The sequence below is a fragment of the Tinamus guttatus genome, unplaced genomic scaffold (assembly GCF_059628265.1).
Source record: "Tinamus guttatus ecotype Peru unplaced genomic scaffold, ASM5962826v1 Tinamus_guttatus_pri_ptg000942l, whole genome shotgun sequence".
NCBI lineage: Eukaryota > Metazoa > Chordata > Aves > Tinamiformes > Tinamidae > Tinamus > Tinamus guttatus.
This window is the reverse complement of record NW_028289476.1, coordinates 1-134,478: the sequence shown is the minus strand read 5'-3', so window position 1 is coordinate 134,478 and position 134,478 is coordinate 1. Positions and strand designations below refer to the sequence as shown.

At 48.3% G+C, this 134,478-nt stretch overlaps 5 protein-coding genes across 6 annotated transcripts; 3 read left to right on the top strand and 2 right to left on the bottom strand.

Moving 5' to 3' along the window:
* Nucleotides 1-13,527: 13,527 nt before the first annotated feature.
* REC114 (REC114 meiotic recombination protein) lies at nt 13,528-38,763 on the top strand. Its single transcript, XM_088538190.1, is given in 8 exon segments — nt 13,528-13,722; nt 14,602-14,691; nt 27,407-27,490; nt 32,616-32,828; nt 35,088-35,154; nt 35,703-35,820; nt 35,822-35,916; nt 38,714-38,763. Coding segments are annotated over 8 exon segments (912 nt in total).
* An 88-nt stretch (nt 38,764-38,851) lies between these two features.
* On the bottom strand, nt 38,852-90,892 carry NPTN (neuroplastin). Of its 2 annotated transcripts, none has more exons than XM_088538181.1 (8): nt 90,787-90,892; nt 64,483-64,651; nt 60,034-60,128; nt 51,865-51,998; nt 50,445-50,718; nt 41,194-41,215; nt 40,398-40,471; nt 38,852-39,937 (listed from the first exon to the last, which is right to left on the bottom strand). In XM_088538181.1, exons 1-7 carry the CDS (start codon nt 90,872-90,874, stop codon nt 40,411-40,413), a joined length of 843 nt encoding a protein of 280 aa, XP_088394307.1. In that variant the 5' UTR covers nt 90,875-90,892; the 3' UTR covers nt 38,852-39,937; nt 40,398-40,410. The 2 variants fall into 2 exon arrangements, with proteins under 2 accessions (XP_088394307.1, XP_088394306.1); XM_088538180.1 differs by lacking the exon at nt 90,787-90,892 and adding an exon at nt 68,749-69,091.
* A 9,321-nt stretch (nt 90,893-100,213) lies between these two features.
* CD276 (CD276 molecule) lies at nt 100,214-105,202 on the top strand. The gene is made up of 7 exons (XM_088538221.1): nt 100,214-100,262; nt 101,347-101,697; nt 102,190-102,486; nt 103,837-103,977; nt 104,499-104,540; nt 104,643-104,678; nt 105,032-105,202. Exons 1-7 carry the CDS (start codon nt 100,214-100,216, stop codon nt 105,052-105,054), a joined length of 939 nt encoding a protein of 312 aa, XP_088394347.1. The 3' UTR covers nt 105,055-105,202.
* Nucleotides 105,203-110,517: 5,315 nt separating this feature from the next.
* Nucleotides 110,518-113,449, top strand: LOC104577617 (zona pellucida sperm-binding protein 3). The gene is made up of 9 exons (XM_010225106.2): nt 110,518-110,919; nt 111,334-111,452; nt 111,532-111,635; nt 111,913-112,090; nt 112,168-112,288; nt 112,392-112,483; nt 112,558-112,703; nt 112,961-113,080; nt 113,290-113,449. Exons 1-9 carry the CDS (start codon nt 110,518-110,520, stop codon nt 113,421-113,423), a joined length of 1,416 nt encoding a protein of 471 aa, XP_010223408.2. The 3' UTR covers nt 113,424-113,449.
* Nucleotides 113,450-121,348: 7,899 nt separating this feature from the next.
* INSYN1 (inhibitory synaptic factor 1) lies at nt 121,349-131,757 on the bottom strand. Its single transcript, XM_088538171.1, has 2 exons — nt 131,392-131,757; nt 121,349-122,058 (listed from the first exon to the last, which is right to left on the bottom strand). Exons 1-2 carry the CDS (start codon nt 131,461-131,463, stop codon nt 121,426-121,428), a joined length of 705 nt encoding a protein of 234 aa, XP_088394297.1. The 5' UTR covers nt 131,464-131,757; the 3' UTR covers nt 121,349-121,425.
* Between the last annotated feature and the right edge of the window lie 2,721 nt (nt 131,758-134,478).

Genomic DNA, 134,478 nt, shown 5'->3' with positions numbered 1-134,478 from the left:
CCTGGGCTTTTCACTTCTGTGAATCTAGGGCAGGCTTACAATGCATGTTATCTTTTGAGGGAAACACTACAGCGCAACACGCACTCTTTTCTGGAGAGGCAAATGTACATACACACAGAAGCCTTTCACAGGGTATAATCCAGCATCTGCCCAAGCAAGAAGCCATTCAGAGGAAATGATCAGTACGTACAGGTAGCCTAATCATGCCCAAAAGAGTCGTATGATTTAATGTACATTAAGTTCAAAAGCAAGTTCACATAAAGCATGTGAACATGCTGAAGAAAACATTTCATAATTAAATACATTCAAAAAGACTACTAGTTTTATTACATTTATTAAAGAAAACCAGTGTTAGCCCAAAGGCACACATGTGGCATACAGATTAGGCTTTAGGTATCTAACTTCCACAGTGTACCTCGGGTTACGTGTCCACTTGTAGTGGCGTGACAAGCAACCGGTAACTGACTCAGTCTACATCGCTCCCAGATAGACAAAATAATAATGTGCCCTTAATCCTCCAGCTCTTCTTGAGCAACTGATTTCATAAGACTGGTGAGCCCTGGCTGTTGAAAGCAAGTGCAACACCAACAAAAATCCTGTTCTTGTTTCCCTGCTTGGAAAAAGCAAATTGGCTCTCACAGGAACCCCTATTTCTAGCACTGTTGCTAATCAACTGCTTGCGCAGTTCCAGCGGAATCGTTGCTGAATGTGTCTAGCCAACAATATGTCAATTCAAATTACAACTGCTCTGAGGAAAGGACCTAAACTGAGAGGCCCTCCAGGCGGCACAGCCGGCTCCTTTTGCCAGCTGGGGCAGAACAAGTTGGCCTTTTCAGAACAGGCCCTTTGCAGTAGAAATGGCCCATTGAATTACTGCAGGAGTCAGCAGTGCTTTTATGACAGATGAGAAGTGATCAAGTGCCTAACTGCAGCCTACCTGAGAGGCCAGGAGCAAACACTGAAGCTTCACTCTTCTGAGTATGCTCACAGCTGGATACAGGCAATGGGGAGGGACACAAACAGGGGATTGAAGGGAGGATATGGGAGGAGCAGAGCCCGCAGCTCTTTAAGATGCCATTGATGCCCTGATCACGATTTCAGATCCAGTCACAACAGGGCATCTGTGGCAGGTTTCTGTCTTGGAGTGGTTTGCAGCAGCTACGTTCCTGCAGAATCTCATGCCAAGACCTCACGGAGGAATGGACATGTTCTCCTCCCACCTGCCTTTCTACAGGTAGCTGTAACAGCAGCCACTGTTTCCAGGCTAAACTAATGAGTGCATTCAGCACTGGACTGCTCTCTCATAACTGGGGTCTTTTATTCCTGTCCACATACAAATTCCCTCACTCAGTGCTATCTCCTCCAGAATAGGTTGTGCACATTAGCGATTGAGACACTTTCATGTTACTATAGCTTGAACTGTACATGCTCTGCAGGACAAACAGGGACCAGAAGTTTGCTGTCAGGTCTCTGAGGTTCTCTAGCATTTTTTTTCCTCAATTTGGAAAGTAAGCATGAACTTGGTTAGACAATAGCAAAGTGTGTCATCTGTATGGACCACTGAAATGGCAGAGCATCAGCTGGTAGCTTTAAATCACAATTGCAGAGCTCTTAATGCACTGGTTCATCTACAAACTGCACCAAGCGGCACTGGGTTAAATCCTACTGCTTATGGTATAAAGGTCAGGCTAAATGCTCCTCATGGAGTCTTTTAATACAAAATACTATAGTATTTTCAGTATCCTGAATTGCACTTAGTGTTCCTTAGTGCATTGCATTGGTGTTATAGAGATTCCAGTATTGCCTTCCTCCTCTATCATCCAATTTTTATATTAAGCAATGTGACAACCCTATGAAGCTTGTTCTTTTTTCCTCTGTTATCACTGAGGTCTGAATTCTATGCATATCAATAAAAGGGTTTACCAAGACATTTTCTATGTAGAGTAAGAAGATTCCAACTAAAGGATTCATCTGAGAGCAGCAACCAAATATCTCAGTACAATTGTAAAAATTAACTGTGCCCTTTCACTGTGCAAAAGGAAGAAGAAAAAATGAATATTGAACAGCCACAGATCCAACAAGACGTAGTTCCTGTCTGACTCTGAGCCAAATTTATAATTACTTCTTCTCTTTTATCAAGTTTCAAGCTATGCACTTTAATGGAGAAAGTTAGCAGGAGCAATTCTGAAGCTGGCATGAATGTAATGGAATTTGTAAACTTTCATATAAAAATGTCATCAGCTGGAACCTGAACTCTCTGGCTTGTTCTCTTTAATCAACAATGACTTGCCAGAGCAGCTTTTGGATCTGCACGCTGTTTCAGAGGACACTTTCAAGTTCCTGGATAGAGTAATATTTTGTCTTTTATTTCTTTGACTTTAACAACTTTTAGACATTTCTTTCTTGACTATTCTTCTATATTCTTTTAATTGCACTTCAATAAGAAGTTTCATGACCCTCCTGCCACATGATCCAGACCAAACTTTAGAAGTTATAAAGGCTCAGGTCCTCGGTTCTTAGCATTAACAGATGACATCACCTTTCTCATAAAAAAGAGTCATATCCCAGCCCTCCTGTTTGCAAGCCGGAGCTTGGAAATGTTGCGCACACACAATGTTTATAGTCACCTCAGAACAACAAAAAAAGTCAATGAACTGGATCGTGAGCATCAGATTGCCCATCAGTGTCTATAAAGTACAAGCAAGATGGCTTTAATGGAGTAAAGAGGTAAGGTGTAGTTGTTTGCCAGTACTAATTCCAGAGCAACTTTTAGCCAGGTTGAAAAGAATCTTTTGGTTTCATTATTATTTCATAATAAAAATATCCTGCAGTGTTCATGAAATACGCAAATTATTCTGTTCAGACACAACAAATTGCATAATTCACCCTAAACGGGCACTCTTACCTCTCACCTACTTATTCTTGACTGTTTTCTCAGAGAGACAGTTAGGTGGAAAATATTATTAATTTGCATATCTATGAAGAGATGATAGAACTTTTAAAAATTGATAACAGAACAGATAATGTGTCACAAAAATACTGCTTTCTCTCTGACAGTTTATTGAGCTTGCATTTGAGGTTGATCAGGTAGCACTATGAAAGTAAGTGCGTCTTATTTTATTTCCTATTACAGCAATCAGGACAATTCATACTGCAGGTGACAAAATCCTGCATTCTGAATCAAGCCAAGTTGCCTGTTGTGTGCTGTCTTTTCCACAGGCACAGTCTATGGGGGGTGGTTACCTAAAACATTGCTGGTGTGTGATGGGCAACTGCTGAGAGACTAGCTTGTGCCTACACAGTACAAATCAGTCAGAACTGCAGGAAAACCTCTTCTGAGCTGTCGAAAATTGCAGCCCTTTGCATACCTTTTTCCCCTCCCCACTGTCCTACACCACAAGGAGTGTCCCCCACCACTAGCTGAATCAGGAGATGACCCTGACTTAGAAGGCCATTCTCCCAGAACTGCAATAGTTTTAAGGCAATACAAAAATCTGAGTTTAAAGTAAATGACAGTGTTCATCAGACATTCCAAGTCCTGATTCTAATGGCTTTCTACTGGCACATGTCACTTAGCAATGGATTTACCCAGTTTTGCCTGTTTCGATTATGATAACAGGAAGTAATTTGGAAATACTTCTTCATTAAAAGAAGTATGGTTGAAGGAGAGTAGAAGCATACTCTGCGAAGAAGCTGTCTGAGGAGCTGAGCTGAGTCAAGAGCTGAGTATCTGAAAACTGAGTAGCATTTCATGGTATATACTAAATACTCATGAGTGGTGCTTAAACTTGACTGATTTGGCAGTCTAGAAAAGGTCACTTAGTAATTGCCAGAGGAAATTTCAAGACGTGTTCCTGCTTCATGAAAACTTATTCTTAAAGCAGGTAAAAATGAGAGCTGTACATGTGTACATTGGTGGTGAAGTCTTTCTCCTGAATTTGTCTAATTGCTTTTCAGACCCATGTAAACTTTTGGCATCCTCCGCACTCTACGGCAACAAGGCCCACCCCAATAAAAGGGTGCTGTACAATAAAGTGTATTTTATTTTTGTAGCTTTATGTTTCTTTAAAAGAATAAATCCTTTAAATTTGTGACTTAATCTGTTTTCTTTCTTTGTTTTATAGAAAGATCTCATATTAATACATCCTACACTTCTTTCCTTTTTAAACCTTAAGAAATGAAAAGCTGCAGATTGCATCACCTTGCCATACTGCTTTGAATATAAATGAAAATCAGAGACAGCTTTAAAGGATCATTTCTTCTAAATATGGAGAGCCCTTAGCTTTATTTGCAAACATATGAGCCTGCACTTGCATTGAAAAGCAAAATGAAGCATTCTCTATTCTGCATTATCCAATAGTGCTGTAAGAATTGCCAAATACTCTCAGATTGCTATGTTACTATTTTCAGTACTGAAGCTCTTTGTTATGACAGAGTTTATTTGAGTGAGATATCTGCAAGTAGAAAGGACAGCAGCCATGATATAATCAGGGCCATCTTGCCCAATGTCCTCTCCGTTGAATTAAACTGTCCTCAGTACATAGAGCTGAGCTGGACTTTCATAGTTAGGAGTACAAATCTTAAAAAAGTCAAGCTGCTACTGCCAAGACAAACAGGCAAAGCTCACTAGCTTGCAAGCAAGTTTCACTCTATTCTGAGTGCAATTCAAAGCAGTAGCCCTCACAGTACATTCCTCATCATAGTTTTGCCTGACTATCCAGAGAATATGAAAAAATGTTGAAGGCTAAGTAGGGAACATTATATAAATTATATATATATATATATAATATATATTTTTCTTTTCCTTTTTTTTTTTCTCCTCCTGGTAGGAAATGTCAGTGTGGTTTGTCGATTTTCTGCAGAAGTGTCTTTCAGGTGGGAAGTCATACAGCTCCACACAATGTGGAAAGGATTCTGAGGCATTGAAATTTTTTAGCACAACTTAAAACCAACCCCTTCCACTGACTTACTCTTGTGTAAAATGTTCTTTTATCTGCCTCTTAGAACACAAACACATACTAATTATTTGTGAGTAAGACTGCTGTAATCAATATATTTTTATTCTTCAAAAACATAGCGGAACCATCAGAATGTATTACTATGAAAAGGGGCTGATTTTGAAAAACACTGTTTTGCAACACTTGGGGAGAAATGAACAGTTTTTGAATAATCTCCAATTTCCTTTTGACCCGAAGCATCATCTCTATCTGGGTAAGAGAAATGTCTCTTAAAAACTACATTTTTCTTGATTAACGTGAAGGCTTAGGTAAAACGGCATCTTAGTTTTCACTGACAACAGCAAATACCTTATCTCTGGAATGCTAAGATAAGGAAAGCAAAATATCTTATATCACAGCTGTTATTCAATCTATCATACTTGATCTTTTTGCTGAGAATAACAACTCAGGTTACATTTGAGTCCCTGTCTGCTCAAGTCCTGTGTAACAAGCAGCAGTAAGACTGAAGACAGGTTCCCTTTCTTACCTGCTGTCAATGCATATCACAAAGCAATCAGCTGAAGCTGGCAGAACTGTTCTGCTGTAAATTTACTGGGAGATCAGAATCATACCCAGGTTCTGCAAAGAATAACAGATATCTCTCAGTTTTCAGACAGCCATTACATTAGGCTGAATTAAGCAACCGCCTTCTGTATTAAGATTAACTAAAATATAATACAGTACAGGAGATATTCCATATTTATGAATTGCTGTCAGTATGTTTGGCTCAATAAACATCGAAAAACAAAAACAGTTCTTTCCCAGAGGTATTAATGGAGACAACAAAGAACTCAATGTATTTTATCTTTGAGAGATAAAAGTATCTCCTAAAGACCGATCCAAAGCTTAATCACGCTTGCCTATCTGGCAATGAGCCCCAGTGAAATTAGGGGCAAGGGAGGAGAGCTGCGTTTTGTCCTCTTTGGCATAAGGGAGCGGGAGAAACTGATACATGCACATAAGCCTTGGAAGCCTCTCAGGTTGATTGGGTCTAGTTTGTTTTAGGGATTTTTACATGTTATCCCTAATGATGCATTAGAGATTTTGTGTCTGTGACCATCAAAGAACATTTTCTAGATCACAGCATTTCTAGATCACAGACTGCTAGGTAATATCTTCTGCATAATTACTATTTCAGGGACTGAATACATATCTTATGTGTGTTGTATAACCCCCCCATCTTAGGCCTCTGGGAACTTACTGGAGATGACGTGCAGCTGCAAAGCCTAGAGGGAAGAGGAGGCAGGGGAGCCATGGAGTAGAAGGTAAAACTTCTCTTAATTTCCTTTAGCAGACCATTAGTTCCTTCAGCTATAGGGTCAGCTGCTTTTACACAGGAAGCTGCTCTTTAGGGAAACAGATCGGTGGTACCAAGTCTTTCTTCTGCTCTCCAGCTCTCCATGGGCAGATTTCCTGGAGAATCTCAGCCCATATATAAACATTTCTATCTGTTGAACAGAACTTATGAGATCTAGTTGAACATAATGGAATGATTTCTACACAGTGATTCTCCACAGCTAGGCAGTAAAATGGCATATGAAACAACTGAATGTTTATAAAGCTATATGCATGGAAAAACAAACAAACAAACAAAAAACGCAACCAAAATCCCACCTTATTTATACAGTGATGTTCTTTCAAGAAACAATTACTATAAGGAACAAGAAGATGCAGTTATATTAGGTGATTCTGTGAAAATGTCACCTTAGTAGTCACTATTTTTAATTAACAGAACCAGAAAAGAAAAACTCCTGTGCAAGAGTGAAAAACATTGGCACTATTTTGGCAAAATCATTTCAAAAGGGACACACAAGAAAATGATCAGATGCTTACCCAAGATACAAAATATGGCATGCTTGAAATCACTAAATAAGAAAGGTTTTCACACATGGGAAAGAAAAGACACAGTATAATACCATTTCTGTACTGCACCATACACCATTCAATGTCAAAGAAAAAAGTCTGAGTGCTGGAGAAGGAACGGGTCTGATTTTGTTTTACAATACCAGTAAAAACAAAGATTTCATGTGTAACATGCTCCTGCTCAATACGCTTCTCCTCCATGTGCTGATCCTGCCGTGTTTGGTGAGATAGGACTGTCTCCTAATATTGTGGGATTTGCAGCAACTTCTAATACCCAGTACTTCAATCCCTGGCTCCCAGGCTATAACCAGCTCTCATGGAAGTTACTCATAGGCTGCTGCAGGAGTTTAAGACCTCCATTTTATGAACATGGTAAATATGAGCAACTCCATTAACCTTAAGCTGAAGGAGAACATTTTGTTATATAAGCACATCCCTGCTGCTATAATGCTACTCATATTAATACAAAACACAGGGGAGATTAAGCAAGTAAATTAAATTTATTAGCACTCCGCTGCTTGCTTCCTAAACAGTGTGGAATCTTATGGGACTGGAAAGCCCCTCTGCTGGAGCACACAGCCCAGCTCCTGTGTCAGACAGGCAGCTACGCTGATACGTAGCCACGTTATCACTGTGCTGTGTTCAACTCCTGGTGCCTCTGCAATCCTGAGGATACCTTGGATGACCTATATCGTCATGTAACAGTGAAGTGACTATCTGGTCTGGGAAGAGTAAATTGTGCTGACACCTTGTTGTGTTGCTGCCACTCTTCCCTCATTCCCACTCCCCACAAAGAAATGCCACTATATAATCAATTTTTGATGCTGTTACTGACCGTAATGACTAAGAGGATGCTGAGTATGCACATAGTGCAATGAACACACAGAATAAAAGAGGGGGTGCCCTAGAGACTGTTCTCTGCATCTGTGGTGTTTAGGGCAAAAAAGAATGACTTTGCACTGCAGCATGTGAGGATTATTTAGCCATTAGCAAGGGTTGTCAAATGGTAAAGGTAGTTCTGCACGGGAATAGATTACCCAGAAGATTCTGGAATTTTGCCACGGAAGAATTTCCCAAGTGGTTTGTTAAGAGGGGTAAGGAATGTAGGAAAGAGGAAAAAAAAAAAAAAAAAAAGAGAGAGAGAGAGAGATTTTGCCTAGCCTACAGATAACAGACACACTTTTGGTATGCTTCCAGATCCATGAAGAAGCAACCGTGTGCCCAGAGGTTTATCTGTTTGTTGTTTCTCATAATACTTCCTTCTATAAGCCTTGCTTCAAATAGCATGGATATAGTGACCCAGCTTGAAGGCGATAGGACAGAGGCAGATTTATAAAATACTTGGCTTCTTTTAACAAACCATCTGCAGCTCCTGGGAAGATGGGCTTAAGTGTATCATATAGTTTACTTATTGGAAGGCATAGCAGCTGCTCAGTTGCATGTCAAATTTAGTTTCATGTCACCAACAATCAGAAAGATTTCCTCTAGTTTAAATGGCAGTGTATTTTAAATAAGAATCTTTCTCCTTTTCAAGGGTCTGATATATATTTCTGCAGAAAGGAACTTTGTCAAAGTCAGGAATTCAGAAGTCCCTTTCATGGCTGCTGAGTCTATATCAGCATGCGTGGGCTGACATTAGGAAACATCCACATTTAATCAGTTGAAAAGTTAAAAAAGCAGATATAACCAAAGGTTTTGTTTATGTCCAAGACTGTCAAGAATTTAGCTTACAACAATTATTCTCTTTCTGACAGAATCACTATTTAACCAGTGGTTAAATTAGAAGTTTCCCAGTTGATTAGGATGAGAAATCTTGGCAAAGACATGGACTATTTCTCCTTCTACAATCCTCATCAAATAAGGGGCATACAACAAATTGCTCATCTCTGATCTGCAATTCTCCCCTCCACCCAGCTGTAAATTTGAATTAATTAATAAACGCCCTTATGCTTTCAAGGTCATGGAAAATGAAAGGCACTCAGCAAAATGGATGCACTGCCAGTGAAGGCTTTTTTATGTAAATGTAAATTTTGTAAGGCAGAGGCTCTTTCATCTGTGCCATATGAGTGCTGACGTTAGATTTAAAAGAAAAGCAGTGTAAATAGATCATGTTTTGAATAAATGTAACCTTTCCTAGAGAAACCAAGGCTTTATATAAGAGTGTCAAAACATACGATAAAGCCAAAGTTGCTATTAAGTCAAGGGTCAAGAAAAATGACTATGTCTTTTGTTATTCCCTGCTCACAGAATAGAAAGCTCTGCTTTCTAATGACGCTGTCCAGAAAGAACATATACCCGAGGCTTCTACGTCTTGCATGGCAGCCAAAGCAATCTCATGAAGATGCATCTTTTGCAAGGTGGGACAACTACATTCACTCACCTCCTCAAAGGTTCTGACTCGGTATGAAACCAGCAAGTCCCATGGCAGTGACAGCTAATAACTCCTGAAAAGCAGGGAGCATTGAAGAATTGATTGGAAAAAAGTGCTTTTACTTACAAGAAACAGAAGCAGCAACTGCTTCTAGAAGAAAATTCTAGAAAAGCCCAAGACAGAAAGAATCCCCTTAATTCCTGTGATGCTTAAATGGAGGTCTCTCAATCAATTCCTAATCTCAACATGGCTATCACAGAGAAAAGACCAATTATGAAGTACATCCATAAGATATTATTTGAGCCTGATGTCGAATACGAGTCATCAAACTTCACATCTGCCTTTACAACACTGCTTGAAGTACAGCCATTCAGAAAAGCAACATTTTTTTTTTTGGCCTCTGAAACAGGATAAAAGCTATAAATAAAATTCAGTGATTAAAGTCTAACTGCTGGGAAGATATCCCTGCTAACAGATGCACCAAGGGACCTTCTGACGCTCCTCGGGAAAGAGGCCATCTCACAGCAGGCCACAGCCCCACACGCTCCTTGCCTCCAAACCCCGGTGTGTAAGAATTCCTCTAAGTTCATCTTCCTCAACACTGAGGACACGGCAAGTCTTTGTGGATGTGTGCAGAACTGCTATGCAATAATCAAACGCTGAGATGTTGTAACTGCTTAGATTATAAAATGTATCAATGTATAACTGACTTTTTTTTTTTTTCTTTTTAGGAGAGAACATGTTGTGCTATCTATCTGCTTTCTCCTTCTGGAAAGTGATGAGTATATTGTTAGCTAATTGAAAGATAACACTCAGACATATAAGTACCAAACCAATATCTGGGCAAAAGATCTCCAAAAACGAAACAAAACCCATACACACACTAAATCCTCACCACTCCTTCTCTCAAAACAGTCTTTACCCTCTGAAAGAATGAGAGAAATAAGAATAAAGCCACACTCTGATGTGACAAAAGAGGGGAGGAAGCCTCATCTGTTCATGAGAATGTCTTTTTAAGACACTATGTAAATTAAAAATTTCCTACCCGTGCCACAAAATATTGCTTTTACCTTCACCCTTGTTTCCCTTTATAAAACTTTTGGAAAGTGTCATTTTAGAAGAGAGACTGGATTGTTTTGTTTGTTTTAATACTACTGTCTTTTCCAGAACAAACACAAAATTGCTTAGCTTGACAGATACTATATATCCAATAAGGATACTCTGACTTAGTAACAGGACTATGATTTTTTTTTGCAGCACTAGAATTAGCTTTTACCATCACTGTCTGTGAGGTTTCAAGGAGATCCGGAGTGTTCCACAATAACAATGGTTGTCCTTGCCACATATGCAAGATTTGCTATCTCATCTCTGAGGGGACGTATTTTAATCTCTGTCAGGCTCATCTGACAGAAGAAGGAAAAAACAAAAACAAACAAACAAAAAAACCCCACTACCATCCTGCAGGAACTCGAAATCAGCAATATCTTGAGGATCAGCCTTAAGGAAACACTCTTTTCCCTGTTTCAAATCTTATTCTGTAATGCTTAAATAAAAGTTTAAAAAGGGATACTCCTCCTACAGTTCACTCTTACCATAAAACTAGAGGCAAAATAGCATTTCCCATTCAAGCAAAATCTAGGATCAGAAAATTAACAGCACAGGAATCCTGTTTAAAGGTCAGCAGCTGAGCTAAATGCGACTACAACACTTCTTGGTAAGGAAAGCAAGAGACACTGCAGTAACAAGGTTGAACTGCACTGCTTTAGCTTCAGGTCTACATTAACCGCAGATATTGTATATCTGGCTGAATTTGCATAGCCTTTTGCACATTGTAACTAGCTTTATGGCCTGCCAATAATTTCTTCCTTTCATGGGCCATTTCAAAATAGGCTTTTTTTTTAAAAAAAAAAAAAAAAAAAAAAAAAAAAGGATTTGATGGGAGGATCAGACAGTGTTAGCTTACTTTGGTTAAAAGCTTGGCTTTGTTTTCTCCTGCAGGAGCATGTTTGTTAGAAAACATTTTTGCAAAAACCAAACACTAGATGCTGCAAATAAACCATTTTCCATAACAAATTCAGTTGAATTATACTCAAAATCTCTTTTTCTGGCATTTATGCTATCTTTTTTTGTGGTTTCCAAGAAAGTCCCTAAGTTGACAGGCGAGTTCCAAGTTCCTCTTGTGGAAGCAGCAATTAGAGAAAGCAAATGGTGCCTAGGACACCCACTCTGTATTTCCTGTTTCAACACTGATTTTTCTCAACGATCTTGTCAAGACATTTAATTACTTTCTGCCTGCTTCCTTATTGGCAAAAATCAGATTTCCACCACCTCCCCCCTGTGCGGAAAATCTCGCTGTCAAGAACTGAATGTCCAAAAAGGAGACACAGGAGTCCTAAAACTTTATTCGAATAAAGGGAGAGTCCACCGGGCATATCCCTGTGGGGGTCTCTCAAATTGCTGGGGGACGCAGCCCCCCTTTTATCCTAATTTCCCGACCGAGGGACGCCCTCTCCTTTTCCCCATTGGCCAAGGTACTCAGAAGTTACGGCCTTCCCGGCCGCCTACACCGAACTCCGGCCTCCCGCCATCTGTTCTCACCTGAGCTCAGCAACTCCTTTGTCCCCCTTGTTGAAGAATGTGGGGGAATTGCCCTATTTCTCTCCTTTGTAAAGGCCCCCATCTCGTTGCAGATGGCTCTTTTTGTCATGGCTCCACTCAGTCTCCCCTCCCTTTGTCCTGCTCTTCAGCCAAACTGTGGAGAAACCCCCTTATTGATGAATACAGAAACTTGAGCATTCCGCTCACCCTTTTGAAACACTATAAAGTTGCTTATTATGGAAAAGGTTCATCAAATAGATAACCTGACTTTCAAGCTTGTAACACTGGATGAAAAACACAATGGCCATGTAACAAAAACACGCGTTAGCATACAGAAATGGTTCAAACTGTTAAAAAATAACCAAGGAGCCAATCCTTCACCTAGAAACTTTGTATCATGAGAGGTAGTAGTTCATCATAGGATCTATGACAGCTGCATAAGGGCAAACCATAATAAAGATGATGGAAAGCAAAAAAAGCTAGCATAAATTTTGCTGTTTCATCTAATTTACAAGTGTGACTGTTTAGCCAAGCCCCTTCTTGATCACATACGTGCTGCTGGTGACAAGCAATGTTCAGACCTGGGATTAATGCTAACGGCATGACAGGCTCAAGTATGCAAATGCAGGAGTAGTTTGACAAGGGCTAATGGTGACCAGGCATCCTTAAGTCAGCTCAAATTAGTACAAACCCTCATTCACATCTTTATGAACGACCAGAGGCTCTTTTGTGCCCACTCCAGTGATCCTGGCTAGCCAACACATGTGCTCTTATCGCTAATGAGCCAAGGCACATACTATTAATGGAATACATAACAGCAGCCTTATTATGAGTCATCTCACCATCACTCTTTTTCTAGAGAAAATGTAGGTTGCTCTGAAGATTATATAATAGTGATAAGAAAGGAAGCAAAGCAGGGAGAGAAAAGTGTGATTTCTATCTGTTATCCAGCTATGCAAGCCTGGCTTGGCTAATGACAGGCAACACACCAGAGCAATCAAAAAGTATTTTTTTTTTAATTTAACATACTGCCCATTCAGATTTTCCAAAGTGCTTTACAGTCACTATCCAGAAGAAACTGCAAAACAGCAGAGCACTGAGGGAAACACAGCATCTTGCTGCACCAACAACCCAAATGGCACCCTGGAACTTAGGACAGCTTTTCTGCAGGATACAGAGCTAGTTCACCTGCGCAGAGATGCCGAGGACGTGCAGATTTTGACACCACCGCCAACTTTCTCAGGTGTTTCACCAAGATGGGCACCCCAGGCAGCTCCCCCAACACACAGCCATAAGCACTCTTCCTCAGCTCCAAGAAATAGCATCGCGCCTGCCTCTCGGCCCGCATTTCCCGCCCCATCCGCGCCCTCGAACACCACCATAAGAAGGCAGAAGAGGGACACCGGAGCCGCGGTGCCTTCGGGCAAGGGCGGCCTCGAGAGGAGGCGCCGCGGCCAAGCGCGGCCCCACACGCTGCGGAGCTGAAAAACGGCTGCGCCGCCGCCACCTGAGGAACAAGGGCGCGAACCCCGGCGCGCAGCCGGATTGGCTCTCGCGCCACTCTCGCGCCGCTCTCGCCCGCTGATTGGTGAGCGGCTCCCCGGGCGCCCTTTCTCTTGCCGCCGATTGGCTCCCTCTTCCCGCCCAAACCTTGATTGACAGCTCCCCGTGAGGCCGGGTTGCCGCCTCGGCGCGGAGATGGCGGCGGGTGCGGGGTGTCCGGACCGCAGCTCGGAGCCGGGGCATCTGTTTGCCCGTGGTAACAGCCGCACAGGCGGCAGCGACACTACTTCTCTCCTTGGCAGCGCCACAACGTGGCCCCTGAAGCGCTACGGCCGCTTCTTACCGCCATCGGACGGCGACGACGAGGAGCAAAGAGGCACCTCATGGAAGGTGGGGCGGAGAGGGCAGGCTAAGGGCCGCTTCCCAATGGCCGCCTCTCCCTGTGGTGGCCCCTGACGGCCCTTCCCGTCCAGCTGAGTTTTCCCGTTTTCCTGCCCTAGAGCGGTGTGTGGGTGTCTCTGCCCTAACTGGCCGCAGGAGGGCTGTGCACGTGCCTTTTTTAAAAAAAAAAAAATAAATCCTGGCTGCCCAACACTGTTATTTAGTCTCATACGCTCATTAAATTGTCTAGCGCCTTATATAGCCTCGGTCCCTGGATCTTAGCACCCGATATTGTGGGATTGCTGGTGGGTTTCTAGCTGTCACCCACACTTTTTAAAGCTACAATAAAGCTGGATGTGAAACAGTGTAGATAAATCAATGTAGAATAATCTGTGAAAATACTAGGCATCTTCCTTCTTCTGAACTAGCTTGTGTAGAGGTGGCTGGGCTAGCTCTGTGCTGCAATTCAGGCTGCAAATATGAAATAAATGCAGGAGCCAAGAGATTCTGCTTCATGAATTACTAACAACCACTTCAATTATGTTGTAGTAGCCCATTTTCTTCCTTCTTTAGGAGTGACTTGTGATATTAAAAATGGCTGAAATCTATGGCTTAAGTTGGAAGAGTTCATATGGTTGCTTAGATTTAAGAAGCTGAACTCTTATATGGAGTTGTAATTTATAAGAACTACTTGAACGTGCCTGCTTTATTTGGGATTGGAGGGCAATTTGCCTTTCTGAGAAGTAATTCTGTATGTTTGATTTCAGGCACCTCCAGTTAAAACAATTTGTTTTACACCAGAAATGGAATACGTGAATTCTGAACATTGTAAACGTGCATTTATAAGGCTATATATATGTGGGTTTTTTTTGGTCTTTGTTTTAAAAGGTTTTTGAGTCAAACGAAGAATCAGGCTATCTTATCGTCACCATTGTTGTGTCTGGACATTTCTTTATTTCCCAAGGGCGAGCAGTATTGGTAAGTTTTTCTTCCTCCTATGTAAAGAACATTTCTCCATGCATTTATCCAAGCATCAGTCTTGACTCCTTTTCCCTTTTTAGCTTCACGTTCTCTCCGGTGAAAGGAAACGGGCAGCTTTATTTTGCTCATGGAAAACTTCCTGTGGTGTTTTTTCCTCTGTGTTCTGTATGTTTGTTAGAATAATCTGAATATTTCATACTGAAGTACAATGTTTTTTCTATGGCTCTAAAAATGTAGAATTAAGATTGGTGCTGCTGATGTTGAAACATGCTTTTGTTTTTATTTTTTCACGTGATTCTTCTACCTCAGCAAAGAGAGTAAATATCCTGTTAATAGGTTAAAATGCAACTATAATGTGAAAAAATCTTGCAAGATTCACTGTATAATCCAACGAGTATTTTGCCAATACTTGTTAGCATTGTATTTCTATAATTTGGTTTATTTTTTTTGTTTCTTTTTATATTGGGTTATGTGGTCTAAGATATGTCATTTTAATATTGTAGGCACAACAGCAACTTCAAAATTGTATTAACTGGATTTGCTGTAGCCTTATGTTTCAGGTACTAAATTGCAAAGATTTCACAATGATGCCAAAGAGGTCAACAGAAACTCCATTTTGAAGAAATTGGTTTGATGCTGAGATTGCACTATGCCTTGTGATAGAAAAAGGCCTGTGCTGGAAAGTGGGATCACTTGTGTTCCGTGCCTATCATAGATACACAGTGATGATAAGATATAGGAAATGTCTGATAAATAGTAGAAAGCTGTTATAAGCTATTGCAAAATACTGCACTCTTAAGATAGAAAAAAATCTACACAGAATCTGTAAGAGTGTGTGCTGTAGATTTAAATACATACAACGCTATAAATTATATTTTCCTTTGCACCTTAAAAGGTCTTTGTACATACGTCTTCCAAGCCTAGGTGAAAACGGGATTAAGACAGAAGGAGACTTTGGCAGTTTTTTCTTGGTCCGGTTCTGGTTTAGGTTTGAGACTAGGACATAATCTGATCCTATGTCAGCATAATGCATAGGGTGTGATTCATCTGATAAGAAGTAAACATCCATATTAAGGATGTAGTAATCCTTTGAAGTAGCTTTTCTGCTACAGTTTTCCTGCCTTTGGGCAGATTGCTCATTTCCTCCAGTTGTATAATGGGAAGTAAAAGAATTCAGGTTCTGAATGCCTAAATGAGAAATTCATAGTTAGACCACAAGTCAGCATGCGTTTATAAAACGTTTTATGAAAGAGCTGGCAGTAATGATGGCATGTTAGTTAAAATGGATATTCACATTTGGCTATCACTATATTAAGAGTGGCAGGTACTAGGTAAGGCCTAGAAGACATGTCATGGAAGTCTTAAAATATGTCTCTTTTTTAATACTGGGATTTTATGTTGACTATGACAAATTATGCTCCAAACATAGTAAGATGGTAGGTTAAATAAAGTGTTTAAGCATCTGCAAGAGAATAGTAACTAGATATCAAAGAGTGTTGTTTGTTTGTTTTTAATTTCTCCAGGTAAATAGCAAAACACTGAATTTGAGCTCAGTAATGTCTCAGATGAACTCTAGAGACATGTGGGATATGAGATGGTGCATCACTAACGTAGCGAAACACTCTAAGGCAATAGATGAAATCTTGCAATCTCCCTGTCCAGATGGCATATAACAAAAAAGTTTAATTATTGGGCAATTTATGTTATTGCTGCAGAAATAACCAGACTATAGAAGTAGCTAATTTCACTGGTTCTGTCTCTCTGTGGTCTCCTGCTCCTGGGAGTTGTCAGAAACTGGTTACAATATTTAAGCAGGCGTGGCACAGCCAAGCTCATATAGTCTTTGCAATTGTCACAGACCAAATCTTCTCGCTGGGTGTTCATTGCAATGGATGTTTTTTCACAAAGGATAATGTGAAATGCACAGGTTTCTGCTCCAGAGGGAATGCTCCAAGTCTGATAGAGTTCTGCACTTGCAGTGATTCAACTGATGTTCTTGCTGCGTGCTTCATTCGTTCTTGCTGGCATGGGCCTCTGAGTCTCTCCTTTTAAATGCCAAAGTGTTCTCCAGCAGCCGTCTGCTGCCTTACTCGCTTGCAGTGGAATTCCCTCTGATGTACTTACAAAACTATTTCTTGCTATGTAGTAACTACATCTTTTAAATTGTTGAAGTTCAGTCTTTTGATCTATCTTCCAATCCCTTCTTTACAGACCCTTTGATGTACAATAGGCTCCTGGTTTTGAGGAGGCTGGATACCAACTCTGTTGCTTTGTGCCTTATACAGCTGCAGAGGAAGACAGTGAGGCACAAGATCCATACATAGCCCTGTTCCGTACTGTCTGGGGGGCTCATGCATGAATTTCATGGGACTTCCATTGTCTGCAGAACCCTGGAGAAAAACAAATCATAGGTGACATTATTCTCTTCATAGCGTACCGTGAAGACATTTTGCAGTTTACAGATATTAAAGAATGATAGAAAGGATTTTCTGGGAATTATGTTCCTTGGTTTAAGCATGGTTGGTCTAGTTAGGCTTGGTTTACTGTGAGGGTGTGATTTAAGTCAAGGGCTACCATGCTAATGTTTTGAATGACATAAGACTTGGTCTTAATGTATTAAATAATATGCGTGTGTGTGTGCGTATATATATATATATATATATAAATAAATATATATATACATATATATATATCTCCCAAGCACTGCTCCTCAGAATTTCCTGCCTGGTTTGATTTTCCTGAGACAGTTGCTATTGATAGAAAAATAACCCATTTTTTAAGATTATAGAACCTTTTTAGAAAAGTAATGTTTTTCTCATGGGAGAATATCAAGCAATCACCAATATGTAAATAAATAAATTGCAATCTGACACCAGCAAATTTTCCCTCAAGGTCAGTATCTTAGCCACCAGTTACAGACAGCCATTTGAAAGAAAAATGAAGAAGTTCAGCAGTGGACAGTTACTCTGTTGTCACAAGGACCATTTCCTTTTCAACTGAGTAACTATATTTTATTTTTCTAAAATTTCTGTGGATGGGTAATAAAATGTAATCCAAGAATGAACTGAACTGGTAACTAAATTTAGAAAATCATTAAATGGTGGATTTGCCAAATAATATTATTTTTTGCAATAACATTTTGTAGTAGTAAGAGAAGAGCAGAAGCCTCCCTCTCCCCTGAGGTTTTATTTTGAACTATTCTGAGCAAGAAGTTTAAAAACAGAAACCCCCCTGAAACGCACAAAAATGTCATCTAACATCCCTAACAAAGAAATTTTATTAATTGGACACTTAAAAATGAACAATATTGCACAATGAGCTATTCTTATCTCTTCTGGTTTAAAATTGGCATGGAATATAGTTATATCAGTGCATTAGTGGATTCAGACTATCTTGTTTTGTACCTTCTATTTTCTTTAAAAAGATAAAATTGAGAATGTCTGTTCTTTAGTGGTGTATGTATTTTACAAAAGCTAAAAAGAACCCTTTTAACTGCCTGCAAGTTCTGCTTTCAGCTGATAATATTATGGCTGGATGCTTTTTTAAAAGTCCAGCAAAATATACAAATCACATAAATCTCTGAACTTCAGACTTTTCTCTTTATTTTTGTGTTGTAAATGTTAGCATTAACAGAAGTAGTGCTTGCCTAAACTTGGTACTCATCAGCTTTATTTGTTAATTTTCTGCAAAACTGATCTCTGTTGGCGAACATTCTAGTGATAGCTCCAAATGTTTGCTCTCTTAGTGATTCTTCTCTGAAACATTTTCATAGCCAGTGTTGATTTATGTACTAAAATACAAAAATTATTCCCTAGAGCATATGCTGTAGTCAATGTGAAAACAAGAGGAGATAGCTTTTGTGCGAGTTGTTTACTCAGTGAGGGCTCTTGTTTAGCGTCTACCTTTCAGTAACACTCAGCTTTCTCTACATCTCCATATGCACACAAGTGAAGTGAAAGACATATTCATAAATATAAAATCTGTATTTAATTGATGGTTGGATTAATCCCTTCCATTCTAGGAAAAATATTTAGGCGTTTCTAACTCTATACCAAAAGGCTTTCTCTACAGTGGACATGCATAAGAAAATTAAAAGGAGAGAATCTGTAAAGCAGGAGTGTAGGAAACCTTTTATTTTACGCAGCTAGAGAATTGTAGCTATGTAGAGCCAAGTGAGTTGAGTCTATGGCTCTTTTATGATCCATCTCTAATACTTTGAAAGTAGCAATATATCTTCACACATACTAATCAATTTTTTAAAAATATATTCAGTAGACTATAGAATATTTTAATGAGTGTTAAAATGGTAGGGTATTTGATGAATTCCTTTCTAGCAACTTTTTGGCTAATGGAATTTGCAAGACTGCTTTCTTGCCAGAAAGAATTCAGCCTCAGCGCTTATTTTAAATCAGTCAGATTAGTATAGAACCTTGTGCTTGGTATGGTGATGTGTGGTGAGGTGCTATAGCTTTGACACAATTGATTATAGTATTTGAGAATACTTCAGAATTGATTATTAAAGTTTAATTCCATGGTACTGTAACAAATAATTGTGTGTAACTTTGGTGTTTCCATCAGTCGCGCAAAGAAAACCAACAGTTTATTTTGATGGGTAAACTTGGGAATGGGTATACCTCCAAGATTGTTTTAAACTTGTTTTAATGGAAGTGCCAGAGACTTATTTGAAATTGTCTTAATAAGGAAACAACTGTTTTCCTTTAAAAATACAATCTGCTTCTTGTGATGTCAGATAGAGTGAAGCGGAGGGTAAATGGAGCTTTAAGGATTGGAACATTAAAATCCTTTATGTGTAATGCAAATGAAAGTGCTTTTTCCTTTTTTTTTTTTTTTTTTTTTTTAAATAAAAAGTTCTTAATTTGGAATCAATTTGCATAACATTTTTAGCACATGTTTTTGCTGTAATGTGGCTGCCAGATTGCTTATCTTGTTATGTGAAATCTCATTCTTCCATGCTGTGGATGATAGGATTTCAACAGGGACATCTCGATGGCATATCTGGCCATTCCTGGCCATGCTGTGAGGATGCATCATGTTCTGTGTACCATACACACAGCTCTTACTTTGTCTTCTTTCCTTCCTTTCAAATCAGCACATCATGAAAATTATATTTTGGCTTTTTATTAGATGCAATTAATTCTGATGCTGGAATTCTTGGTATCCTACAAATTAAACAAATTAAAATTGCGAAGCAGTCCTATTAAATGGGATGAAATTAATCCAGAGTAATTGATTTGTGACCTGAACTTTTGGAGTGTAGACTAAATGTCCTTAGTGCCCTCCTGGTCCCCTCATCACTTCTAATAAGCTAGTAGTGTTAGGGGATACAGTAGATTCTAACCTTGCTAATTTGGCAAGCATTCAGCAGAAACATCTATGTTCTTCATGCTGTCTTTGCAGTGCCTAAAACTTGGGCACTTTTTAGAGACTTATGATATGCATTTATGAAATATGTTTACCCTGTGGTTTAAGTTTAGCATATGATATTGATCTAGGGAAGGATGCATGAAATATAGACATTTAAAGAAGAAATTGGGGTGTCTTAGGGTTTAGTCCTGCAAAGTTTAGAGTGCCTACAGTAAAGTGTTACCTGGTAAAGATTGCTCAGGTCCTTATATACCTCCAGAAAGGCTCTAAGCTGTAACCAAACAAGTGCTAGCAAACATGTTTCATAGGTCCTCTAATCACAGAAGTTCAAACAGCTTAAGAAGTGCATGCCTTCACTGTATCTCCCTGCTCTATAGTAGAGTACATTGAGTTAACAGTGTCATCAATAGGTCTGCAGTCCCTTCTCCCTCTACCTTTGCAATACACTCTCTCTATTGATAATATATCAATATCCTGTTCACTGGGCTCTGATCAGTTTTCATTGTCTTATAAAGTATTTTTTGTATATATGTGTGTATATATATATATTATTAAGTGTCAATTATGAAATTTGAAGGTTTGCTCTCAGCTAGGAGCTTATCTTTGCTGTCCATTCCATTGCAGGACTGTAGTTGTCGGGAAACTCTTTTTAGAAACCTGATCTCTAGCTGCAGGTACCCAAAATTCTGTGTCCTGGGCGCCTCTACGTGCTGCATAGCCATGCGGCAGTACTTTGGTTACTTCTACAATATGACACTGAGAGGGTGTCTTGGTGCTGGCACACTTGGAGTTTTCAGTCTTTTCTGCAGGTGTCTGTGGGATCAGAGTACATCCTGATGGAGGGCTGTGGGCACAGCTTGCCTTTTAGCAGGGCTCCATTGGTAGCCTGTGTGAGATGTTGTTCCTTTTTTCTGGGTCTCTATTGACTGCAAATGTCAGGTGTAGCTTTAGCTGCAGGAGCAAACTCACGTTTATTGCCTGTGTTCAGAGCTTTTGCAGTTATGTAAGTAGTGAGATGCTAAAGCAGGAATTCACTCAAGGACAAGGTGTTTAAGGTACAATTGAGAGTTTGGGTGCATGGAAAAAATATCTGTGGGTTTGGGTGGGAATACGAAATATCTTGGAGCTGCATGTGCGCTGCCAAAATTGCAGAGGATTTCATGGGTAGGCAAAGGGTTTGGGGACTGTGTGATGACTGCACCATCATGGGTGCACCATCACTGGGAATACTGAAATGCAGTAGCTGGGTTTTCATAGTAAGGGCTTTACAACTTCTGCAGCTGGTTCCCTAGTAATTTAGTCCTTTAGCTCATTTTCTTTCTGTAACTTCTGCAGTTGCATTTAACCTCATGGTTAGCACAGAATGGTCACAGAATGGTTAAGGTTGGAAGGGACCTCTAGACATCATCTAGTGTAGCCCCCCTGCTCAAGCAAGTTATGGAATGCCTGACTGGAAAGGTAGAAAATCTATCTCAGAATGTTATTGATACAGGCCTAAAATGACACTTTTTTTCCTCATGCAGCTGGTCAGAAGAATTTTTTTTTTTTTTTTCCCCTAGGGATCTGACTTCATCAATACTCAGGAAGAGATAAACTTAAGGAATAAGTAGAAACTTGTCACATATCCATTGAGTCTTGGGCCTCTTCTATGCTACTTTATTTTCAATGTCAAGCACAAAAAAGGCAGAGGAGGAGAAACTGGGAAGTATCACAGATGAGCAAATGTTTTCAAAAATACTTTACTCTATTTAGTCTCTATCCAGTGATAGAGAGCACTGATTACATAGGTTGGATGTTGATGAAAATCCTGCCCTCAACCTCTCTGCTGTGATAATGAGGCTTTGACTGTCTCTCTTTTGCCATCTTACTTCAGTTAGCTGCCATAGATATCCTGCCTGAAAGACACTGGAGTATTAATTATTAACACAGTAAAGTTCCTTTGATCTCACTCTGAACTCATTTCCTATGAACGTGCATTCCCAGTCTGTGTGACACCCAATCGAATCTTTAATTCATTATACAAGGCATACATCCATTCTGAATGGTGAACTGCTATGTTTGCCCTTCATCAGTGTATTATAAGTGGTAGCTAAAAAGGGAAGAATGCATTTGGTGTTTTGGGTTTTGGTTTTTTTTTTGGATATTGTTTATAATTTAAGTAGGCAGAGTATATCCTGCTTGTGATATAAAGAAATCAAGCATTTTGTTTTAACTTACTGTCTATACACAGTTTAGTTTCATTTAAAAGCATGTATGCTGAAAGAGTGTGAATCCAGAATAGCTGTCTGCTATACAAAATATTAGAGTAATATATATTTAAGAAAATGCTTTGCCTTGCAGTTAAGTTTGCCTAACTACCTTGCGGTAAAACATAGAATAAATAATGTTTTCTCTGTTCACATGTTGTTTAGCATCTCATTTGAGGTTGCTAAATAATCTGATAGAAGTATTAGTAATAGTAGGCAATACATACCTGGGCCTCATTATTCAATACCTTCATGAATGCAGAAATATAAAGGCAGAACAAAAGTATTTTCCAATAAGTGATGGACCAGACAGGTATAAAGCTAGATCAGCTTGGTTATGACTTGTCCTGGTTCCAGAATATGGTAGGGAAATGTTCCCTAACTCCACTTTATTTCTCTCTAGGATCATGAGAGGCTTAATGTTTTTATTAGAAAAAAACAGAAAATTGTTTTGCTTTAATGTGACGTTATTGCAACTATTACCCTGGAAAATGAGATGAGGAGTATGTGCAAGATTGAATGCTAATGTTCTTAGAGAAAAAAAAAAAAAGCTCCCTTTTATATATCCAGATCATAAACATTTGGGGTCTTTTCCTGACCAGTTTCATGTTAGCATTCTCTCTATATTCCTCATTATTGTTACACTACTGCTCCTCCTTTCTCTTTCCCGATACTGCTCAGCAAAGCCCAAGTCTGGGCTCAAAGCCCACGTTACGCAGATATGGATGTTGTGTGCAGTAACCACGGCTATCCTTGTTCTTGTCTCTTTGTTTGTTTGAACTATAATGTTGTCATCTGGTTTCCGGAATGTGTCCCATGCTTCTTGGATGCTGGCAGAGATCTTCTAATTCTCTAGCTTTTGAATAATGGAGCAGGGGACAGATTCGTAGTGGTCTTCCTCCTGGTTGCCCTGAATTTGCTTATTTAACTTCATATGCTGATTCATAATTCTCTTACTAAGAATGAAATAGATACCATTGTTATGTTGCCCTATCTCAAGCAGCCCCAAATATAGTCTTTGCAGGTTGAGGTAATACACAAAAAGCCATGAGGAACAGAATGGAGTTTCTTAATATTGTGCTAAATCAGGCTTATTTGCTTTTTAAAACTGAGAAAATCTAGAAGATCTTGATTGGAGTGTCACTTAATGTTGTAAACAGTTTAATGACAGAGTTCAGTCTGAGTAGTTCTGTAGACCTGAGTTTGTCCATAACTTTCCAGATAGCTTTTTTTTTTTTTTTTTTTTCTCCAGCAGAAGAGCTCTATTGTATTGCTCGAGTATTACACTGAGGCATTCCCTTTTGGGTTAGCTATTCTTAGGTTTCTATTTATTTCTGCCTGGCAATATGGAATCAACCAGGGGTGCAAGAATAAAGGAAATACTTTGTGCTTTGTTCTTCAGTTAGCTAATTAAAGTCAAAGTTAAATTTTAGTTAATTAAATTCTGCTATTGGAAGTGAATAATTAAAGTATGTAAGTAAAAAATCAAAATTTTTTTTTGTTTCTTTTTCCAATTTGCTTCACCTTAGAGAAAGGAGGTATAAAAGAATGGCAATCTGGGAAATGTCAGTGAAGTAGTTAGTAGGAAAATTAAATGTTACCTGCTATTCATGATCTCTTTGAAAAGAGTATTTTAAAGAGAAAACATTTTTCTATGTCTCTGAATGAAAGGAAAAATACTATAAAAGTAAACTTAAGAGCACAGCTATTTTAAATAAACATAGTTGGTGTGTATCAAAAGCAGTACTTGAAATGGACAGAGCAAGCTCTAGCATGCCACAAGTTACTGAAAGTGGCCTAGTAAAAGAATGGGATATTGGATTTGCTTCACCAACATTTTTTGGGGAGCTGGCAGGGGAAGCAGCGGGAGAGGAAGGGCGAAGGGGGAGTTTCCAGTAGCAGGCAGTGCTTGTAGTGCAACACAAATGACTTTCTAGGTTGGTTGCCCAGTGCTCAACCTGGGTGCCTGCCCAGGGCAAGTGTTTTTGAACTGGCCTGTTTGTTTGGAGGAGATATGGATATTCCCATCAATCTCATCTAATTAAAAATAGTTGCTCAATGTTTACTACTTGAAATTAGGGAAATCAAGGCCTTGTGCTGAGATGGAATTCACCTCACGTTGTGTTTTTTTTTTTTTTTCTTTTTTGAAAGAAATACAAAACAAACTCACTTGCCCTAGTGAATTCTAAATAGTGATAGTGTTTACTCTCCAGCTCACTTTTATAAACCCTGGAAGGCACAGGTGTGTGTGTTTTCTGTTTTGGGGTTTTTTTTCTCTCTTTTTTTTTTCTTTATAAATTCCAGTATTAAATATCTTGTCTTTCTCTCTGTTCTGGTTAGAGAATCTACCTCCTGCCCCATTCAAGCTCTTCTGCTGCCTTTTCTGCAACCAGTTGTCCATCTTGAATGCACTGTAGGCTGTACCTTACTAATGTAATTTCAACTCCATTTTCCTTGCTTGGCTCCTTTACATCAACAATGAACATAGCACTGACTGCTAATTGCTGTAGATGGATGTGCTTGTTAAGTATACCTTTAAATAACTTCCAGTGCACACAAATTAAATTTGCCTTTTTGTACTTTGTGCAACCATGTACTAAGCCATCACACCGGTGGTAATAGCTGTAGGTGCTGTTGACAGCAGGTGAAGTACTGCCATGCTATGCACAAGCATCTCTTCAGTTTTTTTCCTTCCCAACAACTGTAGTGTTAAGTCCCCAATTTCCTTCCCTTAATTCAGACCTCCTAGTTTGAACTGAGCCAGAGGTGAAATTTTAGCCTGGAGGATGTACTACTGCTATTCAAACTCATTACTCTGGTGAAAAAGTATATGACAGCATGAGCCTTGCTGTGGATTGGCTACCTAAACTAGCACCTCAGTCTACATGCCATGAAACATATGCCACTCTATGCTTCTTGTGTTACTTACACTCTTATTTTACTCTTCTTAGTATGGCTCATCATGACACATTACCAATGTCTGCTGGGCAATTTTAATAAGATGCTGAATTCTCCTGAGGCTTTTTCAGTTTTCAGTGCATTTGGTCAGGGAGATATTGTACACGGTTGGGAGCTACATGTGCTATATGACTCTTTGAGAGCTGAAAAGTGAAAGTAAGTATAAAAAAATCTCCTGCAGCAATATGGGAGCTACAGCCTTTCTGAATTTGCAGCTGAGTTGTGACAAAACTTATTGTAAACTCTATTTGCATTACAGTGTTATATTTGTGGCTGCTAGCTTGCTGGCACTTATCCTGATTTGGTTTGGGAATTGTTTCTGGACCTATCCTATTTGTAGTTTCTGCTGCTTTGTTTTCTGGAGTTATTGCTGCTTTACTGGTTTGTCTTCAAGAGAGTGACCCTAGATTGGAGAGGATTTTGTGTTTATAGGGAAGGAGGGTGCCTTTAGTGTGGTGGACACTGTTTCAGCAATCTAATTGCATTGTGTATTGTGACTGTGGAGTACTGACTTAGCAAACAAGATGTTCTCTTCCAGTGAGGATGTCTATTAAGATCCACGTTCCTTTAAATAACTCCTGTAAGCATAGAGGATGGCCTGGCACTTTCCTTCCATCATGAAGTGAGGTCATCTTATTCTTCTGACCTTGAGGCCTTTCACACCTCAGCAATTCCTGCCTTGCAGCATTTTGAGTGCACTCAGTGCTGCCAAGTGACTGCCCTGCCTAACCTGCTGTCAGGGCTTTTCCAAAAACAGTGCACAGGAAAGTTTTCTTCCTCTCACCTTAAATCTTTTGAGACTGATGCTTGCATGTTCTTCCCATTCTGGAGTCCGTAACAGTAAATATGTGCTCAGCAATGAGTCCTTGAGCCAGTTTGCCTTCAGTTCCAGCCATCAAGGTTTCTTAGACATGCCTCTCAAAAGCCCAGTTCAGTGAAGGTCCACATGCAGCTGCTGTGTGAGGCTGTAGAGCCAGTGTTGGCACATTAAAAGGGCAGTGTCTTATTGCAGTGACTCCTCGTACCAAAGCAGAATGGCAGGCATCTTCCTAGCCTGGACCAAAGCAGGACGGATATTGATTCTGGCAGAAATGCAATCTGGTGGTTCAGGATTTGCCTCATTTGTGAATTTTTGTGAAAAGTCACAGCAGCTGAAAAGCATTATTTGTTCAGATAAAAGAAAGAAAGCAGACAAGGAAATTCTCTCCAGCCTTCAACTTTGACAAATAATGACTATGTGGCAGTCTGTGCAATAACTTAGTCCATTGCCCTGCAATGTTTATGTGATGTTTTCAGATTCCTGGGATGTTTTTACAGAACACTAAGTGGTCGGTCTTGTTTGAAAAGACTACCAGGTAACACAACTGAAATACAAAAATATCCTTATCCAGTTATAAAAGCTGCTGCTTGTTTACCTGAATTCTGCCTGAAGAAAAGGCCTGTCTAGGTCTTAGATAGTTGCTGTCCCATTCTCCAGGTTTGCCTGCCCTCTGCTGCTCTCCTAAGTAACTTCATGGGATACAGGAGGAGAATTTAAAACTCTCCATTGCAACTGTTTTATTATGCATATCAAGGACACTTAATATATACATACTGAAATATATATGGAAAGTAATATGTACGCTGATACAGTGCTGTTGCTGGAGCTATAGATTCTAATTTAATTCAGAGTGTGGTAAAGAAATAAGTCAATTTTATGCTTTCCATATACTTTTCTATTAGGTTTACAGATAGTAAATTTTTCAGGTTTACTGAAAAATAAAATTTAAATTTGTAGTTGTTGGTTATTTCTGACATCTTAAGTACCAGCTCTTTTGAAGTATGTGGTAAATACTGCTGGCTGGCTCCTTAGCAAAGGAAGCTATATCACAGTGGTCTGGAATTCACAGTGACATGTGCCTCTGCACTGGGGGCCCCAGGAGACTCCTTGGGCCGCATGGTGGGAGGTCATAGGGAATCTTGGTATGTTTAATACAGCAGAATAACTCCCACAGCTATGCAAGATACACATACAGATGTAAATGAGCTCTATGAGTAATTAAATTTTGTAAGATAACTTGAGCATTTACTTCTGAGTGTTGCATATTCGGTGTTCAAATAGATTGCTTTCTGCTTCATTTCAGGAAGGCTTTTCATTAATTGATTCCCACAAGTGGTTGAAAATAGTAAGAAGAGCAGACTGCTTGCTGTTTGGGGCAAAGTCAAAGGTCAGAAGAGTTGCTTCTAATTATTCCTAATAGTCATGACGGTTCTGTAGAGAGTTCCTACTGTTTGAGTCATTGGGACTACTTTCTAAGAGTAAGCAACTAAAATATCTGGTCTGATTTTTATTTAGAATTTGCTCATCTGAATGTATAAAACCTGAAAACGGGCCCGTATGCTGACAGCCACACTGCCAACCAGTAAAAAAATTGAGATTCATTCTTGTGGCTTACATTTAGATGCTGCTTATCAATCATTTTGAACTGCATATACAACATCTCCTACACTGCTGATTAAATTTAAACATTTCTTTGCTTGAGAATGTGTGAAAAATAGGTTAATTTTGTATGTATTCCTCCTGTTTCTCACACTTGCCATCAGGGTTACATCTCAGAGAAATGGTATTTCCATTCTGGCACCTTGCTCTGGCCAACTGAATATCTAAACTATCTATTTCCTGCAGAGCATCGACGATAACTTTTTGACGCAGGTTGTGGAGGAGCCGACGAGGAGAGGTGGGCTACTGGACCTCGTGCTATCAAATAGGGAGGGCCTAGTAGGAGATGTTAAGGTGGGGGGTAGCCTCGGCTGCAGTGACCATGAGTTGGTGGAGTTCAGGATTCAACGAGGAGGAGGCAGGGCTGTAAGTAGCCTTGCAACGATGGACTTCAGGAGGGCCAACTTTAGCCTCTTCAGAGACCTCCTCGGTAGAATCCCATGGGCTAGTGCTCTAGAAGGCAGGGGGGCCCAAGAGAGCTGGTTAGTTTTCAAGCGGCACTTCCTCCACGCCCAGCAGCAGTGCATCCCTGTGTGTAGGAAGGGAGGCAGAGGGGGCAGGCGACCTGCGTGGATGAGCCGGGAGCTTGTGGCAATGCTCAAGCAGAAGGCAGCGGTATACAGAATGTGGAAAAAAGGACAGGCCCCCTGGGAGAAATACAGGAACGTAGTCAGGGAGTGCAGAGATGCGACAAGGAAAGCTAAGGCACGTCTGGAAGGCAAGCTGGCAAGGGACGTTAAAAATAACAAAAAAAAATTCTTCAAATACATTAACAGCAAAAGGAAGATCAGGGAGAACGTGGGTCCGCTGGAGGACGGGATGGGCACCTTGGTTACAAATAACACAGAAAAAGCAGAGTTGCTCAATGCCTTCTTTGCTTCGGTGTTTACCAAGGGCAGCCCTTTAGAGCCCCAGGCCCTAGAGGCAAGAGAAGAAGCGGGTGGAGAGGAAGACTTGCCCTGGGTAGAGGAAGATTGGGTCAGAGAGCACCTAAGGAACCTCGATACCCACAAATCCATGGGCCCTGATGGGATGCACCCCAGAGTGCTGCGGGAGCTGGCAGATGCCATAGCTAAGCCGCTCTCCATCATCTTTGAAAGATCCTGGAGAACGGGGGAGGTGCCGGAAGACTGGAAGAAGGCCAATGTCACGCCAGTCTTCAAAAAAGGCAAGAAGGAGGACCCAGGCAACTACAGGCCAGTCAGCCTCACCTCCGTCCCCGGAAAAGTGATGGAACGGCTCATACTGGCCGTTGTCTCCAGGCACATGGAGGACAAGAAGGTGCTCAAGAGTAGTCAGCATGGATTCACCAAGGGAAAATCTTGCCTGACTAACCTGATAGCCTTCTATGATGAAATGACCGGCTGGATAGACGAGGGGAGAGCGGTGGATGTCGTCTATCTCGACTTCACCAAGGCTTTTGACACCGTCCCTCACAACATCCTCCTGGGCAAGCTCCGGAAGTGTGGGATAGATGAGTGGACAGTGAGATGGATTAGGAACTGGCTGGATGGCAGGGCCCAGAGAGTGGTGATCAGCGGTGCAGAGTCTAGTTGGAGGCCTGTGGCTAGTGGGGTCCCCCAGGGGTCAGTCCTTGGTCCAGTCCTGTTCAATTTATTCATCAATGACCTGGATGAAGGCACAGAGTGCTCCCTCAGCAAGTTTGCTGATGATACCAAACTGGGAGGAGTAGCCGATACCCCAGAGGGCTGTGCTGCCATCCAGAGGGACCTGGACAGACTGGACAACTGGGCGGTGAAAAACCTCATGCAGTTCAACAAGGCCAAGTGCAAGGTCCTGCACCTGGGGAGGAATAACCCCAGACACCAGTACAGGCTGGGGACTGAGCTTGTGGAGAGCAGCTCTGCGGAGAAAGACCTGGGTGTCATGGTGGACGACAAGTTGACCATGAGGCAGCAGTGTGCCCTCGTGGCCAAAAAGGCCAATGGGATCCTGGGCTGCATTAAGAAGAGCGTCTCCAGCAGGTCGAGGGAGGTGATCCTGCCCCTCTACTCAGCCCTGGTGAGGCCGCATCTGGAGTACTGTGTCCAGTTCTGGGCTCCACAGTACAAGAGGGATGTGGAGCTGCTGGAGAGAGTCCAGCGCAGGGCCACAAGGATGATCAGGGGCCTGGAACATCTGCCCTATGAGGAGAGGCTGAGGGAGCTGGGCCTGTTCAGCCTGGAGAAGAGAAGGCTGAGAGGGGATCTAATCAGTGTATATAAATACCTCAAGGGAGGGAGTGCAGAGGATGGTCATGGTATCTTTTCAGTGGTGGCCACTGATAGGACTAGAGGAAATGGCCGGAAACTGAAACATCAAAAATTCCATAGGAACTTAAGGAAAAATTTCTTAACAGTGAGGGTGACAGAGCACTGGAACAGGCTGCCCAGAGAGGTTGTGGAGTCTCCTTCTCTGGAGATCTTCAAAACCCGCTTGGATGCAGTCCTGTGCCACGTGCTTTAGGTGTCCCTGCGTGTGCAGGGGGGTTGGACTAGATGATCTCTAGAGGTCCCTTCCAACCCTAAGCATTCTATGATTCTATGATTCTATGATTCTAAACAAACAGTCATTTCCTGGGCCCTGAGGCTGGGCACAGTAGTGTCTGATTAAGGCATCTGGTGTTGAAGCTAATGAAAGAGGTCTGGAGTTCTGGTCTACCCTCAAATCTCATGAAAAATGGTTGGTTAGCCTTCAAATAATTAAATGGTACTTGCTTGTTTACTAACTTACATGTAAAATCTCAGTTTTTTTAGTTCTTAAACAAACTCTGGGAGGCTACTTACTCAGCTCTGCTGAGCACTTGACAGGTTATTCATAAACAAAGATTGTTTCAAAATGAGAACAGCTCTCCTTGCTCCCCTGATACTTTCTAAGTTTTGTTGCAGAAAAAAACGCTGCCTTCAGTTTAACTCTTTAGACTGGACAAGATAATTCTTTTTTAAGGTAGAAACAGGAATTCTGGAAGAGATTTTAAGTAGTTTGTTTAGTAGCTACTAGAGACCAGTTTTAGCTCCTGCTATCATTCACCGGACTATTAAGGAAAAAAAACATCCCCAGTATTCAAAGCTCTTCTAGTAATTCTCCCTGCCAGGAACTCCTGTGGGAGGTACAGACCGGGTTATTATAATCATATATAATTGCAACATCAAGGCTAGCAGAAAACTGTACCTAGGCCCGTTTACTCCGGCTAATTATACAGTTTTATATCTTTATAAAAGATGATACAGACAAAACACTGTAGTTCAGAGGAACGCTTTGCTAATTGCAAAATATAAACACATGTGAGGCATAATATCCATTTTCAAATAAAAAGTTATCACCTCAAAGTTATTTCAGAATAAACCTAGCCTGATCGTGGCACTAGGAAATGCAAAAATAAATATCTCAACCTATGTTAATTTCACAGGTTCTTGTAGCCTGAAAATGCAATACTTTTGCTTTCTTTTTTTTGTCAGATTGCTTAACAATCTAGGGCATTACTGGAGAGAAGACTATGGACCTGGTGCGGTAATTAGTTTAGGTGAATCAGATTCAGTTAATAAAATGGTTAATAAAACCCGCTCCCCACCACAGTGTTAAGGGATTCTGCTGCACCTCAGAAGAAATATAAAATCAACATCACAATCATTTGGAGGCTTGAACAAAGTTTTGAAGGACTTTCCACTCCGTCTTAAATGAAGTCAATGCATCCAAATGCCTGCTTACAATATATTCTCACAATTTAAAATGGATTTAGTGGTATTACAGTGGTCATACGGTTTCTCTACTTTCTAACCTAAATGGTAGCTGGAGGAATCCCTGAAATGCTCTCCATGTACATATAGTTTCTGTGCTAATCCTTAAAAAATTTGAAAGCATTGCAGGAAGCTAGCCACAGCACAAAACGCCCTAGGTTTTATCTCTTATAGACATTAGTATCAAAGGCACTATAAATCAGAGAGTCAAACACTATTCTTGCATAGAGTGTAGAAGGTGATGATGGGGCATATGCAACTAAATATTTTACTAGCTATCATTTATGTTTTCCCTTTTTGTTTTTTGTTCTCATTTGGTCATTAGGACAACCTTATGATGCACTACAGGCCTTTCAGTCCTCCATTTTCTGTGCAGTTTGCTGGAGCTCAACCTTTGCAGAAATTTCTGTTATTATATAGCACAACAACCTGCATTGGAGGTTAACTCTGTCCAGTATTTTTGTTTAGTTTTTAATATTACTTCACAACTTGGAGGAATGCTATATTTTATTAAATAATGAAAAGATGTTCTCCATGAGCCTATATTGCAGGTATACACAGAACCTGCCACATTTCAGGGTTAAGGGCATCTGCAGAGAGTCAGAATCTCACACTAATAGAGACAGACTAGTGATTCCTGACAGCATCACTATCAGAGCAGTAGACCTGCAGCTGATTTATTTATTTATTTATTTGGTATGAACCTTTCCAAGGGCTGGAACAATAACATAAATCCTTATCTTTAGCTTGAATTCCAAAGGTGACTAACTTCGTTGCCATTTCATTTTATTATCAATAGCTGGTCAGAGTTGGCTTCTTGTTTTAGAATACCATTTGGAGCAACAACAACTTAAATTCTCTGCAATATTTGTGTTTAGGAAAGATAAAATTAACTTGCCATTGCAAGAGGATTTATTTTTACTTATTTTAGAAATGGGAATCAGTTCTTCATGGTTTGGCTATTAGAATAGACAAAGATGCAACAGGGAAAGGGGGTTTCTCATATTTAAGCTGGTGCAGTGATCCAAAAACTCTCACTTTCTTCCTAATGATAATGAATGCAAGTCTAATTAAATCAAAACTAATCATAAATTAATTTCCCTTTGCTTTTAGCAGCATGAATGCCGTATGTTCCGTGTCCAGTTTGGGGGAGATTCAAAAGAGCAGATGCTGGAACACTGCTCTAACTGTGTGCAGAAACTCACCGAGTATGTACCAGTTCAAGTGACCGATGAGCAAAGCCAGATGCTCTATCAAAATCTCAATCAGCTGGCTCACAGTGAAAATCAAGTGAAGAACTATGAACAAAATGTGTCCATACTGCACACAGTAAGTAAGCAAGAGCACATTAGATTTTCCAGTCAGAAATAATTAACGCTTTGTGTTAGATCCGTAAATGATACTAGTGCACCTTTGGCAAAATGATCTTTTGCAGCTACTAGAAACTTCTGTGAAAAATGAGAAGCAGGCTATCACTAAAGTCTGCTAAAAGCAAGTTAAAATAATGTTTCCTTGGCTGATTATTGCTGTTAGGTTGTTTTAGCTCTTAATCAGTTAGTGTTTTCCAGGGAAATTATTTTAGGTCTGTGAGTTTCTTGTTGTTGTCTATTATTATCATCAGCCCCCTATTATTAATGAAAAAAATACTTTTACTGGACTTTTTTTTTTTTTTTTTTTTTAAGAAAACAACAACTGAAGCTTTTTGTGATTTAAAAAGTCATTTTTTTTCTAGGAAATACTCTGTTTATTTTTTCATGCATCTTAGCTCGTAGATTCTGGTTGAAGTCTGAAGATTTCCTTTTTTTTTTTTTTTTTTTTGGCACAATACCTGAACTGTGCAGAGGGTGCCAAAAATAACTAGAGCGATGCATAACTTGCAAACTAACTTGCAAACTGTATTTAATGTTTCAGGAAAGTGAATTACTATTACTCTTCCTGGAAGCCTAGATGGGAAAATTTGGGAAACCCAAACCTGACATTCAGTTAACGTGCAGGGTAAAATAGGTAGCGAATTGGGCTGGAGTTATCTAAGAAGAAGCTATTGAAGCTGATTTTAAGCTTCCTGTGTTCTCAGTGTCCCTGATAGAAAGGTCAACAGCATAACGCTCAAAAGTTCTTCAAGCTCCTCAAGCCTATTATAACATCAATCACTTACCTTCTCTGTAGCCTCAAAAAGGTGAGTCATAACAAAGGTTGATATACACAGTTTGCATTATTATAGGATTATAGCAGGATGTGTATGAAATGAGGGGGGAAAAGAAGGTGGAAAAAGCTGGGGTTTAAGCTTCTCAGCTGGGGAGCCTGAAAATGAAGGAAACAAACAACTGGTACAGGGGCTCAGGCAAGCACAGGAAGGCATTACTGCTGAAGAAATAACAAGAGAGCAACATGCAAGAGACACTCCCCAACACCCAAGCATAGGCAAATATGATTTTGTTAAATATATGCTTTCTGCTTAGGTTAATAAATATGAATAGGGGACAGAGGATAAGAGCTGAATGATCACCAGGAAAATGTTCCCACACTTTCTAAGTGTCCTTATTTAAGATTGCTGGGAAGCACCTGGCCACATTTCAGCTAAATTTCACAGGATTAAAAAAAAAAAAAAAAAAAAGAGCCATTCAAGTAACTAAGAATTTTCTTTCTTTTTTTGTTTGCATACTTCTCTTTTGCAGTCACAGAATCTATAAATACAATAGTTGCATCAATTCTAGCTTAACCTGATACATGTTAAAATGATGTCAGGGTAACAATAAAATGGTCTCCTCTGTAAGACAAAATCCTTAGGGAATTAGAAAAAGCAGATGATGTTTCTGAGGGTGATCCACTCTTGAGCACGTACTCCCTTGGGCACCCAGAGGATCACTAGTTCTCAAAAACATCTCTGCAGCTAACTCAGCGAGGACAACTCTGGGGCATATAATAAAATATTGACCACCAAGTCCACACAGGGAATCTCAGAGTCTCCATTTACCTTATTTTTGAGATACACTCTAGGCAAATCTTGGAATACTGAAAAGTACTGGTAAAGAAAATGGGGAATAATACATTGCTAAGTTAACTCACACCATTTCCCAGAAGGTGCATGAAAGAAAACCTTCAGCAGTTGATGTCAGATTTATGGGTTCAGCTTGAAGCAAACTGCCTCTCCTTTGGGCTTTACTCATTTCCTGATGAGCTAAAACAAAGAATGGAAGGTAAAGAAGGTAATGGCAGAATGCCATTAAGCAATCATACTATTGTTAGTCATGCTCACTCCGGAACCTTGCCCTGAGTACAGAGATGCGAACCTGAACTATATTTTTGGTGGTGTGACCCTTAAAGTAAAAAAACAGGTTTCTGATCAGCATACACATTATTTTTTAGGTTTTCTTTAGTTGGCTTGGACACGACAATTTAACTATAGATTCGTTATTTCATGTATTTAAAACGTAAAGACTGAGCAGATGTGAAATCAGGTTTCAGCCTTTTTGCTACATAAGGTAGCTGAGCACATTCTCTTCCTGTTACCTCTAAAATTGGAACTTCTATTCCTTCTTGCACATACCCACACTCTTCTTGCCTTTATTTGCATTTGATATTTTCCAGACAGATGAGCCTTTAACAGATTCATGCACAAGCTTTGGAGAAAGAAGATCTATAACAGAGCTAGCACAGGTAAAAATCTCATATTTGGGTCCTGTAACTTCATTTCTTTAGCAGGAAAGAGAGCAAAATATCTTGTATCCTGTAACAATCTGACAGAAGGCTTTGGTAAGCATCAGGATGCTATCAGTAAAAATGCTCGCTCACTTACAGCCATGCCAGCAAAAACACAGCATCTTATGTAATGATCTAGACCTAGGAAATAAGCTAGAAAGAAGGAAAAAAAAAATCATACTACAAACATTTGCTTAAAAAAAACCAAAACTGTGCCAAGAGCAAACAAATACTCACATGCCACATCATCCAAATAAATGATTTTGTCAGTGTTCCACTCTGTAGCTATCTCTGCAGTTCCCTGCAGTTACAGCTTAAGTCTGAAAATATCAATTACCCTTGATTCATAGCAAAAGCATCTGTAATTCAACTGCCAGTTTCACCAATAAGTCCAGGGTAGAAGGGTGTTAAAAATAGTTTGCTAGTAATATGATTTTATTCTGTATTATCTGGAATTTACAGTAACAAGGTGTTCTAATAGTTCTATGGCTTCTAATTTGTTTTAATTGCTTCTACAAATTCCCAATGGATCTTTCTTATACTTTTTTCCTAGGGATAGAATGATCTGGTCAATGCTTCTAATCAGTGGTTTAAGGGCCCATTCCTGTGTGCCCCATTACAAATATCTCTAAATTCCCAAACGTTTTTAATGATAAACAGACCTACCAAACACTTTGTTTCATGAGAGTTTTACAAGTTTATCTCCATGACAAGAGCTGTATACATGCACTACTGCAACTACCAACAGTTTTTTTGCTATCCAGATCTGTGAATCATATCTTAGTAGTTCCAGTTTTGCTGAAGTATGACAATAATTTGCAGGAAAAAAACAACATTCACTTAATTTTAGTACTAGCAACAAGCTCTAGTTTTTATCTGCAATTTCAAATAAGGCAGTTCCTTCCTGCCCCAGTAGTAACTGAGTTGATTATGCAGTAGAACAATGTTAAGAGTTTGCTAGGAAATCCATAGCTACGCACTGCTGCACAGCTAAGTCGAGTGCAGACTTAAGCTGTAGCTGTTACCTACCCACAGCTAGTTTAAGTCTGACAACACCCTAAGTATGTTTTCTTGCACCTCTATTTCAGTGTTCAGTACACTTCTTGTCTGCAGTAACAGCCAAGGGGATTTACCAACAACCCGAGTGGCAGGCTCAGGGCCATTCAAACCTCGCTGAGAACTGATGTTACCAGGGGACAGGTGCCTGGAACAGAAGGAATTAGTGACATTGGTTGCCCAGGACACACTGGATACCCTTCCTGGCCAGGACATAGTTTAGATCTGGGTTCAATATTCAATATAGAGTGATCAAACAAGGCAGAGCTTGCCTTTAGCAACTCTATTTTTTTCATAACTAAGCTTTAGTTTAAGAGACAATACTAGGAAAGGCAAATTAAAACCTGCATTATAAAAGAAAAACTTCAGCCTTTAAAAATTCCTACTGTCACGTGCAAGGGTAAGGCAGGTGCTTGATACCTGCTTGTGATAAAGAGACCTGTCACACGCTGATTCATCCATTTCTTCTTGGAAATGCTACCAAGTTCCCCAGCACTCAGAGATGCCTTGATGTAGTATTTTTCTCTACAGCATCCGCTGTTTCTCTGCTTTCCAGACAGCTTAATACAGCTGTGCTCATAGACGGTGTTTCCCCATCTCCTGTGCACAAGGTTGCACTAACCAAGCTCATTCAGGGGGGAGTTTATTTCCCTATTTCTGAGACATAACCTTTCACCTGGCTTATTTGTGCTTTAGAATTTAAATTCCTTACTACCACCCCCTCAGGAGACATTTTGAGGTCTCCAATCACTGTTTAAATGTTAGCAGAAGCTTTACTTCAAGCATTCTCTTTACTAGATTTTTTTTGAACACATCCAACAGACATTTTTCTCTATCATTTTTTTCCTCATGTCATGGTCTTGAGTACTGCCCTGTGAACCAATACCAAGATGAGCAAAAATACTAGGATCTATTCCCCCCTGCTTCCCCAGTCAAACATGGATATGCTCCAACTGCTAGTGTGCCCAGGCCATCTGGCACTTGCTCTACACTGTTATGTGTTTAAGCTATGGAAACTAGGGCCTGATTTAACAGTTTATAACAATTTTAACTTCTTCAGATGGAGAGGTTTAGTCCACCCTACACTTCCCACATTAATACATCAAAAAAAAAAAAAAAAGACAAAATTGACTTTTGAGGTTCTTTCTTTAAAACAAGATACAGAGTAACGATGATTAGATGTTTCCCCCACCCCCAAATAACAGAGCATATATTCACCATGATCCTTAGCTGCCTCTGCATTAGACAAGAGCAGTTTCAGCCTTCCCTCATTTCTACTTTCCCATGCAAAGTATCCAAAAATCACTGGTCGTAACTGGTGCTCCTGCTCTTACAACTTCAGCAGAGAGGGGTAAACAGAGCAAGGGGGAAGGGAAGGCTGTAGGGAATATGCAGCCTAAATAATGAAAAAAAAATTCTGGTACACAAAGCCTTAGAGACATTAATGCATACTATGAATTATGCAGTTTAGAAAGAGCAGCAACACTGCCTGGAGTAGGGCCCAGTGGAGTTGCCCTTAACCAGTGGAGTTGCTCTTTATCTAATATAGTCACTTCCTGCGGGGACAATCGGTAGCCAGCCAAAATAAAGTTTTAGTCAAGCTGGTTCACAGAGGTGTCAGAGGCCACTCCTAAGCACTTTCTGTGCTGCTGCTGTTACCAGCCCCTTAGATTTGTGCCTTTCTCCAATGAATCCCAATGGATAAGAGCATCTCCTACATCCAATGGAAGGTAGTTAAGGCTTCCTCAAGAATCTTCCAGTGATTATCTTCCCTTTGCTGCTAGTTTTACATTGAAGTGTGACATAACACACACGTTTCTTCCTCTTATCAACACCACAAGAAAAATGGGGGGGATTAAGGAAGTGTCAAAAGAGAGTGGTTGGACAGGGATGAAAGCATTTGTTTTCAAAAGTCCCATACATTACCTGTAAGAGAGCTCTTGCTCCATTAAGGTTGTGGAAGCTAGAACTGCCAGAGCTCTATTTCAAACAGCATTACATACACTTCATAAAAGATTTTTTTTTTCTCCTTACACAGAACACATTCACTATGAGGCAAAGTCACCATTACCCAAAAAAAATGCCATTTCCAATTTAAATAACTGCAAGCTCCAGAATTCAAAGTTGCATAAAAGCTATATTAGAAGTGGTCCGAAGTACCAGAAAAGCAGTTACATAGAGACACCGTGTGCGATGGAAAGTATTCAAACAGCGTGTTAACAAGGCAGATGCGTCTTTATTAAATACTGAAGGGAAAAATCTGATGCAACTGAATCGTTACAAAAAACATGTAATACTACCTTTTATGTACAAGGTTAATACAACACCTTTGTTTTTACTTCTGCAGTCTGTGCTGAAATCGAAGGCTGAGCTCCCCCTTGTGTATCGGCATTCTGTGTGGAGTGCACAAGAGCTGGGGCCTTTTATTCGCTTATGTCTCATGGATCAAAATTTCCCAGCTTTTGTGGAAGATGTGGAGAAGGAATTGAAAAAACTAACAGAAGGTTGAGAAATATTAACTTATTACTACTAGAATATACAGCACTCAGGCTACACAAGCTTAAATATTGTTAATTATCTGAAAAAATCTCACACAGTTTTGTCAGTGTTTTATTTTTAAAAACAGGTGAATCCACTTTTTATACATCATTGCACTTCAACACATACACAGAACACAAGTTCATGCATCTACAGTTACGCACATCATGAGAACCCTGTTAGGTCTATTTCTACAATCTTTAAATCATGAGAAATTACAGTGTCAAACTAAAGAGTGTAACTAGTTGCATAGAATATCACCATGCCGTAACATTTCATCATCATTTAAACAAAAAAGAAAATTATAAAAGTTTGCCTGAATTGAATGTACAAGAATATGTTGAACACATCAGTGCAAAAGGATTTGAGAATTTACATGATTTAACAACAAAAAAAATCACTTAAAAAGCAATCATATATATATATTTATAAACTGAAGTTTTGTTTTAGGTTTTAACTGCATTTCACCACCACTTTGTTGAACCATTCCAGCTTCTGAATTCTGATTATTGGACACCCAAGTCTCTCTGTATAGGTTAAGCCCTTAAGATAATTTCAATTTATATTACTTCTCTAAGTACCAGAACAGTATAATTCTCTCATCTTTCAGACATACCGTAAGGAATGAATATCAGCAGCTTAAAAATGAAACACATTTACTATATTTTGGTTTTCCCCTCCTCCCCCAAAATATAAATATATACTGTATATATTTTTAAGTTTTGCTGTACTTTACAAAAAAGTCTCACTAGATGGCAGCAGTGCGTTTTAGAGCTTGGCCAATTTAACAGCTACCTTAAGTAAAAAATGGCGCATGCATGATCTGACTACTTCTACTGTTTAAATATATTAAGGAAAAAAAGCAACATTCACAGCACATCAAGCCCAAAATAGTTTACACCTTCTACACTGAAGCATTATTAAAATTTATCTGGCTAGGTCATCCTTACAGGAGAGGCTAAATAAGGCATGCTTTAGACAGTCATATTGTTGCTCACTTGAAAAGGAAAGGAGAAAAAAAAGAAAAAAAGGAAAAAAAAAAAAAAAAAAAAAAAAAAGGACAGAACAGGAGTTCTAGAACCAAGAGTCCCAACCATTAAATTTAGCAGGTCATATTGCCATCAGTCTCTCAGAAACTTAAAGCTCTAAAAAAGAAATGAGAAAAGGCATTAGTCAATGACTGACAGCATTTTCTTCATCACGTGCCCTAACTGCATGTAAACAAAAGCCTTAATATCTAATTTACTGAGAAACAAACCTTCAGCTACCATCCATATATAAGAGGCAGCAGCTAGCTTTTTTAGTAGTATTTTTCAACCAAAAATGATAAGCTATAGTTTGTTAAGCTATATTTGTGAGCAAACAGTTCTCCATTTATAGCATCATTAAAAGACATATTTTATGAAAAAAAAAAAAAAAAAGATCACCCTGTGTGTTCTTTGAGATGTGACAGAGCCAGGAACACTAGCGCAACACACTGAACAGCTGACAGCTTTTTAAACGCACAGACAAGTTACGTTTACTTATAGGAACCCCTACCCATTACTACACAAGAAGCAGGACTCCCGTCTGGCCATTTCTGATGCGCATGCAGGTCGTACTTACATTATAAGCATTTTTAATTTGTGTTTCTCTGGCGTAAGTTTTTATCTTTATGATTGTTTGTAGAATTTGTTTTCCTGGAGAAAGAGGTAGAAAATGCAAAGTCATTCCCAAGTGTAAGAAAAGTTTTCATAGTACATACAGTTAAGTAACACTCAACTCTCCCTCCTCCTGGCTCTACATTGTTAAAGGCAGTTCAAACAACTTTTAGCCCTGTTATGTCGATACCTTCTTGCCTAGCGCATTCACCTCCCAAATCCATCGTTCTGTTTTACTACTCACATTGTACAATTGAAGCAGCACGTTTTTCCAGTTTGCCAGTTAATTATTTTTGTAATATTATATCAAATATATTCTGCAAGGCAGTCAGGAGACCACTCTTTGCTTTAGCATGAAAATCTATTTCCAGCTCTTTCAACAACATTGTTTTTACAGCAAAGTTCTTGGAAGTGTCAGGTGTTCTCTACTCCAGTACCTACAAATGACAAAAAGTCATTGTAGGGTTCCCAAGTAGCAGTGATGAGACACTCGCTTTACTCGACAGCACTGACTTTTTTGTGGCCTCTCCCCTTACGCTTTTACTCCCTTGCCCAAACAACAAGTCAAGAGAGGTCAGCTCACAGGCTCCTTGGAGTGAGAATTCTGCCTGTTCTTACATAGCAATGGCTTGCTGGTCTCAACCAAAATTTCCAACTGTTGCAGTCAATAATGTAACATAGGTTTAAAGTAGTGTAAACTCCCACAAACTATCAAATCCCTCTAAGTAACCTCAATAATATTTTTCTTAAAGTGCACTTACATTGGCCCAGCTGGTTCATCATCTGCAGCAAGGGTTCAGATGCAATCCAGTGAAAGACAAGGAAAAAAAGGAAAAAAAGTCAGTCTTTGTTCTGTACACCAACCAAGCTGAAACAGCAAACCATTTATCTATAGCATTAAAGGCCATTCCACTTTGACAGTGCAAAATTCATGGAGTTATTTTTTGGATTCAAGTTTTAATGGCAAGTATGTTGCTTCAATGGTTTTAGTTAACACTTTGAATGCTTGTCATGAAGAACTGCAACTGTAGCGGACAGATTGTTGCAATATGGTCATACTCATCTTGTCCCCAAGTTCCAGTGGTTCAATCTCATAAAGTAGATGAGAAGACAAACCAACATTTCAGTTGTAAAATCCTGCTGTTTGTTCTCTTGCACTGATTTTTAACCTGTTCAACTGTTGATGGGTATATACTGGTATTTACAAAACAGGGTATATACGCCATATGCTCATCTTTTCCCATGGATCATACTACCATTTCATATTCCATTTTTCTTGATGTCTAATTACACCAGGTTAGGAGGGGGCTGAAGGTGCAATACTTTATTACAATACCCAACTATAGTCCTTGGATATCAGCAGGCATTGTGCATGCACCTAAGAGAAAAGAGGACCCAAAACACCAGGAGAAAAAAAAAAAAAAAAAAAGACTGTTGTAATATCCCTAGACACAACAGACTTTAGCTACAGAAGACTGACAGCATTGTTCTGCCTGTGTCTTGGCAAAAAGCCTGGGAAAAATATTCTTTTTTAGGAATTGGGAAAAAAAAATCTGCCAATGAGTGATGTTTCCGTGAGTAATATTAGTTCTCTCATGACCAATTGAACATTCTTATGTTCTTTTGCCCCCAAGTTGCCATACAGAAGACAGAAGTTAAGGTCATTTAAATAGCAGTACAACATAAATTGAAAAAGTTGATGTTCCTGTAAAACTATTTTGGGGGGCCAATTCACAACCTGCTATTTTTAGCGAATCAGCAACTGCTGTTCCCCCTCAGGCTAGGAGGGTTTTTTCACTGAAGTCTTCAAGAAACTCACAGCAGGATTCCACAAGGGGGCTTAGTGCACATGAAGCAGTTATGGAAATTACAGTCTTAAAACAGTGTAGGCATCCGCATGAGCACACACTAGGAGTAATGTCTGTCAAAGGGGACATTACTCCACCTGTACCTTCAAGGCAACGGAGAGGCAAAGCCACCGCTAGCACAGACAGTGACCGGAACAAAAATATTTCAAAAAAAGAAAGAACTAACCACAAACCAACAGCTTTACAGCCAAAATAACAAACTAGCGACACACCAGTGTCCACAGAAGTCCATTACCAGCAACAGTAACTATCGGACAAGATACAGAGAAAACTAGGACTAGTAAGGACAACCAGACATCAATGTGCTGTTGTATATACAGTGGAGATATACAGAGACACATCAGGTACTGGAACACAAAGCACAGTGGAGGAAATCTACATCTTCCCTCCACAGATCTCTTGATTCACAGCAGGTTTCAAACAGACTGTGCCACGTACTCTGTACGCGCTGTGGGAAGAGTGTTTTAACAGAAGTGGACAGACAGCGAGTCCTTACTTCCCCCCGCCGCACTCGGCAGTGCTACCAAAGCCGTTCTGCTTTAAGACTTGGTTCTCTCTGCTTTAGATAAGCATAAGCAACATCTTTGAGAGTTTGTTTTGCTGAACTTCAGAAATATAAAACTGCACCATTAAGATACAAGCTCTCTCTTGCTATAACAACCGTTTTTCCTGTCAAAATACTTGGATGCTTATTTCAGATAGGTAACTTTTGTGCTTCAGGTTTATAGAGGCTATAAGTCTCTAGCAAGAGACTCTCCAGCAAGAGTCTGCCTAGCAAAAATTGAACAAAAATGCCTACTAGAATACTTAGGATTATGCATAAGGTCTAAGACTGGTGGGTCACCACCGTTCCCATCTATAATCTAAGAGGTGATACAGTGAGGCTGAGGGAAAGTTTCTTTATGCACTTCTCTCCCGGGCAGCCACTTAACTGCTGAAAAAGCCTCCCCAGTACAGGACAGACAGAATCAAAACCCTAGCGAAACCAGAGGGAACAGAACAACAGAAAAATAAGTACAAAATTAGACTAAATAAAGATTAAAAACAGCAAACTGAAATCCAAATTAGTTGTGAACGTGAATGAAGAAGTTTTAAGAAAAAGTGTTAACATTATGACTTGTGCATTGTATAGACTGAAGCGGAGATTAAACAAACTCCAAAGCATGCAGATCTCTCACTTACCACCATTTTTTAAGGGTTTGATGCAATTGAAGGGGGGAAAAAAAAAGAAGTCACAGTAACCGACAAATATCAATATAACTCAAAGCCTTTATGCCAGAAGACCTAGCTCGAGTAACTGACTGTCTCTAACGCACAGTATTTGAAACATATGGCCATAGAGAACATTCCTCCAAGTGCTGCTTCATTCCATTCAGCATCTGCCAGGCTCCTGATACACTGTAACTTGGGCTCTACATTTATAACTGACCACACTACCGCCCTCATTTTTCAGGAATTTGCTTTTTAATTTGGAAAAACTCCAATCAATCATTCTTTATATAATACAAGATTAAAAATACTAGCAAGCCTCCCTTTAGGCACAGTGATTATCTGCTTAATGTTGCACTCGAATAGCAGATTTTCAAAGTGAAACTTCAGATTAGCTACTGCCTTTAATGCATTGTATAACAAGTATAATCAATCCTTCTAGGCAAAACCCTTGATGTTAGGTTTGTGTGATGACAAAGGAGATGTATTTTAGCTTTCCTCCAACTCATGCGCGTATTAACAGTCTGGCCATGCAACTCACCTGCTGCAGCAGGCTGAGAAGGGCTTTGGTTTTTATGTCCCCAGCACTGCATTTCTTTTAGCCTTAATTTAGAGAAGGTTTTGCTTACTAACTTAAATCCATTTCTTTTGAAAAATTACTTTTTTTTTTTTTAAATATCGAACCAATCTTTTTAAATTGCTACAAGTTTTTTTTTTTTTTTTAGATCAAGAAAACTAAAGAAATCTACACAAGGAGGGGTTAGGAGACAGCCTCAGCAGTGTTTCTTATACTGACACACAACAACAGTGAAGCCTGCCTTTATATATCAATAGTGAATGCAAGAAGTATTAAAATACACACAAAGGCAGGAAAATGCCTATGTTAAGATTCTGTTCAAGCCTATGGCTGCTCCGGTCTTGGGCCAATGGGTCACAGGCCCATGACTCCTTCTTACAAGGCAGCTGTTCCATTCTGTACTGGCAATTTAGGGCTTTGGCTGCACACAAATGTTTAAGGGCAGCGTTTGCCATCACTATGTGCAGCGCACACCAGGCTCTGTATTGCTTCACGGGGAATATTTTGCAGGGGAGGGTAAGTAAAAGACCGAGACGCTCATCAGGTGCCAGGAGACAAACAGGAAAGCAGCTGCTCTGAAATGGAATGAAGGCAGAACTAGATTTGCAATGAAGAGCACCTGGGCAAGTTCCGTTCCCCAGATTTAAGGAGTTCTGATCCTACGACAGTGTCTAACAAGTTATTATGTAGGACCATTCGACCAGCACCGTGACAGCGATCGTTGCTTTTAGGCACAATTGACAGCTATACAGTCTCATACTGTGTCTACCTGACAGCTTTCTTCCCTTGATAAATTCTAGGCATGGGAAAGAAAGATGACAATAATTAGGAGAAAACAAAACAAAAATCAGCTTGTTACAAGGTAAACTGTTTAAGTGAAAACATTTTTCTTAATTACTTACAGTAATAGCAGGAACAGAGAAAAGTCAAGAAAAAAAATGAGTATTAGAAAGAATGTGGGGATATGGATGAAGCTTCTGCACAGCCAGAGCAGAAACACATTTATGGAAAGCTTTTCTATTAAAATGATAAATGAGAAGGGAAGAATTAAAATATATCTATATATAACCCAGTTACCACAAGACTTTGAGCTAAACATTATGTAGAATATGGATTTTTAAAGTAAAAACTGTTTACATTCTTAAGGCTGAATGCAGTCAACAAGTTTTTACTTTCTACTTACCCCAGAACACACCCTTTAAAACAATTTATTTGCCAAATGCAGGCTATTTGATACAACAACAACAAACCACTTTCTTTGAAAATCTTGGATATACTATATTGCGATTGTAACAGCCGATGACTATGTCTATAAGCAGCTTAAGCTATACCACAGAGGAATAAACAGCTATTTGCTTCCTTTTATTGTAAGATGGGGTCCAAGCAACTTGCAATCTGAGCAAAATGCATCGGCAATCCTCTACTGAAACTCTGATCACATCACACATGCAGCGAAGTGCCAACATCTCTGCCCTAAACATGCTGTTTTCATGCAGCTTTCATCACCAAAAGCCCCTGGAAGCTGCATTTCATTTAACCACCACGACTTTGCAGAACCTCTCAGCTCTCTGGAGAAGGTATGTAAGCCATATTGCTTTACCATATGTAATGCAAGGCAAACTCCCATTTTGAAATTATGCAGCAATTGAAGCGCAATCTTCCCCTCTCTCCTTCCTCCCAGCACATAATTGAATGCGAGAAGATCCGCCCCTGCAGCAGGACACGTGTGCCCCTGGTCCACGGGTACCAGACCCAGGACCTGGACTGGGCAGCCACTAGCACCATCCTGGCACAGCTCTGTGTGGAAGTGCAAATTGCACAGGATTCAGAACTGCCTTTTTCTGCTAGGCAGCAGCAGGAAACCAAAAAAAAAAAGGGGAAAAAAGAAAGCTCAAACATCTGAATTATGTGAAGGAGGAAATATTAGCAAAGGAGCTACGGAGCAGCCCTGTTCCATGGCAGAAAAAGCAGTTAAACCAAATATAAAAAGCAAGGTTCATGCAAAGTTAAAACTGCAGTCAGGAAATGCCAAAGTTAAAGGCCTGTCCTTGCTCTTCCAGCACAGCAGTGTTTCCAGACACAGGTGATGCCTTTCCCAAGGCCAGCCTGGCACACTGGAAAAGGCATCTTTGGAAGCTCACCAGTACCCTCGCCCTGGCTGAAACCCAAGGGTGAATTCCAGAGCTCAACAGTAAGGTGGGAACCGCTCCAAAACCAACTTCACCCATTTTAGTGCATCAGCTACCTTCTCAGAAAGGCTCTCGGTAGGATGGGGAGAGGAACTAGCCCAAAGTTGTCTCCTACAGTGAAACAGGTAACTTCTGGCTTGTGCAACAAAGGTTACACAGAGAGAAGGGAAAAAAATAATGCAGTTGATCTCATTTTTGCTGTCCAGGTAGAGTTCCCGAGCTCTCCAGAGATAATGTTTCCCTCCAGACACATCCCCCTGCAAGTAACAGTGTTGCTGCTCAGATCAGTTCTCAAAGCCTGTTTTGGTGCAATTATTTATCTAGCCAAAAGATACTGGCCTCTATCTATGAACCATGCTTATTTCTTCTTAGGCTGATGCAGCTGTAAACATTGTTTCTGTGAATTTCTTAAAAATACCTTCTTGTCTGTATATTAGTGCACTGCAAACACACCAGTGACATTATAAATGTGGTTTGGTGAAGGATTAACTATCTGTGCTTTGCCTGAGAAACATTACGTTCCTCTAAAAACAGTTCTCTATCAGTCAGGGGGTAGCACAGGGACCCTCAGGATATGCTGCTTCAAACGTGGGCTGCACTGAACTTGGTAATTCACTGGAGCTATGGAAAGGCTAAGCAGACGGGTACAGTATTTTCCAGAAGGAGCAGCAAGAAAGGCAGTTTCTGGAAGGTGGCACCACGAATTGTTAAGAGAAGGGTAAGAAAAGCACCTGATTTGAATCCTCTCTTCTCCAGCTGCCTGTAGCTCGTGCAGACTTAACTGAGCTCGACCTAAAGAGCGGGTCACCTGGGTACCTGCAAGGCACGAGCTCGGCATGGGCCAGGGCACGTGCCCGAGGCCTGGAGAAACGGGGCGCAGCCGCACGCGCCGTGCGCCGCATCCTGCCGCCTCCGGGCTGCCGACGGAGCGCTCCCCGCGGAAGGCTTGGATTTGTTCTGTTACAGAGGAAGTTGCCGAGTTTGGCATAAGCATTTTTCTCCAGAGCTGTAATTTCTATTTCAGGATCTGTAAGAATATCTAAAATCATCTTTGTGCTATGTCTGCACAGAAGTCATTACTCAAACATTACTCAACACACCTAGATCCTCCAAAAAAAAAAAAAAAAAAAAGACTGAGCATGGGAGACATCTCCATCTCCCAAAGGTGGGATCTAAGGCACCCCAAGGGCCACCTCGAGGCGTTGCAGAGTGGCGAGACAGCAGTGCAAAGGCTGCACCCCGACATTTAGGCTGTTCACGAGCAGCAGACGCGGAGAGCCAACGGCCACGATCCCTGGGCAGCAGTTCAGGGGAAAACGGCCGGGCATCCATCCATCCATCCATCCATCCTTAAGTGTGACCGGCTTTTTGCCCGTTTCTATGGGCTGCTTCAGAGAAAACAAAGAAATCCTTGAGAAATCCTATGACCAAGTAGAGCCCATACTTGCTCCAAAACGGAGCAGGGTGGTAGAGAGGTATGTTCAGAAAGCTTACTGATTCCAAGGAAAAAAAGGGCAGATCCAAGGATAAATTATACAACCCAGCCAAAAGGGCCATTAGGAAAATTACTCTTCTGCCCATGCAGGCACAGAAGCACAAACAGCTCAATAAGCTCAACACTGCTCCTTGCTGCAGCAGCCTCATATGAATGCCTCACACAACCACAGCCACTGTTCTTGAAGCTCAAAGCATCAAAATCAGCACTGAAACAGCTTGGAAACTAGCTGATAGTCTACAGAGACCCCAGCTGTTCCTAATGATACTTATACTAAGCAATACGGTGTAATTCATTAATGAAAAGTTGTAAGAGGCATCTGTGTAGGTCACTAGCCCAACCTTAGACCTTTGATGTTACCTGCCCACTGCAGTATGCAGAGGGGAACATGATTTTGGAAGCACCAAATTTAAATTCCAAACAATAAGGATATAGTGGTATTAAACATTAACTTTGGCATTTCATAACCGTGTGCATAAAGGAACAATAAACTTAAGAGTAATCAGAGTTTTCAGTAAAACATCCGAGTGTGGTTATCAGTAGGCTCTGAAGGATTTCTCACAAACACATTTGTAAATGCTGCCCCCTGCTTGTAGGGTGTTTCCCACCACATCATAGAAAATTTTAAATGTAATTACAAAAGCAGAAGAATAGTCAAGGGAATGTAGATCTTAAGTCAGCTTTTAGTAGCTTTTATGCCAATTGTCTCTCTTCATCCAAGCAAACCTAATACACAAATGTTGACTCTGTTAATCAGGATTTGATTTCTTCCTCCAGAAAAACAGGCAGAACATCTCCACCACACAGGTCCATCACTCTCCACAACTCAAGTTTAGCTGCCTTTAAAATAATAGCAAACCAAGCAAGCAAATTAGTAACCTCAGTTACTCGGCTCATCATCAGGACGTTGCCAGAGATGATGATTCTGAGATTCCTCAAGCATCTGAAGAGTGGCCAGACCAGTCAGGAAAACTTCAGCCTTTGGAATAAACGGGTAGTGTTTCCAAAAACAATTTCTTTTCTATTAAGTCCGTTTGAAGTTGATTACGGTGAGTATTTTCATACTGAATTACAACCATTAATACCAAGTTTTAGTCTTTATCAAATCACTTAACCAAACAAAAATTTGCACACTGAGGTGAGATTTCTCCTGGCCATCCTGGTGCCCACAGTTAGGCAAACATGGCCCAACAGTAAGGGAGAAGCACAAAGAACATTTACATTATTCTTTCAAATACATTTAGAAGTTTCCCAGGCTGAGAGCCACTTTGAGGCCAAACTGCTGCCAGTAAAATCTCCTTAACGGTAAAGCTGTTAGTTATGCAGAAGTACATGCACTACATTATTCCTAGGTGCATTTCCACCAACATTTAAATGGTCTCAATTGCATGCTCTATAAGCAGTTAGTGAATGCTACTGAAGTGGTTAAGATAAAACAAAAGCGCTAGTTTCCTCTAGGTATGCATTATTCTTTAAGAAAGTTTCAGTCTGCTATGGAAGCGATCCAAACCTCAGCCATTTGGAGACGGTATTAAAATTTGTCCTCTGCTTAGTAACACTCCTGCTTCCCTTCCCCTTCTCTGAATTATAGCTCAGAATCATGTTTTTGCCCCAACTTCACAAGCAGATCACTGCTTCAGCACTTGAATCTTCATCCCAAAAGGCAAATGTCTTGCTGTGCCGCTGGCATCTCGTGCAGCACCGACTCGTTGCTGTCGAGCTGCACAAGCTCCAACGCTTTTTCCCTTGGGAAGTTTTGCAGAGTGCTGGAAGGCTCCACCAGCCTTGGGGAACCCCAGTGACTCAGGGCTTCCCCCCAGTGAGTCAGTGCTCCATCCGAATGCGGCACAGCTCTGCAGCAAGCAGAAGGGCCTATGATCCGTTTCTCACACGGACCCTGGGGCAGGACTGCCTGCTAAACACTGCAGTAAGCAATTAGGTGTTACACTCCAGTCTGTTCCTTGAGTCGGTGCTTTCAAATACTCATTTTAGCCTCAGACTGCCCCTTTCCTCATCTTTAGAAGAGGAAGATATGCAGAAACTCAAAGATAAAACAAATATAATTTTACCGTATACCACACACGGTTATTAATACTACCATCAAATCTGGTAAAATAACATAATTTTTAGAAAATATAACCCCTAAATGTTACAATTAGACAAAACCCCCAGAGCATTTCTGAAATTCATTAAAACTCAGTTATGCACCAAAGACCAAGCACCCCCTGCCTCATTTTTTGTTGTTGTTGAAAGACATTTCATGTTTTTAGCCATCTTTGCGGAACGCTCCCTCTCAGAGCTGCCCGCTGCCAAGCGGATGCCAGCTGCCAGAGGGAGCACCAGGCAGGTTTCACACTGTCTCCCTACGCTCCTCAGGGCTGACGGGCAGCATCCCAAGGGGAGCCAAGCAGCACAGGCAGGAGGTGGCAGCGGGCCAACCTTCTGCAACAAAAGCTCTAAAGGATGTTCGAAATAACTGCCCCCCATGAGGACCTGAAGAAACCCAGGGACTCTGCAGAGCGCTTGGAGTGCACAGGCCCACTGCACTGCTGACCCTTCCTTCTACGAAGCCCAGTCTGTTCTGCTGCTCTAAGTCCTCTTTGCCTCCCCCTCCCCATCTTCTCCTTTTGTTTTTCCTCCTTTTCTTCTCATTAGGGGCTTTGAGAACACTTACCGTCTGGGACTTCATCCGGCCGCTTCCTTTTCTCATAAACAACTATGATGACAACGAGGATAACGATTTCTGCCAAGATCCCCAAAAAGGGCCAGAGGGGAGCCAAGTGGCTGCGGACACGGAGGATGGTCGTGACAGACACAGAGCCGATCATGTTGGTCGCGTTGCACTGGTACTCGCCAGGATCCTCGTTTATCTGCAGGTTTGTGATGCTGAGCTCAGTATAGTTGTCCTTGTTTGTGATGAAGAACCTGCCAGAGGAGTTGTTGATGTCCTGATAAAAGGAGAAAGATGGAAGAGGAAAGACAGAGAATTTTCTTTTTTATTTCCGTAATAGAAGCTGAAGCAGTCTGAGGGATTCCTGCAAAGAAGCTGGTTTCTTCACACAACAGAACAGCCTGCTGCCAGCATTTGCTCTGTATCCTCTAAAGTGAATTTTCCTTCAAAATAAAGAGCTTGCTATCTTGGCTGACAAGCAACATGGAATTTGGGGCACCACGTCCCTTCTACATCTGGAGCAAAGAGTTCCAGAGCTGCCTGAGCTTCAAGTTTTTTATAGGGGCAAGATCTTGGTAGAGTAAAGCACAAGAGGACAGACAAATTTGTTCTTTCTGAAAGTTAATTTTGGATGAATTTACCAAATAATTTTCAAGTTATTTGATAACCTGAAAGAAAACATGCCCAGGGATCTTCAGAACCACAAAGAGACTTTGGCAAAACTGAGTAAGGCCATTCATAGAGCAGTTCAGCTCAGTGTCCTTGTAAAAATTTAACCTGGCACCTAACAGTGAACGATCAAACCATCCTATTACTTACTGATCATTTTTTCCCCAATGTATCAAGCAAGTCATTATGGCTATGGCAGATCACACATAGATGTGAAAATGAAGAGGTGCCAGGACTTAACAGATTGCAACTTCTCTTCTGCTATTTCAATTGCGGATAAAATCTGCTGCTCAACAGACCTGCTGCCACAGGGAAGACATGGCCGCTTTCATGTGAAAAGGTATCGCTGTCACATCCTCACGGTAAGTCCAACCAGTAAAGCTCAACCCGTAAAACTGAAAAACAGCTTAAGGAATTTAAAGCTAAATGAATTTTTAAGGCACACTTCACAGCTCATTTTTTTAACTTGTAGCAGGCACCCTGAATATCATATCCTTCTTGGCAATTCATAGCTTCATCCAGTAGCAACGCAATAAGCAACGCTATTTGTGCAATTAAGTCACAAATATTAATTTGTTTTTTTATTCACTTTTACTGGAAAGTTTCTACCTCGCTCGCTGATGTCTTAGACTTTGGGGAACAGCATTTTGAGACGTTACAAGGTACCCACACACCGCAGAATGAAGGGGCTCGTTCCCACCTGCACGGGGGCTCGCAGCAGGTCAGCTCGTGCCCAACGTCACAGTCCACCTACCTCGAAAACCCCATTGACCTTCTTGCGCCAAACCCACTCGGGATGCGGGAAGCCCACGGACTTGCAGTACATGACTGCCTCCTGCCCCTCGTTTTTATTTTCGCTTCGTTTATGGCCAGTGATATCAGGAATAGCTGCAAAAGAAAACAAAAGCTCTGTGTTTATAAGCTGCTCCTTGCAGAAGTAACAATCTGAAGCCCTGAGAACTGGAATAGAACATGCAAGTGACAAGTTCCCTGGAGGTGGTTGCCTTTCCCAAGCTGAACCCAACTTACAAAAGGGAAATCGCGATTTCCTTCTCCCTCCAACCAGCATCTCAATTGCAGATCTGCAAGCAAGACCTTGGGGATCGTTTTGCCAGGCAAGGTGAGGGGCACAAAGGAGAATCTCCACACCAAACTTCAGTTACCTACCAAAAAGCGCCAACCTGCAAAGCCAAAGCCCAAGCCCAGGAAGGGCCAGCACGGGGAGCCCAGGAGCTGCCCGCCTCCCTCCCCGCTCACAAGGTCCCAGTGGTTCTGCAGGTGCTCTCGGCCTGCCAGGGACTCGGGTTACCACTTGCCATGGTGGTTTCAGGACTGAACTGATACTGTCCTAACGTGGACGTCTGAATGCTCAAATCAAGCTCAGTCCTTTCAGACAGAATTTAGTTTTGATCCAATGACATGCTATGACTTGTTACACTTCACACTTCCTGCAGCGATACCACTCCTTGGAGCTGACAGATACCAGAAACGAAGCAAAAGTCAAAATCCCTCCCCAAAACAGCATCTTCTCATTCAGCCTGCACACAAACACATACTCCAGGAAAAGCTGCAGATAAGCTGGGGGAAACCCTGAGCAAAACACAGCCCCGGATACGAGCGGAGGGTGTTCTCAATTCATTTCTCTATAAATACTGCCCATGGCTCCCTCTGCCACGTTTGTCACAGCAGCCTAATACCTCGCGGGGGATTACGCGGGCTGAGGGCGCTGCCCGAGCTGAACCTTTCCTTAAGCAGATGGCTTCGGTGCTGGAGTGACCACCTCCAAAGCCCATTCGCTTTCTAGTTTGCTAATTATGTCACACGTGGCCTGCTGTGTGACCACTGGGCACTGATCTGTTAATCCGGTCAAAGTCCAATCCGAGGGCTCCAGGAACAGACCCTCCGGTGCGGGAATTTAGTACAAGGGTCTATTCCAGGGGAACTTTCTTTTATTACTAACAGCCCCTGCAGTGAGGGCTGGAAAGGGAGCGGTTGCTCATGACAGCACATCCACAACCGCAAGTTAAACAAAAAAATAGACAAGTTTCACCGTTCCGATCAGTCGCAGCAATGAAAAAACAAAGCAGAACATCTTGAGCAACTTGCTGCTCTTCCCCGAATTACATCACAACCCTTTGGGAAAGCGTTCGGTCAGCCTAGGTGCTGAAGGGAATTGTATTTCAAATGCACAAGTTTCTCAAAAGCAGAAAATATCACTCCTGGCAGACCTCCTCCCAACAGGAATGCAGCAGAGAGAGAATGCTGCTAGAGGAAGCACAGAAGAGGGTTTTGAACCACCAAGCCCCATGCTCACCAGGATACCTAGGCTAGAGCGTTCTTTAGTACACGTCTGTCCATCTGAAAGAGCCCATCAGGAGACATCCGTGGACGCAGCCTCTTGAATTTACTTAGGTATTTTTTAAAAAACAGAGTTGATGACCTGTCCCCTCTGCACAGAGAGACCACTTGTCACTGAAGAGCCTGGACTTGCTGCTGACACAAACCCCAGTGCCCAGGGTTGGATCCTAGGGCTGGGTTTGCTCCGACGTGGCGGCTGCCGGGGATGGAGAGGCTGCAGAGGCTCCTACTGCCGCGTGGGGCAGGAGACGCTGCCGCCAGCCCCTGGGCTCCCGGGCTCTTCTGGCAGGGCCCCTAAGGTGTTTATGGCGTTTGAAAGCATTTTAACACGTTAAACAAGCTCTTCTCCTGATTTTTTGCCTATTTCAAGCAAAAGGCTATTCATTATCTAAGAGAAATACCATGATTCTAACATCGCTGTCATACATAGCATAAGATTGAGAAATGACTCGAATCAAGTCTTAAGTATTCCCATGGACAAACAAGAGCTTTGCTAGCAGCTTTCAGCAGGTGTAATAAAAGGTACAGCAAGATCAGGGGAAGCTTTTAGACAAACGCTGACTGTTTGCAGGTGCTGCTGGCCAGAACCGTGACAAATAACCCCAGTGTGCTAGGACTTACAGATATCTAAACTGAAGTAAGCTGGAAGGGAAAGAACATTCCAGGCTTGCTAAGTGACCACAGACACTACCTGCGCCAAGGAGAGGCAATATTTCTAAGAAATTATTTTTTCATGGTGAAAGTCTCTAAGCAGAAATCTGCTTTAGAGGGCTGCACTACATCTTATTAAGAATCACTAAGCAGCTACAATGTACTTCAGAAATACTGTTTACAGCCTCAAAAAGAGGATTATATTTATTCTTAAAGAAGGTGGTTCTTCAGAAAAACTGATTTCATCTCAGGATCTATTAAAAGGTCTCATCTCATCCTTGCTAAGTTTGCAAAGCTTTCACTTAAGCAGAAACTAAAGAGGCCCTGGGACTTCCTTGGGATTTTCTCCTTCCTTGCTGATACGTAGCAATTACTTCCAACTTAACGGAAGGCCAGCAGAAGCGGAGCATGAGAGACAGACTTCAGGTGACAAAGGTGACAGCCCCAACAGCAGCACCCATGGTGTCAAGAGCAGCTGCAAATGACTCCAATGAGGAAGGAGTGGGGCTCGTCAGCTCAGAGCGAAGCCCCCCACGGGCTCCATGTGCCAGCACTTACGGTGCCCTCCCGTCCGCGGGCGCGCGGGGCCGTGGCCACCGCTGCCCCAGGCTCCCCACGGCTACGGGAGCGGCTTTCCAGGGCACCGTGACCCAGCGTTCTCCTGCGGCCACGAGGGAATCGCGCTTCTGCACGACGAGGGCGTCTTTGCTGGGTTGTCCCAGCGAGAGCACCAGTGACAAGAACACGTTCTGCTTCTCTGGTCCCTGAGCACAGCTACGCAGCAGCCGCTGACAGTGACTATTTTTGCGCACAGTCCGAGGGGAGCTCTACATGGAATATTAATATTCACGCATCTTATGCTAGCCGCTTTCAAGCTATGGCCGAGATATTAATCCAGTACTTATTCTACCAGAATTGTGTGGCTAATTGCATTCTGCTGTGCAAACCACAATTAGGGTATCACTGCAGCTGACCTCAATCACAGAATTAGCAACAGAGCAATGTCTCCCATGCAGCCTTTCTAGTCAGATGTCCTGCACCATTCTGCTTCCGTGCCAGCAAGATACGAGTACGGAATGAAGCAGTTTTGTTCATAAAGGATTTGGATTTCACTTCTGCTTTTAAGCGGCAGCGTTCAGCAGAATTCACTTCCTTGTTCAGATGAAATTTGCCGTGGAGCTGCGCACAAAGCATTCTCCATCAGCTCCCAACATCAGTGAAACCAAATCCAATGCCCCTGACAAAATAAAGCAGGGTTTTTATTCTTAAATCATGAACAGGACAAGTAAATACTGAAAGTCTGAAGACTTGATTGAAACACCAAATAGAAAAGCAAAGAAAGGCAGGATTTAATTGCTTAAAAAAATGCTAAATATAGGCATAGCCATTCTTAACAGAAAAGTAAACTTCTTATAAGAATCATTGTTCTGATAGTTTTAAAAAGCATCACAAAAGAAATGGGTTTTGTGCCCAAGTAAACTCTGCAGCTTCAAGCACCAAGTGCACATGAGGCACAAAACGCACTGAACAGCTACTTTAGGAATTGTATTCTTTCCAAACAGACCTGAAGATAATTTTATGTTGTTGTTGAAGGACAAGCAATGTCATTTCTTTTTTTTTTTTTTTTTAAATAAAAGAAGTCCTTTCTTTCGAGGTTATTTTCAAGATGTTTGACAGAGTTACTAAAAAGGAGAGATGAACTAAAAACACGTAATTCCCAACCATGGCCCAGTTAACAAAAACCCTTCAAGTTTTCCCATTAAAATACAAAATTAAAGCAAGGGCAAAGGCACCTAAAAATATTCTTGCATGTCAAAACTGGTATGACTTAAAGATGACCTAGTAAAAGGGTTCTGGAAGTCCTATTTCTCTGCATTAGAATTCTTACCAGTTTCTGTCTTTATTAGCCTGGGTGCAGAGCCAAAGCAGCACATTAAGTGCACTGCAAAAACGGTGAACATGAAAAATGGGTTTTCTTTCCTTCTTTTTTCTTTTTAATGTATAGGACCAACCAACACGAACACGCAGCTGTGATGAGAAAATGCCAGATCTCTTAACTCACTTCTGATACAACATCGTTAAATTGCTGTGGGCGTTTCCTGGGACAGACAAGAAACAAGAAACCCAGATCTTCCAAGGCTGCGGAATTAGCCATTCATTTTCCAGCCTGCCCCTTGGGCTGGGAGCAGAGGGAAGGCTGAAGCATCGTGTTCCGGGTGCAGGTAGCACGTGCGTGACACAAAAGCCTCTGGCCCAGCATAAGCCCAGGGCCTCACCGTTTTGTGCTCTCACAGCAGCAGTGAGACTTGTTGAAGCTTCTGCTGTTGGGAAAGCGATTAACTGGGCAGCGGCAGCAGGAACGGGAGAAGCTTTTTGGAGTGGGCAGTGAGGAGTAGAATAAGAATGACCTCCCTTGATCCAGGGATGGCAGGAAGGCTTTCTAGGAAAAGGCAGCGGAAAGCTCTGCTTGTCCAGGGTACAAAAAGAGAAGAGGGGCAGAGGAGATGCATGCCACGCACACGTCCCCACCTCGCACTCGGGAGAGGGGAGTCGAAGCTTGTTCTTCTGCCCCATCGCGTGCACCCTGCTGCTGCCCTGCCCAGGGCTGCGGGTTGAAGAGCATCGGAAGACCCAGGGTGGACTCGTTTCCTCTTCCTCCCAACTTCTGGGTAAGAGCAGAAGGATTGCAAAGAGAACACCCTTTGAAGAGCTGCAGAGGTTTTGTGTTTTAGTCTTCAAGTTTTCAGGGGATCTCCAGCATAGTAACAATGCTGGAGCACCACCACAGGCGCTGCCACTTTGTGGCAACTGAGGAATTAAAACCTGGTTATTTTGAGACAGAAAGTCATCAGCACCTAGCCTAGAGACTCTGACCATCCTCACAGCCCTGCTGAGAGCACCTGTACCACCCAGCGCGGGCTGGTCGCTCTCGGCCAGCCGACCTCGCCACCAAAGCAAAACTGGGGGGAAGACCCTTATTCCCAGGCCGAGGCCTTGGAATATCCACACTTGCTGGGCTTAAGGTTCCCTGGTTAAAGCTGTGCTCGTGCAACACCCTCCAACAGCTCTGGGAGGAGCAAACACCACACCAGGCCCTTCATCCAGAGCTGAGCACGTTGGCGAAGAGGGACTCAAGTCATTTCTGGGACCTCCCCAGGACCACCAGTAAATCTCAGTATTTAATTCAGCAGCTTTCATACCAATTCTAGCTTACCAATTCCTCAGCCAAGGACAGCTCTTTTCGATACCAAGCACACGCAGCAATCTAACAGCAATATCTGTGTTTCTGCATTTTTATCTTCATACAGACAGTACTCAAGATTTGCAGAAAGAATATAGGCAATATTACATAAAAAGCAAATGGCACTGGTGTATCTTGGCTTTCATTTGCTGCGAGGTATTTGTTAAAGTTGTTCACAGGTTGTCAAAAAGTTGCTATTTCAGTCCACAGGCACTTTCAGATTCAGAACCATCTTTTCTATCTGCATCAGCAATTAACAAGTGCAGCACAATTACAGTCACCAGTTAAGCCATTAAAATCGTGTACAGTCGCTTGTGGACAAACACCATGAGAGCCTACACATGCTGGGAAGCATTAAACGATAGCACCTGCACAGTCAAACACGTACCTACATATTTCTCAATTAAGGAGAATTTAGCACGTCCACAGATTAAGAAATATTGAAATCAGCTTGACCGCAGAACAAGAACTGCTTCAGCAAGATGTGGACAGTATCTACCCCGGGCTGCAGGAACTGCAGAGCATTCCCTCCTTGGCAAAGTGAAAAATCTCAAGTATTCTGTGCAACAAGCACCAACGGTATCCACGGACGTTTATATCCAAGAGAACGTCTGTCCCAGCGTACAAGTTCTGGCTGTGCAGCTCTTGCAAGAGCTCCAGCTTAAATGAACACTGCCAGATCAGACCGAATTTATGTGCAGCCCTGGGATTGCGGGGAAGCTACAAGCAGTTCTTTAACTCATGCTTTAAGTGGTAAACTTAGACCGCACAAGTTTCTATTTAATAGAAGTTAGAGAAGAAAACACGTCTCCAGTTTAAAAATACACCTACTGCAGTTTGCTTTGCAGAGGACTTGACAGGGTCCTTCCCACGCTAGACAACCCGTGATATTTCGCCACGTTCAGGGAAAATTCAAGGCCAAGCAGCAACTCTTGTGACGCTGAAAGGAGGAGCCAGGGAACAGCGCTAAGGAGTCCTCCGATTACGACTGCTGAGCAAGCGAAAAGCTCCACAGCTCCCAGGCGTGGTGCTGGAGCCGTGACCTCTAACCCATCGTTACTCGGTAGGATTTAGACACAGAGATGCATGGAAAATTGTAGTATGAGCAGTTAATCTTCTGAACTCCTAACACAAAGGGCAGCAGCAATCACAGACATGGAATTTTCTTTCTATAATCCTGGGGGCTGTGGGCTCCCAGCCACCCCGGGGTGGCAGAGGAGCCTCAAGCCAAATGTTTCTCCAAGACCTTCTGACAGAGAAGGTCTCACGCAATCCACTAGCAAAGCTACATTTCCCATCCCTGGAAGTGGCTGCTGTCACCCTTGCAAGCACACTGGAAAACGTAGAAAGGAGTGAAGTCTTGAATAAGAAAGTATTAGAAGACTGGCAAAATAAGAACGTAAGAGCAGAATGCAAAAAAAAACACCGAAGCCAGGACAGTGAATGCTGGCTTTTACTGCAGATCTGTGGTGCCCAATTCAAACAACAATCACGCAATAAATCAAGAACTGGTACAGGGACACCGGGAGTGAACATGAAACCCCCTCCTTGCCACTTGCTGTTGGCCAGACAGCAGCAGAGGAAGTTCTACATCTGAGTTGGAGACGTAATGAAGATAGTTACGTAATGCTAATTTAGGTCTCAAACAAATTTACAATACACCTTCACAAAACAAGCATCAGTGCAATTCCAGACATGCATAAACTGGTTGCAAAATCTTTGCAATCATCTTTGATTAAAAAAAAAAAAAAAAAAAAAAAAAAAAAAAAAAAGCTGACACTGCATCAATTCTGCATTGCTACAAGGGGAAAAGAGTGGCAAATGCAGAGAAGTCAGCCAGATCCCTGTGTGGGCCAGTAATTTCACACTCTTGAGTGAACAAATAACTGCAATCTAGTAACAGCTTATAAATCAGCTTATATATACTGCATGAAACAGTATTGCCTCCATGCTGCCTCCATTTTGTATGTCTATAAAAGAAACACTTCTCTTGTCCAACATCTTTAAAAAACTCAGTCAAAGGCGCGTGGATTTGCTGGAATGCAAGATTCTCATTGGGGCAATTTTGTCATTTTGCACTTTCTCTCCTTAATCCTTGTCTGGCAGAACAGCACTAAATGCACAGGGCAGAAAGTGTGCATGGAAGCAGAACATCCCACCGGTGCGGTATGGGGCATCTGTCCGGCCGGGAAGCTTTCCCGGCCGCCGGAGCGCGGCGTGCACAGACACGCAGCCGTGCTCCGGCCACACCACTCGAGACGCTGGGTCACGCTTTTTCATTCAAGAACAGCGCAGAAATTCAAAGTATTTCAAACACATTCAGAAGAAGGCCTCATTTATTGCCATACTGTGAAATGGGGAGAAACCACAGATCTCTTTGCCTCAGCACAGGCACATTCAGTGTAAAAGGTGTTTAAATGCCCTCTACAAGGATCATCAGTGCAGTGTACAAAATCTTGTATCTGCGGGATCCTCCCTGGGATTTTGTGCAGGGATTTCCCAGAAATTACAACCATGGATTAGATGGATACAGGCACAAATTCAAGAGGAAACTGTGTTAGGAGAGGCCACTTAGGTTAGCTGGCTTGTACGGACACCAAGTGAGGTAGCAAAGACAGTGAAAGTACATCAAACATTTGGGGAGAAGAAGCAAGAACAAAGCAAAAAGAGTACCTCGCACTTCTATAGTGGCGTTGGCTACGGGAGAGTTTGAGAACACAAACACGCACAAGTATTCCCCTGACTCCTCTGCTCTGGGCTTCAGAATCCTGCAGACAGGGAGAGAACACATGAGCCGCGTTAGGTACCGTGTTAGCAACCCCAAGTGAGCAGCCGAGGAATTAGTTCTTTCTTTCCCCAAAGACTTTCATCTTTTAACTGAATGTCACAGCTATAAACGGTTAATTTAAGGCATGTTGTGCTGGTGCACGTACTTAAAGTAAGTATGTCATTTGACTAGAGAAAGGATAAAGTCTGAAAAGTCAGTACCGTTTTACCTAGAGAAGCTAGAGTAAGCTTAAAAGCAAAGAAGGAGACTGAAATCTGTTATATCATACACTGCAGTTTGATGCAAGACATCTTCAAGCCACTAGTCTGCTTGGAAAATTAGGCAGGTGTGACCTTCTGTTGAGAGAAGAAGGTGATTTACACATGCTATCTGCACAGAAAAGATTTATAGCAGATCAAATTGAAATGTGAGAGACTACAAATATAACCAAGGCTGGCACTGTCAGCATCATCTCAGAAGCTGTTCTCTTTTTTAATAACAGATATGGAACTGGCCCATTAACAGTCTTCTCCAATTCAGACTGGACATGGGAAAACTGCAAAAGCTGGTCGAGCCACGAAAGCAAAACACTGCACTGGGGTCTGCAGCCACTTCAAATTCCAAAAGACCCTGATGCAACAACAACAAACAGAGGGAAAAACAGATGCAGGTCAGCTAGAAAAAAACCGGAGCTGCAGTAAACACAAAAACAAAGAATTTGTTAAACGTGGTGCAAACTTCAAGCCCACCAGCTTTTGCTGTCCGTCAAAAAGCTCTTGGACATGACTAAGTTGACGTGGTCTGTAGATACCCCTCAGATATCTACCTATAAAAGGCTTCTTTCTTAGAGCAGGGAAACATACTATGATGTGATATGGAATCTTTATTCCAATATCACATTTCCATAGCATAAAACAAACCGCTATACCTTCCCAACCCTCCTTTACTGAAAGCAGCTTGGTGTTCTTTTGTTTTAAGGACATTAAGTGAATTGCATGCAGATGAACATAAATCTTGTAGAACACTGTAATAAAAGAATTAAATTGCACATGTGGAAAAAAAAAAAAAAGCTGCAGCTTGATACAATACTTTAAAACTCAAGTCTCACCATGTTTACAGCATTTACTTTCCAGAGCCACCAGTAAAAGCCTAAAGGTGGTTATAAATAAAGCTAAGAAACTTTTCAGAGAGCCAATTATATACCCACTTTTTAGAGTTAGCATTAAAAGACTTAGCAAGACAAGCAGCAGTTGCTTCCAATTAGCATTGACCAGCACGGCAATATTTGTAACTTCAGCTGGATGCAGGCGAAGTGTCCCTGAGAAGAGCCCAAGTGAAGAGAGGTGAAGGACTCAAGCATGTCCCTCGCTCCCAACCTGCTGCCGGGGCTGGCAGAGAGCAGCACGTGCCCAGCTGCTGTCTACCAGGCAGGTAAGGGCTTGCTCAAGCCACGCTCTACCCGTCAGTTTTTATCCACTACAGGCAATGTTTAAGGAACACGGGGAATACCTCAAACATTGCATTCCGTCAGTTCTACGGAGGTCGATTTTTAAAGGATGAAACTATGGCAGCCTATTGCTAGAGTATTCTTACCATAAATCATTAGAGCACTTAAGTGCAAACTGGTATGGCTGCAAAGTCTTAAGGACACAGAAGCCCTTGAACCAAAGTCGCTTGGCCAATGGTTTCCCTCAGTCCCGTGGTTTTAGAAGGGTCCATCTCTTCACAGCTGCAAATTTTTCAGCAGATGCAAGTAGTATTTTCTTCCATTTAGCTCAGCAACATGTCACCTAACTCAGAATTAGCCGAGTAGGAAGGTAGAAGTGCTGACTCTTCCGAAGTACAAGTGAAGACCAGGTGACAGCTTTGCCACCTGCCACTTCTACGATCCTCAAACTACGGGATATCCAGAAGCACTTGCTGTCACTGCTTGGAAAAGAATACAGTTCTAACAACTCTTGATCATTTTGGATTAAAAAGCTTTGCTGAAAAGCCATGCTTTGGGTTTTCCAAGTACAGCTGCATTCCAGCAAGAATAGTTTTATCAAGGTTGAACAAAGAACTGGGGAGGATGTGTTCCATCTCCAACAGTACATGACTTCCATGTTAATACAACATGAGGCAGGACTTTCTAAGAGGATGTTTTCACCCGTGAGTTCTGGATGGTCCACAAGGCTGTACTTGAAGCACTAGCCGTATTTTACAGCAAATAAACTCAAGTCTGAAACACCAAGAACTTGAGACTTTTTTTGCTAGGGAAACAGAACACAAGATTTAGCAAATCATGGAAAATATCAAAAAAGCTTCTCGAGCTTAAATTTAATAAATTGTTTTAATTACATTCATGTTGAAATTGCTTCCATGAGTCCTCACTGACAGAAGGATTATATTTCTGGATCAAAAGAGAACAACTTCATCTGAAGTTAAGGAGTAAGGAACAGGTCAAATGCAGAACAATCCCATGCAGAAAAAGGACACAAAGGCTGAAACCACAACATGCAGCAAAGCAGCCTGCAAATGAGTAGAAATTCGAGAGCTACCTTTTAAATACCAAGTCACCAAATGCTCTAACAGTCCCCGCACTGCAGCGGGCTGTACTAAAACCCTTATTCACCAGGAACAAATGCCCGTCTTACAGACCATCCTCCCCACCTACTCCTTCTGCAAGGAATTACAACTGCAAGTTTAATTCCTCCTGCACAGAGGCACTTGGAAGGAAAGGTCCACCCAAGGATGGAACAGATTATAGAGGAGTCAGCCTTGATGCTTGTTTTCTTGGACAGTAACATGGGATTCTTGACAATCTTGCAGGGACATCCCTCAAGCAAGTGCTTTGGTACAAGACTGCTCATTAAATAAGATTTGGGACCCTAATAAACATTAGGGGGAAGAAAGCAGACCCTTTAAAACACTCCCAGCGTAAAACAAGGCACCAAAGAAATAAAAGGATGTAATTATAGAACTAAATGAGACTTTTTCTAATTGCAAACCTGCACAGATAATCCAAAATGATTTGAAGTGGAAAAAAAAGGAAAAGTTTGAACACCTACATTCAGTCAGGATAAAAAAAATAAAAAATAAAAGACTTCCATGACCCATAACCTCATGGGAGGATACTCTGCTACAGCAATTAAAATCAAGGCCAGAAAGCAAGTGCAGTGATAAAGAGCCCACCGTGCTCTGCTGGAGACTAGAGAAGCCGAAGGCTTCAGGTTTGCTTCATCCTTCAGTGCAGAGGGACTGAGCGCAGGGGAGCAGATGCTGTGTCCAGATGCAGGCACCTCCTTCCAGCAACAAGGTTAGCGGGAGGGTGAAGGTGGTGACAGCGCTCTAGTGTCTCCAAAGGGCAAGTTGCCACCAGTGGTTAAAACATTATTTAAATGTTCTCCATTCTAGCTTAACACTGCTGAAAAACCTGCATCAGCCGTCTACGCTGGCATCAACAGAACAAAAGGGGAAAGAAATAAGGGAAGAAATCCGCATGAACAGCACAGACCTCATCAGTGAGCAAACCCTCCTACATGCGAATCAACTGCACAGCAAGAAAGTCCCATCTTGGGAATGCAGAAGCCCTCAAAGAATTTATCCTACAAGAAAATGGAGAAGGGGGCTGACTGCACTCTGCTCTCTTGAGACAGACCATACAGAGACAGAACCTGCACATGGGAAACGGATTAATGACCAAAACATGGATGCACTGACAAATACGAAGCACAAGTGATAGAGCTGTACTGGTTCAATCAAGATTTGGTAAAATTTCTTAGTAGCACAAGTGATAGAGCTGTACTGGTTCAATCAAGATTTGGTAAAATTTCTTAGTACTCCGACTACACATCAGTGACACCTCGGGAATGCAGTCTTTCATCTTCCATGGCTAGAAGACAACTAACAGAGCTGATTTCAGCAGTGATTTACGTGCAGCGTCTTCCCTGCGTGATAAGAATTCACAGCTACAAATGTAGACATAATGTCAACATAAGCAGGATATAGACTGCACAATATACTCAAGAGAAAAGAACTCTAGACTCTGTCTGTGCCTGCGTCACGTGCAATCTAGAGGAGCACTACAGGAGCTTACTCTGAACTTCCGGACTACTTGCCAAAGAAACTGATGTTACGTTTATGCAGACACCGTGTTTGCAGAAAACCAATCGAGTGGGCTACAGGCAACCACCTTTCCGGCACCTTCCTTCTAACAGGACTCCCACCCGCACGTAGGGAGCCTTAAGGCAGCCTGGTCACCCCACACAGCCTAATGCTGCGAAGTCCCAACATCCCACCGTTTCTCGGAGCCATAGAGCTACCAAGTCTGTCGCTCCGCAGGGCAGGATCACGGCAGCTCCGAACGGACTCACTTGTACTCTGTAGTGTTGGTAGATTTCCTGGTGCCGGGGATCTCCTCTCCGTTCCTCACCCAGTAACTGGCAGAAAGGGGGCTGGGACTTGTGCTGAGGTTACACTGCAGTGTCACGGCGGGCCCATACTGATGGATGGTGACGTCCTCGCTGGCATTGATCCTGGGCTCTGAAACAAGGGAATGTTAAATAGCAACAAACCTCCACGACGACTGCGCCGCACTAGTCTAAAAGGCAGAGGAAGCGGGGAAGGGAAGGAGGCTACACAAGGAAGGGCACTGCACTAATTTGGGAAAACACCAAGAAGTCACAAGAAAACTGCTGACCACCAGCAAAGGCAACACCTTAGCAATCAGCTTCCCTATAGGGGGAAAAAAAAAGATTTAGACCATTCTTTTTTGAAAAAAAATATCAAATATCTCTACAGATTTCTGCATAACATTGTTACTTGCTTTTTACACGCTATTCATCTTAACAGAGTTAGTTGCATGTCCTGTGACAGTATGTAGGAAGCCAGCTACCATTTCTTGAAGCAATTTGTTTCTGATTACTAGTTGGTTCATCCACTTATTCTGAGGTTTCAAAACAAACCCATTTTCTACATAGAAAAGCCTTCGAAGTTAAATAGTCTGCAAACATTATCTCTGGGCTTTCGCTCTGCAGCAGAAAAAGCTGATTTCCACGTAAGAAAAACCTCCTGTCTGCAGCAGGACCCCTTTCCGTGCAAGGTGTGAGCACGGCTCTGCTAGGATGAAACCCTACGGAGACAGCGGGCAAAGCTGCTTTTTGATGCATCTTAAGAGAGGAGTCATCCTGTGCGTGCAAGATACTTTGAACAGGGCAACTTACAACATCTGAAATTACAGCAAATACTTGATGTGAATAAGGCACAAGTCTGATGAAGAATGCATGAAAACAGGCCTTAATGCAGGGCAATTTAAAAAATTACATGCCATGTTAAAATTAGAAAGTCAGGAGCTATTTAATTTATAGAGTAATGTTAAATGTAAATATTAATGAAGAAAAAAAGAAATCAACTTTCATTTAAAAAACCCAGCACAAGAGTTTCAGACTTTGCTGGTTACGCTGGGTAACTGAACCCAGGCTGGTTCACTTCACAGTCTCACCTGGTAAGGTTAAATTCAGATTATTTATCAGTAAGGCTTTTCAAAAGCAACAAGACTAACTTCAGGGCATTGTCCTTAAATTCAACGAGTTTTCTTAAAATTGGGCAGGTGGTTAGCGCTGATTTTTTTGAACAGCCCGAGACAAATTTCCTCCCATACTTGGGGGAAAAGGCCCATGGCTTCGCAGCTGGTTTCTAGCAGTCTCAAAACTGCTTCACGTAAGGTTTTGGGAGGACAGATTTAGTCATACCCATGCAGGCTTCTGCATATAAAGCACTTGAAAAATCAAAGATTGTACGAGAAGTGCAAAATGCCAGTACCATCGAGAACAGTGCACTTCGCATCGCTTAACATTTGTCCCTCCCATGCCGTATTTAGACTGCTGTCCAGAGAGACAAGGTGAAAAAATATTCATCTACTGCCAAGCTGACAAAGCCATTTGGCTCCTGTATATCCTCCTCACCCTTCTTCAGCAGGCCAGCCACATAACTTCTTTTCCCAGCTATTTGAAATCCCCACTATCGTTTAACTAGAGAAAACAAATGGGCAGTTCCTGGAGTTCCTTGTGGCGCGTCGCAGAGACGCTTCCCCGTTCGCGCACGCTCTCAGCTGGGAACTTCACCCGTGCACGGATCGGAGGCTCCTACGGGGCACAAAATGGAGCTATATCCATTTAACAGGAGCTATATCGTACTGCACTTTTCCATCTCCAACAAAAAGCTCATGCGCCTTCTTGGGCAAACACTAGCAGAGCATTGAAAATAGTTTTTGGAATGTGTTTGAAATAGGAACTCAGCATCAGAAGATTTTTATACAGAAATTGCTTCTGCTCAATTCACTGAGCACACTGGCTTCTCCTGCGAGGGTTTTTCTTTGACATGGAAAGCGGTGCCTGCAAGTTTCTGGTCTGCAAAATAGACAAAGTATTTTCCTTTTAAGGAGAAGCTGGCAGGACAGGCTCACTGAAATGGAGAATTCCAACACCGTTTAGTCAGAAAATTCCCATTTCTAAAGCAACCTGGAGGTGGCACAGCCAAGGCAGCCGCACAGACATTCTGAGTGACTTCAAACAAGATGCCCCCCATGTTGCAGGAGCTGCTTGGAGATGTGTTTTTCTGTCTCCTGTACTGCTGTGCAGATGCTTCATATCCGTGTGCTCCGATTCCCAAGCCATAGCTGGCCACGTATCTTAACACGTGCAGGACTACAGAGCAGAAGCATAAAAGTATTAGTTGGACATTGTTCCTCATACCAACACGAATAAAAAGCACCAGCAGAAGAATCCTCATGGGTACAAGGCACTTTGCAAGGAGTCACCACACACACTGCAGATTAGTAAGGCTGGATGCAGGTATGGCAAGAAGCCTTCAACTGGGGACGAAGATGGAAGGTTAAACTTCAGCCCCCAGAACAGGTTAGTTCCAACGGCCTGGGAGGAGGGAACACCCAGCTTTCCATATGGAGACATCTTCACAGGAATCCACTCCCACCATGAGTTGCCACAAGAACAGTGTTACTGACTTCACGTATGAAAAGGATTTTCTTCCTCAGTAGGTTACTCAAATGGACTGGACAATGAGGAGAACAGAAATACCACAGATGTTTCCATATGTGAATGAGAAGCTAAAGGGCTTGGCGGAGGAATGGAGAGAGTTCCAGGAGATGTTACTTCCTGCAGAAAACTGAAGCGCGGTCTGAAGGTAATACCGTTTCCTAAAATTACACAGCTCTTGTTATTGGAGGCATTACACAAAGACCCCAGATGCGAGTCCTTTGGGACCTCAAAGGATAGGGGAGGGATGAGGCATTCGGGCTGAAAGCTGAGCAGGATGGAGCCAAACAACCCAAAGCTACTTCAGTTTAAGCAGCTGCACTCCATTGGGTTGCTTCTCTGCTTGTTTCTCCACACGTATCAGTGTCCTTCCATTTCCTGGAGGGAGGTTCTCTGATCCATCAGCACCGACTGTCACAGGCCCCTTGCGCGCTTGCAGCTTTGGATGGGGACGCGGCCAGTCCAGAGAGCCGGTGCCCGGGAGAAGGGCAGCCAGAGCTGCCCGTGCTCGAGACCCCTCCAGGTAACCCTCAACACAACGGGGACGTAACCACAAAGTGTGACACTTTGGTACTACGACGAAAATCAGTGGTGCCTAGGGGCCTAGTGAAACCGGGGGAAAGGGCTAGAAAATGTCTCCCCTCTGCCGTTCACCTGCAGAAACCACCAAGGAGGAGCAGGAGAATTTGCTTTTGGCACTGCAAATGTAAGTCACGCTGCATTATGCATTTCCTTGCTAGCAAATGCGAGAGCTGTTGCACAGCTTACACAAAGTGAAATGGGGCTCTTCTAGATCGACTCTGATAAAACAGGTGTCCAACTGTGCCAGGGACTGCTTAAAAAGCCAGCAGGACACAGAAGAGACTTGTAAAAACAAAGAATAAAAGTAATTCTGGGTCACGTATTCTCTACTCTTGAGATCTTTTCAGTTGCCAAAAGTTGCACTCGCAGCTGCAAGTCATTCACCTGAAGCTCAGTTTAACACTGGGAAAAGAATTCTTTCCCCTCCCTTTTTACAGTGTAGCTTAAGAGCTGCATCAGTTTGGTGCTGCCACATCAGAGAACTCATTAGGAAACATGCTGCTGTTCAGAGAGGAAGAGAAACACCATGACTTTATGGAAAGATCTACACATTGAAGGTCACATGTAACTGGAAGGGAGAGTTGTGCAGAAGTACATATGCAACCAAAGCCACGTGCGGAAGGCATTCCGAGAAATCCCAAGAGAACAGAGGAAATAAAACCAAAACTGTGAGATATGGAAGAACAGATAAATCAAATAGAAAGGCACTCATGGAGAAGGCAGCACTAGGACAGCTGGAAACCTACTACAAAACTAAAGGGGGAGGGAGGAAGCAAAAGCAACACAAGGCTCATTTGCACACAGAAGCCATAAAACATCCACGGGTTTTCCCAAGTCCTTTGATCCTAGGGAGGAAAGGCACAAAAGGCAAACACACCGGAGAGGTTTGGGTGCAGAACAACAGGACAAGGTGGAAGAGGGTCTAGTGAGGGACACGGGACAAGGCAGGGTCACCAGACTGCCTCTAGTCACTACTGTACCACTACGGCACGGTGCTCCACTCACTCTGCAGGACGCTTATAGTAGCCTGGGCTCGAATCCACGTTATGGAGGGGTTTTGCCTCAAGTCATTCCTCCTGGGATCGTTGCTGGCCCTGCACTCGTAAGTCCCAGAGTCTTCCAGCGTAAGGCGGGTTATCCTCAGCACACTCACCCCATTGGCCCCGTAGGCAGTGTTAATGGTGACCCGGCGCTTCCGAGCGCCATCCCACAGCTGTTTGAAAGCCTCAGCCCGGTTGACTTCCGCATACCACCACTGGATCTCTGGAGTGGGGTTCCCAACCACATCACAGTACAGTTCAAAGGCGTCCCCCGTGAGCTTAGTTTCTGACATGGGCGACTTGACAAACCCAGCTAGAGGGAGGGGCAGCAGAAACGTAGTGACAGACCAGCAGAAAATAAAAGAGCTTGTAAAGAACAAAGCAATGAGGTGCAGAAAACAGTCAGATAAGACATTAGCATCCACAATAACAGCTGTTAACATAATTTGCATTGAAGAATAAAGCAAAATTGAAGCACAGCGAGCTCCAGTGGCTGCAGGTGGTTATGTGGTAGTGGGGAGCGCCCGGCGCTGCTCCGCGCAGCTGACGGGGTCCCGGCCTTGCACTGCGCAAACTGGGGCCCTGGCAAGTGTTCAGGGAGCAAGGGCAGGCATCTTTCTGGGGAGAGTTCACTTGTTTTATACTGTCTAGCTACAGGAAAAAAAAAGAAAACCCTCAAGCCCCTGCCCTGCGCAGCCCTCAGTAGTGAGAACCCTGCTTTGACCTTTTCTTCCTTCTATTTTGGACTCGGGAGGAAGGGAGTTCCCCAAGACACAAGCGACCTACTTTCCTGAAGTCGCCAGATCACCACAGCTGCAAGAGTCTCACAGTCCTCTGCGGTGAAGGGCTTTTAGGGGGGTATGTGCACAGGCAACAACGTCAGTTCATTCACTTGGGGAAACAGTACCAAGTGGGTTCCAAGAGAATAAGCAGTATGTTTTTTTTTTTTAAAAAAAAAAAAAAAAGAAAGATGCAGCACTGAAATTCAGTATCAGGCCAAAATAACCCTTTTCGTGGCATGAATTTCTTCAGTACTTACCATGTTGAGGACAGTGTTATAAGCACACATAAAACTGCCCTTCAATCCTATTTTCAAAGGTATCTGTTGGAAAAAAGGTCACTTTAAAGCTAGTCCCTTTCCCTCTGCCCTCCTCCCAACATTAGAGATTAGACTGCAGCTGGCCAGACAGATTATGCAGCAAAACCTGTCACACTGCTGCGCTCTCTGGGCAGCAGCAGTTGTCACCAGCAGCAGCTGAGAGTGCCACAGAGCTGATAAAACACATTGTGCCATCCCTCTCCTCAAATCCACTCCCTGCTTTTAGGAAGTGGCTTGGAAGACAATTCAATGACAACTCAATTTGCATTAAAAAAAAAAAAAAAGGTGGATCTGAAGCTCTGGTAAAACTTCTGCTGCACTCACCGAATAGCACACTCCCCTCCCCATGGCTTAGCCACACTTAATTTGTTACAAGATACATGAAGCAGCCAAACCCAGGCGTACGCTGGCAGCCAATCCCTCGGGAAGTTTACGCCACGGAAACTGCGATAGATAAAGAACCATCCAAGCAAACACAGACCAGGAGCCCAAGGCACGGGCAGGAACGGCCCCTCGCTGGCGCGGTGCTGCTGCTGCTGCAGGTAAGGGCTACGAGAACAGTCAGAGAACCACATGGGCACGGGAAAGCCTTCAGTTACAAGCTGGATATGGAGCCTCCAGCCCGGTGCTTCAGCATTAATGGTAGGGGAAATTTAGGCTCAGTGGAAATACCCACAAATAACCCATGGCTGCAGGCATGGTGACGAAGAGCTCTCACTCTGCACAGGTCCTCATGAGCAGCACTAACAAACCTCACCAAGGGGGCTCTTGCTGCTTCTGAGGCTAACACGGATACATGGCTTTCACAGGGCTGCCTTGGACACTGGCAGGGACCAGGTTATCATCTTGCTCTGCTGGACTGTCCCGTTTCAGGGGCTGCTGAATGAGCACCTTGTATTTCCACGAGGACAGAAAGTGAGCAGCAGGACCTGGATCTAAGCAAATGTGGGTTTATGAGAAGCAAAAGGCTAAAGCAGTAGCATTTGGCATAACCTAGTTTAATTCCAAGTACTAATTATTGGATCCCTCCCCTGGATACAATAGCCTTGTTTCCCTGCATATCATTTTCATGACACGGAAGCACCACTCACGGCCAGAGGTGACAGCATCTCAGGGCAGACTGCTCAGAAAGAGACCATGATCCTACAGATTCCCACTTCCCCTCAAACATGGATCCACAGGGACGGCAACAGCCCTGTCATAAGCCACAAGACAGGCACCTTAAACCTGAGGCTGCAACCGGATCCCACTTCTCCAGCTGTCCAGGTGGCTCAGAATCCACGTCTGCATCACGAGCACCTCGGCCCGCTCTGGTGGCAGGGGTGAAGGGGGGGAGATGACAACACAGCAGCAGAAAGAAGCCCCCACAGCCAACGCGACACCGCTCCAGACAACGCGCACTTAGAACAACCACGGGCTGAACTGCTCTTCGGGCTAACAACAGACATATTAACGCGCAGGGTAAATTCTCTCGTTCAAAGGAGTATTTGTATTTTGAAGAGCACAAGTTAATAAAAACTTTTCAGTTTTTGACAGTTTTGATTATCAAATTCTTTTTTTTTTTAATCAACTAAGCTGTTAAAATGGTCAAAGCTGCGCATGGACAAAGCTTGAAAAAGTGGGAACATCCCCAAGATTAAACTGGACAACTGCACGCGAAGGCCTGTTTAGTAAACATTCATGAGCTTAAGTTTTAATTCCCAGGTTTCTATCACTTTGCAATCCTCTTGGAGGAGAAAAAAAAAAAGGGGGGGGGGGGAAATCCCTCAGATTACCACAAATTTCAATGCAATACAATTATTCTGATGTGGAGAGAAAGTGTTTTCAGTGTAGACCATTATTAACAATAGCAATGAAAAACTAGATTTGCTGGGAGCCACCCCTGCCTCATCCATCCAAAAGATCCAATTGCTCTACAAAAAGATACTCCAGAAAGGGACACAATTCTGGAAGGAAAAACGTGAATGCAGGTGGCAGAAAAGGCACCACCTGCAGTTTAATAAACCCTCCGCATTACGAAGGACTGGCAGTGCTATTTAAAACCCTCCACCAGAACCTCAGGTCAGTGTTTTGCATTTTCAGCAGTTCAGGAACAGCAAGGCAACATACATCAAACAGCATCTGTAAGTGGAGGCAATGCTTCCAGCTACTGCACATCTGCCAGAGGGCCATTTCTGATTAAGGTATCTTGCTGGAAGCTGCAAACAGACCAGTATCGAGCAGATACATTAAAATAAAAATTATTTATTTATTTACTTACATGCACTGCTCTCTGTAATACAGCAGAACTCAAAAAAAAGAAAAAAAAAAAAGATCTGCAGAGCAGAGTACTCCTGCTTCTTGGCAATTCTGTCAGCGTCTTCCATAATTGTTCAAAACCAAACAGAGAATGACACTATACAGATTTCATTGCTTATATAAGAGCCTTCGAAGCCCAGCAGTTTCCTTACTTGGTCGTCTCCACAGCACAGGACTCGCTGCTTTGCTATTACCACGTTCTGCACAGTTCTCAAGACGGCAACATCAAAAGGCCCCTACCAAAATGAACAACTGCGGATCGCAATACAGACAGATTAAGACAACAGGTCAAGGTTTTGTTAAAGGGATTATAATATTAGCAGCTTAAAAATTGAAAAACTGCACGTTTTTCTCTCCCTCATGCACGTTTTATGGATGTCTGTCATTTGTCAAAGGGTAAACTGCACTTTAGCCACTGGAAGCAGCAGAACAGCTCGACTCTTATCTACATTCTTTTTATTCAAGACAACGGGAATAAACATCCTCAGCTGCCTATGAGAAAAAGATTCTTACTGAGGTTTGATAAGAAGTATCAATTGCAGCTTTATTTTTTTTCTCATTATCATAATTGAAAGCTTTCACTAATGAGCTCCTTCCCTCCCTCCCCCAAATGAAAAAGGCAAGCTAATATACATGTAAAAGAACAGGGGGAAAAACTACCCCTAAAATATATCCCTAAATCCCACAGGCCTTTATAGACCTTCACAACACACAGAGTGCAAGGAAAGCAATGCAAGCTGCTGCAGAAGGAATACCTAGGCAAGTACATTTACGTTTTCAAGCTTTTTTTTTTTTTTTTTTTTTTTTTTTTAATGATTTCCTATTATCTGCCTGCAGGACACACTGAAGAACAAGTGACAATTACACCAAATTGCTTCTAGAGCTATGTTTACTTATGGAAGTTTTGATCTTCCCCCAGCAGTTGTGAGGACAAAGGTGAGGAAGAAAAGCCTAACGCTCCAGAACTAGAGAAACAGGTTGGGCTCTCCCTGCGGTTCTGCCACAGGCCCTGGATGCCAGGACACAGCAAAGGCACTTCTTTGTTTTGTTAGATCTGCACGTTACAGTTTGTGCTGTGGTAAAGAGCCAGAATAAGGAGAAAAAAATGTATTTTGAACAGACAGGTGGACTTGAAGTAGGAGCAGGGAGAAGCTGGTGGAAAGGACAGCCAAGAGTTCCCATCCGCGGCGGCAGGAGCGCATGCAGCGCGCTCCAAGAACCACAGAGATCCACGTTCAACAGCCCTGGGGATTCAGAAGGGACGAGAAGGCTAAAGATCAAGAGTCAGAATAAACACACAAGCCTTCCCCGCTCCCAGGCAGGGCTGCTTTCATTCAGGAGGCGCCATCAATGAAACCATCTTTTCAGATTAATTTTTCTTCTGCCAATAATTATGAGCTACCTGTGGGTCCAAAGCGAGCAGTGCCAAGCTAAGCTACACTCCAGCGCGGGCATACAAATTAATCACAGCTTTGCAGGGAGCAGCACCCCTTCCAAGGGCACCCGGCAGCAGCCCTGCTTCCAGCTCAACCGCTTCCCTTGCCGACAGCGCCAGGGCCACAGCAACCTGCCACCCATGGAAGCTTCCTGCCACTACGGAAACCTACGGCTGGGAGTGGGAACACACTTCTGCACTTGGATACGATGGCACAACAGGAGCATTAAGCACAGCAAACAGCTAGGAATTTAGACAGAATAATATTGGAAGTACAGAGGAAAATATTTAATTGTAATTCAAGCCAAGCCTGGCTTCTGAAGCAGGTAAGGCAGCTTGCATTATGTCTTGGCTGGGGCCCAAATGAAAGAGCTACACACAGAAGATGTTTCCTTACTAGCTCAGAAAGAGCATCATAAAGACCAAAGAGCTTCCCAATTCCTTACCTGCTAGTGCAAACACAGAAAAGGAGCTGGACAGAAAGATCAACAGTCAGCATAAAATACACAAGCAGCCAAGAACAGCCAGAAGGCACTATCAGCAAAAAAACACACCAAAACAAAACCCCACACAACATCCTTCATCTACCAAAACGATCATGTTACTGATTTTTATATCCTTCTGTTACCAAAGCTTCACACAGGATATACTAGGTTGCAAAAGCATAAATGCCAATGCTGTTGGAAAGGCAGTGCAAGGGAATATCGATCCTTAAGTTCAAGGCCTGACGGAAAGTGCTAAAATTAAAATAAATTATATTTTGAAAGAATAGGCTTTATCGTAAGAAAAGAAAATGCAGATAAATGCCAGATGACAAAAAGATTAAATCAATTCCAGCAAAAAGACATAATGGAATAAAGGGACTGCAAAAGGCCCTAACAAGCAGCCCTAGCAAGATGCAGAATAAGATCTTATTTCTCTACATTTATTACTTGTATCAGAGATGAAGATTAGAGATGAGAAAAGGGCAAGTCCATCGACAAAGGGGAAGAAGAGGTAGTCTTAAAAAGGAAGTCTGTGAAGACAGAAGAACAGGAGGGCAACGTATCTCAGGAATGCGAAGCACCAGTTCATGCAATTCCAAGGAGGACACGTGCACACAAACGTGCAAGGGTGACCCAAATTAAGGACAGGCAACCTATTTCCAAAAGTGTTTTCAATCACCGGGAATATAGCTGCAACACAAGCGGTTCTGCAGGGAGAGGCAAGGCAGTGCGTATCTGTCGAGCACGATAGTGCCCCTCCTCTTCCCATCATATGGTGGTTTCCACTTGTATGTGGAAGAAAGAGTCCAAAGCTCAAAAACGAAGAAAAAAATGTTTGCAAAGCTAGGGCAAAAACAGAGCCGATTTCAAGTAGCAACACAGAGGGAAAATGGAGACTGCTTAGGGAGCCCCCGTTCCACACACTGAGCATATTTACGATGCCTGTTCCTACTGCGAACAGGGCTGGCGTTTCCTGTTTGTCCCTGTTGGCCGCAGGCCCCGTTTCACTGCTGCCCCCAGCCTTGGCCCGCGGCACCTTGGCGGGTTCGCTCGATACCCCCTGCTCGAGCGCGCTGCCCGCGCTGCCCGGTGCTCACGCACTGGATAGAGCACATGTCGTCCAGCCCCTTCGCTATCCCCCGTCTCTAAGCAGCCATAAAAAATAGATCTTATTAATACACATCTTCGTAAATACCTGACTTTAGGAAAGCCTTCCCTGAACAGAATAACACATACCTAAATATCGTTGCCATTGCAAAATTGTGGATATTGTCTAGAGCACTGTGACCCAAAGCATCCCAGGTGAGACACAGATACGCTCTCACATGGGATGTCACCACTTCTTATACTGAGGTTCTGCTGCCAAAAGCAGACATGTGGCTTCAGGCTTTCAGTCCATTCCCGTATTAAACTGTTGTCACATTCTTTTTCTTGACGTTCTTTTGAATAATCAATTCTTGGCAAGGTGCTTTGCGGAGGGTGAAGAAGAAGGAAAAAAAAAAAACCACCTTCCAGTACCCCAGCCTCTGCACAGGAGAAACAAGGGTGAGGTTTTATGACCACCAGCAAATGCTTCAGGATGACAAATCATTTGATCCTTTGTCTTAGAACTACGCAAAAAAAGAAAAGTAGTTAATGAGGATTCAAAATAATAAGCAGGAGGTGAATGACCTGAGGGATTTCACTCCCAGGAAAGGGGGATCCACTTACTGGTAACTTCATTAAAACATGAAAGCCCAGCAGTTCTCAGGTCATCTACAAAGTCTCTCTCACCCGGGTTTTCTTTGCACTCACTTTAACCTATTTTTGCCTTTATTGCATAGCAACAATCTCACCTGTAACTCGAGAATTTCCAAAGGAAACCATGACAATGACCAGGAGATGTCCTCCCACCCTGCCCTCCCCACGGTGCCCATCACAATGTCTACTACTTCACCCGGCATTCAGTTTAATTTTTTTTTCCTCTAGTGAAAGATGTTAATTAAGTGCTAACTTTTCCAGGAGAGGAAATAAATAAATAACTAGGCACCATCACTTTGACAAAGTTATTTCACTTAAAAGGGGAGGAAAAAAAAAACAGCCTAATTAACAGGCTGCTTCTTTCCAGCACTGACCTTTACTACAAGAAAGCATTTCAAATGAGTCAAATGTGTATAAAAGTGACAGCCGACACATTGGCTAAAGGGAGAAGGATGCTTAAATTCTCCGGAAAATCCTAATTCATACTGCCTGCCTTCACCTGTCATCGAGCAGATTTAACGGTTTCCCATCCCTTCAACACAGCAGCAAAGGTCTGTAGTCTCCTGGGGACATGGCATTAACGCAGTGAGCTGAGACGCTGCATTCACCTCCCTGCTCTGCTTGACCATTTCCTGCTCTCCTCAAACAGCACCTTTTGGATTGAATGTGTCCTGATGAGCACACCCTGGTCTTCAAGACCACTTGGAACTGCGGCAGTACAAGACTTAATTCCTACAGCTTTACGCAAAGGTAGGATATGCTCACTGTGAAGGAAAACACTATCTAGAGCGAGTATCCTAGAAAACGGCCTAGCAGCTTTATATTCATCTCACCGAGAGGGAAACCTGAGGATTACTGTCTCCCAGTCCACAGACAGAAGGATTAACATTTTCTGGATTCAGCCCAACATTCTGTATTTCTCTGAGCATTAGAAAATCTTGCTCAGTTTGAACAAACAAAGCAAAAAAAATTACTTTAGGGCAAATTAATGTCATTGATTTACTGAAATAAAATTCAGAGAGGCTAAAGTAAAAGCTTCAGAGCCTTCCCTGATGCGGGAACATCCTGACAATATGTCCCATGTAGCCAATAAATGCTTCCCTTCTCCCTGCAGAGGTAACGGACCTGCTGATCTGCTCTGAGGCTAGAATGGGGGAAGTCAGGCTGGAAAGGATTTTCAGAAGGTTGTCTGGTCCAGCCTCTGCCCCCACATAAAAACCTGCTCAGATCAGGCCAAGGACATACAACACAAGGTGTTCATTCATGTTCTCCCCCGCACAGGGGGGAACAGGGGAACTTCTATTTAAGGTCAAAAATACTTTTTTTTTCACTCCAGAAATGCTTCCAAGCACCACTTTATTTTATGGACTCTGACACCCCACATCGTACTGTGCATGATCAGATCTTGTTAGCTGCAATTCCCTGAAAACAAAAACAAAAGACACCAAAACACTGCTCACAGATGTGGAACTGGACTGCAGTAGCAATTATACCCATGTCTTTCCAACTTCCACTCCAAAACAATTTTATTAACTATTTTTTGAGGTTTAGAAACCCTTTTTCCATATCTGTAATGTTTACATGAGTTGAAAAGTTCTTGTTTTGCAGCAATCCTAAGCCTTTGGTTTTGTATAACGTAAGATAGATGAGCTGAAAGAGAATACATTCAAATTTGTAATACCTTGGTGAGTGAAAAATACTCAGGACAAGAAATTAACATCCACTCCCCCATTTTGGCTCCATACAGACGTCAGCTTGCTGGCTACGGTCACATTTTGAATCATATTAGATGGCAAATGCTTTTTTCTGGCTTAAAGCACAACATAAACATTTCTGAATCTCTGTTAGTATAAAAGCTCACAGCTGAAAGACTAATGGGAGCACCAGCTCATGCCACTTAAAACAGGGAAACGATCTCACTCACTCTCTGCAAAAGTGGAGAAACAGAACTGAACCACATTCCACTTGAAACAGGAAGAAAACCTTGACATTCATATTTAACTGTTGACCTTGCTAAGGACATAGCACAGGCTGATCCCTGGTTTTCTGCAGGGGCTCAGAAGTGGTGATGACTGAAGCAGTCTCTTCCCTGACTAAATTAACTAATCCAAGACACGGAAGGGGCAGACTTGGGAGTAAACGGGTGCCGTGTTTACACAAGCCCATCCCTATAGTGCATTTGGCAGCTCTCAACACGGCTCATTTTCTGCTAAGGGCAAACCCTGCTTTCCATTCTAAACTCTTCCTTCGGTGAAAGTCTGCTCATCTATTAAAACCCAAATTGTTATTAGAGCCAGCGAAGGAGAATCCTCAACTCCAAGCTCCACTGCCAGGCGAGTTTATTAGCATCCTTTTATGCACTTCAAGAACGGTATGCGCTGTTACAGACATTTTAGCTATCTCTTCACACATGATCAAGTTTTCTGCCAGAAGTAATATATAAAACAAATACATGTATGCATAGAAAATTCCTTGCTTCATTACAACACTAGGATCAATCTCTCCACATAACTGGCAGCTTAAAAGCAATGTGATTAAGCTAATTCTGCTCAGGGTGCAGTTCACGCTACCTTATCTGCAGCGTGGTTAATAGCGCCCGGATCAATAGTCAGTTCATAGGGCTGCTCAGGGCCTTACAGGCCGCACTGGTTACTATCTCTGAGAAAATGCTGGAAGACATCAGGCAAGAACTGCTCAGAGCAGCCTCTGGAGCAGCTCCTGTAGACGGTAAACACCAGAGCTGAAGCTGACGGACACATCTCCAGCAACAAGAGCAGGCTGCTTCTCCCCTCCGGATTAGATGTAGCTGTGCGTGCTGCGCTGGCGAGCCCAATCCGAGCCTCTTTCACTGCATTCAGCAGTTTACACAGACCTACAACTTACGGAACATCAATTAAACAAGTCGGAGTGCCAAAGCCCAGAAAAAAGGCAAGTCATTCCCCACAGAGGGCCCTGGGCTGACGTCTGGACAGTGTCACCAGAATGGAAATCAGCTTTGCAACTTGCATATTTTGCTGTTAAAGATCATCACGCTCCTGAACACCACAGGGATGAGCCAAAAACGTTGCCCAGGGTTGACTACAGACTGATTGGTGCAACAGTCAAGTGACTTAGCTGATTGCGGGATGGAAAGGAAGCTGAGTAAGATCCTAAAGACACATTTATAAGCTGTGCTCAGGCTTACTAAACACTCCCCTTGGTAAAAGCCTGAGCTATCAGGATTTTAACCTGAAGGCAAAAAGCCCTCTCTTATCTGTGGGAACTCCAAGAACAAACACAAACTGGCTCTGGGTATCAGGCTCACCACCCAAGGAAGCCAAGACCCCTTGTTGTTTTCCTGATGCTGGTGCAGGGCAGGATGTTATGCCGAGCTTTTAGAAATTTGGTAATTGTGCAACAAACAATGTTTTCACATGCATTCACACTCCCTCTTGTTCCAAAGAGGGCTCCTTGTCAGGAGACTGCTTGATCCCATGGAGAAGCATTTAACAAGAGACTTCCCTCCATTGAGGATCTGCAGACCAGTTTCCCAGGTGGGCATTATTCTCCCATTCCTTCCTTTTATGCTTCTCCCTAACCAGAGGTAGGGACAAAGCTGACACAAAGAAAAAAAAAAAAAAAGCCATCATTTACTAAACTCCTTTTTGGGGTGAGAACAGATTTTTTTTTTCTTTGTATCTAGAAAACATACAAGGATTTTTCTAGCAATGTGCAGAAACTGTCCCTCTTTCTGCTTCAGAGAAAAGGAACAACTAAGACCCCACTCCATTGAAAAAAAGCAGGAGTAAATTCATCTTCTGAGGCATAAAACCAGGGTTCTCCAGAAAAGCAGAGCTGCCCATAGCTCGGCTGCTGCCGCCTTTTTTTTAAAAAAAAAAAAAATAACAAATGGCAGCAGTTCAGGTGTGTCCGATGTTTCAACACAACCCTGGAACTGAAACCTGCAGGCTGAAGATCTCAGGAATATTTAAAACAAAGAAGTTTGCATCCTAAAATGTTGAAAACGCTAGAAAAGGTTGGTGGGGATAACAAAAAAAAAAAATCGTGCGTTCAGATTAGTTATTCAAAATCCTCCGACTATTCCATTAGAGAGCTAAAGGTTTAAAGTACTTTCCAATTCTGCTTTGACCTTTCTTCATCCAACAAATGTGTATTTGAAAGGAGACTGATTACATTTTTCTTTAGCATGAAGGAAGTGCATACTGAATGACAAACCGTTTTTTTCCCCTTTTAGGCATTCTGCAGAAGTATGAGCTGCTCTCAGTCTCATCTGTGATGAGGAAGGAGGACATTTTAATACACAGACCTTTTTAAAGAAATGCCCTTTGCAGAAAATGTTGGATTATGTAACAGGTCATGCAATTCCAGGCAGGCTTGAGAACAAGTCATTCAGCAAAAATGTATGTGCATAAGAAAAATGTTATTAGAAAAAGGTACAAAACATTTTAAATGCTGATCCGAGGGTTCAACTTTTAACAGAGCTGGATCTCCCTAATAACAATATGCAAAACACTGCTGCTGTCCTGGGAGGTGAAGGAGATTTATTAACATTAAATGTTTATGCCTGCACAGCTGGAGAATCACTGCCTCCCTGCCTAGCAGGTCAGGCTCAAACTTCCTGATCAAACAAAGTGCAGCAACGGGGAACCCCCCAGGCCACAGAGACTGCCAGATTTACACTGCTTTGCAAATCGAGGCGCCTGGTTTCGGGTGCCGCCTTTGGGGTTTTCTCCACCAAGCCCTTCCTACAGTCCCGTCGAGGACGCCTGCTAATCTAGTGACAGCCTTTGCACCCCCAGGAAGCCGTCGCTCCCGCGGATGCCCAGGGCGAGCAGCCTCTCACTCCAGCGCTCCGTATGTAGGACATCCCGGTAGAAATAGCTCGACCCTTCACACTGCCTTGTGCCAGCAGCCGCATCCACGCTGCGTCATAAGTCGGATCCTTCCTTGCACTGGTGGCTTGACCTCGCAAGGCCCACTGACTGCTTTGATGCAATCAAATAAGCTTTGAGGGCAGCTCCTAACACTGCTCTTTGCGAGACAAAATTCAAGAGTAGGCAAGATTAACACAATGCCCAACAGCGACTGCCCACATTTTGGTACTTTTAACCACTCAGATCTGACATCTTTGCCTCTCACAAATTATGTGCAGAAGGACAACAGCAGCAATTAGGTCTCTGAAGATTGGAGTGGTCCCTTCTTGAGCTTCTGGGTTCTCCAAGACAGATAACCCTACAATACCAGAGGCAGGCTGCAATTCTTGGCTGAGATTCCTGCTTTGATTGCCCAAAGACCACCCCCTGCTCTTGCTTACAGTAAAGGCCACAATTCAACTCAATTAAGGGGTCTGCACATTCAGGCTCCACAAATGGACAGAATAAAACAGAAAATAACTAACAGAAACCTGTTCCATTTTTCTCTATTCAGCTCCAAGATGGGTATTTACCAAATAGCAACTTGACTAGTATTATTTACAGATGAAAAATAACTGTATTTGTTTGAATGCTTCTGAAAGAACAACAGTAAACAGTAGCTAAACATTCAGAACTCAGATTCTGCTTTTTTGATTTTGGCAGCAATATTGTTGTACTGGTGATGTGACACTGCTCGCAAACGACAGGAGCTTGATAGGAGCATGAACTAGAAGCCTGAGAGACTGGGTTTTAAGATGACTTCACAAAAAAAGAAAGAAAAAAAAAACTCCTAAGCAGATGCTGCGTGCAAGATCCCCGCTGCCTGCACCGCGAGCACGCGAGGGTGGGCTCCTCAGGGCAGCTGTGCTTGGGTCTCCTGATCCAAGTGCCATTGTGAGAGCACCCAAGAGCTACCACCTTAACTGCTCGCTTTGTCTAAGCAATAAAAAAAAAGCTTAAGAAGCTGTTGAACACATTATACCTCTTCCTCATTTGGGGGCCAGGAGAATCTTGCTGGAATTGCCTGCTATGCTTAAACTGCATTACTGAACAGGATCAGCACCTACAGCCAGAATGTAGCAGGAACACAAAACGATCAGGCACAAATGAGATTTATTTAGAAGGATGTCACATAAACCACACTTGGAGATTCTGTAGCATTTGAGGAGATGTCCTAAATAATTTGGTTGAATTCTTACTTCAATACTTTGCAAATGTCTCTCTGAACTGAACTAAAATTAAGAAGTACTTTTTTGTGCATTTTGTATCAGAACACTGCAAAACACTGTTATAGAATTGTTTCATATAACTGCACTAAATAGCTTTTCACATGCTCTTAAATCAAAGACCCCATTCAAATTGTACAGTATTTTGCATCAAAAGGTATTTGAAAATATCTTAGAGGGGAGATCAAAGCCTCGAAAGAGCTTCCTGACCCTGGCCTCAACGGCGGGGAGCTGCGAAGAATTTAACAGCAGCAACAGCTCAGACACGTGGCAATACTTCCCCAGCACACTCACGCTCTCCAGCCTTCACAAGGCTGCTACCAAGGGATTCCAGTTCAAGACAGACGAGCAGGGCACGATAGTCGGAAAACCCTCTGGTTGGAAAAATCCACCTCCTTGTCACACTGAAGCCGCAGGGCAGCTTGGCAGCGGTGCAGGACGCGGCAGCTCCTAACGTGGCCAGCGCCACGTCAACACTTGGAGGGTGCCATAAAGAGAACAGGAAAATCGTCTCTGCTGTAGTTTCAAGGACAGAATGGGCACAAATAAAGATAACCAGAAATATATATATATATATATATATATATGTATATATAAAATATATGCCGGTGGCTTATATTAATTATGTTAATTTGCCTTTTTTTTTTTCTTTTCTCCTTTTTTAAGCAAAACAGATAAAACTCTTAGTCCCTGATCTCCCTACCAAGTTTAATTGGAAAAAAAAAAAAAAGGATAAAAAAAATAAAGAAGAAAAGAGCCCCCATCCTGCTGTATCCAGTGAAGGTAATACCGTAAGCAGCACTGTGCTCATCCATCCTGCTGGGGCTGTTATTTATAGCAGCATCACAGCTATTTCTCCCTGCCCTGTCCCTTCTGCTCCTCTCCCAAGCAGCTCCCTCCTGCAGACCTAAAATGACTTTCATTCTTACGCCGCACAGCTCAGGACCGAGCTCCTTAAATGGGTCCCGATGGCTCAAGAAGCAGCAGCTTTGAGACTCCTCGACCCCAAGCACGTGGCTTTGCGTATACCCAGCTTTTACCTTTAGGTGAGGTCATAAATCACTACAGACCACTGCAGAGGTCACAGCAAATTGCTAAAACTTGCCAACTTAAAACTGAATTTTAACAAACCAAATTGGAATGCAAGTCATCAATACTGCAATACCTTAGTGTGATGTTAAGCTCAGTACCTTAAAACTAAGGGAGCTGTTAATTATTCCATTACTTGAAGCATCATTTGAAGAGACAACCTCACATCCCATCCTTTCTGCCATTGCTACCTTCAAAGCCTTCATTTACTAGCATCTAAAATCCTGTGTTTTGGCTTCACGGCACTCATCGTCAAAATGGGTATTTGCAAAACTTGAAGCCTGCAGAGCCAACTGTGGTTAGAAACCCCCTGGACACTCCAAAATGAGGAACTAAAATATATGTGTATATACATAAAGAGCTGCACCGTAACCAATCTAAACAAGTTATACTGTGACCTCACTGCTAGGAGGAGGAGATGAAAACATTTATACTGCTGTCATGTTGACAACAAGCAGAAAAGCTCTCGCAGGGCAGGCCTGTTACAGTCAGGTACTCAAGTGTCATCTTCTCAAGCCTTCTGCATAAAGAAATGACCAGAATAAATAGGGCAAAGCTGAAACTACAGAGCAAAAAAAGGTCAGAGTTGATAGGACTTATACTACAGGGAAAAAAAAAAAAAAAAAAAAGAGGAGGAAATCCAAAGTTGAAGGCAATTTAAAGCAGCATAAGACCCAAATGTAGTAGAAGGCTGAGAGGACAACTTTGCGAAGCAGCATGGGAAGCTTTTAGGCAATTCTGCAAACACCTTTGCTAGACCAAGCAGTCACCCCCAGGATCATGCCAGGGCTGACACAACAGCAGAGGGCAATACCCAGAAGGAAACAAGATAAACTGCTACCACTGGCAGCCTTCATTTCTAGATTACAGGGATCAATGGGCACCAAACGCACCGTACGGAGCCCAAAGGTAGCAGCAATCTGATTTCTCCGCGTTGCCAAAGACGTGAATACATTTCCCTGCGAGGGCTGATAATTATCAGCAGTTATGGAGCAACTGCGCCAAAGTTCTCCAAGTATGACTGAAATGCCTGTTTGTTTCGCCAGCCAGCAAAGACCGTCCTCACCTCTACTCTCCGGAAACATCTACACCAATTCTTCCAGTATATGTGAAACATGCTGAGATTTTTATTATTAGATTAGTTACAAGCACCTGTTTCTCCTGTGATTGTTCATATTAAACAATTTAGCAGCCAGGAACAGCTCTGCCACTTGCTAGATTTTCTTACTGCACAAAAATGAAGGAGAAAAAAAAGAGCCTGTGAGCCCGAGCAAGCCCCAGCTTCCCAAGGCACAGAAATAGAGAGGAGCAGCCCATGCAGAGGAGATGCCAAAGACAAAGGGCCGACTGCCTCTTAGCACTAGAGATGCTTCTCCAGCGACTTTGAAATAATTTCAAACACGGCACATAACATATCCCTTAAGGTCAGGGGCACCCCTTACAGCACCATGGAAATCTAGATGTTATCGCTGACCACAGTGGCTCAAAAGTTGCATTTACTTCCCCCCTCTGAGGACAGCTACCCACCAAGTTTTTAATTTTTCTTCACCTTCTCAACCAAAATGTTCTTAATTATCCCTTATTGTATTAAGAATAACATGCTAGAGAAATTCATCCAATTCTCACATTTCCAAGACAAGTGACCTTACCTGATAAAACCTACTAAAGCCAACTTCACAGCTCTTTCAAGCTCTGGACTACTGCCATTGCAATTTCTGATTTTACTGAAATGAAGTATCACCTAATATTTTGCAGACTTAGGTCAGTTAGTATATACTGCGTTTGACACTACAGAAAGACATGGGCTTTTTGACCAGGGGAGACTTGCATGACTTTAGTGAGACTAAAAGAAATGAGCAAAACTCCCTTTTGGAGCTGCATTTAAACCAGCTTGGCATCTCTTAACTCCTCAGTACAATCATGTTCCACATCTTTTCAAGTCTTCTCTTTCCCAGTCTAGAATGTGCCCCTTGCTTTTGTTTTCTCCCATCTTCAGGGTGCTTCTCAGAGCACATGCAGCAGCTCAGGTTTCCAGACACGGGCAGGCGCTCCAGGGACGGCCACTTGATCCCTGCCTATATTCAAGCCGCACCTGCCTCTTCTATATGTCTATACGTACATGTGTACCTACACACATGTATAACGGCCTCCAAGCTTTAGCAATAGCCAACACAGCTCATAAAAGCATTGAACCTGGAGACCCAATCACTAGATCAGCACCTAACTCCCATCTTGTATCTTACTCTCAAAATACCTCTAATTCTGAATTATAGCAGAGTTTTGCAGCTTCTGATGCCATCTGATGAAGAACCCTTCACAGCTTCAAAAGCTCCTGCCTTTTTTCCTTGAATGGGTTTGCGTCAGCACAGAAGTTGTGACTTCAGCCACACAAATGACCCAGAAAAGCTTCAAGCTTTTCAACAAGGAATGACTTTTTAGAAGTTATCTTACTAGGAGGAAAAAAAGCACTTTCAAGTTTTGACGCAAATATATAAATTCGACCTGGACTGAATATGTAACTTAGATGTATTTAGACTGGATCTTTTTAAACAAACAAATAAAAAAAAACAATACTGCAAAAGACCAAAAAACGCATTTAACTCCTAAATTTCTGTTTTCAAATAAGATTTTTTTGAAGACAAAAAATGTGACAGGTACCTGAAACATGCTTACGTAACTGGATCTTATTATTCCGATTACTTCTGATAATTTCTGAGTTATATTTTAAACAGCCATTTTAACGCCTCTCCCCCTGCTTTATGCGGATCCGATTTCACATTTGTGCATTAATGTGCAAAAAGCACAAGGCAGCACAACGTTTCTGAAACGCAAAAAAACAGCTCCTTTCCAAAGGAAGCTTCACCATTGCATAAAGGCCATCCTCAAGCATCTACTGGACTGAACTCATCTACCCTGTAGAGAATCCCATTCTGAACTCCCACATTCAGTTTATTGCTTCGAGATGAAGTAGCAGCCGAATCCCAGAAGAGATCCTGCAAATACCCTGAACAACTCCAACGTGCTTAGAGGGTTCGGGCGGACAGCAGGGTCTGGCAACAGCTCCTACTGTCACAAACACCATTCCGAGCAGGGGTATTACAGCATTAAAGAGTCTGGCTTGGGGAAGAGCTCTACAAACACATTAGAGATGACTTCAGAAAGTTGTCAAGTAGTTGGGTTTAATTAAACTCATCCTAGTGTACTTGTGGAGGAGGAGTGAACAGAAAAGCACAGACAGTGCCTGCATTTAAAATGGAAAGCTCATGAAGTTGTGGAGCTGCCAACCCAATATTGCTCTCTGGAAATACAACAGAACAAGTCCTATTTGTGAGCACTCAAAGTAGAAGGGTCTGGGGAGGGAGGAACCAGAGCTTTAGTATCATGTTGTTTGACACAACTTGACCATGATAAGGTCATCTCCTGCTTCATAAGCCAATTAAAAACAAAAAACAGCAAGCTCACTCCAGAAAAGGAATAGATACAAGTCTCCTAATTTTAGTAAGGCTTTTAATACTGCGCCATACAAGAGAATCATAACCAAAAATAAAACTACTTCGTCTATTAAAATAGATGCATGGCGTTCATGAAGCTACACTCTAGTAAGTAAACAAGAAATGGAAAACAGCCTAATGTAAGACCAGCAATGGGCTGGAAGCAAGCTGAAGGAGTGATGGATGCTCAAGAAGATTGAATAAGATTTTATAATAATTTTGACAACTGGAAGAAAACATCAGAACGAGGTAAGATGCCTTTTTAGTAAGGACATATTTGAACCACTTGCTCTAGGTAGCAACTGAACATGAAGTAGCAGCCCTGCATAACAATATCTGAGGAGGATAATGGATCCCGCTGGACGCAAGTCGACAAGACTACGCTGCACAAAAGCATTTGTATTACAATGCAGACAGGAATGCCATATGCAGGACACATTAAGTGATCCTTCCACTCTGCTGGACTTTGGTCTGGTCCCAACTGGAACCACGTCCAGTTTTAGATGTCACATTCCAAGAAATGTGACTGGAGAGAACTCACAAAAAAAAAAAAAAAAGCAACAGGAATACTCAGGAAGATACAACTTAGGAAGAGCAACCATGGAGGAGTGCTGGAAGTCACTGCTGATGACAAGTAAAGACACTGCTCCCAACATCCACAATTTAGAATAAGAAATAAAAAGCCTAAAATGATAGCAGAGCAGGTTTAGGTTACATTTATGGGAGATCTTTCCCACTAATAGATAAGTGAAAACAGATTATCTACCTTTAATTTTAACAGATGTGTGAAGGGGAGCAGCACCCCCGTGACTAGAAGCTAAGAACACCACAAAGGCAGAGGCTCTGGCTTCACAGCAGAAGGATGAATCACAGGCTAGCACCGTCCCTTACAAGGCCAGGCTTTACAACTGCCTCTCTAAAGCAGCACTTACAGGGGAGCAGCAGCTCATCGTGAAGGAGGTCTCATTCAGGAGTGTAAGAGCAAGAGCTCTTCATAAAGTATCATATTGCAAGGGTACATAAAGCTCTGAGCAAATGTCACCATTCAAAGCAGTTCCACTCGAGACCCAGCGTTTGGGCTTTTTTGTTCCTACACCCCCTTGAAATGAAAAATACTGTTTGAGATGTTAGTACTCGCACTTATTCCCTCCTAACTCAGAGCAGAGATCTGTTAGAGTTTAGTGCAATTTTCGAGTGTATAAACACTTATTAGTCATATTGCTTGTATTTAAGTTTCCTATGGGGGAGTTGGAGGAGGAAGAAGAAAAGAAATGGTGGGAAAGTGAATAGGACTTTGAACATTTTCCTCCATGATCAGCCCACACTCGCTCTCCATAAATGCTGCATGAAACTGTTTCTAAGTTTCACTTAGGGACCATTAAAATCATTTGTCAGAATACAATCAGTGAAAAATGGATGTGAACAGCAGTGAGAAAAAGCATTACAGGCATAAAAGAAAGGTTTTCTGCTTGCTTCCTTAGGAGGAGACAACTATTCCTCATTTTCCATCATTTCTGTCTGGTTTCTGCCATCAGAAAAGCCAAATTATGTTTTCAGCCTTTCAGATCCAACTGCATTATGAAAAGAACAGATGTAAAAGAAGCACCACCTAACTTAATTTTCTTTATTTGCCCCTTACATCTAGCTTTGAATATCCTATGTAGCTCTATTAAACCAGCATTGATGATTTTACAATAAGTGATGTGTAAGAATTCACAGCTGCACACACGTGATTGAGCTTGTCTCCAAATGCCCTTTGCGGGACCAGAGCTCTGAAAAGAGAAGCACTGACTTTGAAAACTGACAACAAGCCAGCTCACACGTTGGCGCACAGGGATTTACACAGGGGCAGCCCAAGCACCTATTTCAGACAACAGTAAAAGTATAGCCGGGCTCCTTTAAATCCAAACACCCTAAGGTGAAAGTATTAGTACCCTGAAGTCTTTATTTTTAAAGCAAGCAGCTGGAGAAGCAAATTTATTGTTGTGACTTAAAAACAGCAGCCAGAAAAGACACGTCACTAACATCCAGGTCAAGCATCACTCGGATGGGAGACGGGCATCTGCTTTGAAGCGCTACGGTCATTTTCCCACAAAAATCACTGGAAACTACAGGTTTACACAGATCTTCTCCAAAGACTTGCTTTTTCCGGATGTTCCTCCTCATCTTTCTTCCATCCCTCTTTTCTGTCACCTCACCTGAGCTCTGCAGGCAAGTGACAAGCCAGCCTGCCTCCGCCATGCATGCTGCAGAACCTGACAAGTTCCTCAGAAGATTCCTTGGGAAAAGCGTAAGGTTCTGACACGCAAATTTTCCTGTGATCTTTAGGTGTTTATGTAAGAGCTCTATAAAGAATCCAAACAAACACGCGCACACACAAAAATATATAGTTTTATTAGGCTCAAATCTCCAGGCGATTCTAATATTCTGAACTACATTCAAAATAATAACAGTAACTAGCCACTCAATGGTGATCTCTTGCAGGGGCAGAAAAGAGGTGGACCTCCAGCAGACACACAGGACTCCACAATATATCTGACAGCCTGACAGCGGAGCGAGTGGCTTCACCAGACCCTGGGAGCCGCCCCGCCGCTGCGGCAGGTACCTTTCTACTCGTTTATTGCCCCAAGCCAGCACAGTGTTGCTCCACACCTGGCAGTATCACCTTTCACTACAGCCCGGGCTCTGTATCAATAATAGATAGGGGCATTTGTGGGTATCCACTCTGGGATCCTTCAAAGAACATACCTGTCAACAGCCACAAAGGGATTTTTAACCAAATTAGGGGTATTTAGACATATCTATTCAAAGAACAGTATCTTTCCAATGACTTACAAGCAGCAGACAGTTCAGTAAATGGCTGCACACCCCCTTGACGGGAAAGCCAAAAGGAACCGTTCTGCTTCCCTAAGCATCTGCTTGGCCTGAGAGGAAACAGCTCCTCTATGGGCAGGGCCTGCACTCTTCCCATTTCTTTTCACATCCAAGGTGGAGCAGCACTTCCATTAGCAGTAAGGAACCTTCTACAGAAGGGGCTCCACCTTCCACTCTACTTTACACAATCGAAGTGCTCTCTTTATCACCCTTTCCCACCGCCATGCCCATTCCTTCTATCTCTGGGCACAGAAGCCCAGGCTCTCTTACCTTACAATCACTAGGATGACCCTCGATAACGAAATTAAAAACTGCTGAGCTTTCAGAATACACCTGCGCTCTCCAGGCTAGCCTAACTGCTCAGCTAGCTGCTGTGTGCACTGCTTGGCAACAACTCCATCTTCCCCCCCAAATGTATGCCATTTTTGACCTTCAGAAATGGAACTACAGTCGGATCACACATTTGCACTGCCTATCAAGGGGCTACTTAGAATTCTTCTACCAAGGGCCAGCAGTTGATCCCCTGCTTGGTAACCCTGCACAGGAACAGCTTCAGGCGCACAATGCGTTTAGCTTGGGCTCCCGAAGGCTCCTCGCCTCCCTCCACGCCAAGGCGATAGGAAATACAAGACGGGTGGATTAACCCTGCCGAGATGGTGCTGCCACGGCAGAGCCGCTGCAGGCTGCGCCCTGCCAGAGAACCAGGCTCCAGCCGCAGCGCCCTCCAAGCAGCACATTCCTGGAAGCTCGCAGGACTCACACGCCTTATTCTCATTGCACTCCAGCGGGATTTGCCTTTTGGCTCCTCAGAAAGGCTGGAAGCCCACGATCTTCATTCCCGTAGCATGGCTACCAAAGCTGCGCCTTTGGCTAACAGCGGCACACACAGCGCTCAGTCCTGGCTCAGACTGCAAAAATCTGCATATAGCGAGGCAATAATTCCTGTCACGGTTCTCCAGGCCAGCGGTACTGCCCTCTCCCTCCCTGCTGCACTTCCCAAACCCTCCGAACGCCTCTGGGCTGTTGCAGAACGCGCAGCCAAGGGGGCAGCTGCCCAACAAGCGAAGGAGAGGGGATTTTTTAATTTTTTCCGTGCCGTGCTCGGCCCTGTCGGCGGATCTCCGCAGTTGCTAAGGAACTCCCGTTCCACGGCAGTACAAATCACTGGGAGCAGCGCGGGTAGTAGGCGGCGAGTGCCGTGCCATTTTCTCGGGCGCGCTGAGCAGCCCGCGGCCGCCGCCTCCCGCTCCGCGCCCGCCGCCGCTTGACCCTCCTCCCCCGCCGTAGCCGCCCCCCTAGCAACCAGCACTCCCTGGCAACGTCCCCCCCGGCCCGGCCCGCCGCCGCCCTCACCGCTCTGCGCCGCGGCGGGTCCCGGCAGGAGACTGCCCGTGAGCAGCAGCAGGGCGAGCGCCGCGGGCAGCGGCCCGGAGCGCGGCATCCTCGGGCGGCGCGGGGGGCTCGCAGGCACCGGCGGCAGCGAGGCGGCTCCGGCTCCGTCCTTCTGCCGCCGACCTCCTACCGCAGCACCCGCTCTCGCGACGCTGCCGCCGCCTCTCGCGAGACTTGCCGGGGGAGTTGGGGGGGGGGGGGAACGGCGGCCGCACGTGACGGGGCGGGGCCAGGGGGAGGGGCGGGGCCGGGCGCGGGAGCCCCGCCCCTCCCCGCGGGCTCCCCCCCGCCCTGCCCGCAGCAGAATTCCCGTTTGTGGAAAGGCGGAGCCGGGCATGGCTTTGCTGAGGGGTTCCCTCCCGGTGGAGAAACCCCCGCGGGACAGACCCTACGGGCGCGTCTCGTGCTCCTTATCCTGCCCTCCAGCCGGGCCCCTGGCGGGGAAGCCTTCCTGCCACGAAACCCCGTGGAAATGGAACCCGCGACCCCGCCGCACGGAGCCACCTTCTCCGTGCGGCTCGAGGGGGCGCCGGCCTCGCCCACGGCCCGGGGCTCGTGCGGAGCAGGGGAGAAGCCTCGGGGCACGGGAAGCCACGGGGGTTGTCCCCGGCGCTAAACCGGATCCGCATCAGATGTTCCCGCGCCCGGGAATTGCCGCGGTGCCCGCCCGCGACTCGCTCCTCCCGCCGGCTGAATCACCCGCCGCTCGGGAACGGCCCCTTCCCGCGGGATGCGGCCGCGCGGGGAGCCCGCTTCGCGCGGGCTGTTTCGCGCGTGGACTTTGCCGTAAATCGCGGCGCTCTGCGGCCCCCGCTCGGCCTCGGGGCGGGCGGGCTCCACAGCGGGCCGGTAACCATGGCAGCAGTGAGTCATCCCGCCGGGGCCGCCCTTTTGGTTTTTTTCCTCCTTTTTCTTCCCATTTTTCCCTCTAACCAGCGCGCTGCTGCTCCGTAGATCGTGGGGTTGCGTAACCCCTCTGCCCGGCTGCCCCACTCCGTCCTCGAGCCCTTCCCAGGCACCGCCAGGGCCAGGCTGGGGTAAAAACCTGCCCTTTGGCCATTTCATGGCTTCCTCTGACAACAGGGCTCAGAGCGGAGCTGCTCTGTAGGAAAACAGGATTTGCCCATCCTGGATCCGCTGGAATGTTTATGCAGCGGAATAACAGCTTGATAGTGAGGAAAGGAGAGATATCGTTACACTCCCGCCACAGTGGCCCTTCAAAATGCAGTGTTGGGGTGATGTGTTTGCTGGGGTGCTTTCAGGTGCTGGCGCTGGCAATTCCTGACCTCGTGAGCCGATGGGGAAGCCGGACAGGTCAAAGCCCCAGGAACTGCAGCTCCTTTCCCCCCCAGGGCCTTGATCAAGGCCCATCTCCTCCCCACCTGGAACATCCCTGTTGGAATATTCTGGTTGTGCATTGAGGCCTTCGGCAAGGGTGGCACGGACGATTCCGTGCTTAAGAACAAGGCAAAAAGGAGCAACCCCCGGGAAGGGCTTTGGCGCGGAGCAGCAGAGACATCGCCCTGGGCGCCTGCCCGCTCCGAGCCCGCTCCTTGCGGCTCCCTCTGCTCAACCCGCTGTCCCCCTGCGCTCACGGAGGCGCTGGGGCACTTGGAGGAGGCTTGGCCTCTGGAGCCACCTTCCCCGAATCCGTCACGGAGCAGCTGGAGAGCACCAAACACTGTGGGACACCTGGCAGGAAGTGCCGCTATGCCGGGTAATTCCTCATGCCGTCGGCCGATGCTCTTGGTGGGGACCAGCGCAGATCTGCGCTTCAGCATGCTCCAACCAGCCTGGAAACAGCCAGGACACTCGTCTGGCCGTAGCCTGCAGCGGATCACCGCTGGTTGGTTCAGGTTTCTTTATTAAACCACATTCCGAACCATTTTCTAGTTTTGTGCAGAATTCATGGAGAAAGGAGGAGTGGGAAAAGAGGAGGCGGAAGAGAAAATCCAGGAGGAAAGAAATGGAAAGGGGAGGAAAGGTTGAAGTGGAAAAGAGGTGCTCCAGGGAATGAGAGAAAACATCAGAGCTTGTGAAGTGAGAGCAGCGGTGCTTCTCGGACAGGAAAGATCCCGAGAAATTGAGGAGATTGTGGATGCGCTCTCCTGCTTTGGGGACTGCTAGCTTTACACGTCTCAACTGCGCTGGGTAATGGCAGTTTGGTTATTTCTAGCAACCCCCCCGTCCTCCTACATGTTCAGATGTTCCCGTCAGAGCTGGTCAAAATGTTTTAACTGATTTTTTTTTTTCCTCCAGAGAGAAATGTCCAAGCAAAACAAACATGATGACAGAAAGTGCAGCTTTGGTCAAGGAGAAGTGCAATGTAAACACAAAAGAGTCCAAATGAGACACGCTGGCCTATTTGGATTGGCTTTTGTCATGCTGGAAAACCCCCTGGACTCCCTCTTACCTTGGAAAGGGGGAAAAAAAGTCTTTTCCTTGCTTCTTCCTTATTAAGAAAAATATTTCCCTGAACTGCAGATTCCTCATTTGCTCCCTCCTCACAGTGACGCTCTTCTCTCCTGCCAGGTGCAAGAGCGACTCCCGAGCTTTCCTGCCGGGGCCGCATTCCCAGCGTTGGAGGGGATGCTGCCCGTGCGGAGCGCTGCGCGGCAGTGGGACGTGCCCGGTGCCGGGCAGCTCCCGGGGGTGAAGGGCAGCGTGGGGGTGCCAGGGAGCTGCTCCGTGCCCTGGGGCTATTCCTTGGAGCCGCCCGGGGGGTTCAGCCTGCGGAGCATCCTTGGCTCTTGTCCTTGGGATAAGCACGGACACGGGTCCCTGGCTGCAGGGATCTCCGGGCAGCGCAGGGGTAGGGCTGCAGGGTGCAGCGAGGACTGGCTGCTCCCTAAGGGACAGGGAGCCAAAGAGGGCAACGCTGCCAGGAGGGGGATGGTCCTGTGGCCAGGGCCCAGCCCCACAGGGCCCGGCCACGGCAAAGCTGGGGGGCAGCTGGGGCCGCTCCGGAGCCCCTGTCATCAGCCAGGTCCCCTGTGGCGAACGGGCGGCTCTGGGGGATGAGGGGCGGCACGGGGAGCGCAGCCTGCCCTCGGCTCGCCCCGCACACTGCAGGACGGCCGCTTAGGTGCGCGGCTTTTCTAGCCGCAACATCTCCGGCCCCGCTGGCTTCCTCAGGCCGGGGGACATCCCCGCTCCGAGGCACGAGGCGAGTGAGGAGCCCTCCCACGAGCCGCCGCAGATCCCGCTGGCTGCAGCAGGGCCGTGTCCCTCCGAGCGCTGGCGGCGAGAGGGGAGGGACGAGCTGCGGCGTCTCCCGGGAAGGGATGCGTTTCTTCCGACTCGGATGCAACGCCTCAGGAAAAGCAGCAGGATGAAATGTGGGTGGCAGAGCCTGCCCGGCCTGCCTGGCTGCTGAGCTCGGCTCTGCCCTGCGGCTGGGTCCAGGGCTGGGACCAGTGGGTCCATGGAGGGCCTTGGTGACATTGGGCTAGATGAGTCCAGCGCAGAGCAGCGAAGACGATGAAGGAACTGGAGCATCTGTGGTGTGAGGACAGACTGAGTGAGCGGGGCCTGTTTAGCCCGGAGAAGACAAGACTGAGAGAGGATCTGATCAACACGTTCAAGTACCTGGAGGGAGAATGCAGGGAGGATGGGGCCCAACTCTTCTCTGTGCTGGCCAGTGACAGGACAAGGGGTAACGGGTACAAGCTGTGTTTGCTGGGGTGCTTTCAGGTGCTGGCGCTGGCAATTCCTGACCTCGTGAGCCGATGGGGAAGCCGGACAGGTCAAAGCCCCAGGAACTGCAGCTCCTTTCCCCCGCAGGGCCTTGATCAAGGCCCATCTCCTCCCCACCTGGAACATCCCTGTTGGAATACTCTGGTTGTGCATTGAGGCCTTCGGCAAGGGTAGCACGGACGATTCCATGTGAGGAAGAACTTCTTTCCTGTGAGGGTGCCAGAGCCCTGGCACAGGCTGCCCAGAGAGGTTGTGTAGTCTCCTTCTCTGGAGATCATCAAAACCCTCCTGGATGCCACCCTGTGCTCTGTGCTCTGGGTGTCCCTGCTGGAGCAGGGGGTTGGACTAGATGATCCCTAGAGGTCCCTTCCAACCTCAGCCACTCTGTGATTCTGTGATGAGAGGCAGAAAGCAGAGCGGTCCCAAGGGTCCAAGAGCTTTGGGTGCAACACGTTGTTGGGGTTAAAGGTCTGAGCCTTGTGCACCTTGGGAGGAAGCAGAGGGAACAGCAGGGAGCCTGGGAAAAGCTTCTGGATGTAGACACACACACCAGGACAATCTCTGCAGAAAAGTTCTTCATTTTTATGGGCAAAATAAGCAGTAGGGGACAGCAGTGAGTGACCACGGGCTCAGCTGGGTGTCTGTGGTCTCTCCCCCCAGAACTCCCCAGAGGGGAGGTTGAATTGCTGGCAGAGGCAAACGCTACGGCTGGTACAGAGGAGCGCCAGCCCCAGCAGCAAGGGCCTCCACAGCACCAGAAACGGGCAGCGCCAAAGGCCGCTCTGATTCTTTGGGCATTTCTGGTTAGATTGCAGTAAAATTGAAGGGGGGGACAGAAAAAAAGGCAATTTTGCCTTAATCAACTATATAACAAAGCCTGAACATGGTGCCGACCAGAAGGTGTCGGAAGATAAGAAATTGTCGGCCTTGCTGGAGCTGAAAGATAAGATTGTGCTCCCCAGAGCGAGGCTGAAAGAGGATAAATTATCTGGAGGGACAATTCCAAGAGAAAATAATGTGCAATTAAAGTTGTCTGAATTACTCTTTTAGGGAAGCATGGGGAGGGGGAAAGTCTGAAGTCTCCTTCCTGGCTGATCTTAGAAAGCAGAGAGTTTCTAAAAACCTTTATCACCCCAAAAAAAAAAAAAAAAAAAAAAAAAAAAAGTGATAAACTGGCCAGGAAGAGGAAACTAAGGAAGAGGAAAGGATGTGCTAGGAGGGGAAAAGGGAGGTGGTGCCGAGATCCTGCGCCTGCTCCAGGCTGTTGGACCTGACATGGCTCAATGGAGAAAATCCCAAAGGAAATGGGAGAGACAGGAGTTTGTTTGTTTGTTTGTTTGTTTGTTTTTAAAAAGGCAGCCTCCAGGGATGCTTCTCCTTCCAGATGGAAAAGCCTGGAGCAACTCGGCCCTCCCAGCCAAAGCTGCGCAGGAGGGAGCAAGAGGCACATCCCTGCCAGGGAAAGCTGAGGGGCTGCTCCAAAGCATGGGAGGAGGGCCGGGAATCTCACGGGAGCGCATTCCAGGTGGGAAGATCTCCGAAAACGCTCCGGATTCCTGCTGCCATCTCACCAGCCACCTGCCGCGGGGCCCGGCTCGCGCAGATGGCGCTGGGGAGGCTGCCTGTGCACGATGACACGCTGCCACGGGACAGCTGCGGCTTTTCAGCCAGTTAGAGCATCAGTCACGGATGAGCCGGGAGCCGGGTGGGTTGTTTTTTTTTTTTTTTTTCCCCCTGCAGTTGCCATATTCCCTTGCTGGCAACCGCATTGGAGGAAGAGGAGAATGAGGAGGAAGGCGCTGCTGAGATGGAGCAGCTGCTTTGGGAAGGGCCGTTTTTGGGGACCAGCTCTGTTCTCAAGTGCACAAGGTGGGCTCCAAAGCAGCCTTGCTGTGGCGAGGAGGGCACAACCGAGCCCTCCCCTTCCACCTCATTCCAGACGTGCTGCAGAACTTGCCAGGGGAGCAGCTCCGACCTTGCCTGCCTGCCGGAGGGGTCCACAGGGGAACGGGCTGGCGTGCGCAAAACCAGGGGTGCTAATGGCATTGTGGGTCCTTTCTCCAAACCTTTCTCCAATAAGAAAACACCTCTCTAGTATTTCCAGGCAGGTCCCGGCTCTGCGTGGAATTGGTTCTCTGGGTGATGAAGACGTAGTGACGGCGCCGCGGCAGAGTCAGTGTGGGGACCCCGGTGAAATCTCGCTATGGATGAGGCCACGGGGACAGAAAGGTGGGATTTGGGCTGGGATCAGCAGGCCCAAGAGCAGGGCAGGCGCTGCTGGGTGCGCTGCGAGCTTCAGGGCTGCAGCAGAGCAGCCAGAGCTATATATATAAATACATAAATGCATATGTAATGTGCAAGGATCCTGCCGCGTGCGATGGTGCTCGTGCATCCACAGCTCCGGGGCTGCCTCCGCTGCCCTTCCCAGCACCCGGGGGCTATGGATGGGCAGGACCTGGGCTGCTGGGGCGCCTCCATCCATCCTCGCTGGCTATCCCGCCTCTCCCCATCAAAATCAGCCTGCTGGTGAAATTAGACTTGCAAATTGCAGCCTTTTCTCTGCCTCCCTCTCGTTTCTTTTTTTTTATTTTGCCAGCTTCATTACTATGCACATCTCTTATGCACATAGCTCAGGTACTCTGGGGTTTGAGGAATGAAAATTAGTCAAAAAATAATCAGTTGGGCAGAGAACATTGACTATTTTAAGTTCCTTGCTGGAAGCCCTTTCATTGCTAATTAGGAGCCGGCTTGCAAGAATTGCAATTTAAATTTTCAGCTGAGTTTTGATGTTGAAAATCTGCCTTCGTTTCCAAGCAGCTTCCTTGGTTTTTACACTCTGGGGGCTGCCACGCAGCTCTCGGGGCTCTGCCAGCCTCGGGGAGCCCCCAAGGGCGCTGCACTGAGCCCGGTGCGGCCGCGGGGCCCGGCCGGCACCGACCCTGGCTCCGCTCTGGAGCGCTTCTCGGCTCCGTGGGGAGCCCGGGCCAAGGGCGGCAGCCTCGCTGCGGCGTCTCCAGTCTGCCCTTGCCTGCAGGAAGGGAGAGAATCACATGTTTTTAAATATAGCCCCTCTCGGGTTATTTTTATGCGCGTTCTCGCAGCTCCGAGCGCCGCAGCTTCCCGCCTCGCGGCCGCCCTCTGCCATGAGCGGGGCGAGGACCTTCCTGCCGCTGGAAACGGCGGCCCCGGCCCCGCTGCGGCCCATCCCCAGTGGGGGCTGCGGGGGCGGCGCCGGGAAGGGCCCCGAGGGCTGCGGGAACCCCCGGCCCTGGAGCAGCCGGCGCTGCCGCCGGGGGCGGCCCGGGGCCGAGCGGGGGCGGGGGCCGGGGCCGGGGCGGCCCGGGGGTCGCGTCCCGCCGCGCAGGAAGCGGCCGCAGCCAATCAGGGCCGGGGCCGCGGCGGGGCCGGCCGCGCGGCGGGGCGGGCCGGGCCGGGCCGAGCGGCTCCGAGCGGCGCGAGGCGGGCGCGGGGGCCCGGGGTGAGTGCCCGGGCGGGGGGGGGGCGGCGCGGGGCGGCCGGCCCGGCCCGGCCCGGCCCGGCCCGGTTCGGCCCGCGGGGCCCGGCGCCAAGGCCCGGCCGCGGCTCGTGCGGGAGGGCGGCAGCGGCGGCGGCCGCGGGCGGCACCGGCCCCGCCAGCGCCCGCCGGTGCCGTCCTGGCCCGCGCTCGTGCCGGCAGCGCCCCGGGCCTGCGAGCCCCGCACGGTCCCCATGGCCCCCACATCGCCCTCACCGCCCCCCTCTGTCCCCATCGTCCCGCATGGACCCGCCGCTGCCCCTCATCCCCCCCATCGTCCCTCATAGCCCCCGCATGGCCCCGCCGCTGCCCCTCATCCCCCCCATCGCTCCCAATCAGCCTCCGCTGCCCCCCGTCGCCCCCGCTTCTCCCGCCACGGCTGCCCGCCCGCTGGCTCCCTCCCTCCTTCCTCCCTTCTTCCTGCGCTTCCGCTGCCTTCCCCGGACAGATGCTCCATTCAGAGCCAGCGTTCCCGAGGCTTCCTGCCCTCAGGAACAGGCCCTGGCGCTGTGCGAGCGCCTGCCGGCAGGGCAGGAACACAGCTCCGCGCGCCGCCTCCCGCTCGGAGCACAGGGGTACCCGTGTCCCTGAGGAAAGGGGGATGCCGGGGTGCCGCTCCATTGCTGCCTCTGGATGGAGCTCAAATGGACACTGCGCTGGGGCCAGCCGTGTGGTGCAGCCAGCTGCGGCGGGCGCCCTTACAGCGAGGTCTCCGTGCGCCACGAAGTCTGCACGGTGTGAGACTTCCCTGTCCCACGAGGTCTCCCAGCTCCGTGAGGTCTCCCTGCCCTGCGAGGTGTCCCTGTCCCATGAGGTCTCCCCCCGGCAAGGTCTCCCGGCCCCTCAATGTCTCCCTGCCCCATGAGGTCTCCCTGCCCCACGAGGTCTCCCTGTCCCATGGGGTCTCACTGCCCCATGGGGTCTCCTTGCCCCATGAGGTCTCCCTGCCCCACGAGGTCTCCCTGCCCCGCAATATCTCTCTGCCCACAGAGGTCTCCCTGTCCCGTGCGGTCTCCGTGTCCCGCGAGCCCCCTGCAGCTCCGGGGAACATCGTTTCCGAGCGCCTTGGCGGGCAGTGAGCAGGGATCGCTGACGCCCGCTCCCGCCGTCCCTGTGCGAGTGTCACATGCTCCATGCGTGTTGCTTGCCCGGGTCAGTAATTGCTTGCATATGCGCCGAGATGGGACTCCAGGAGTCTCGGTGTTTCTGTGGGATTGGATTCAGCCCCTTTGCCTGGCTGCCCTTCCAAAGGAGTCGCTTGCAGCATTAACCACTGCTTGTCATAGAGCAACGGGGCCTGAGACACCTGGGCTCGTCTTCCTGCTGATTATTGGAGGGTTTTGTAATATCTGGGTGAAAACTTGATTCCTCTTTCATTTATCCCGCCTTTGTTCCTTTCTTTTTTCCCTTTTGTCCCTGTGGCCAAGGGGCTGTGGGGCCCCTGCAGCGGCTGCAGCTTTTGCCCGCATCACCCAGGCCCCCCCAGCACATCCTGGGATGCCCCTTCAGCAGGGTCTGATCTGGTGAACATAGGGACGAGCCGGGACAGGGGCTCTGGGCTGAGCTCGCTCCCCCGTTACCCCATTCCAAGCCCCACCTTGGGAAACTGAGGCAGGCGGCGGCTCAAGGGCTTTCCCAGATCCGGTGGCGGGCTGGGAAGGGGCCTCGGCCCGATGCTCCGAGCGCCCCGAGTGGCTCCTGTCCCTGCGTGAAGCCTGTGCCGCCCGCATCCGCGGCTGCAGATGTGTGGAAAAGGGAAGAGCTCTGGGCAGGAGCACGAGGAAGATGAGTCACCGCTTCCCTCGCGGGCGGTGTGGCTGGGCAGCGGTGCCCGAAGCGCTCCTGCGCGGCCTCCTCCCGCCCTGGCTGCCTGTGGGCAGGGAGGCGACTGCGGAGCTGGGCCCGGCCGCCTCCCCGTGGAGCCGCTTCCTGGCGTCCCAGCCTTCGGTGTGATCGGGATGGGCGCAAGGCTGGTGCTCCAGGCGCCAAGATGCTCGTGCCGGACACATCCCGCGCGCCCGCCTCGTGCTCCAGCCATTGCGCTCGGAGCGTCCTTGGCTGGCGGCGGGATGCGCAGGAGTGCGTGGCCGTTGCTCACCCTGTCCCTCTTTTCCTCCTCCTCTCCCCAGCTGTCGCCCGCGAGAGGATCCCCGGGCCCGGGCCACGCTCGTGCCCAAGATGCTCTACCCGCTGCTCGTCGTGGGCGCGCTGGCCTCTGGCCTGGCGGGTGAGCAGGGCGTTGTGGGGCTCTGCGGGCTGCTCCGGAGCGCAACATCGGTCCCAGCAGGGCTGCCCTGGCCCCACGGCTGGGGCACCGGCAGCCCTTGGCCCTGGCACTCGCTCAGTCCCCCAGCTGCAGCGCCCAAGGGCGTCCGGTAACCAAAATATTTTTGGGATGTTCCTGGCTGGTGGCGCTTCCAGCCAGGCTCCATAATGTTCCTGGAGGCACCTGGCATTTGTTACAGCTGGAGGCAGCTGCGACGTGGCGAGTCTGCCCAGGCACTGGCTGGCTGCCCGCGAACTGGCCTGGCCCCTGCCAAGGGCTCCTTGGCCGGTACTGGCAGCCTTCGTCCACACCAGTTTCATCCCTCACAATCCTCCCCGGCCGCCATTCTTCAGGCTCCTCTCCTCCCCTCCTCTTCCCTGCCCTCCCCTCCCTTCTCCCTTGCCGGTCGGGGCTGATGTCTCAAGGTGGCTACTGCCACCCTGGCCCCAGCGAGGCGCTTGCTGTGGGTGGTGGCTTTGTCCTCTCTGGGAAAGGCTCCTGAGAGGGAAAATAAAACCACGGATATAGCCACGCTCCTCTCGCAAATGTGCGGCCCCTGGGACGGAGCCGTGGGGTCGGTCCAGCTTGGGCGTTCCTGCGGCTCTGTCTGCAGCGCGGTGCGTGGAGAGGCAGCGCTTGCTGCTCCTGGACAGCTGAGGGCAGCAATAGCCAAGGTTTGGGACATGCCACGCAGCCTGCCCGGCTCCTGCTGGCCTGGGGCCACCTTGGTGCCGGATGCTGGTTTCTCTGCTCCCCGATGCCTTTCTTTGCCAGGCTGGGCTGGGCTGCTGGACTTGCCTCCCCTGTTGCCAGCAGCTTGGGCCTTTCTGGGAATTGCTGCTAGGAAGGGCTTTGAGATGCCACTTGCTCTCGGTTGGCATCAACGTAGAGAGGGAATCGCAGCTGCCTTCCAGCTTTGGTCACGGTCGTATCATCCGCTCCTGCAGCGCTCCCTTCTTTATGCTTAAATATCATCCATATCACCCAGGAACGTGTCTGGGGTCTCATCCCCACGTACCTGTGCTCTCTGGCCGCCCTCCCACAGGTGCCATGGAGATCCGGGTCCCGGACGAGCCCGTGGTGGCCGTGTTTGGCCGCGATGCCACCCTGCACTGCGCCTTCTCCCCCGAGGCCAACTTCAGCCTGGACGAGCTGACCCTCATCTGGCAGCTGACGGACACGAAGCGCATGGTGCACAGCTTCTCTGGCGGCAGGGACCAGCTGGCCGACCAGGGCGGCGCCTACGCCAACCGCACGGCCCTCTTCTACGAGGAGCTGGCGCAGGGCAACGTGTCGCTGGTGCTGCGGCGCGTGGCCATCTCCGACGAGGGCAGCTTCACCTGCTTCGTGCGCGTCAGCGACTACGACAGCGCGGCTGTGCTGCTGCAGGTGGCCGGTGAGCGCGGGGCCAGCGGTGTCCCCGCGCGTGCACCCACAGGTTCTCCCCGTTGGACTGGCCTCCATGGTGGAGCATCATTCTGTGCATCCCTGCCAGGACGTCCCCTGAGCTTGTCCCTCTCCAGCAGACACGGAGCAGCCCTGTGAGACGCCAGCGGCGCCGTGCTCAGCCCCATGGATGCCCACTGGGGACAGGCACGGGGCAGAGCTGGGGCACGGCTACTCCCACTTGGGCGGGCGGCTCCCCTCCAGTATCCTCAGCTTTAGCTCAGCCTTTCGGCTCCTGGGAAATGCTGTTGCTGTTGCCTGATTTCTAGGGCTCCTTGGGGATGGCATCCCTGAGCTCCTGGGTGTAGGAAGGGGGCAGGAGGGTCCCCAATGTGGAGTTGTTGGTGTGGTGGTGGAGCTATGGGTAGATGCCTTGGGGAGGTAAGAAGAAAATGACCATCTATTGCTTTGAGCCTCCAGCTTGTTCTCCTCTCCCTTCCAGCTCCTTACTCCAAGCCCAACCTGAACCTGGAGCCCAACAAGAACTTGAAGCCGGGGGACCTGGTGGCAGTGACTTGCCACGCATCCCGCGGCTACCCTGAGGCCACTGTCCTCTGGCAAGACAGCCACGGCGGCAACATCACGGAGAACGTCACCACGTCTCAGGTGGCCAACGAGGAGGGTCTCTTCGATGTGCACAGCGTCCTGCAGGTGTCGGTGGAGCCCAGCAGCACCTACTCCTGCCTGGTGCGGAACCCGGTGCTGCAGCAGGAGGCCCAGGCCTCCGTCACCATCACGGGTAAGCCGGCTTCGGGACATCACACGTGGGCTCTCCGTCAAGGACGAGATTGTCTTTGCTTGGCTCTAGCCCTGCTTAAAGACCCTACAGGCCCTATGCAAATACTGCATCACTGGTAGTCCCAGCTGACCCTGCGTGAAGTCAGGAGGAGGGAGCTGTGAAAACAGGGCATAAATCCAGGCGGGCCCCGTTATTGCCTGCTGTCCATTTAGAAGGAGCCGTGTCACAGGGCTGTGTCACAGGGCTGCGCGTGACCAGGGCCTGCTCCATGGGAGACCTCTGCAGGGTCTGCCCACACGGTCCCGGGATGGGAGACGGGGGCTCCCTAGGGCCGTGGGCTCCTCCTGGCCCACACTGCGGAGCAGGGATGTGCTCCCGCGTGGCTCCCAGGGATGCGGCCGCTCCGCGGGATGCTCCACAGGGCTCGTGCTGGCGACGGGCTCGCTGCCGTTACGGACGGCTTCCGTTTGTCCTCGCTAGCTGAGCTTTTATAGATGCTTGGGAGCTCTTTATAACCTTGTACGCTCACTGGTAGCATTAATTAGTGCTTAATTGTCCTTGGTACGGCAGTTGTTGGGTTGTGAAGGAGGGTTCCCTGGTGGAGCATAAACCTTGTGGCTGGATGCACCAGGCTCTTCCCGCAGCCCTGCGCAGCTGCAGGAGGGGCAGAGGAGCTGCTTGGCTCCGCGCTGGCCTTTGGCACAGGGGCGCCAGCGCTGGCTTTGGCCCTGTGACGGGCCACGGCTGCTGCTGCCGCGCGGTTCGGAGCCTGCGCTGATCCCAGCATGGGCAGTTATCGGGGATTTGGGCCCAAAAGAAGTGAGGGCATCAAGCCTGTACTGAAAGCAAACGTGCCCGGGTGGGAAGGGAGCCGAGAGCAGCTGCTACAACAGGGCTGCATGGGGAGAGCCCGTCCTTGGGGCCGTCACACTGTCCTGGACCTCGGGCTGGTGCCACATCATCGAGTCAAGGAGGCTGGTCCCCCGCAAGGGCCGTGGTGCCTGGCTGCATGGAGCCCTGCCCACGGCAGAGCGTGCGGAGGCCCCGCGCCCAGCGTCCTCCCTGCCTCCCTTCGGCTTCTTCGCAAGCGCCGGCTCAGCTCGCGATTTGACTTTACTAGGGCAATTATTTAAAGGTTAATGAAGTATTTTATGGAGTGACTCAACCTGTCCGCTTCCTGCTCTCCGTGCGGATCCAGAGCTGCGGCAGGGAGGCCATAGCTAGAGGAGCTCGCGGTTGTATTTCCAGGGAGCCGAAGCAGTGCCTGTGCCCGTGCCCGAGCGCTGCAGGGCTGTGGAGCGGGCCGCGCTCCCGTTCCCACCGCCGCGCCATTCCCGTTCCCGTTCCCAGGTCAGCACCTCGTGCTCCCCGCCGTGGCGCTCTGGGTCACCGTGGGACTCGCCGTCTGCATCGTGGGGCTGCTCATAGCCCTGGCCTACGTGTGCCACAAGAAGATCCGCCAGAGCTGCGAGGAGGAGGAGGCCAACGCAGGTAACGCGCTCGGCTGCAGCGCCGGCATCGAGAGAGCCCTCCCAGGCGGCACCGGAGGAGCCGCTCGCCTGGAGCTCGCGGCACTGCTGCCCTCCATCCCTCCGTGCCGGCTGCTCCGCTGCGGGCACCGGCCCCTGGAGCCGAGGCAGGGCCCCTCCTGGCACGTTCCGCTGCTCTTGTGTCGCCCTTGGGGGAGTTTCAGCCCTCTTGGCCCCTGCTCCTCCTCTGTTGCCTTGCTCTGGCAGCTTGGAGGCGGATGCCTTGGAAAGCTCCCAGCTCTTAGGTGTAACCAGGACCTCGCTGCCCTGGAGAGGCCCGAGGGAGCTGTGCAGCTGTGCAGAAAAGAGCGGTTCTTTGCCCAAATAAGCTGTTTCCAGCGCGGTTTGGTGGGAGCGGGTGCTCTGCCGTGGGGCGGCCTCGGCCTCGGGAGACTCCAGAGCGGGCGGCACTCGCGGTGCCGGCAGGGCCCGGAGCGTGGCCGCGGGCCGGCGCCTCACGCGCTGCCGGTGTCTGCCTTGCAGGGACAGAGGAGCAGGACGAGGAGGGGGACGAGCCCAAGACAGGTGGGTGCCCCGGTCCTTTTGGATGCGGGAGACGCGTGGGGGCGTCCCAGGCCGTGCAGACGCCGTGCCGCTCGCTCACGGGGTCCCCTTGTGCCCTCGCAGCCCTGCAGCCGCTGAGGAGCGCCGAGAGCGCAGCAGGTGAGCGCGGCCGCGGCCCGCGCGCCCGCCCGGGACTCACGTTCTCACGGGAATGCGGCGGCGCTCCGAGCCCCTGCTCCTGCCTCTCCCCTCCTCGGGTCTCCTCTGCCTCTTCGTTCACCTCCCCGCGTATTCCTGGCAGGCTTTTCCTGGCGGCGCTTTGGCCTCTGCTGGGGCTGAATCACTGCTCATTCCGCCCTCCCTCCTCTGCCCCCGTTATTAATGGCTTTTTTCTCCAAAGCTATTTTTTCCCCCCTCCTGATAGATTTATAAAACGCAGCTTTTTGCTTTTGGCTTATAATTTCTTTGCCAATTTCTTTCTTTTTTTTCTTCTTTCCCCCATCCATTTCCAGAAAACGAACAAGAAATCGATTGACAGGAGCCGGGACAGAGCGCAGAGCAGCCCCCTGGTCCTGATGAAATGTCCCTGTCCCCAAAGCCCGCAGGGATGAGCTGCGGGTGACCGAGGACATGCACGAACGCCCTGACTCGGACTGGCCACTGTTGCCAGGATGGCCCCATCCTCCTCCTCTTCCCCATCCCTGGTGAACCCGTGGGCCCCCTTCCCCGTTGTGCTGGTGCTGGGAGACCTTCGGCCTCCATCCCCCAGCCACAGCTTGAGGTGCCTTCGGGGGCAGGATTGGGATGCCCCTTCCAATTCCTGAGGCCCCGCTGGCTGGTGAGGAGCTTGGCCAGGGTCCTGGGAGCAGGAGGAAGGCCGGGGCTCCATGCTGCCCTCTGGGACCTGCTGCAGCCCCTGCTCAGCCCCGCTGAGCACGGCAGGCTCCGGTGCTGCGGGGTCATCGCTGTCTTCAGTGCCCCGAGGCCAGCGGAGGCGCCGCTGCCGTGCTGGAGTCAATGGGTCTCCTGTTGTCTTGAATTTATTTAAATTCCAGAATCTGGAGGGTTTTGTGCCTTGACCAATAAACTTTTAGATCTTTTTGGACGTCTCCCGGCCCCTGTGTGGTTTTGGGGTCCCCGTGGTCAAAGGCCAAGGAGCAGTTGGTAACCGAAGGCCTTTGTTTGGGTTCAGTTTTGCCACTTCTCTTGCAGGAAAGTGTCAGCGAAAATGTCAATGAGAGGGAGGGTTTTGCTTTTGTGGGAGTCCCAGGTTCTTCCCTCCCTCCTTCCCAGCCACATTCCTGTATCCAGACCCCAGGAAGGGGAGGCTGCTCCTCGCACCCCTGTGCCACAAGAGGAGGAGGAAGAGGAGGAGAACGAACCTGTTCATCTCCCACTCCAGAGCCCCCTCTCCTTGGGAATCCAACATCCCCAATTGCTGCATGGGTTTCCCCTTCCTTGGGGACAGTCACTTTTGGCCAAGTGCTCTTCACAGCTCGTGGGACAGGAGTGTCCCGGAGGCCGCTGGCCCCAGGAGTCACTCCAGATTCACAGGTTTGGGATCTGGCTGGGCTGGGCTGGGAGGGGAACGGACACGTGCGGCAGAGGAGGGACGGGACAGAAGTCCCCAATGGGCAGGGAAACGGGCAAGTGAGACAAGTTACAGCGTGCCGGAATGCAGCCCGCATTGGAGAGGCGATGGATGGTTGTTTCATCCAGGGGCCTTCACGGATGGCCCGAATTAGGCTTTGGTGCAACTTTTAATGAGGTGCCACTAATATCATTTACCCCCGGGCACTGGGCTGGGGGATTTTGGTTGTGCACAGCCGGGCAGGGGGCGTCCATGGGCTGGCTCCGGCAGTGGCTCCAGGCCCGGGCTCCAGTCTGGCGCTGTGGATGCCCTCGCAGGTCGCCTGCTCCTGCTGGAATTGGCCATTCCCAGCGAGCCGACCGAGCAAGACACACTTTGGGAAAAGCCAGGCAGCGAAATCCTTCCCAAGGTCGTCCTGCGCCTGGGCTGTGCCGAGGCGAGGAGCAGCCGGGCTGGTAACTGGGATGTCAAATGGCTTGTGCCCATCCGTTACAGGTGGCATTTGGAGCTGCAGCTCCTTTCCAGGAAGGAGATCCATGGACCAGGACCTGAGCAGCTCCCCGGCTGCTGCTTCGGAGCTCACGGCTCTGCTTTCGCCCTTTGTGGGCCCTGCAGAGCTCGGCTAGGCTTCCCACGGACACCCAGGGATGCAGGCACAGCACACGCTCCCGCTCCAGCTGCAGTGCCAGCTCCAGTCCTGCTCCAGCGCCAGCTCCAGCTCCAGCTCCTGCTCCAGCTCCCGCTCCAGCTCCGGCCCGCTTGTCCGCTGCGGCTTGGCCACCTCGGGGCGGCGAGGCCGGGTTCCTCCGACGCCCGCGCGCTGCAGAGCACTAATTCAACGTGGCTGGTTACTGCAGCGAGTGCCATCCCCGGGCCAGCCCCAATGCATCCAGAGGGGCTTCCCGCTCTCCATCAATAATGAATCCGCGTGCCTGCTCTTGCGCTCGCCTAATTGCTGAGGAGGAGGAAGATAAATACGCTGCTCCCCATTCCTGCCTGGAACCATGGGGCCCGGCTGGGGCCGGGTGGATGGGGGTTAATGGGATGGGGCGTGCGATGCCCATGGGTGCTGGGAGATGTTGGGAAGCTTCCCAGTGGCTCCGCAGTGCTCCATCCCACTGCTGAGCCACGTTTCCAGAAGCCTCTGCCTCACGTGTCCATGCCAAGGGTGGCAATAAGCGCTGTCTTCCAAGTGGCCTCTTCCAGGGAGAGCTTCGCCTTGGCAATTCCTGTCACACCTCCCAGAATGTGAAGCGTTTCCAGGTGTTTCAGTACCACTTTCTCTCTCCCGAGACCCATTTTCTTCCAGGTGGAGCCCCAAGCCTGTTGTTTCCTGCTGCCATAGTGCACCCGGTCCCAATATGTCAGAGATAACCAGGGAGTTAAGAGACATTTTAATTATAGACCTGGCCACCCTGTGCCATTTGTCACGGGCAACTTCAGTGATTTATCAATCAGCAGCTCTAAGTGATCCGAAGCAGGAGAAAAGCAGCTCGCCTATTTATCTCCCTGACTTGGAGGTCGCTGCAGAGATATTTGAAGGAAAACAGTGATATTTCTTAAAATTCCCTAACTGGCATTTAGAAGTGGTCTCCGGCCAGGGAAATTAATGAGTACTGTGAGTCGCAAGCTACAAAGAGACTCCCCCATTTTTCTGTGCTCCGTCTCCCGTTAGGAGCACACCCGAGCTCCGGAGCGGGATGAGGGATGCTCAGACATCACCAGGTCACTGCAATGCCCCTCGTGAGGAAATATTCAACACTCTGGTGAGGAAGCACCCTGGCAAAGAGATCCCTTTGGGTGAGATGCTGAGAAGAGCTTGGAGGAAGTGCAGAAGGTTGGAGCTCCTCGGCGTTCCGTGGAGTGCCGCGGCGCTGGAGAGGGCTTTGCGTCCCACCCCGAAGGTCATCCCCATGTCCACGCTGGCCCCCGAGGCCGGCCTGCTCCCGCAGAGGACAACCCTTTGCTTTCCAGTGTTCTCAGACAGCTGGAGAAATAGCACATGGAAATTAAGGGATGGAAGGAGCTTCAGGAGAGCCTGATGAGCCCCATCCCCAGGGAAGCAGAGGAGCCGAGTTGCCGCCAGCGCAGGCAAAGACGGATCGCAGCTGGGAAAAAGAAGGGAGATGTCCTCTGGTGTCCTTCATTACTGGAGGAAATGCATAGTGAGAGGACCTCGCGGATTGGAAAGGCTATTCCTTCGAAGCCATTAAACACGGATTACAGTGATGGATGCTGCAGCAAGAGAGCCGGGAGATGGTGGATGGTTTTTTTTTCACTGCCTATCGATCACGAGTCACTAATGCACCCAAATGAGAATAAAAGCTGCTCTCCACCCAACAGATTCAGCCTTTTTCTTGCCAGCAGGAAACAGCCACATTTAAGGCCCATGAATCTTCCACCCTCCTTCCATCCTGAAATTCATTGTGTCCTGTCCTGCTGCCCGTGCTCCGGCCTGCCCGTGCATGGCTGGAGCAGACAGAGCGCCGGGGCGGGATGGAAACATCCGTCCCCCGCGCAGTGCTGAGGGCTGTGCCAGGGCCCATCAGCCACAGCATCTCCCCACTCTCAGCGTGTGCGTGTATATCTTTATTAGCTTTGCAGAGGAGAAGACTGGAAAATTCCAGACATGCATCCCTATGGATTGGCAATGGGTTTGCAATGCTGCCTTTTTTTTTTTTTTTGTGTGTGTGTGTGTGTGTGTGTGTGTCAACAGAGCTCTTTTGTCTTGGAGGAAAAACGGGGTCATTCCCCCTAGAGCAGCAACCCCCATCCCCTTTAGGCCGTGATGGTTGTCCCTGGGCACAGCCCCACAGCAGCCAGGCTGCAGTCTGGCTGTCCTGGGCTCTGGTCTGGGCACTTGGGGTCCCCCGGGCTGCCAGGCTTGGGGCTGGGGTCATGGGAAGCACGTGGGAAAGCTGGACAGGGCAGTGGGCTCTGCTCTTTAGAAAGGCTGAGCACAGGGGCCTAAACCTGCGTCAGCTGCACCACGCTCAGCCAGCTCCGAGCCAGGAACAACTTGCAGATCTGCCCTGTTTTGTCCCCGCGGGGCAAAACCCTCTAATCTAGCACGAGGGACGACCTGAGGTTAGACTTTCCCCGCCATCTGGAAAGCTTTTTCTTGTTGTATCATTTATTCATTGCTCATGGAAAAAGCTTGGGCCAAGGCAGGGCCTGGAAGGGTGTGAGAGCGGCTTCCAGGCCCTGCTCCTCCTGACGGTTCCTCCGGCAAGTGGAGCAGGGGCTGCTTGATCTACCCTAGGCTGCAGTGCGGGAGCTATGAGAGGGGGAACAAGGTGCTTCAGGGGTGAAGCCCGTTTTCCTGGGCACGTGGATAAAGCGCCTTGAAAAATGCCTCTCCTGCCAGCGCTGCTGGGGTTACATAAACCTCCCCTGGCTCACGCGATGGCGTCGGTGCAGACCCAGGGTGCAGGTGACCACGTCCTGGGCTGGGGGAAACTGCCACCATCCCCTGCCCTCTGGAAAGGGCCCTGCCTGGCCCCTGGCTCCCTGTCCCACCCTGCCGTGTTGGTTATCGTGCGGTACATGCGAGCAGATGCGCCTAATTAACACACGAAGGCCAATTAATCTCTTGATGATGCCTGCCATTCACTTATCAGAAGCTATTAGGAGAAGATGGGCTTGGGTGCCTCTGCACGCTCTCACATGAGCTGGTTTGGGTGCACTCATTGCTCGAGACACAGTTACGCAGAGCGGAGAGTCGTGAACGGAGGCCGGGCAGATTGCAAGGCACAGGCCGGCAGCCCCGGGGGCTCCTGCAGTGAGGAGAGAGCTGGGAAAGAGTCCGCTCCGGTGTTGTGTGCACCAGCCAACACTGTGGAGCTGCTGGTGCTCAACGGCCAGGGCTTGGGAGATCTCTGATGCTGCTAGGGGAGGTCGGCAGCGCTCCCGACGCAGCCCCGGGGCTGAAGCCCCAGGGGCCTACCCAGCTTGGAGCGCATGAACTCCTTGGTGCACGAGGGCCTTGTGCTGGATACCCAGTAAAACCCACTTGCCATGTCCCAGCGCTCTTGCCGTGGTGTCCCCCTCACTAGGAGGTCACTGCGGAGCAGCTCACAAGCAGCAACACTCGAGGGAGCCTCACTGGGTCCTTGGACGCTGGTGGCCCAGCCTGGCCTGGGTCCCCTCAGCGGAGGCAGAGAGCCATGGGCACAGAGGCAGGGGACAAGAGCTCCAGCCAGGACGTGGGCACACAGGGAGAAGATGGCCAGCCTCAATGGGGACCCAGCTTGGTCAGGGCAACCCCGCTGGCTGCCAGGGCCAGGCCCAGCTGGGCCGCGTTGGTCGGGCTGCAGCCCCAGGTGTGCTGGGTCTGCGTGGGCTCCAGCGCAGGTATAAGAGCTCTGAGCAGCAACCTCTCCCTATGCTGGGTTTGCTGAGGCCAAGATGGAGTCTGGAGGCAGCCTGGGGTTTGCTCTCTTGTGCTGGTTGCTTGCTGGAGTGGTGTCTTCTAGTCCCTGGGATTCCCCTTGGAGGAATTCAGGGTTTTTGAGAGTAAGAGGGGACTCTTCTCGGAGGCAGCCTCAGGCACCTGCCTTCCCCCAGGCCTCCCCCTGGGCTTGGGTGGATCTCTCCCAGCTCCAGGCCGCATCCCCGCTGCACCCTGTGGCCGTGCGGTGCCAGGAGGCTCAGATGGTGGTCACGGTGCACAGGGACCTTTTTGGCATGGGGCGCCTGGTGAGGCCTGCGGACCTGGCCCTGGGCCCAGCCGCCTGCCAGGCCATGAGCGCCACGGAGGACACGGTGACCTTTGTGGCCGGGCTCCACGAGTGTGGCAGCACCCTGCAGGTGAGAGGGCAGTGTGGAGGGCCGGAGGCTTCCCTGGAGGCTCCTGTGTGAAGGGGGTCCCAGTGTGCTGGCACCCTCCTTGCCAGGAGTGGGTGAGGACTGCCTGGATCCAGTGGGCTGGAGTCCCTTGGGAGGAGGCTGCTTGCAGAGCCCTGGGGTCACAGTCCTTATCTGCTTGGTGTGTGCACTGGCTAATGTGCCAGTCCTGGGGACTGGCCTCTCCTGCAGCCTGTGGGGCATCTCCTTCTTCCTCTTCTGGCACAGAAAGCTCCATGGTGAACTGGGAAGTGCATAGGGTGGCTGCTGATGGACCTAGGTGTCCTAGGACACTGTTGGGTATCTGGAAGTGCCCACATTCTTGGGATGACAGAGTAGTTTCACTGACTTATCAGTCCTTTAACATGTTCCTTCCAGATGACCTCAGACTCCTTGATCTACAAAACAAGTTTGTCCTACAAACCTACTCCTGCAGGCAACCTAGTCATTGTAAGAACAAGCCCTGCGGTGGTTCCCATTGAGTGCCATTACCCCAGGTGGGCAGATAAGGTAGACTGCTCCTGTGGACCTAGGGTCATGGGGACATCCTTATTAATGCATAGTTTCTCTTTCCAGGAGGAATAATGTGAGCAGCAATGCCATCAGGCCCACGTGGGCTCCTTTTCGCTCCACCCTGTCATCAGAAGAGAAGCTGGTGTTTTCCTTGCGCCTCATGAATGGTGAGTACAACACTAGAATTCCTTATTTTCCTCTGATCGCCAGTCCTGCCAGGTTCCGGCCACAGATGCTGATGGCCTGGGCAGAAAGCAGCTTCTGGGCTGAAAATGGCTATTGTGGAAGTGAGGTGTGTGAGCGTGATGCTGGATTAAGGAGTCCCTTGCATGCCATGAGGGAACTGCCTGTGGCAAGGCAGCCCTTGCTTGCCATGGTGATGCCTGAACATAGGAGGCTAATACTTCATCAGAAGTGACCTGTAGCCTTGAACCTGCCTTCCAGATGACTGGAGTGCGGAGAGACTCTCCAATGGATTCCAGATGGGGGAGAGCCTGCACTTCCAAGCTGATGTCAGTTCTGAGAACCATGTCCCTCTAAGGCTCTTCGTAGATGAGTGTGTTGCTACCTTGACCCCAGACAAGAACTCCTTGCCCCGATATGCCTTGATTGACCTCAATGGGTAAGGGATGGGCTGCTGCCTGCATGGTCTACAGCTGGAGCTGCCTGGGAAGCTGCTGACTTCTGATCCTTGTCTAGGTGCTTGGTGGATGGGAGATTAGATGAGGCCACTTCAGCTTTCCTGTCCCCAAGACCAAGGCAGGAAACACTGCAGTTTGTGGTGGATGTATTCAAGTTTGCCAAAGATGACAGAAGTTTGGTAAGATGTGGTGTTTGCCCTACTCCTTCACACTTTCCAAAGTGATGCTGCTCTGCGTGGACAAATAAAACTTTCTGGGTGTGCTGTTTAATATTCCTTTCAGATCTACATCACCTGTCACCTGAAGGTCTCCCCAGTTGACCAGCCCCCAAATTCCCTAAACAAGGCCTGTTTCTTCAACAAAGCCAGCAGCCTGTGAGTAGCTGGCCCCTCTGGGGGGAGGGTTGGGACCAGTTTAGGAAGAGGTCTCATGGTTGGTTCTGTTTCAGCTGGGTTCCAGTGGAGGGTACTGGAGACATCTGCAGCTGCTGCGAGACTGGCCACTGCCTCTTGCAGGGAGGATACTCCCGCAGAGCCAACCCTCTGGCCAGGCGGCCCGAGAGGCGCTCGAGAAGAGCTGTGCCTTCTGGACGAGGTAGGACCAAGGCGGCCTTCGAGGCTGGGTGACTCTTCAGGCTGGCATGACCAAAGATGCTGAAAGATCTTTAGAGAAGATCTAATCTTAAGGACAAAACAAGCTGCTCTTTAGTGTCCTTGAGCCAGGAACTGTTTATATGTTCTCATCTTTAAAACTATTGTGAACCTGACTCTGTAGGGACTACACATCTGGCAGATCTACCTGAGACTGTGTGAGCTGCTTTCCCTAAGAACTCTGTGTGTGTCTCTTCTTAGGTGGGTCCTCAAAGGGATTGGAAGCTGATATCTCAGTTGGACCCCTAATAATCCTCGATCCAGCTCGGGGATTATGGAGCTCCTCAGAAGGTCTCTTGCCAGCAGGGAAGACTGCACAAGGTATGGATTTTTTTCTGTATGAACATACTTTAAATGCCATTGAAGGTGACTTCAGGATGATTTAGTCCCAAATCCCTCATGATTTCACTGCTAGACAAAGTCAGACACTTCAGACTAGGGGACTCCTTTCCAAAGCTGCCTGCCTTGAGTCCAGGCACTGGCAGTGGAAAGCCATTAAATGCCTAGTAAATGGGTCTCCTTTCTTCTAGGTGCTGCTGAAGGACTCTCTACACTGGTCCAAGTTGTCATGCTCATTGCAGCTACTGTGCTGAGCTTAACTGCCCTTGCGCTATTCCTAGTGTGCAAAAAATGCAGCTGCCCTCCTGTGGGAGTGTTATTGTAACCCCCCTGGAATAAACAGTGTTTCTCTTCTCTGAGCCTGTCTTCTCCTGGGGGAAGGGCAGGGATACCCAGCAGGCTTGACACTGGGTCTCCTGCAGATACTAGGCTGCAGGCCTCCTCTGGAGGCAAGTCTGGAGGTGGGATGTGGGTTATTGCCTCTTGCTGCAGTGCTCTGAGCTGGAGTCTCTTTTCTTAAGCAGGAGGATTTGAAGGAAAGGGCCTTGGGATGTGCTCAGAGCAGCTCTTTCCAGGTTCTCTCCTCCATGAGTCTGGCAACAGTGCTGAAATAAGGTGCAATAACAATGCAGCCTTGTAGGCTTTGGGGGCTGAAGTCTTCCCAGGTCATGATTCCAAACCTGTCTTTAAGCACAAGGTTCTTGGAGAAGCTACAGAAGCTGAAGATGCTCTGAATCTTACCTTGACAAGATGACATGTTCCCCAAGGCTCAACTGAGAGCATGTGGCCAAGATGTGATGCTTGTGTAGCAGAGTCTGTTTCTAAAAGTTAATCCCTTCCTCCTGAAGGTGGGGAGAGCCAGCTAGGTAGTGAACTGCAGAACCTCCTGTTTAGGTGGTCTGCTATGTGTTGTGGTACCTGTCCTAACTTTAGAGATGAACAAAATCTTATTTTTCTCCTGCTCTCCTAAGCAATCCTGCTCCTGAACAGGACCTCCTTCTCTTGTCACAGTGGCCATATGTAATGAGCTTGGCTGAGGCCTGTGCTTCTCTGGGCATTGAGTCTGTCATGAGCTTCTCTTGCTGCAAATGGCGGCTATGTGGGTGAGAATGGTGGCTCTGTTGGAGTGAAGAGGAGCCCCTTAATTAGCAAGCAGGCTCATTAAGGCCCCTTTATGCCCTGCTTGGCTGTGCTGGGGTGGCCAGTCTGCCTCCTCTGCTGCCCCTGGCACTGCATATGTGGGGCTCAGTCTTAGTGGACCTGATCCTCTTAGCACTAATCCTGAAGTGCTCAGATCCTCTTTTGAGGCCTCTTTCTTGGAAGAGGAGGCTCAGCCCAGTAGAGTCCATGCTTTGGTCATGCAACTTGTCCCCTCATGTCCAATGTGGTTCCCAGCTGAGGAAGTGCTGTGCACCACTCACTGCTGCTTATAAAGCAACATCAGCTTCCCCCAGTAGCCAGGCCTTGTGCAGCTCTTGCTCTTAGCTTGTTTTAACACAGCCATAGATTCACAAGTAGTAAGAATTAATAAATATATATATTTTTGCCCTTACCTACTGGAGTAAGAGGAAACCACCTGGGAGTCTCTGGTCTCTGCTCCTGGTTAGTGAGCTGGGCTCTGGCTAAAGAACCAAGTGGTTAAAGCACCTTCTTGCTTCCTAGGCTCTGTCTGATTAATGCCAGGCCTAACGCTGGCTTCCTGTGTGTTAGCTGCAGTAGTGAATCCTCTCCCTTCCGCCACGGAGGAGGATCTCTGAAGGGGCTGCCTTGCTGCAGGAGGTGGAGACAGGAGCTACACTGAGAGATGCAGAGGCCCTGCTGAGCAGGGAGAGCCTCAGCCCTGGCCTCCCCTCTCCCTCAATAGCCAAGAGCAGGAAGGAATGGGAAACCTTGGGATGGGGGGAGGAGGAGGGGGGGGCTAGATGAGGTGTTGCTCTGACTTCCTTCAGGTTGGAAAAGGTAGAGAAGGGAAAGGCCTCTGTGGAGAAACAGCCCTGAGATCATCAGCCTACCCTGATCTCGGGTTTGGGAGTATTGGGGAGCCAGAGGTGACAGGTTTCACAGGCACTGGGGGCTTCATCCTCCTCCAGAGCAGGGCCCTGCAGCACAGATTGGGCCCTGCTGCAGGCTTGTGGTGGGTGGCATCGCTGCCTCCTGCCTTGGTGCTGGGCTGCCCAGGGAAGCAGAGAGGTGCCTGGTGGCTGTGTCTGCCCTCCAGCTGTGTCATCCCTGGCTTTACTCACTGCTGGGCTGGGAATACCTGGAAGCTGGTGAACCCTGGCTTAGAGTAGGGGACCAAAGCTGGAGGCAGAAGAGACCTAGAGGCAAACAGTGCTACCTTCTTTCCTCTCCCCCTGCTGGGAGGGTGGGAGATCCTTCCATTTCCAGGAGACGGATGTCGGATCACTTGCTCTCCAGCACTACATATGCCCCGGGAAGCTGATGTCCAAGGCTAAGATACCATAAACCAGTAGCAAAAGCGGCATCCGTGGTGGTGCCAGCCTGCAGCATGTGTTGGAGGGGATGGCCCGTTTCCCTGCTTGTGAGCAAGCCCTTCCTCTGCAGCCCCCGTCGGCCTTGCACCTCCCAGCCCTACCTGCTGGTCTGCACTCTGTTAGCATTCACTTCTCTTGCACACACAAGCACCTGCGTAAAGAATTAATTAGGAAGCTGCGTGTGCTGGCAGAACAATCAATTTGTAGCGATTAATGACAGAAATAAGTATGCATTGCAGCTACTCACTTGTGTCTTTAAGCTTGCTGTAAGTGGCATATTATATGGAGATGCTGGTGATATGCTATAAGTGGCCTTCAAGACAATTAAAAGAAATAATTTCTTATAGAGAAGAACATCAGGTGCATCTTAAAGAAATTTAAGGATAAAAAATAATGAGTTGCTGTGTTCACTTGGAAACTTGTAGTCAGAAGATTAACTTGCTCTGTGGAAGTGGGGAGAAAATGTAAATACCCCTGTCTGCCAGGCTGCAGGTACTGCAGCAGCCACAGCATGGAGGGAAAAAAGGAGGGCAAGGAAGAACTGTCCAGTTTAGCTGTTGAATCTGTTGGCTGGTGGTTCTGGTAGCACCTGAAACCTACCTCTGCCTTTGTGCTGTCCCTCTCTCAACCGGGAGGCTCAAGGGCTTGATGACTGCATCCAAGGGCTCCTTTCAGCCCAGCGCTGCGGCCACGCGCCTGGCTCGTGCCTGTGGATAAGGTCCCTGGTGTCCCAAGGATCCTGCTTCTGCCTGAGGTGCCTTCTGGGGCAAGGGAGGGTGATGTGAGCCCAGCTCGTGGGGTCTTTGCGCCCCCAGGTCTCTGAATCACCACCTCCAGGCGCTGTGGAAATGCAGGAGGAACCGTGTTTTCCCTTAAAAAGAATCTCAAAAAGAGAGAGAGGAAAAAAAATGCTGCAATGAAAACACAGAAAAGAAAAATATACATACAGCTTTATACTGCAGATAGGCAGCAGGCCTATGGGGAGTGAGGATGTGGAGAGGGGACCAGCAAGTGTTTTTCCACCCTGTTTCCTGATGGGGGAAGAGGAAGAACCCCTGGATATGCTGCGTTGCCTCTGCTTCTGCATGAGGCTGCCAGGTCCCTGCCAAGTGCCTCTTCCCTGTGTCCATCAGGGCTGAGGACGTGACACGAATGGGGCCCTTGTGAGGCCACGCAGGTCTGCGCCCCCTTGAAGCAGGTATTAAACTTTGATGCCCGCGTTTATATATTAAACATGGACAAATTGGCAGTTCTCTATCAGGGCTAATTTCCCAAAGACATCCATTATTAATGCGCTGTCTGCAGATGTCCAAGGAAATTGCTACATGATTTTTTCCGGCCGTGGCGATTAGCAAAGCAGAACATTATTCTAAGCCCTGGGACTCGTTGCTGGGGCGGTTTTTACCAGCAGTTACTTCTGTAAAGGTGTTTCCCGTGAGGTCGGTGTAAACAATACCTATTTTCTTGCAGGAGGTGGTTTTTGGCCCATCCGAGTAGGGCTCAGGGGTGCTGGGATGGTTTTTCTTGCCCTGGCGAGCTCTCTCTGAGGTCATGCCCTAGAAAATGTGCTGCAGGTTATTTACTGTTATTCATCCCTTGTTATATGCCATTTTCTGCCTGGAAAATGGACCTGGAAAAGGAGATGAGGAGGAAAATTCCTGGTGCTGCTTTTGGTTCTTTATTCCCATATGAGTGACCAAGTTGTTTCCCCAAAGAGCTGGATTTAATTCTCTTCTCTTGTTTTGGCTGTCATTAAAAAAAATGCACTGTGGCGCAAAGGGGAGGCAAGGAGCAAAAGCCGTTTGAAAACACCGTTGGTAAATTAAAGTTTTGCCTTATTTGCCGAGATAATTTAGTGTAATTCGCTGCTAATGAATTAATGCACCACTTCTTGTTCATTATAGCTTTCCTAATTTGATCGGGACTCTAAGTGCTATCTAACTTCATTACCTGCAAATATTAACGCAATAAAGGCGGTTTGGGGGAGGCCTTTTCTCCCAGTGAGTGTCAGAGCCTCCGCTGGGCTCTTGGCAGGACTGGAGCCATCACGGGGATGCAAAGAGCTGGGTGCTGGGCTTGCAAGGGGCGATTGAGCCTTTACTCCCTGCAATCCGGGTGCTGTGGTTGTTGGGAGCCCCAGGGCAGGATTTGGCAGCCCGGCTGCATCGGAGCACAGGGACATCCCTTCCCGGAGGGGCCGGGATGAGATCCAGCACGGCGCCGGCTGCGTTTTTGGTGCTACAAGGGAGCAAATTCTGTCCCGTCCCAAGCGTGTTTGCGTGGCTGCAGGGAGCGGGCGAGCCTGCCTTCCTCTACATCATCTTCTTCGACGGAAATAGCTCCATGTATAATTTAAGCTCCTTGTTGCTTATACCGAGTATTCATCTCTGCTCCAGCAACGAGGGCGTGGTGCGGGGGGAGAATTTGCTTTTGTGAAGCCTCTTCTCCTTTTTTCTCCTTCTTCAAGTGTTTCCTAGGTGCCAGGTAAAGAAGTTTTTCCTACTGGGATTTTCCAGCTTGAGTCCCCCAGGATTTGGGCTCTTGCTGGTGAACCCCTGAAGAGCCTGGTGATTCTCAGAGAGCCCTTTTGCATCCCCTGCTTCCTCTCATGCCCTTTATTCCTCTCGGGAAAGAAATTCCCCAAGGGGATGCTCTGGGAGCAGGAAAGTTGCTCTGGGGACCTGCCGCGCACGGTGTTCCTCTCGCACCGCTTTTCCTTGGCAGGGAAGGAGAGGCTTTCTGGGAGCCGAGCAGCCTCATCTCTCACCACCCCTCTCCTGCTTCCCCTCTCACCTTGCCGCCATTCCTGGGCAGAAGTGAGCAGGGATATAATCTCATGAGACTGCACGAGACCAAAGGAGGGGAGTTTTTTTACCCCAGGGCACGTGGCCAGTGTTCACGGTGTTGGCATGGAGCACATTTGCCTTCTATCATTTGAGGCCACAAATGTTGGTTGTGGATAAATGTGTTTTAATGCAGAAGTTTGGGCATCTTAAACCCCATCCTGACGCCTCTCGGGACTTTGGCTCTCCCCGTGTCAGCTCCCGTGGTCTGGACCATGCTGACGACTTCTTCCCAGGCTCCTGCTTGCTCCAACCTTGTGGCTGATCCTCTGCTCTCAGGGACGCAGCATCTCTGCACCCAGTGCCCATGGTCCTCCTTATGGGCTGGGACCGATGGCTTTAATTTTTCCTGATTTCTTTTTTTAAAGAGCCACAACATTTTAATTATTTATTTGGAGCGTGATTAATGTTTTGTCTGACGCTGTTCCGCCAGGGGAGCCCCGGTACGTTTTGGCTGAGCGAGATCTAATTAAGAAGTCCCATCAAGCATGTCATCCCTTGTCTTACAAGGACCTCCAGGGCTGCTCCGGCGCAGCTGCGCTCCCGCGGGCTCCGCGGCCGCCGCTCCCTGCTCCCGCCGTGTCCCGCTGCTGGGAGGGCTGCCTGCGCCCCGTGCTCTCCTGCGGAGGCTCCTTCCCCTCCTTGGGGATGGTGCTGGGGTGTTTTGAATCCTCCAAGGAGCAGGAGGGGACGTGGTGCCCGTTGCTCCTTGTGAGCACCCTGGCGGAGCAGCAAGGCCTGAGGCGGTGGGGATGGGCGTGCAGGGCGTACAAGTGTGCGCGTGTGCCCACTGCCACCCAGCGGTGGGAGAGCCCCCGAATGCCACTTGGCAGGCCCTGGCTTTCCCCAGTGCGTGAAAGCAGCGGTGGTGGCTGTCCTTGGGCCTCCTGGTCTGCTCTTCCCGTCCCCACCGCTGCTGCTCCCAGCCAGAGGGGAGGACAGGAGCCCGGCTGAAGCAGGGGGACACCTTTGGGCACAGAGGCCGAAGTGGCTAAAGCACGTCCTTAACCCACCCCTATCCGAAAGCCAGGCAATGCTCCCGCGCTGGCAGTGGATCCCAGCCTCTGACTGTGCGTGCCTGTGGCCAGCAGAAGGTCTCGCTGCCATCTCAGCACTGATCTAGCTGTGGCCGAGCCCGACCGTCTTGGTGCCATAGCTACCCTGTGCCTCCAGAGCTGAACTCTGCTGGGAAGGGGACGGTTTGGTCAGGGGAGGAGAAAACCCCGTGTCTTTGGCTATGGTGACGTGCTGCAGAGGCACTGCTGCCTCTTGGCATTGCCGATATTGTTTCCCGTTCTGCTGGGTGACACCAGCTGTGACAGAACAGGCGAAAGCAGATGAGTGACAGAAACCTGCCATGAATGGCCCTGGGCCTCCCCGTGGGCTCACCAGCCCTATTTAAGCTCAGTCTGGTGCCTCAAGTGCAGGAGCTCTGCCCTCCCGCTGGCCCTAGCTCCCTGCGGTCCTGGTGCGGATGGACTTCCTGGCTGCTCTTGGGCCTGGTGCATCACCCCAAACCTGCTGGGACTCTTGGCTGATCCCCTAATTGTGATGGGACTCTCTACTGAGCCCTCAGGCATGTCCTACCCTGGCTGCTGCAGCCCCTGCCCGGCACCCAGGACATCCATCCCTTGGTCCCTCTTGCTGGGGGCAAAGCAGGAGCTGCAGGAGGGCCGTACCTGCGCAGCACCACATGTGATGTCCCCGTCGTTGCTCTGACAGGCAAGCGAGCAGGCCGGGGGCTGCCCCGGGCCGCGGCTGAGCTGTTGAGCCTGCGAGCGCAGGGAAGCTGTCACCCCGGGCCGCAGATCGATTGGCAGCCGTCCTGCGGCAAGGAGGCCTCTAACAAGCTGTGAAATTAAAGGCTGGTGAGTGCCAGGGTGCAAATGAGGATTAATTGGCGCCTCGTGGCCACGAGGACCCATTCCAGGCCTGCGCCTTGCTGGGCTGCGCTTCTGCGGCGCTTCTTGCAGCCACCGCGAGGCCGTGGCCTTGGCACGGGCAGGAGCTGCAGGTGGTTGCGCTGGGGAGAGAGACAGGAGCAGCAGCACAGAGAGGGATCTGGGGAGCCTCCTGGCCCCGGGCTCGCAGCTGCCAGGGAAGGTTTTTTCCAGCACGTTTTGGCAGGTACAAACTCTCCTCCTGGCCCAGGGCAGCTCTTGGGGAGTGAAACATCTCAAGGAGATGGTGCCTGTGCCGGTGGCCAGGAGCAGCCGGGCTCGCTGCATCCCGGGAAGCACCGTGCGGAGCACCAGCAGCGCGGGGCGCCGGTGCAGCAGTGGGAGCCGGCTGGGCACGGACGGATGCGGGGAAAACTGCAGGCCCGGGAAACGGGCCAGCTGGGCAGGCAGCTCATGGGCAGCTCGGGCTATTTTCAGCCCCAGCCAAAGCAAGATGTGCTGAGAAAGTTTATTCTGAGGAGACTTTCATGCAGCGTCCTCGTGCTGCCGCCTGGCTTCCCTGTTGCTGCTTCAGGGCCCTTCCTGGCAAGCCTGGCTTTCTGTTTGGCTTATTTTATATGGAAGTGAGCAGTGCACACACACTAAACTCCCAAGTCCTGCTCACAAGCCCTGTCCTCCCGCTGGGAGCAGCTTCCTGCATTTTTTTTTTTTCTCAGGAACGGAGAGCTGGAAACCCACCGAGCATTGCAAGTGTGGGCTAGCAAGCAGTAGCAGATCGATACCTGGCATCAAGAGGATGGTGACATGTCTTCCCTGGAGTTATCCGAGCTTTTTCACCTGGTGGCTCTGGTGACTGCTCTGGGGGCCCGCGTGGCTGGATGCTTGTGACATGGCACCACTTTTTTGGGGACGATACCATTTTTTTGGCACTGTCTGTGCAACAGCTGAAAATTCCCTGAGAGGCAAGAGGGCCACATGGAGCTTCCCCTCTCTGCCACCTTCTCACATCGCTTTTACCATCAGTTATTGATTTATTTAAATATATATATATGTATATATATATAAGCCGTCCCGCCCCGTCCCCCCCGTCAGTTCTTGCTCTTGACTCTCTGCTTGGCCGGGACATAAGGCAGCGCCGTCTGGGTGCTCTTGTCGGCCACGGTCTGCGTGCCGCTGCTGCGGGTGTGTGGCCGGCGCCGCAGGGCGGCCGGGGCCCGGCGGGGCTCCTCGGCGCCCGGCGCTGCCGGCGAGACGTCGCCGCTGCTGTCGCCATCGTCGTCGCAGCACAGTGCGTGGTAGAGCACTGTGTCGCTGAAGCGGACGCGCTCTGGGCGGGCGCCGGGCGGGCGCGGTGGCGGCGCGCGCGCTGTGCTGAACGCCTCCTCGCTGGACGAGTCCGGCGTGCCGCCGCGTGGGCCATTGGCCAGCGGCACGCCGCCGTTGAGCAGGCGGCAGTCGGGCGGGCGGCCCGGTCCCGTGGGTGGCGCTGCGGGCGGCTCAGCGCCCTCGCCCGAGTCCGATGGTGTGGAGGCCTCCAGGAAGGAGCAGAACTCCCAGCTGTCGGAAAGGATGTCGGAGGCGAGCAGGTCGAGCGGGCCCAGCTCGCCGCCGCCCATGCCCTTGTCACTGCTCGAGGTGCTGCTGGCCGTTGCCGTGGTCCAGTCGTCGGGCTCCAGCTCGAAGTCGAAGTCCGACGTCAGCCGGTCAATCTGGCTCACCACCTGCGGCCACATGGGCACTGTTACCGCAGCGGGGCTGCGGCCGCCTCCTCCCCGCTCCCGCCGTCCCCCTTGCCCTCCTCCTCCAGCAGAGACACCTCAGAGTGCTCCCACACGCCCTCCCGGGCTCTGCCATCCCCATGGCCGAGTCCCCGTCCCCGCCGGCCTCCCCAGCCTTGCCTGGGAAGTGGTTGCCCCGCGTGCTGTGGACATGGCACGGGGCCGGCCAGGAGCACACAGCGGCGGCCGCTGCTGGGGTGTGAATAAAACAAGCCCTGAAAAATTTACAATAATAGACTGTCGTGTCCTAGTTTGTGATCTAGCGTGCACCAAGCCCAGCGACTCTGCAGCCCTGGCTGACTCTCAGATGGCCCCAGCACCCGGGGTTCGGAGCCAAGCGTGACTGTTGGGAGCTGCGGGGTGGCCACCCCTCGGTGCACGGTGGCCCAGAGCAAACCCTGCAGCGTGTGCCCGGGCTGCATGTCCTCCCTCTGCTCCTCACCCGAGCTCTTCAGATGCCCAGGACCGCTGCAAACCACCTGAGCAGATGGCCACGAAGCGTTGCTCGAGGCCCTGGAGGCACCTGAGGGGCTCCAGATGGTGGAAGAGGCCTGTGTGTCCCAAGAGGAGGTGGCAGCACGCCTGCCCAGGTGGAGAAACAGGTTAAAGCGGGCCAGGATGGGAAGCCAGGACGTGCTCCTGGTGCCCAGGTCTGGCGCTGTGTCCCCTTTCCGAGTGTCTGGCCATGGTGCTGGATGCTGGTGCACGTTTCTGCTGTCCCGCGGCTCCCAGCGGGTGCTTGTCCTGCCACCTCCTGTGGTTCAGAGCTGCCCAGGAGCAGGAGGAGACCCCACTCGGTTGCAAGGGACAGAGGTTTTGGCACGGCGACTTCACCCTCGAAGCACATCAGCTCCTGAGACGCACGCGAGTGGCAGCCTGGGTGGCTCAAATGGGCCTCTGCCACCGCGGGAGAGCCTGGGGGACGTGTGTCCAGCACACCTTGCTCAGCTACCCTGGACGGAGGTGCAGGCAGAGAGAACCAGGAGGCGGCTTTTCAAATCAGGCCTTGGGCTTGATGTGATGGAAACAAACCCTGCTCGCATTTGCTGGGATGTTCAGCTGCTGCTCACGATTATGTTAGCTGTCATTTTGCAAATGCTGCGATGTGCTCTTGCACATCACCTGTAAGGTCGAGATATTTGCTTTTATAGGATAACTGTGCATTTATTTTTGGAGGCAGATCAGGACCAAGCAAAATCTGGAAGAAAGTTACGGCCCCCAGGTTTGGTATTTGCTTCACGCCTTCAGGCAAGGTGGGTGTTCAAGGAGGGCTTCCTGAAGCAACAGGGTCTTCACTATTTGGATGTCCCTCTTCAATTCTTTCCTTTACACAAAAGCTGTTTTCTGAATGATACGAGACGTGCTGAGCACGGAAAGTGCAGTTTCTGGAGATCAGAAATTGTTTGTTAGGAATCTTCATCTGGCCTCATGCATCCCTAAAGATGTTGTTAGCTCCTGCCGCATCAATCTGAAGGGTCTGATCAGAGGCAACGAGCTTGGAATAGGGCTTTTCCCTTCACAAATACAGATCAAGTTGTTGAACTTTTATAGCACTTATCTCATGAACACCTGCGCATCCTCCAGTTAATTAAAGCGAGATATTTGTTTTGATCACGACTTGATTTAGACTGCTTTCCTTAACAGCGGGGCCCGCTCTCTCCTGGCAGACATGAGCAGGGCACCAGTGATAGACCTTGACTAGGAATCTCACGGCTTTTAATCCTGGTTCAAAGGAGGGGGGTCCTGCTTCCAGATTAGAGGGTCACAGAGCTGTTCAGAAGCAAGTTGTCAGCCACCGCTTCACAAGGATTGAGTGCGGCCTGGCGCCGCAGGTCTCAGTGCCCCCGTGAAAGCTGCGTGGTGCTTAGCAAGAAGCTCCCAGACCGAGCTGGGAGGGAGGATGCCGATGCTGAGCTCGAGTCTGCAGCGCAGCCCGGCCTCTTTTCCTCCGGGATGGACCTTCCTGCCGGGCCCGCGGTGGACGGAGCAGGGTGCTGAGCAAGGCGGCTCGAGCAGCATCGCCTCCCAGGCCGTGCTCGTCTCCAGCAGTGGGAGAGGAGGGCACGCGGGGACCCGGGCGAGCTGGATCCCAGCCCCAACCCTGCTGGGCTCCGTGGGCGATGGGGAGGCGGCTCCGCAGAGCGGGGATGGAGGAGTGGGCAAAGCCGGGAGCAGGAGAGCACCCAGGAGTGGCGGGCGGCCGAGGGTCTCGCAAGGCGCCTGGCAGATGGTCTGGCATCTGGGCTGCCTCCCAGGCTCAGCCCGAGTCCCCGTGCGAACCCGTGCGAGTCGCTCGCCTCCTCCCTGCCTGCAGACGGGGCGCAGGGATCCCTCTCTCCCGGGACACCCTCAGCCCGGGGCTGCCAGGCCCCGCGCTCGAGCAGGGATGAACCCTGCCGCCGCCTCAGCACCCGCTGCTGCCACAGCTGTGTCTGCACCCGCCGTGCGCTGTTTCTTGGCTGGTATTTCTGCACGGCCCCGCGCGTGCACACGCACGCGCCTGGCATTTCTCCTATGTGGGAGGCAGTGCACGAAGCGAAACCCAAAAGCAGCAGCATTTCTGAGTGCGTATTTTTGGCAGGGTGGCTGGGCTTCCTGCCCCGCTCCAGGGGAGCTGGTGAGGAGCCCATGTCCTTCGTGTCGCCAGCATAGCCAGCCTGGAGGGCGACGCGGGTGCGCGGTGGTGCTGAGCCCAGGGCAGAGTGGCAGCCACACTGCTGGACCCGCTCTTCCTTGGTGGCCCCGATGCTCATGTCCTCCCTGTGGTCCTACCCTGGCCACAGCTAGGACAAATCCATGCAGGTGCAGTCCCTATTTCCAGCAGATTGGGCTGGGAGCTCCCTTCACTCCCTCCTTGGCCACCCCGGGCCCCGGCAGCAGAGGATGCTCTGGTCCAGCTGCCCCCGCATCCTCTCCCGGCCACACAGCGCACGCACGGTCCTGGGCTGCACTTTTGGACCTCAAGGAGAGCACGGGGCTGACATGTGTGGCAAGCGGGGCTGGCGGCTGTGTTCCTGCCCTGGTGCCAGGGCCACCAGCAAGGGCAGCTGCAGAGCGGCGTGGGCAGCACCTGGGGCACCCACAGCTGCTTGGCCCGGTCGCACCAGGAAACCTTGGGCCCAAGTACCAAGGACTGTGGTCTTGGAGTGACCGGGAACATGGCAATGAAGGGAAAACATCCTTCCAGGGAAAATGTGTAGAGCCTGGCCAGGATCAGATTTTGGTTGGAAACTGGAGGAGTGCTCCAACCATCAGACCCAGAGCACTCGGAGAGGAGGAGCAAGGTCCCTTTTTGGAGAGGCCAGGGGCCACCAGGGCCCTGAGGTCACTAGTGCCCAGTAGGGGCCCTGACTAATGGGCCTGCCACCCACATCCTGCCCATGACCCCAGGAGCCCGTGGGAGCTCAGTGGGGTCTCAGCTGCTTTCCTGGAGGCCGCTTGTGTTCGGGATAGCCCTGTGCCGCAGGGAGTCCATCTCCCGGACGGCCCCTTTGGAGATGTGGCACGGCCTTGTCCCCAGCGATCTGCAAATCACTTCCCGAACCAGAGAGACAAATCCCGCTGCTCCCACTGCTCACTCGACCCTCCTTTCTCTCTATTCTTTTTCATTTGGGAGAGCAGGGGGAAAATTTGAGGAAAGGGAGGGAGGGAGGAAGAGCATGTGACCTCTTCTTTTTTAGTGAAAAAACAAAGAACTGGGAAAAGGGAGAAAAGCACCGTCCCTGGGAACCTCCCAGCTATTATTATTTTTTAATAAGGCAGAAAATGGTTTCACTGAAACCCTCAGCTGAACCAAGATTCCCTCCGTTTTCAGGCAGGCTCTGCCACGGCCGCGTCTCCCGCTGTGATTCCAGCCCGCGGGTTGGAGACACCCCGGACCTCTAGCCCCTGGAGCTTCAACCCCACAGGGCCCCCTTCTCCTAGCAGCGACAGGGGAGTTATTCCAAGGCTGCTTCAAGGAGGGCATTGGGACCGAGGGAATGGGGCCGGAGCTGGGCTTCGTGCGCTGCTGCGCGCCATCCCCATCCCCGCGCGGGGATTAGTGTCACGTCACCCACGGCTCGCTCTGGGCTATTTTTAGGAGCACTCTCCCCGCTCTTGCTATTTTAAACGGGTGTGGGGGGGTATTAAGTACCTGCGTGACACTAGGTACCCGCTGAGGCCTGGATTTAAATACAAAGCAGGATTTGGGCTCCTCTCCCTGCTGTTCCCCTCGCCACAGATCAGCGGAGTCATTTAATGGAGATGATGGGAGCCGGGCGCCACAGACGGGCAATGGAGGCCAGTCCCTCTGCCCCATGCTGGGCTGGGGCTCTCCGGGCAAGACCCCGGGGACAGTCTTGCTGCCTGCCACCTTGTCCACACAGAGGCGGCTGTCCCCATTTTGTGCTGTTCTGGCCATTGCAGGAGCCTCTTGGAGGAGGAGGAGGTGATGCCAAGACCCGTGGCTGAGGCCATCGCCTTCTCCACGTCCCCGTGACTGCTGCCACAAGCTCAGCACCTGGCAATGCCACATGCCAGATCCTTCCACTCCGCGCCCTTCGCCCTTGGCCACTCTATAACCTACATTTCCACCACTGAGTTTTCACAGAAACGTTTTCCCTTCTGCCTCAAGACCTTCATGAGAAGGTCTTGGAGCGCCTGCCTTCCCTGGGGGGCTCGTGTATGGTCCCCACACCACAAGCAGCATGGGGAGGCTTTATGAGAAAAGCCTGGGATGTCCCCAGTTGGTGGCTTCTGTCCCAGCTGGATACCTGGGTTGGCAGATGTTCCACATCTGGAACATCTTTTTAAATGGAAGTTTTAGTAATCAGCTCAGCTGCAAACCAAGAGCCTTCCACTTGAGTCTCTAGCTGTCACTCGGGTTTGGTGGCTTGAGCTTGGACACTTGAGCTACTCGCTTGCCTTTCTCCGGCTAGTTCTTCCCAAAGAATTTCCCAGTGGCACCTGCATTCCGGTGAGGACTTTGCTTGGAAGGCAGCAGGGCCCGGAGCTGTGCGCCGGGAGTGCCGGCGGCTGCCAGGAGGCCGGGCCGTGATCCAAGGGTGGCAGGTGCAGCTGCGCTTCCCTGCACGGTAAACAGCCGCCCGCCCTCCAGGCCAGCTCCCCCGCTGGAAGGATATCCCTGGAAGAGGCAGGTGACCCGTTATGGAGCCATCGGCTGCAGGAGAAGCCCGATGTCCAGGCATCCGCGCACCTGTTGATGCTTCCCATGCCGGCCCCGACCTGCCTCCCTCCACGCTCTTCCTCGCTGTGGGCCGAGCATGGAGGGAGCTGGAGTGGGCCCACATTGCCCAGTCGGAAAACCCCATTCCCGAGGTGTTTGGCACTAGTTTCTTGAAAACCAGCAACTCCCTCCCTGGGGAAATAGTGACTTGAGCCACTGCCGGGAGCCCCCGCAACTGAGCAGCCAAGCCTTCCCCCGCTTCCCCAAACATCTCCTGGACATATTGGATAGTGAGTAAAGGATTAATCGGAGCTCGCTCGCAAGCCAGCCAAGGAGAGCTGGGTCATGGGGCCGCTCTCCCCGCGCTGACGCGTGTAAATGACGGTGCCAGGCTGGGGGTTGCAGGGCACCAGGGTTGGAGCCCTGCTCTACCTCCTGCCGCTGAACAGCCCCAAGTGGCTCTCCAGGATGCGGTACTGGAATAACCACCTGCCTTCCTCCCCCGAACGTTTGTGGCTACTGCTTACAACATTATTAAGGTATTTATTAGCATTAATGGGCGCATCTTCTGATCTTCCTTCCACCGAAGACCTTGGGACAACGTGGAAAGCGGGAGCGGTGGAACCTCTCGGAGTCACTTATCCCTCATGAGGACCCGGCGGATCCTGCTGCGGTACCGGGTGGTACCGAGGGGTGCTGGGCTGCCACAGCAGGGACGTGCAGGGGGATTTAGAGGCTCTACGCAGACCCGTTGTGCATTTCAGCGGGATGAAGATGGGCTGCGTTATTTCCCTTAGCCCCCTTGGAACATTCCCAAGTGCTGCCCCTTGCCCACGCGCGGGTCTCGCCGGAGTGGAGCGGGAGGCAGGCGGCCGGCGTGGCGGAAGCGCCTCCAGTGCCGGCCTCCTGCGCGCTTGTACTTCCAGTGTGCGATTGCAGTCAAAGATTTAATAATCATTTTCCCCGCACATAATACAGCCCTGTCTTGGAGTGCTGGGGGATAATTATATACACAAAAGGCAAGCGAGGGGGAGGGAGAGAGGAGGGGTGGGGAGGAAAAGAAACCAGGAAAACATCATCCTGAATAAAATGGACATGGAAAACGACATGGGAGCTTTGCTTTGCTTCTAGGCCTGCTGCGGCGCAGCTTGCACGACTAGTGATCCTGAATCCCAGGGGAAACCTGGACCCCCTTGCATTCCAGGGGCCTTTTCCTAAGCCTTTCCACAAAAAGCAACCTGGCCAAAACACTGAACAACTAGTTACAAGCCTGGCGGCCCCATGGGTGCCAAGGGGCATTAATGGCCCTGACCAGCCTCACTTGCGACCCCCAGGAGTCTGTGGAAGCTCAGCCTGGAGCTTCATCCCTCCCCGGGCTTTGAGCACCTCCCAGAGTATCGTGGCTTTATGGCAAAGCCACCAGCCGAGCGGGCGCTTTCCCCCTAGCAGGGACCTGCGGACCCAAATCCCGTCTTGGTGTAGAACGATGGGTGCCACAATCCCCAAAATGCAGCTCCGGGCAGCAGTGGCTCTGGATCAAGGGGCTTGTCCCTGCAGAGGGAGGCGACTCCAACCAGAGGGAGAATTGCTAAGTGCAAGGTAGGGAAACCCAGGTGCTTATTTCTTCTTTCACCAGGTTGATTTCCTAGGGCTTACGATTTGCCATCTGCTGCCTACTGTATACTTTCTGGGTGGGTTTGGATGAGATTTGCACGTAACTTGCTCTGATCGATTTGCAAAATAAGGAACTGAATTTCCAAAGCCTCCAGCACCTGGAACCTGCTTGCTGCTCAGTGGGACAGGGGAACCCAGATCTCCCTGTGCCCACGATGCCACAAGGTGATTCCTCCTGGTTGCTCGCTGCTTCCCGCACTTTGGTCTGCAACGGCCAAACCTGCAGCACCAAAACGTAAGGCTCTGCAGCTGCAAACATGGTGGGTGCTTGACCGTGCACGCAGCGCCTCGTGCCGCTGCGCGGTGTCTCCGGGGCCTGCTGTGGCCCCGAGCTCTATGCAGCACTGCATGAATGTGACAAGTTTCCGGGAAGTTTGATGGAAGTTGTTTGGAGTGGGGAAGCGTCAGGTCCCCTCTCCCGGTGGCCAGGCTGGAGCTCAGCACAGCCACGAGCGGCTGCAGCGACGAGTGGAGGTAACGACACCGCGGCTGCAGGACGGCGCTCCCTGGGCGAGGGTGGCTGAGGACAGGGCGAGCTCGGCAGCTCCAGCCATGGCCCGTGGGCTCCTCCCGGACGCACCGCCTCCTCTGAGGTGGGAGAGCGAGCTCCTGCCATGGGAGGCCCACGGGCTGGCACCCGATCCCGCTTCCCAATGGAAAGCGGGAGACGGGGAGTCTGCAGGAAGGATGCTCCTATAGGCATAACAGTCCCCACCTGACCTCTCTCTACGTCCTGATGCAAGGGGCACTAAAGAGGGCATAAATTGCCCTCAATCCCTGTTAAATGCTCGTTTATGCTCTGGGAGCAGTGAGCAAGCTTGGGCTGAATGTGGAAGGCTTTCAGCTCTTTCCCTTTTTCTTTTGCTTTAGTACGATTTTTTTTAATCCCTCAGCGATTTGCTGCAGGGGCTTTGGGTTCCCCCATGGATGTGCCAGAGTTGAGCTTTGTTTTATTTATTGCAGTTTCTTTTGTCCACCCAAAGCACCAGGAGGAGAAGCAGCCTCGGGCCACGCCGGGATCCTGCCTGCAGCAGGGAGCCCCAGGGACGAAGGGCAGCCAGTCAAGGACCCACTGCATCCCTCGGGGGACAGCAGGGCCACGTTAGGTCCAGAGCTGTCACCTCATGCCAGGACAGGGGATGATGGCTCTGCCTCTGGAGCAGCCACCGGTGGCACCCGGCTGCTTCCTGCATGGTTACGGCCCCGTGCCGAGTGTCACGGAGGGGTAAGCAAGGCTCTGCTCCAGGGATGTCCAGGCTAATGTCCTGCTTTACCCACATCCCCTTGCCAGGCTGGCAGGGCTCTGCATTCCCTCAGATGAGCCTGGTGCCTTGCACAGCTCCAGGAAGACCCTGAGCACGTCCGGCCTGCACCCGCATGTCCGGCGCAAACCCACAGAGACGAACGCACCCCATGGCAAAGCGCAAGCTGTCGCGTCCAGCGAGCGCTTGTCATCTGCAGCATCCCTGGCGCCCACAGGAGCATCTGAAACCATCAGCCACATCCAGGTCCCTTTTCCCCCACCAACTTCAGGCACTTGGGGGCTGAACTTTGAGCCCCAGCAGCATTAAACTGCCAAGCAAAGGAGGGAGGCAGCACGGAGGGAAACTCCAGCCACACGCTTGTGTGTGTGTACATACATACACACATACACAAAATATATTTTTATGCGTTTTCACTAGGAAGCAGCAGAAATGTATCCCAACAGCCAAACGCCAGGGCATCTACTCGCTTTCCCGGGTTACGGCACGCAGCCCCGCATGTCCTGCGCCGGGCACTGCCACCAGCCCCTGCCTGGTTGTGCTTCTCTGCACCCAGGTGCCTTTTGAGTGCCCTCTGCACCCAGGTGCCACACTGCATCACAGGGGAGGTTTCCCCTGCCCCGAGGGCCCTGGCACCAGGGACTCATTGCCCCTGGTTTCAGCGATCCCCCCAAGGCAGGAAGGACCCTACGCACTCGGCACAAAAGCAGGTGGCACCGGTGGGGATGTTGCAATCCTGGGTGCTCCTTCCAGCACCGGCACTGGCTGGTTGCTCAACCCAGCCCCTCACATGCAGCAGTCCAGCAAGGGGCAGCCCCAGTGGCCGCTCAGAGTCAAGGTCAATGCGTGGTTTTGCAAGTGGGGGCCTGTCCCCAGCTCAGGAGGAGGCCGGGACTGATGCCAGGTCACGGCTGAGGCTGCACCAGTGCCTTTGCTGGCCCGGAGCTCTGCAGCGCCCAGCCCAGCCCTTGGGGCAGGGGGACAGCACAGAGGTGAGCGGGGACCTGCAGTGTGAGTAGAGACCTGCAAGCGCCTGTGTGCCCAATGCCGGCAGGTGACATCCTGACTGCTCCACGGGGGAGTACAGCCTGCACCATCGCGCCCCACGCGCGCACCCTGGGGTCACCCCCGCTGAGGATCCCGCATCACCCCCCAGCCCCTGCACTCTCCTACCTCCCGCAGCTCCTTGGCCACCTCCTTGAGCTCCTGCAAGATGCCTTCCAGTTGCCCGATCACCATTTTCATGCGGGCTCCGGATGCGCTCCCGCTCGCCGTTGCTCCTGCTGCTGCTACAGTTGCCGCTGCCGCCAGGCTCTTGCGTGGGCTGCCGGTGCGGGGAGGTGCGGGAGTTCATCCTTCGCTAGCGGCCTGGGCCCGGGCTCGCCGCCGCGGCGCCTCTGTCCATCCTGCTCGCCCCGAGCTGGGGGGCCTGGCGTCCGCGCAGCCCCTCTCTCCCGGGCACCTCTCACCATCTTAACGTCGCCGCTGCCTCCGAGCGAGCGCCCGCCGCGCCGGCCTGGCCTCGCCGCCAGCCAGGCCGCTCCGGTGCCCGGAGGAGGAGGAGCAGGAGGCAGCCGGGCCCGGGCAGGGGCGGCGGGGTCCCGGGCGGCGGTACGGGGCGTCCCCGCGCTGTCCCCGCCGCGTCGCTGCTCCTTCGATCCCGGCCGTGCTCCAGCGCTGCCGGCTCCCGGCGGGGATGGCGGCGGTGGCGTCCTGGGCCGCCCGGGTCCCCTCCTGCGGGAACAGACAGAGGGAGAGCGGGCGGGAGGCATCGCTGCCGGCGGCGGGGGGGGGGCCGGCACCCCTGCAAGGGGGGATGCGGGAGGGAGCCCCGCACCGCGCAACCCCGGGGGGGCCGGACACACGGCTGCGCGGCCGGACACAAGGACCCGGCGCGGGGACTTACCGGCGCGGCGGCCAGATCCTCCTTCCCCCGTGCCTGGCGCCGCTCCAAGCGCTTCCTTGGAGCCTTTTTTTTTTTTTTTCCCCCTCCTCTTCCTTGCTTCCTCCCCCTCCTGTTCTTCCTCCTCCCCCGGGGCTCCGGCGTGGCGCGGGGGGGCTGTCAGAGGGGGACAGACGTTAGCAGAGGTGCCCGCCCGCCCCGCGCTGCTGGGGGGGGGGCTGGGGGAAGCCCCCAGGGTGTCCCCTCCCTCCCCCCGCCCACCCCTCCGCGCCGGGTGCGTCGCCACGGGTTCGAGCCCCGGCGCCGCCTCATGGAGGGGGCGAGAAGACTCCCCCCCCCCCCCCCCCCCCCCCCCCCCCCCCCGTTCTCCTCCTCCTCTTCCTCCTCCTCCCCAAAACGCTGCTGCCGGGAGCACCCCCCGCATCCCCCCTCCTTCCCCCGCGCCGCCCGCGGCACCGACCGGAGCCGGGGGGGTCTCAGCGCTGGCCGCCCCCTGGGCGCCGGGCGGGCGGCGGGGGCGGGCGGGCGGCGCCCGGCGCCCCGGGCCGGACCATGGGGCGGGCGGGCGGAGCGCGGCGCGGCCGCAGCCTCCGGCTCCCCGCGGCTGCCGGCGCCGCTCGGCCCGGCGGTGCCTGTGTCAGAGAAAGGGCCGAGCCTCCCCGCGCCGGGCGGGGGGGTTTAAAGGCGCCAGGAGCCCCGTTCCTGCCGCAGCGCCCCGCGATACCCGGAGGGCATCGGGGCGGGTCGAGGTTCCGGGGGGGTTGTCCCCGTGGACGGGACAGCGGGGCGCAGCACCGCCCCCGCCCTGCCCCTCCACCTCCCATCCAGGGGTCTCTTGGACGGAGCAAAGTGCCCCGATGGCCTCTCAGACAGCCGCCCACCCCCCCGCTCCACCCCCCGGCGGTGGTGACGTTCAGGGCTGGTTACCGCTGGGGACTGCAAAAAAAAAAAAAAAAAAAAAAGCGATGGAAATCCCTAAATGCAAGGGGAAAAAAAGCCTTAAAGGGGGTGCCCGCTGCAGGACTGCCTAGGTGGGAGGAGAACTGCAAGCAAGCGCCTGTGCTGCGTGCAAATGTGTGTGCAAATGTGAGTGCATCTGTCTGCACATGTGTATGCAAGTGTGTGCATGTGTATGCATGTGTGCACCTGTGCGTGCAAGCGTGCACATGTCTGCATGTGTGTGTCCCTTTTGTCCCTGATCGGGGGGGGGGGGGAAGGGGGGAATCACCCTGGCGCAGACCCCTGCCCTGGCAAAACTCACCCCTCGACGCTGGCAGCACTAGAAGCAGGGCGAGTTTCCCGTCCTAGAGCTGCACCTCGGCGACAGGCGGCAACGCCAGGTCTGCGCGAGCGTGTGCGCGCCCCGGTATTTGCTGCCAGGTGCCGTCCGAACTGCGGGACACGCGCCCGGCTGCGACCTGACGCGACTCACCCGCCGCCCGGCGCCTTCGGGGCGCTCTTGCCGAGCCCCTGCGATGCTCGCGGAGGGGAAGTTCGGGACGTTGGCAGTTGTACCCGACCCTCGTGGGCCCCCGAGCGGCCAGCAAGCCCGGCGGCTCTCACTCCTCCGCCCCCACGCTCGGAGCTTCTCCCCGCCATCTCTTCCGCCCGCGCTGACCTCCCCGTGGATGTTTTAAGAGGAGTTAAATAAATCAATGAACGCAGAGTGCTGCCGATAGCGTTAATTGCTTTCAGATAGCGGTTCGTGCAGCGGGGGTGTGCTGTGAGCTCTCAGCCGAGGGGGAAGCCCAGGGCTGGCAGCCCCAAGCTCCTGCTTTTGGAGAGGAGGAACCTGAGGGTCCACATTGCCCTCAAGTTAGCCTTTGAAAACCCTGTTCAGCCAGGAATGGGTGGAACTAAGGGAAATCTTGTTCAAGAAATGGCAGCTGAGCTGCATCCTGGTTTTTGGAGGCATCATCCAAGAGAGGGGTGTCCTTATCCAGCAAGATATTACGGGAGTGGGGTATGTTGGTCTCTGTCCAGTCTGTTGCAGCCATGGTGAGTCTGGAGGAAGCTGGAGCTTCTGCTGAAAGGTTCCTCAGCATGAGGTGACCTTAAGCACATGGGACCTGGGGCCTTTCGTGGGCTCTGATTTACTGGGGGTTCTCCCATCACAGGAATGCTGCTCGGAGGGAGTCTCACCATGAGGCTTGGGAGCTTGGAGATGTTTTTACTTTTTTTGTGTTTACTAGGGGCGATGCCAGCGTGAGAGCCCAAGCCATGGGCCGTACCCTGCGGGAGAGCCATGCTGGGCGCCGAGTCGCATCTCAGCAGGGCTGGCCTGGTACCGGCTGTGGTGGCACCACAAGGAGCTGGGGCTTCAGGACCCTCACGTCAGGCCAGGAAAGACCCATGGG

Coding starts and splice junctions, on each gene's coding strand:
- NPTN (XM_088538180.1), bottom strand. CDS start 69,076: ATGTCAGAAACTAAGCTCACGGGGGACGCCTTTGAACTGTACTGTGAT. Junction 51,999..60,033: donor CGCCACTATAGAAGTGCGAG/GTACTCTTTTTG, acceptor TTTCTTTTGCAG/CTATTCCTGATATCACTGGC. Junction 41,216..50,444: donor GCCGGATGAAGTCCCAGACG/GTAAGTGTTCTC, acceptor CCCTTGCTGCAG/ATGATGAACCAGCTGGGCCA.
- CD276 (XM_088538221.1), top strand. CDS start 100,214: ATGCTCTACCCGCTGCTCGTCGTGGGCGCGCTGGCCTCTGGCCTGGCG. Junction 104,541..104,642: donor GGGGGACGAGCCCAAGACAG/GTGGGTGCCCCG, acceptor GTGCCCTCGCAG/CCCTGCAGCCGCTGAGGAGC. Junction 104,679..105,031: donor GAGCGCCGAGAGCGCAGCAG/GTGAGCGCGGCC, acceptor ATCCATTTCCAG/AAAACGAACAAGAAATCGAT.
- LOC104577617 (XM_010225106.2), top strand. CDS start 110,518: ATGGAGTCTGGAGGCAGCCTGGGGTTTGCTCTCTTGTGCTGGTTGCTT. Junction 112,091..112,167: donor GCCTTGATTGACCTCAATGG/GTAAGGGATGGG, acceptor ATCCTTGTCTAG/GTGCTTGGTGGATGGGAGAT. Junction 112,289..112,391: donor CCAAAGATGACAGAAGTTTG/GTAAGATGTGGT, acceptor TATTCCTTTCAG/ATCTACATCACCTGTCACCT.
- INSYN1 (XM_088538171.1), bottom strand. CDS start 131,463: ATGAAAATGGTGATCGGGCAACTGGAAGGCATCTTGCAGGAGCTCAAG. Junction 122,059..131,391: donor TGGCCAAGGAGCTGCGGGAG/GTAGGAGAGTGC, acceptor ATGTGGCCGCAG/GTGGTGAGCCAGATTGACCG.